This window comes from Hyperolius riggenbachi, chromosome 4 (assembly GCF_040937935.1).
Source record: "Hyperolius riggenbachi isolate aHypRig1 chromosome 4, aHypRig1.pri, whole genome shotgun sequence".
In the NCBI taxonomy this organism is placed as follows: domain Eukaryota; kingdom Metazoa; phylum Chordata; class Amphibia; order Anura; family Hyperoliidae; genus Hyperolius; species Hyperolius riggenbachi.
The window spans coordinates 148,854,542-148,998,720 of record NC_090649.1 but is presented as its reverse complement, the minus strand read 5'-3'; the positions used below and the strand labels follow the sequence as shown (position 1 = coordinate 148,998,720).

At 45.0% G+C, this 144,179-nt stretch overlaps 1 long non-coding RNA gene across 1 annotated transcript; it reads right to left on the bottom strand.

The window, feature by feature from the left end:
- Positions 1–27,810: 27,810 nt before the first annotated feature.
- On the bottom strand, positions 27,811–98,705 carry LOC137571530 (uncharacterized). The gene is made up of 5 exons (XR_011031368.1): positions 98,666–98,705; positions 73,659–73,753; positions 56,921–57,087; positions 36,347–36,452; positions 27,811–28,272 (listed from the first exon to the last, which is right to left on the bottom strand). It is a non-coding gene; the product is annotated as an uncharacterized lncRNA (long non-coding RNA).
- Between the last annotated feature and the right edge of the window lie 45,474 nt (positions 98,706–144,179).

Below are 144,179 nucleotides of genomic sequence, written 5' to 3'. Positions count from 1 at the left end.
CAAGCATACTGTATACAGCCTTCCTTTTGAATCTCAAGAGATCATTTGTGTGTTTCTTTCCCCCTGCAGCTCTCTTCCACTGAAGTGTCAGGCTGTTTCTTCCTGCAGAGTGCAGACAGCTCTGCCCGTATGTAATTCCTCAGTATGTGAAAGCCCAGCCAGCTCAGAAGAGGATTTATCCAGCTTGTAAAAGATAATAGAGCAGAGAGAAGCTGAACTAATCTAAATAATACACAGGCAGTGTGCAGAGAGGGGCCTGGAGGGGGGAGATGCATCAAAGAACCACAACAACTTGGCAGCCTTCCAGACACAGGCTGACAAGTCTGACAAGAGAGAGATAAGTTGATTTATTACAGAGATGGTGATAGTAGAACGTGCTGCAGTAAGCCAGAACACATTGGAATAGCTTTTGGAACTTGTAGGATGATAAAAAACAGGATGCAATTTTTGTTACGGAGTCTCTTTAAGCTACTTAAGGACTGCAGTCATAAAACCCCTTAAGGACCAGACACTTTTTTTCCCATTCAGACCACTGCAGCTTTAACGGTTTATTGCTCAGTCATACAACCTACTATCGAAATGAATGTTACCTCCTTTTGTTGTCACTAATACAGCTTTATTTTGGTGCTATTTGATTGCTGCTGCGATTTTTAGTTTTTATTATATTCATCAAAAAAGACAAATGATTTTTTTAACTTTCTGTGCTGACATTTTTCAAATAAAGTAAAATTTCTATATACATTTTTGTCCACATTTATTCTGCTACATGTCTTTGATAAAAAAAAATCCAATAAGTATATATTTATTGGTTTGGGTAAAAGTTATAGCTTTTACAAACTATGGTGCAAAAAGGGAATTTTCCCATTTTGAAGCATCTCTGACTTTTCTGAGCACCTGTCAGGTTTCATGAGGTGCTAGAATTCCAGGATAGTATAAATACCCTCCAAATGACCCCATTTTAGAAAGAAGACATCCCAAAGTATTCACTAAGAGGCATGGTGATTTCATAGAAGATTTTATTTTTTGTCACAAGTTAGCGAAAAATGACACTTTGTGACAAAAAAATAAAAACAAAAAGTTTCCATTTCTGCTAACTTGTGACAAACAAAAAAGAAATCTGCCACGGACTCACCATGCCCCTCTCTGATTACTTTGGAATGTCTACTTTCCAAAATGGGGTCATTTGTGGGGTTGGTTTACTGTCCTGGCATTTTGGGGGGTGCTAAGTTGTAAGCACCCCTGTAAAGCCTAAAGGTGCTCATAGGACTTTGGGCCCCTTAGCGCAGTTAGGCTGCAAAAAAGTGTCACACATGTGGTATCGCCATACTCAGGAGAAATAGTATAATGTGTTTTGGGGTGTATTTTTACACATACCTATGCTGGGTGGGAGAAATTTCTCTGTAAATTAGATTTTTTTTACACACAAATGTTCATTTACAGAGATATTTCTCCCACCCAGCATGGGTATGTGTAAAAATACACCCCAAAACACATTATACTACTTCTCCTGAGTACGGCGATACCACATGTGTGACACTTTTTTGCAGCCTAGGTGCGCTAAGGGGCCCAACATCCTATGAGTACTTTTAGGATTTCACAGGTCATTTTGAGGCATTTGGTTTCTAGACTTCTCCTCACGGTTTAGGCCCCCTAAAATGCCAGGGCAGTATAGGAACCCCACAAGTGACCCCATTTTATAAAGAAGACACCCCAAGGTATTCCGTTAAAGAGACACTGAAGCGAAAAAAAAAATATGATATAGTGAATTGGTTGTGTACTATGAATAATTACTAGAAGATTACCAGCAAAGAAAATATTCTCAAACTTTTATTTTCAGGTATGTAGTGTTTTTTCTAACATTGCATCATTCTATAATATGTGCAGATTACACAACACTCAGCATTCAAAATGAGTCTTTCAGAGCAGTCTGTGAAGTAATGACCTCTCCTCTAGCAGAGGAAAAGTAAATAGTCCAGGAACAGTTGAGATAATAAAAGTCAGATAACAGCCCTCTCCAGGACTAACTTAGTCGGAGAGCTTAATGGCTTGTTTGCATAGAGATAACAACTGGAGTTTCTCAACTCTTCCTGTACTGGAAACAATTACACTGATGTATCTGATCTTAATGTTTTATTTCTTAGCTGTGCTACACATACAAATCATAATATCATCTTTTTTTTTCCGCTTCAGTGTCTCTTTAAGTGTATGGTGAGTTCATAGAAGATTTTATTTGTTGTCAAAAGTTAGCGGAAATTGATTTTTTCAGTGTCATTTTCCACTAACTTGTGACAAAAAATAAAATCTTCTATGAACTTACCATACACCTAACGGAACACCTTGGGGTGTCTTCTTTCTAAAATGGGGTCACTTGTGGGGTTCCTATACTGCCCTGGCATTTTAGGGGCCCTAAACCGTGAGGAGTAGTCTAGAAACCAAATGCCTCAAAATGACCTGTGAAATCCTAAAAGTACTCATAGGACGTTGGGCCTCTTAGCGCATCTAGGCTGCAAAAAAGTGTCACAAATGTGGTATCGCCGTACTCAGGAGAAGAACAGATGTAACAATGCACTTGGGAGGTGATCTGACGGCGGGTCTGCGGGCGATCTGAGGGTGTGGGTGATCAGATGCCCGCAGAAATTGCGGGTGGGCGGAGCCTATTGCCAGTGGATGCGCGCGCACACCAGCGTGCAATCCCCGGCCAGCTAGTGTCCCAGGACCCGACGCCAATGGGCGTTACGTGGTCCTGGGCATGCCACTTTGCCGCCGCCAATTGCCAGTGGGCGATCGGCAAGTGGTTAAAGAGAAACTCCAACCAAGAATTTAACTTTATCCCAATCAGTAGCTGATACCCCCTTTTACATGAGAAATCTATTGCTTTTCACAAGCAGACCATCAGGGGGCGTTGTATGACTGATATTGTGGTGAAACCCCTCCCACAAGAAGCTCTGAGGACCGCGGTACTTTTGACAGTTTGCCACAATGTAACAAGATTCACAGACAGGAAATAGCTGTTTACAGCTGTCTCCAACGGCCAAAACAGCTAGCAGCAGCTACATAACCTGCCCACAGTAAAAATGTCACCATGTAATAAATGTCAGAATGTAAATCGGGGAGAGGAAAGATCTTACAATGAGCAAACACTGACTAAATCATTTATACATAATTATTGTAAAAATGAAGCACTTTTATAATTACACTATTTTCACTGGAGTTCCTTTAAGGTCACCGAGAGGCAGACTGGGAACAGCTGTTCCACCCTAACTTTCCCTTCCCCTGCTGTCACGTCATCATGAACCATCATTGACCTTGTGCACGCTCCAGACAGCAGGAGGAGGGAAAAACAAGGAGGAACAACTGCTGTTAGTCTGCCTCTTCCTGCAGCACAATATTCGTCTAACAAGACGAATAATTAGAAAGGAGCTGGACAGACAGCACAGCTTTTTCAACACAAGAGAGGTAAAAAAAAAATAAAGAAAAAAAGATTTGTGCTTATTAAAGGAACATATCAATTCATTTTAATTGCAATCAGAAAAAGAGCCACATGACCCCTTTAAACAGAAGATGAAAAATTATCTCCTAGAAGAAAAAGTGAATTGGATCGGGCCTTTTTTCTGGATAGGACTGGAATGGTCATTTGTGCTAGTGCTAACAAGAAATTTTGATTCAAAAGCTTTTTTGCTTTATTTAATCTGTATATTATTATTATTATTTTACAAGATTAATTTTACATGATATTTACTGAAAGGAAAAAGCACAATTTTGCCTCGGCATTCAATAAAAGATGGGCATACTGGGATCTAGTCCTCTATTTTGACAAATGCCAATGACACCGCTTGTTGTGCCAAAGCCCTATCCGTAAAATAGGTATGGTCTGCTGCTGGAACCTGACAAGAGAACACAGCGATTGATAACTCACTGATGTTTTCATTTAGATACACAGCCCAGATTTCCTGGCACAAGTATGTTTTGCGATTAGCTTTAAAAAGAAGCCATAAACACCTGGTGATTTTTTTTTCCTAATTGTGTGTTATTGATGGTCTTTCACAAAGAGAGAATACCGGTAATTCATTTTCATCAATTCATCTGCATGTTGAAAAATGCTATAGATACTTTTTTTAATCAAATGTTATTATTGATTTATAAAATATTTTATTGGCAATGATGTACAACTGGTTGAAAATATTTAGCATATCTGGAAAAATTTCTTTACCAGAATTAGCAAGTACTGTAAGTGTGAACAGAAGCAATTGCAAGACAAATATATTTGAAATATTTCTCTGTCAAAGGTGGAAGAAGTAGCTTAATAATTTTGCTTTATTTTGCGATTTCACTTAGGTATTCTGAAGTGAAATAATCAATCAGAGCAGCCCATCTGAACCTGTCCATAAAATTAACTTTATAAGCTCAGTAGATCATTTTTACACAGAGTTGTAGAAGGTAGTGGTGATTATCCCCCAGATAGTTGTACTCTGTATTGGAGCAGAGGCCACAAATAACATTAACCACTTTACCCCCGCGCGTACGTATTTCTCCGCCCCTTTTTCCATCCTTTAACAACCAGGGACGGAGAAACACGTACTTTCCGCGTTCCCGACGCTGCCCGCGCTCCCGCTCGTAAACACGCCGCCCGCCGCTAGTAAAAACGCCGCCGCCCGTTCGCCCAGAGATCAATGAACGGGAAAATCCATTCCCGTTCGTTGATCTAAGCCCCGCAATGATCAGCTGCTCTCCTATGGGCAGTGCGATCATTGTGAGAAAAAACTCACGTGTCCAGCCTCCTTATACTTCCTCCAAGCTTCCGGAAGGAAGCTTGGAGGTCGCATTAAAACAAAAAGTTACTGTGGCCATCTTGTGGCCAAATAGTAAACTACACCCTACACATTTTTCACATACAAATAAATGACTTTTACACATAAAATTAACTCATTACCTCCCACACTCCCCATTTTTTTTTTTTTTGTAATTAAAAAAAAATTAAAAAATTTACAATTAAAAAAAATACATAAATAGTTACCTTAGGGACTGAACTTTTTAAACATTTATGTCAAGAGGGTATAACACTGTTACTTTATAAACTATGGGCTTGTAATTAGGGATGGACGCAAAAATGAAAAAAAATGCACCTTTATTTCCAAATAAAATATTGGCGCCAAACATTGTGATAGGGACATAATTTAAATGGTTTTATAACCGGGACAAAAGGGCAAATACGTTTCATGGGTTTTAATTACAGTAGCATGCATTATTTAAAAACTATAATGGCCGAAAACTGAAAAATAATTATTTTTTTCCCCACATTTTTCCCATTTTCCCATTAAAACACATTTAGAAAAAAATAATTCTTGGCATAATGTCCCACCGAAAGAAAGCCTAATTGGTGGCGGAAAAAACAAGATATAGTTCATTTCATTGCGATAAGTAATGTTAAAGTTATAGACGAATGAATGGAAGGAGCGCTGAAAGGTGAAAATTGCTCTGGTGCTCAGGGGGTAAAACCCCTCAGTGGTGAAGTGGTTAAAGGGTGCATGCCTGCCTGTCCACTAAATCAGAGTTCCCCAACCCTGTCCTCAAGGCCCACCAACAGTACACGTTTTGCAGAAAACCACAAACATGCACAGGTGGGATGATTAGTGTCTCAGCAGAGCTAATTAACTAGCACTGTGGATTTCCACAAAACAGGCACTGTTGGTGGGCCTTGAGGACAGGGTTGGGGAACACTGCTGAATAAATGAAGGGGAGGGGAAGAACAGGGATAATCGGCATGAGGAGATTGGTAAGGCTGCATCAATGTTGCCTTCCTGTTAGAATATTTTTTCCGCACTGTTTTACATTTTTAAATGTACTTTTTCAGAAACACTAAACGCTTTAAAGGATACCTTAGCCCTTAACCTCCTTGCCGTTTATCCCGAGCTCAGCTCGGGGTAACCTGCGCAGGAGGATTTCTCAGGCCCCACTGGGCCGATTTCTATCAAATAAAAAGGAGCACACGCAGCCGGCACTTTGCCAGCCGCGTGAGCTACCTGATCGCCGCTGCAGCGCGGCGAAAGAGGGTCCCCCCAGCCGCCCGAGCCCAGCGCAGCCGGAACAAACAGTTCCGGCCAGCGCTAAGGGCTGGATCGGAGGCGGCAGACGTCAGGACGTCCATGACGTCACTCCGCTCGTCGCCATGGCGACGAGGAAAGTGAAACAAGGAAGGCCGCTCATTGTGGCCTTCCTTGTTACTTCTGATCGCCGGAGGCGATCAGAAGTGTGCATACGGAGCGCCCTCTAGTGGGCTTCTATGAAATAGTATTTTTTTTATTTAAAAAAAAACTCTCCCGCAGCCGCCCTGGCGATCTTAATAGAACGCCAGGGAGGTTAAGGAATTCTGTAATTGATGCCATGTGTGTGTGTGTGGGGGGGGGGGGGGGGAGGGGAGGTGCGCATAGGCTTACCGCACCTCCCGTGGCCCGGCATATGTCTCTGTTCATTTGAAAAATGTCCCGGTCCAAAGTAGTGATCTGCGGGAAGATGTGCGCACTCCCGCGGAAAGACATAGCCAGTGTGCGTGTCCTCTGACCTGGACATACTGGGCACGCATGCACAGTATGTCTGCTTGTGCACCTGGTGATGTGCTTCCTGCCAACCTCTAGTCCAGTCCTGTGGACATACTGCACCTGCGCCGACCCCGTCAGCCACTACTTTGGACCGGGACCTTTTTCAGATGAATTGAGGCATACACCAGACCACAGGATGCGCACCTCCCAGCACACACATGGCGTCAATTAAAGAAATAAGGGCTAAGGTATCCTTTAAAGCAAACCTGAACTTTAAAATAAAAGTAAAAATAAGCATACACACATTATACTTACCTCCTGCATAGTCTGCTCATTAATCTCTTTACCCTGTCCCGCGTCCTGTTTGTTCACTGTGATCAATGGGATTCTTCATCCTCTATTTTAAAAAATGGAATAACAGCTTCCAGGTCAGGACTTGTTAACCTTTAATATCGCCCACTTGAGCTGTAGGAAACATGGACATTACCTTGCACATTCATTTTCCTTTCAGTTATGACTGACAGCAACTGATATCGTAGAAAAGGGTACTAAGGCTTCCAGTTCTGACTAGATCTAGCCAGAACTGGAAGGAATTGTTGTTAGAAGAAAATGGTGATCTTCTGAGGGGAACTGACGGCGAAGTAAGTATGTAATACTCATTTGCAGGTAAATTATGTGTTTATTTTAATTAATTTTACTTGGCTCAGGTGCCCTTTAAGACGAATACAATACAATACGATAACATTTGTAAAGCAATTTTCTCCCATAGGACTTAAAGCGCATAGTTATGTCTCAGATCAAGACAAGGTTGCAGGCTGGACTGTTACCAAGGAAATATTCAGATGTTCTTAAATGCCAGACTAAAGAGGTGGGTTTTTCAGTCTAAACTTAACTCATTTAGCTATAACTGATAAGCTTGCCTTTGCAGACCAGCATTGTCAGTGTTGGAAGTGTAATAAACTGTGTAAACAATGTAGGACTGGTTCTACTGTTTCCAGGGTGGAAGCAGCAGCAATTATATCAATTAGCTTCAGAGAGGGGTAAATTTGCATTGAATCTACATCAGAGCAGTCTTATAGTGTTTCATATTCATTTTTTACTGTTTAATTGATTATGGGAAACAAATAATTTTGAGTGTAATCCCACTTTAAGGATACAGGTTCTGTAAATGTGCAAGAAAGAAACCTGTACACATCACATATAAGATAGATACCCGGACCTTGTACTGCCCACAATTTCTGTCTACATCTCAATTTAGGAAAATAAATCAGTAACTCATCACTGGTTTCACTGCTTATCTACAAATCAATACTGTAAAAATAAAAAATCACTGTTAGACCTTAATCCACATAATAGAAAAACATAAAATCTATTATAAAATGATCCTTCGCCTGTCTTCTTTAGCATTCACAAATCCAGTTATGTCATCACAATGCAATGCAGGCTCCACATGGAGCAGTCACACAAGTCACACTCAGGAGTAAGGGCCTGTTCAGACTATGCGCGTTCCTAGACGTTTTCAGGAAACGTGTCTGGGTACCAAAAACGCATAGGAACGGCTCCTAATGCTTTTGAATGGGCTAGTTCACATGTATGCGTATGAGACGCATACGTTTCTCATCCGCATTGCTGCACGCAGTTCTGTGCGTTACGTATAGAAACGGACGCAATGAAAGTCTATGGACGCGTATCAAAAACGAGTACTATTGCGTTTTTAGCGTCCGTTTTCCTCTGCGGTTCCCATAATTCTTTTTTTTCCCCTGGGTCACGTGTGTGTGCAAAACGCAATAGAATACGCATTAGAACGCAAGAAAAACGCATGCGTTTTTCAACTTGCGTTTCTTTGATTTTAAACGCATTCTTCATACGCAGATAGTCTGAACAGGCCCTAAATCTATGGGATGTGAGCTGAGTAGCAGTAGCATAACCCCGGAACTTTTGGAAGAGACCAGAGCCTTCTGTAGGGCAGCCTGGCAAGTGAGAATATGATGAGGCAATAGTTCAGTAATATAGTGACAATCCTATGAACAGGCCGGCATATGCATTTATATAAAATTAGGCAGCATTTTCCTCCCATAGCAATTGGTTGTATGTCCCCCAAATAACGAAATTAGACAACAAGTCCACCAAAACATTGGCAGCATGTCCCAAAATAAAGAAAAAATTCAGCTTGTTACCTTAAAGGGAACCTGAAGATTGCTAATAAAAAAGGACACGCTGTAAGGATCCCTCCTGTAGTGTATTCTGTCCGTTGCAGTGGAGCTGCAAACGGACAGTTCTGGCTTGTCTGCTTGCATTTGTCGGTTGTGCATTTGCAATGAGTCACATTCTCATTTGCAAGTGCTCTGCAGTTCTGGGTAGCTCAGGATGCTTGGCATCATTCCACCAATTGCTTACTACAGCTGAGCTGTGGCCGGATAGCCCTGGATTTCCTGCAGGCATGTTGTTACATAATACTGCATGTATTTCTTATGGGAGTCCTTTGCATTCACAGCCAGCTAGCAAATGGTAATCAAGCCAGCTCAGGATTGAATGACCAGAGGATCGATCCAGGTATGCAAGGGCACAGGACAGCTGCTGGGGGCTGGGAGAAGCCCCAGGTAAACAAATCTCTTTTTTTTTTCAATCTTTAGGTCCCCTTTAATCACTTGCCGACCGCCCACAGCCGATGGGCGGCGGCAAGGGCTGGGCCCAAACGACCGCAATACGCCCATTGGCGGCGGCGGGCGTGGTTATGCGGCGATCGCGTCATTCGTGACGCGATCAGCCGCCGGCGACAGGCTCCGCCAGCCATTCGGAAGCGCCGGCGGGTTACTAGCTACCGGATCACCGCCATACAAGCGTATAATGTATACAAAGCGTATTATACAGGCTGCCTCCTGCCCTGGTGGTCCCAGTGATCGAGGGACCACCAGGGCAGGCTGCAGCCACGCAGGTAAGCATCCAAGCGCACTGATCTCCCCCCCTTCCCTCTGATCGCCCACAGCACCCCTCAGACCCCCCCCTGCCCACCCCTCAGACCCCTGTTTGCACCAAATCACCCCCCTAATCACCCATCAATCACTCCCTGTCACTATCTGTCAGCGCTATTTTTTTAACTAGTCCCTAAACTGCCCCCTGGATGCTCCTGATCACCCCCCCCCACACTCTCAGATCCTCCCCAGCCCCCCCCCCCCCCCCCAGCCCCCCCTGTGTACTGTATACATCTATACTCCCCTGTAATCACCTGTCATTCACCCGTCAATCACCCGTCAATCACCACCTGTCACTGCCACTTATCAGATCAGACCCTAACCTGCCTCTTATGGGCATCTGATCACCTTCCCACACCATCAGATCGCCCGCAGACCTACCCTCAGATCACCTCCAAAGTGCATTGTTTACATCTGTTCTGCCATCTAATCACCCACTGATCACCCATCAATCACCCACCAATCACCCCCTGTCACCACCTGTCACTGCTACCCATCAGATCAGACCCCTATCTGCCCCTAGGGCACCCAATCACCCGCCCACACCTTCAGAATGACCTCAGACCTCCCTCCTGTGTACTGTATACATCTATTCTCCCCTGTAATCACCTGTCAATCACCCGTCAATCACCCCGTCACCACCTGTCACTGCCTCCCATCAGATCAGTACCTAACCTGCCTCTTACGGGCATCTGAACACCCTCCCACGCCATCAGATCGCCCGCAGACCTACCCTCAGATCACCAAAGTGCATTGTTTACATCTGTTCTGCCATCTAATCACCCACTGATCACCCATCAATCACCCATCAGTAACCTCCAGTCACTACCTGTCACTGCTACCCATCAGATCAGACCCCTATTTGCCCCTAGGGCACCCAATCACCCGCCCATACCCTCAGAACGACCTCAGACCCCCCGTGTACTGTATACATCTATTCTCCCCTGTAATCACCTGTCAATCACCTGTCATTCACCCGTCATTCACCCGTCAATCACCTGTCAATCACCCCCTGTCACTGCCACTTATCAGATCAGACCCTAACATGCCTCTTACGGGCATCTGATCACCCTCCCACACCATCAGATCACCTCCAAAGTGCATTGTTTACATCTGTTCTGCCATCTAATCACCCACTGATCACCCATCAATCACCCTCTGTAACCACCTGTCACTGCTACCCATCAGATCAGACCCCTATCTGCCCCTAGGGCACCCAATCACCCGCCCACACCCTCAGAACGACCTCAGACCCCCCCAGACCTCCCCCCGTGTACTGTATACATCTATTCTCCCCTGTAATCACCTGTCAATCACCTGTCAATCACCCGTCAATCACCCCATCACCACCTGACACTGCCACCCATCAGATCAGACCCTAACCTGCCTCTTACGGGCATCTGATCACCCACCCACACCATCAGATCGCCTGCAGACCCACGCTCAGATCACCTCCAAAGTGCATTGTTTACATCTGTTCTGCCATCTAATCACCCACTGATCACCCATCAATCACTCCCTGTCACCACCTGTCACTGCTACCCATCAGATCAGACCCTAATCTGCCCCTTGGGCACCCAGTCAGCCACCCACACCCTCAGAATGCCCTCAGACCCCAGCCCTAAACACCTCGACAGTGCATTGCTTGCATCTATTCCCCCCTCTAATCACACCTTGAGACACCCATCAATCACCTCCTGTCACCACCTGTCACCCCCTAGCACACCTACCCATCAGATCAGGCCCTAATTTGCCCCGTGTGGGCTCCTGATCACTCGGCCAAACCCTCAGATCCCCCTCAGGCCCCCTTCCAATCACCTCCCCAGTGCATTGATTGCATCTATTTTCCCCTCTAACCACCCCCTGAGACACCCATCAATCACCTCCTGTCACCCCCCTAGCACTCCTATCCATCAGATCAGGCCCAATACAACCTGTCATCTAAGAGGCCACCCTGCTTATGACCGGTTCCACAAAATTCGCCCCCTCATAGTCCACCTGTCATCAAAATTTGCAGATGCTTATACCCCTGAACAGTGATTTTGAGACATTTGGTTTCCAGACTACTCGCGGTTTTGGGCCCGTAAAAATTCCAGGGCAGTATAGGAACCCCACAAGTGACCCCATTTTAGAAAAAATCCAAGAGTGGTGCGGGGATAGTGTAGATCCCTCTCAATGCGATCAGGCCCCTATATCCAGGACCAGGCTGCTCCCAAAAAAGTCACTGAGAATGGATAAAGAGAGGAGAGGGGCGTTCTAAGTCCTTTGAGTGATACTGATGTAATACAATAGGACAGGTCTCACCTGTTTAACCACTTGCCGACCGCCTACTTCATATTGGCGGCGGCAAAGTGGCAGCCCCAGGACCACGTAACGCAGAATGGCGTCAGGTCCTGGGGCACTCTTTGGCCGGGGATCGCTCGCTGGGATGCGCGCGCATCCGCCGGCAATAGGCTCCGCCCACCCGCGCCGTCAACCCGCCGGCCAATCGGAAGCGCTGGCGGGTTGTTAACCCGACGATCGCCGGATAGGAAGCGTATAATACGCTTTGTAATGTTTACAAAGTGTATTATACAGGCTGCCTCCTGCCCTGGTGGTCCCAGTGTCCGAGGGACCACCAGGGCAGGCTGCAGCCACCCTAGTCTGCACCCAAACACACTGATCTGCCCCCTCCTGCCCCCTGATCGCCCACAGCACCCCTCAGACCCCCCCCTGCCCACCCCCCAGACCACTGTTTGCACACAATCACCCCCCTAATCACCCATCAATCACTCCCTGTCACTATCTGTCAACGCTATTTTTTTTTTAGTCCCTAAACTGCCCCCTGCTCCCTCCTGATCACCCCCCCACCCCTCAGATTCTCCCCAGACCCCCCCAGACCCTCCCCCCCCCTGTGTACTGTATGCATCTATCCCCCCTGATCACCTGTCAATCACCTGTCAATCACCCGTCAATCACCCCCTGTCACTGCCACCCATCAATCAGCCCCTAACCTGCCTCTTGCGGGCAATCTGATCACCCACCCACACCAATAGATCGCCCGCAGATCCGACATCAGATCACCTCCCAAATCCATTGTTTCCATCTCTTCTCTCCTCTAAACACCCACTAATTACCCATCAATCACCCATCAATCACCCCCTATCACCACCTGTCACTGTTACCCATCAGATTAGACCCTTGCAGGCACCCAATCACCCGCCCACACGCTCAAATTGCCCTCAAACCCCCCCTTATCGATTCGCCAGTGCATTATTTACATCCGTTCTTCCCTGTAATAACCCACTGATCACCTGTCAATCACCCCCTGTCACTGCCACCCATCAATCACCCCCTGTCACTGCCACCCATCAATCACCCCCTAACCTGCCACTTGCGGGCAATCTGATCACCCACCCACACCAATAGATCGCCCGCAGATCCGACATCAGATCACCTCCCAAGCGCAGTGTTTACATCTATTCTCTCCTCTAAACACCCACTAATTACCCATCAATCACCCCCTATCACCACCTGTCACTGTTACCCATCAGATTAGACCCTAATCTGCCCCTTGCGGGCACCCAATCACCCGCCCACACGCTCAGATTGCCCTCAGACCCCCCCTTATCAATTCGCCAGTGCAATATTTACATCTGTTATTCCCTGTAATAACCCACTGATCACCTGTCAATCACCCATCAATCACCCCCTGTCACTGCCACCCATCAATCACCCCCTGTCACTGCCACCCATCAAACAGCCCCTAATCCGCCCCTTGCGGGCAATCTGATCACCCACCCACACCAATAGATCGCCCGTAGATCCGACATCAGATCACCTCCCAAGTGCAGTGTTTACATCTCTTCTCTCCTCTAAACACCCACTAATTACCCATCAATCACCCATCAATCACCCCCTATCACCACCTGTCACTGTTACCCATCAGATTAGACCCTAATCTGCCCCTTGCGGGCACCCAATCACCCGCCCACACCTCAGAACGCCCTCAGACCCCAGCCCTGATCACCTCGCTAGTGCATTGCTTGCATCTATTTCCCCCCCTCTAATCACACCGTGAGACACCCATCAATCACCTCCTGTCATCCCCTAGCAAACCTACCCATCAGATCAGGCCCTAATTTGCCCCGTGTGGGCTCCTGATCACTCGGCCAAACCCTCAGATCCCCCTCAGACCCCCTTCCGATCACCTCCCCAGTGCATTGATTGCATCTATTTTCCCCTCTAACCGCCCCCTGAGACACCCATCAATCACCTCCTGTCACCCCCCTAGCACTCCTATCCATCAGATCAGGCCCAATACATCCTGTCATCTAAGAGGCCACCCTGCTTATGACCGTTTCCACAAAATTTGCCCCCTCAGAGACCACCTGTCATCAAAATTTGCAGATGCTTATACCCCTGAACAGTCATTTTGAGAAATTTGGTTTCCAGACTACTCACAGTTTTGGGCCCGTAAAATGCCAGGGCAGTATAGGAACCCCACAAGTGACCCCATTTTAGAAAGAAGACACCCCAAGGTATTCTGTTAGGTGTATGATGAGTTCATAGAAGATTTTATTTTTTGTCAAAAGTTAGCGGAAATTGGATTTTTATTGTTTTTTTCACAAAGTGTCATTTTTCACTAACCTGTGACAAAAAATAAAATCTTCTATGAACTTACCATACCCCTAACGGAATACCTTGGGGTGTCTTCTTTCTAAAATGGGGTCACTTGTGGGGTTCCTATTCTGCCCTGGCATTTTAGGGGCCCTAAACCGTGAGGAGTAGTCTAGAAAACAAATGCCTCAAAATTACCTGTGAATAGGACGTTGGGCCCCTTAGCGCACCTAGGCTGCAAAAAAGTGTCACACATGTAGTATCGCCATACTCAGGAGAAGTAGTATAATGTGTTTTGTGGTGTATTTTTACACATACCCATGCTGGGTGGGAGAAATCTCTCTGTAAATGGACAATTGTGTGTAAAAAAAATCAAAAATGTGTCATTTACAGAGATATTTCTCCCACCCAGCATGGTTATATGTAAAAATACACCACAAAACACATTATACTACTTCTTCTGAGTACGGCAATACCACATGTGTGACACTTTTTTGCAGCCTAACTGTGCTAAGGGGCCCAAAGTCCAAGAGTACCTTTAGGATTTCACAGGTCATTTTGAGACATTTGGGTTCAAGACTACTCCTCACGGTTTAGGGCCCCTAAAATGCCAGGGCAGTATTGGAACCCCACAAATGACCCCATTCTAGAAAGAAGACACACCAAGGTATTCCGTTAGGAGTATGGTGAGTTCATAGAAGATTTTATTTTTTGTCACAAGTTAGCGGAAAATGACACTTTGTGAAAAAAACAATTAAAATCAATTTCCGCTAACTTGTGACAAAAAAAAAATCTTCTATGAACTCACCATCCTCCTAACGGAATACCTTGGGGTGTCTTCTTTCTAAAATGGGGTAATTTGTGGGCTTCCTATACTGTCCTGGCATTTTAGGGGCCCTAAACCGTGAGGAGTAGTCTTGAAACGAAATTTCTCAAAATGACCTGTGAAATCCTAAAGGTACTCATTGAACTTTGGGCCCCTTAGCGCAGTTAGGGTGCAAAAAAGTGCCACACATGTGGTATCACCGTACTCAGGAGAAGTAGTATAATGTGTTTTGGGGTGTATTTTTCCACATACCCATGCTGAGTGGGAGAAATATATCTATAAATAGACAATTGTGTGTAAAAAAAATAAAACAATTGTAATTTACGGAGATATTTCTCCCACCCAGCATGGGTATGTGTAAAAATACACCCCAAAACACATTATACTACTTCTCCTGAGTACGGCAATACCACATGTGTGGCACTTTTTTGCAGCCTAACTGCACTAAGGGGCCCAAAGTCCAATGAGCATCTTTAGGCTTTACAGGGGTGCATACAATTAGGCACCCCCCAAAATGCCAGGACAGTGAACACACCCCACAAATGACCCCATTTTGGAAAGTAGACACTTCAAGGTATTCAGAGAGGAGCATAGTGAGTCCGTGGCAGATTTCATTTTTTTTTGTCGCAAGTTAGAAGAAATGGAAACTTTTTTTTTTTTCTTTTTTGTCACAAAGTGTCATTTTCCGCTAACTTGTGACAAAAAATAAAATCTTCTATGAACTCACCATGCCTCTCACTGAATACTTTGGGATGTCTTCTTTCCAAAATGGGGTCATTTGGGGGGTATTTGTACTATCCTGGAATTTTAGCCCCTCATGAAACCTGACAGGTGCGCAGAAAAGTCAGAGATGCTTGAAAATGGGAAAATTCACTTTTGGCACCATAGTTTGTAAACGCTATAGCTTTTACCCAATCCAATAAATATACACTGAATGGTTTTTTTTTTATCAAAGACATGTAGCAGAATAACTTTCGCGCTCAAATGTATAGGAAATTTTACTTTATTTGAAAAATGTCAGCACAGAAAGTTAAAAAAGTAATTTTTTTGACAAAATTCATGTCTTTTTTGATGACTATAATAAAAAGTAAAACTCGCAGCAGCAATCAAATAGCACCAAAAGAAAGCTGTATTAGTGACAAGAAAAGGAGGTAAAATTCATTTAGGTGGTAGGTTGTATGACTGAGCAATAAACCGTGAAAGCTGCAGTGGTCTGAATGGAAAAAAAGGCTCTGGTCCTTAAGGGGTTTTATGACTGCAGTCCTTAAGTGGTTAAGAAGCGGCCGGCACAGCGTGCACACAGCCCGGATACGCTTTGTCCCTCTTAGCCGAGCCGGGGACTGAGCTCAGGCGCAGGACGGAGGTGACGTCATACACTCCAGGAAATGGAAAGTCCGTTGCCCAGTAACACCAGAACGCTCTGTACAGAGTCGCTGGCGCTCCGTGTCACTGGATGTTAATGCTGCAAAGCTCCATCGGGAGGCAAGGAGGAAGCACATATACTATAAAAATATAAAGTTTTTAATAAAAACAACGCGTTTCGCGGAGATACAGTCTCCGCTTTATCAAGTTAATGCATGTTTGAATAAGGGACTGCATAGACATATATACCCTCCTCCTCATACACATGTCTCTAATTGACCAATCTGCAGTGCATGGGTGGGGCCCAACAGATCACATTCCCTCTAATACAGGGAAAAAGGCCATACAATTGCTAATAGAAGGGAAATGGCAACAAAAAATGTGTAAATTGAAAAAGGCAGGACTCCACTGACATACAATGCCCATCGGTCTCACATAAGCTCTCATTATGACAATATTAATAAAGAGTAACAACATCTAAATAGATGCACACACACATACACATATACATATATATATACAAACATACACATGTACACATCCCTCACTGGACAATGGGTTGGAGGTGACTCATCTCCTCCAAACACTTATTTAAACCCCCCGGTTAGAGCCCGCCCCACTAGAGGTAGATATCCCAACTTTAGGGAGAGAAATGGGCTGCCTAAAAAGACAGATACCAACATGAACAGTCGCGCGCTGCATAACGTGCGAACCTTCTATAATTCGAAAAAAATGTGGACTAAAAATCGGGAAAAATCTATTCCCACAAATCCCATTATACCATTGAACCATGAGCTAATTCCCAACGAAGATCCCCACCCTAGAGCTTCTTCTAACGACATGATTAAGATTGACGATAGCCTTGAGGCTTTGTTTGAAGGTTCTTTCACTGAGCTACCCATGTCACATATCTGCAGCCCCATGACCAGTGCCATTAATTTAGCCATCTCTCACTCCAATCCCCCCTCCCCTCATCTTGCCAATATCTTGACCAATAAACGGTTAATTATCACCGAGGCCCTCATCCATGCTCCCAGTACCACTGTTGATCTATTGGAGAGCCGTGAGACTGTGGATCCCATTGGCTCTCCGGTTGATGTCACAGAGATGGGAAACCAAATCAACACGGAGACTAATCCTGACCAAGTATTAAGTCAGGAGAAGCCTGAGGTTTTGACAGCGGAGAGCGACCAGTGTCGTTCTCCAAAGACCAATCCCTCTCGCAAGGCTTTTTTAGGGCCAGGCCACACCTCCATCCCCCGATGAGCCTCGAGGAACACCACGCCCCTTCCAGTATATCCTCAAATAACAGAATTCTTCAGAAAAGAGGGCCTCAAAAGACCACTTTCCGAAGTGGACCTCATAGAAGAGGTAGACGGGGAACCAGATCTAAAACGTCCACTACAAGAGAACCCAATACTGACCACGCTACAGTAGTCCCTATTTTTAATTTGTCCTCTCATACCCTCAGCCCAGGTGAAACCTCTGTCCTTGCCAAAGGTCTTTCATTTTGTCCTAGTGACAAAATTAATACGTTTCAAATTCTTACAGATGTACATTCTTTCGTTCGCAAACTGTCTTTGCAAAGATATTTTGCACTTAGAAATGATAGGAAACAGGTTACGTCCATGGACCAGTGTCAGGTAGTGGGCACCCTGGATCGGGTCAGTGCAGCACCCGATGATCTTGTGGATGCTGTGCTGGCCAGACCCATACCCACTGACCTAAAGAAAAAATCTAAATTCAATCCCACCCAATATAAAGGTTCCCAAGTGGAGACCTTTTGCCAACTAGTTACCAACGATCTTTTGAAACTACAGAATAAACCTGTTCGCAGGGAAAACTTAACTCGAATGGAGAAAAGAGCACTAAAATTACTCAAGGACAATGATACGATCGTGATTAGAGAAACCGATAAAGGGGGTGGGGTTGTAGTGCAAGATCGAGATACATATGTGCGTGAAGCCCTTAGACAGTTGAGCGATCCTTTGTACTATAGGACACTCACACATGACCCTACTGCTCTGTTCTTGAGGAGATATAGAGATTTAATCGGACAAGCACACAGAGATGGAGTTTTGAAAATAGAGGAATATAATTATTTGAACCTTGATACACCTAAAATACCCTTCTTTTACCATCTCCCTAAAGTGCACAAGTGCACAAAAGATCCCCCCGGGAGACCCATCATTGCGGGTATCGGATCTATTACCAGTGCCCTTTCCCACTATGTAGATTTACACTTGCAGAAATTTGTGTGCCAATTACCTGCTTATCTTAAGGACACCACCCACACATTACAGACACTCAGGAATGTCGAGTGGGTACCAGATTTGTATAGATGGGCAACTCTAGATGTGAGTGCCCTATATACAAATATACCACACGATTTGGGCCTACAATCCATCAGACATTATTTGGGGGGAGACCCCTTAATGCCAGAGAGTCAGAAACAGTTCATTTTAGACTCTATTGAACTTATACTTCAGACGAATTATTTTACCTTTTTGGATGTGTTTTATCTGCAGCTACGGGGGACGGCGATGGGGACGAGGTTCGCTCCGGCCTTCGCAAATCTTTATATGGGCTGGTTTGAGGAGCAAATAATTTGGTCCGATGCCAACCCGTATCGGGCGAACCTCGTCCTCCATCGCCATTTCATTGACGATATATTATGTGTATGGAGGGGATCTATGGAGGAGTTACAGGGGTATGTTAGTTATCTGAATGGGAACCAACTGGGTTTGTCCTTTACCATGGAGACAGATCCCTATAAGACACACTTTTTGGATCTGGATATAGAGGTAGATCCTCTTAATGCGTCTATCAGGACCACTAATTACTTTAAGCCTACAGATAGGAATGGCTATTTAGACTACCACAGTGCTCATCATAAGCCTTGGCTACGGAATGTTCCATTTGGCCAATTTAAGCGACTACGTCGCAATTGTACCAATCTAGTGGACTATACTAGACAATCGGAAGTATTGAGGTCCAGATTTTTAGAGAAACATTACCCAGCCCCCCTAGTCGAAGCAGCAAGGGATCGGGCCGCTACTTTGTCCCAGTCTGAGTGTTTATTGCCCAATAGAGCCAATTCCGAGAAAGAGAAACCCCAGGCCAAAAAGACTTCGATTGTTTTGAATTTTTCTGGACAGGCTGAAGAGTGTAGAGACATTTTTTCTAGATATTGGCCCATTTTACTTAGCGACCCCATCTTGAAACAGTCCTTAGCCCCGAGACCCCAGATGGTCTTTAGAAGGGGCAAATCGATTAGGGGCCATATTGCACCCAGCAGGTTACCCATAGTGGAATGCAAAATGGCACCCTCCAAGCAGAGGGTCACCAATGGAGAATTGGGGTGCTTCCCTTGTGGGTATAAAAGATGTCTTTCTTGTAAGACCCTGAGGACAGTTACACATACATTCCAGACTAGTTTATCAGCCATGTACCCTATAAAGAGCCATGTTACTTGCCAAAGCACATATGTCATCTATTTGCTAAGCTGCCCGTGTGAGCTGTATTATGTGGGACGTACCACCCAAAAATTTCAGACTAGACTGAACAAGCACAGGTCCAATATTCATAAAGGGGAGCAGAAACACGGGGTTTCAAAGCATTTTCTTTTAAATCATAATAGGAACTCCAAACTACTTAGGGCTACTATAATTGAACAAATATCCAATCCCAATAAATATGAGAGGTATCACACGTTATGTAAACGAGAATCCTTTTGGATTCTTAAATTGGGGACTCTGAAACCGGGGGGGTTTAAATAAGTGTTTGGAGGAGATGAGTCACCTCCAACCCATTGTCCAGTGAGGGATGTGTACATGTGTATGTTTGTATATATATATATGTATATGTGTATGTGTGTGTGCATCTATGTAGATGTTGTTACTCTTTATTAATATTGGCTGAGAGCTTATGTGAGACCGATGGGCATTGTATGTCAGTGGAGTCCTGCCTTTTTCTATTTACACATTTTTTGTTGCCATTTCCCTTCTATTAGCAATTGTATGGCCTTTTTCCCTGTATTAGAGGGAATGTGATCTGTTGGGCCCCACCCATGCACTGCAGATTGGTCAATTATTTATTATTCTGTAGTTTCAAAAGATCGTTGGTAACTAGTTGGCAAAAGGTCTCCACTTGGGAACCTTTATATTGGGTGGGATTGAATTTAGATTTTTTCTTTAGGTCAGTGGGTATGGGTCTGGCCAGCACAGCATCCACAAGATCATCGGGTGCTGCACTGACCCGATCCAGGGTGCCCACTACCTGACACTGGTCCATGGACGTAACCTGTTTCCTATCATTTCTAAGTGCAAAATATCTTTGCAAAGACAGTTTGCGAACGAAAGAATGTACATCTGTAAGAATTTGAAACGTATTAATTTTGTCACTAGGACAAAATGAAAGACCTTTGGCAAGGACAGAGGTTTCACCTGGGCTGAGGGTATGAGAGGACAAATTAAAAATAGGGACTACTGTAGCGTGGTCAGTATTGGGTTCTCTTGTAGTGGACGTTTTAGATCTGGTTCCCCGTCTACCTCTTCTATGAGGTCCACTTCGGAAAGTGGTCTTTTGAGGCCCTCTTTTCTGAAGAATTCTGTTATTTGAGGATATACTGGAAGGGGCGTGGTGTTCCTCGAGGCTCATCGGGGGATGGAGGTGTGGCCTGGCCCTAAAAAAGCCTTGCGAGAGGGATTGGTCTTTGGAGAACGACACTGGTCGCTCTCCGCTGTCAAAACCTCAGGCTTCTCCTGACTTAATACTTGGTCAGGATTAGTCTCCGTGTTGATTTGGTTTCCCATCTCTGTGACATCAACCGGAGAGCCAATGGGATCCACAGTCTCACGGCTCTCCAATAGATCAACAGTGGTACTGGGAGCATGGATGAGGGCCTCGGTGATAATTAACCGTTTATTGGTCAAGATATTGGCAAGATGAGGGGAGGGGGGATTGGAGTGAGAGATGGCTAAATTAATGGCACTGGTCATGGGGCTGCAGATATGTGACATGGGTAGCTCAGTGAAAGAACCTTCAAACAAAGCCTCAAGGCTATCGTCAATCTTAATCATGTCGTTAGAAGAAGCTCTAGGGTGGGGATCTTCGTTGGGAATTAGCTCATGGTTCAATGGTATAATGGGATTTGTGGGAATAGATTTTTCCCGATTTTTAGTCCACATTTTTTTCGAATTATAGAAGGTTCGCACGTTATGCAGCGCGCGACTGTTCATGTTGGTATCTGTCTTTTTAGGCAGCCCATTTCTCTCCCTAAAGTTGGGATATCTACCTCTAGTGGGGCGGGCTCTAACCGGGGGGTTTAAATAAGTGTTTGGAGGAGATGAGTCACCTCCAACCCATTGTCCAGTGAGGGATGTGTACATGTGTATGTTTGTATATATATATATGTATATGTGTATGTGTGTGTGCATCTATGTAGATGTTGTTACTCTTTATTAATATTGGCTGAGAGCTTATGTGAGACCGATGGGCATTGTATGTCAGTGGAGTCCTGCCTTTTTCTATTTACACATTTTTTGTTGCCATTTCCCTTCTATTAGCAATTGTATGGCCTTTTTCCCTGTATTAGAGCGAATGTGATCTGTTGGGCCCCACCCATGCACTGCAGATTGGTCAATTAGAGACATGTGTATGAGGAGGAGGGTATATATGTCTATGCAGTCCCTTATTCAAACATGCATTAACTTGATAAAGCGGAGACTGTATCTCCGCGAAACGCGTTGTTTTTATTAAAAACTTTATATTTTTATAGTATATGTGCTTCCTCCTTGCCTCCCGATGGAGCTTTGCAGCATTAACATCCAGTGACACGGAGCGCCAGCGACTCTGTACAGAGCGTTCTGGTGTTACTGGGCAACGGACTTTCCATTTTCTGGAGTGTATGACGTCACCTCCGTCCTGCGCCTGAGCTCAGTCCCCGGCTCGGCTAAGAGGGACAAAGCATATCCGGGCTGTGTGCACGCTGTGCCGGCCGCTTCTTAAACAGGTGAGACCTGTCCTATTGTATTACATCAGTATCACTCAAAGGACTTAGCGCGCCCCTCTCCTCTCTTTATCCATTTTAGAAAAAAGACACCCCAAGGTATTCTGTTAGGTGTATGATGAGTTCATAGAAGATTTTATTTTAAAATCTTCTATGAACTCACCATACTCCTAACAGAATACCTTGGGGTGTCTTCTTTCTAAACTGGGGTCACTTGTGGGGTTCCTATACTGCCCTGGCATTTTAGGGGCCCTAAACCGTGAGGAGTAGTCTAGAAACCAAATGCCTCAAAATGACCTGTGAATAGGACGTTGGGCCCCTTAGCGCACCTAGGCTGCAAAAAGTGTCACACATGTCGTATCGCCGTACTCAGGAGAAGTAGTATAATGTGTTTTGGGGTGTATTTTTACACATACCCATGCTGGGTGGGAGAAATCTCTCTGTAAATGGACAGTTGTGTGTAAAAAAAATCAAAACATTGTCAAAAATCAAAATCACAAATTTGTCATTTACAGAGATATTTCTCCCACCCAGCATGGGTATATGTAAAAATACACCACAAAACACATTATACTACATCTTCTGAGCACAGCAGTACCACATGTGTGGCACTTTTTTGCAGCCAAACTGCGCTAAGGGGCCCAAAGTCCAATGAGTACCTTTAGGATTTCACAGGTCATTTTGAGACATTTGGGTTCAAGACTACTCCTCATGGTTTAGGGCCCCTAAAATGCCAGGGCAGTATAGGAACCCCACAAGTGACCCCGTTTTAGAAAGAAGACCCCCCAAGGTATTCCGTTAGGAGTATGGTGAGTTCATAGAAGATTTTATTTTTTGTCACAAGTTAGCAGAAATTGATTTTTATTGTTTTTTTTCACAAAGTGTCGTTTTCCGCTAACTTGTGACAAAAAATAAAATCTTCTATGAACTTACCATACTCCTAACAGAATACCTTGGGGTGTCTTCTTTCTAAAATGGGGTCATTTGTGGGGTTCCTATACTGTCCTGGCATTTTAGGGGCCCTAAACCGTGAGGAGTAGTCTTGAAACCAAATGTATCAAAATGACCTGTGAAATCCTAATGTGTTTCGGGGTGTATTTTTACACATACCCATGCTGGGTTGGAGAAATTTCTCTGTAAATGGACAATTGTGTGTAAAAAAAATCAAAACATTGTCATTTACAGAGATATTTCTCCCACCCAGCATGGGTATGTGTAAAAATACACCCCAAAACACATTATACTACTTCTCCTACAGTACAGCAATACCACATGTGGGGCACTTTTTAGCAGCCTAACTGCACTAAAGGGCCCAAAGTCCAATGAGCACCTTTAGGCTTTACAGGGGTGCTTACAATTTAGCACCCCCCCCCCCAAAATGTAAGGACAGTAAACACACCCCACAAATGACCCCATTTTGGAAAGTAGACACTTCAAGGTATTCAGAGAGGGGCATGGTGAGTCCGTGGCAGATTTCATTTTTTTTTTTGTCACAAGTTAGCAGAAATGGAAACTTTTTTTTTTTGTCTCAAAGTGTCATTTTCCACTAACTTGTGACAAAAAATAAAATCTTCTATGAACTCACCATGCCTCTCAGTGAATACTTTGGGATGTCTTCTTTCCAAAATGGGGTCATTTGGGGGGTATTTATACTATTCTGGAATTTTAGCACCTCATGAAACATGACAGGTGCTCAGAAAAGTCAGAGATGCTTCAAAATGGGAAAATTCACTTTTGGCACCATAGTTTGTAAACACTATAACTTTTACCCAAACCAATAAATATACACTGAATGTTTTTTTTTAATCAAAGCCATGTAGCACAATACATTTGGACAAAAATGTATACAGAAATTTTACTTTATTTGAAAAATGTCAGCACAGAAAGTAAAAAAAACATCATTTTTTGACAAAATTCATGTCTTTTTTTGATGAATATAATAAAAACTAAAACTCGCAGAAGCAATCAAATAGCACCAAAAGAAAGCTGTATTAGTGACAAGAAAAGGAGGTAAAATTCATTTAGATAGTAGGTTGTATGAGCGAGCAATAAACCGTGAAAGCTGCAGTGGTCTGAGTGGAGAAAAAGGCTCTGGTCCTTAAAGCGGAATATAACCCTGCATTTCAACTTTGCTCTAAAATATTATTTACAGCATATTATATGCAAAAAGCATTTTTTTTACTAGACCAGCATTGGAAGGGTTAAACACAGAGGTTTAAAGGTCCTGGAGAGATATGCAGAAGTTCAGATAGATACATTCTATTTAGTTACATGTATCTATTGATAAACAGTTACACACTCTTTGGCTGTCATCCAAGCTCCTTCTCAGTGAGAGAGATGAGTCACATTCAACACTTAGATACATTATGTAAACAAAATGTATCTATGTCAGCTTCGGATGCATCTGCAGTTCTCTCCAGGAACTTTAAAGCCCTGTGTAACCCTTCCAATGCTGGTCTAGTAAAAAAAAATATGCTGGTTGCATATAATATACTGTAAATAATGTTTTAGAGCAAAGTTGAAATGCAGGGTTATATTCCGCTTTAAGGGGCGAAAAGACTGTGGTCCTTAAGTGGTTAAATAACTTAAAATGGTGCTTGAAAGTTTGTAAACCCTTTTAAATTGTCTGTATTTTTATATGTGATCCTAACAACTGTCTGAAATCCTAAAATTAAAAACGATCCAATAACATATCTGCCTGGGGCAAAAGTAAATGAATTATGTTCTCAGTACTTTGTGTGACCCTCTTGTGCAGCAATAACATATAGGCAGCCAATATGCCTCTACATGATATAGGCAGGTAGCGAATTCATTTAGGATTAGATTGTGAGCTCCTGTGAGGGACAGTTAGTGACAAGACTGTATACACCATATAATCTGCTTGGATCATGTTTCCCACACCCACTGGAGGAAGACACCTAAAGACTTGGACAATAAAACGAATAGCCCGAGTCTCTGTGTGAAACTGACATGTGTCCAGGTCTGAGAAGTACATGTACCATGCTCTTTTGGGTTCCGACTTCTAACCTTGTTCACTAACATAGTAGCTTCCCAGCACAATGTGGTTGATGTGGCACAATCATGTGATTAAACTATGGGTTTTCTTCAGCTTCCTTAAAGTGAACCAAAGATGAAGCACCCTCATGTATTTTACCATATACAGTTGTGTTCAAAATTGTTCAAAAGTATTCAACCCCCACTAAAATTGAGTGTTTTGGCCAGTTTGACATTGATTTTGATCATTTCAGTCATTTTGTTTACAATTAAATCAAAGAGGCACTTGTAAGTCAGACAAATATAACATAACATTTATAATGAAATAACCACAAATGTCTTTTCTGTGCTCACATCACTATCCGTTTTATTCAACCCCCAAGTGACATTCATTCTTAGTACTTAGTACAACATCCTTTTCCAGTTATAACAGCTTTTAAACGTGAAGCATAGCTTGACACAAGTGTCTTGCAGCGATTTACGGGTATCTTAGCCCATTCTTCATGAGCAAAAGCCTCCAGTTCAGTCACATTCTTAGGCTTGCGCGCTGCAACTGCTTTCTTTAAGTCCCACCAGAGGTTCTCAATCGGATTTAATTCTGGTGACTGTGATCGTCTCTCCAAAATGCTCCAGCCTTTAATCTGCAACCATGCTCTAGTGGACTTGGAGGTATGCTTGGGATCATTGTCCTGTCGAAAGGTCCAACATCTCCCAAGCCTCAGGTTTGTGATGGACTGCATCACATTTTCATCCAATATCTCCTGGTACTGAAGATAATTCATGGTACCTTGCACACGCTGAAGCTTCCCTGTACCTTCAGAAGCAAAACAGCCCCAAAGCATGATTGATCCCCCGCCATGCTTCACAGTAGGCAAGGTGTTCTTTTCTTCATAGGCCTTGTTCTTCCTCCTCCAAACATAGCGTTGATCCATGGGCCCAAACAGTTCTAATTTTGTTTCATCAGTCCACAGAACACTACCACCAAAGTTTTGGAGAATGTGGGAGCATGGAGGAGACCCGGGGATAGGGAGGGAGGAGTCGGGGCCACACTCCCTGTCTTTTTCATTGCACCCCCTCCCTCATTGAGCCCTGGGTGGTTACCTACCCCGTCCTCCCATAGAAATGGGGCTTAAGGTGACATTGAGGAGGGCTCCTGTACTGAGATACACATGTGACGTATATGGACTGTATGTATGGATTAGATTGCTGTTCACATCCCATCTGATCTATAAAGATACATTTGAGCTCTGGAGTTATCCTTGAGCCTTCTGGAGTTAACTTCAAGTCAGAATAATATGTTTTGTTACATTGCAGTTCCACCTTTATCTTGTTCTAACCAGTTTTATCTGTTTTTTGAAGGCCATTGCCTGTGCACGAGGTGTCCACACTCTGCTGTGTTGTATTGCGCAGAAGCGCATATCATAGGTTTGTACTGTGATTAGGGTCCTATGACAGCGACAGTGTATGCGATTGCGTGTGTATTGGATTAGAGAAGTGCAAAAAAAGATCCGCAAGCCAGAACAGGATGAGGTAAAAAAAAAAGGGCTGAAATGTTTATTAGAAAAATACACAGACAAGGCAATAAAATCACAGGATCAACTAACGCGTATCGGGCCTACCATCTGCCCTTAGTATCGGGCCTACCATCTGACTAAGGGCAGATGGTAGGCCCGATACGCGTTAGTTGATCCTGTGATTTTATTGCCTTGTCTGTGGATTTTTCTAATAAACATTTCAGCCCTTTTTTTTACCTCATCCTGTTCTGGCTTGCAGATCCTTTTTTGCACTTCTCTACTACTATGGCCTGGCTTGCCTGATCCTGCACCGACTGGTATGATGGTTAGGGGTAGAGCGTCATGAACCTTCTTACTGTATTGGATTAGGGGGTATAATTGGGTTGGGAAAACACCTGGACTCCGGGACTTTTCAGCTGAGACCAACAGACGTGTTGGATTGCGTCGCCAGGTATTTTCCCCTACGGAGGATTGACGGAGGTTCCTTGGGTGATGCTACTACAACACTTGGTAAAAATACATTAAAAATGTTGATGCATGCTTATTCATAATTACTAACTCGTAAACTATGATTCTGCAAATACCTTCTTAAAGATACACTTACATTTATAACAGAATTATAGAAAAATAAATACTATAATTGTTTGAATTATTCAGTTTTGCCTATATTTCTTTTTAACCTATTATACGTAGTGTGCACTTTGTAGCAGGGTTTAAAAACCCTACGTTTTGGGGCAAAACATGTACACACACTAGATTATCTCCTGAGGCAGTCTTTATCGTCTGCTACTGAAAATCGCTTGTGAAACAAAAAAGTACAGTTAATAGACTACAGACACGCTGTAGATTATCCCTCTGAATGATTTGCATATTCATTCACTGAGCAGAAGTGATACATCATGGGAGTTCTTCTTACTTTGCTTACATAAAACGGAATAAGTGGTCCAATCTGTTTTGAGAAAGCAGATATATATTTAACCTTAGTTTTAGAACTAGATATTTTCTTATTGGATTGGATGTATTTTATGTCCACCCCAGTTCCAAGCATCTGCCAATGTCTGATCAATTTGAAATAATGGATAATGGTCCAAGTAGTTTTCCTGACCTAGACTTCCTCTACGTCCACCAAGTACCACACCTCCCTTCAGAGGCTCAATCGTTTCAGATCTTCTTTCCCGGTCTGTGTACAATCATCCTATCTCTAAATGTTCTCCTCTGATAACATAGAGGTCAACCAGTGAAAATTGTTGAAGAAAGGTTTTTCAAGAAGCTGTTAGCACTACAGGGGAGGAGACTTTCTACAAACCTGCTTATCTCACATTTGGAAAAAAAAATATTTTTAGTTGCAAAGTCTGCATTCAATCCCGTCTTCTCAACTGTAATGTGTTTGCCTTCCAGAGTTCCTCGGGCATCTAATCCTTGGGTCATTCAGCTTATGAGAGCCTCTTTAAAATTATGCCTGCAAAAAAATACATATCAGCCACACTTAGATCTAATTGGTCTATAAAAATATCTATAGAATTATTTTTACCTCACCCATTTACTCTGACTGAGTCATCCAGTTTATAGAACTTATCTTTGAAAACTATTTTGATCAGCCATATCTTCTGGCAGAAGAGTATCAAGCATTCACACATTAGGCTGGTAAAGAGCCATTTATTCTTTTTTCTTTTCCAGACAGTCATACTTCATCCTGTGATAGACTTAGTGTAACTTCAGAATATCTTAACACTGGATGCTGCCATTATTTTCTCTTCTAAAGAGTTTCTGCACCTTTTCTTGGATGCTGTCAGTTATTTGAGTTGTTACACAGGAGTCACCAGATAGTATATTTTACTGACTCAGACAAGCTGGTTTTTAATTTCTGTTGGTTACAGGAATGCTGATATTTCTCTAAAACTACACTTTTCCCATGTATTGCAATATTAATTTTGTTTTTGGCTTATAATGAAAAGAATCTTCAGCTCTAACGACCAAGACACCGCTTGCTCCATGAACTATGACTTGGTTACTGCTGCCTCTCCGACTGATTGGAGATGGTATCCATGGTGATGGTACACCTTAGTCTACACAGTGAAGTTAAGGTTCAAGATTGTAAATGCATCTACTATTGTTTATTAAAAATGTACTGACAGTTTTCCTGTTTGTGTCTGTAGTGGTCTTGTGGCATGTAGATACCAGGAAAAATGTTTTCGCCATGGCAACTTAACCGTCTCTGTGTTTATATTTGAGTGAAGGTAGTTAGTAGAACACTGGTCAGTAGTGAGGTCCAAATATTTGTGATGGGTCTGAAGGCCTATCACATTCACACAAACGCGTGCATGTAATAGAGGCGCTGTTAAAAAAGGTCACAGGATGAACTACTACTATACCTAACCCCACTGTCATGCATCCTCCTTCTACCTTTCCCTAACCCTTAGACCCCCTGGTGGTGCCTAACCCTAAGACACTCCTGGTGGTGCCTAACCCTTAGATCCCCCTGGTGGTGCCTAACCTTAAGACCCCACACCCTTCCTGTAACCCTAAACCCCCATTTTCCTGCTGCAAATAACGTAAATACAAAAAAGTGGTATATTTATAAGATGATACATTCAAAACCATAAGCAATACATTCGTAAGATAATACATTTCAAAATTATAATTTACAAAATTATAATTCTCCAAGTTAATTTCAATATGTTAAAAAAAAGTTAAAACAGTAATTTATAACAAATGATAATTTTTGCCCGGAACACAAGTGTAATGGCCCATACTCACGAGGGACTTTTGTCGCCTCAACACGCGGCGCGCGCGTGTTGCGGCGACAGGTCGCCCGTGAGTATGGGCCGTCGCACACGCGCGCACCCCGAACTGTCGCCCGCCGCTCATGTCGCCATGCGATTGAAACTTTCAATCGCATGGCGACAGTCGCCGCTGCCCCCCCGCCGCAACTGTCGCTAGTCCGCGTGAGTACGCGGACTAGCGACAGCAACCTCCATGTAGGTACATGGAGCTTCCGGCGGGGGGAGGAGGAACGTCAGCGACAGCTTCCGCCTTGCCGCTGGTCCCTCTTCCGCGTGTGTACGCGGAGGGACCTGGCGAGAAGCTGTCGCCGGCCTGTCGCCCACACGCTCACGTGTGCTGGCGACAGGCCACATTTCTCGCCCGTGAGTATGGGCCATTAGGCTTGGTGGTGTATTCTCCACAGTCAGCATGCAACGCATGAGCTGGCGTGGAGGAGGTACACACACCAGCACAAGGAAACAGGCTATCCCTAGTATAGTGGAGGGGAGGACTGACTCCAATAGGAGATTGTGGCGCACAGAGCCGGTGCAGATCTGACAGCCACAAACAATGCTTTCGTTATAACGTCTCAGCGCACAGTAGCGCTGAGCGCATAAACCAGAACTGAGGAGATCAGGACAGGTAGACAGAATGAACGCTTGCTAGCTAGCGGCTACTTAGCGACAGCAAGCGTCCAAAACAAGACAGACTGGAATGAGGCAGCCAATGCGATTGCAGCGATGGCGTGCCTCGCAAAGACAGGACAGGATAGTCAGGAAATAGCAGGATCAAGATAGATGAACGTAACACAGACAAATATACAATAAGTATGTTTTCCTAGCGTATTACAATTACAGCTATCAATGAAACTATTTGTAACGTCTGACTAACATATGTATATATCGGCAATGAACCGATATATGACATAAGCAGGAACGCTGACTAGGACTGGAGTAATACAGGGAACAGGACTCAGAAGGATTCGCTATCTCTTCGCAGAGATGAACGCAATCCACAAACGGTAACAGAACAGGATTCAGAAGGATTCGTTATCTCTTCGCAGAGATGAACGCAATCCACAAACAGTAACAGAACAGGATTCAGTAGGATTCGTTATCTCTTCGCAGAGATGAACGCAATCCACAAACAGTAACAGAACAGGATTCAGAAGGATTCGTTATCTCTTCGCAGAGATGAACGCAATCCACAAACGGCAACAGGACAGGATTCAGAAGGATTCGTTATCTCCACGCAGAGATGAACGCAATCCACGAACAGGACCAGGAGCAGGACACTAGCTCAGCACGGGTGCTCACGATACGCACAAACTACCAAAACGTGCTGGAAAGCTGACTAACTGCACACAGGATATAAACAGTTCGTGTACGTATACATCAGCGACACTGATGTATCAACGTAACACGAATACAAGGAAAATAATAAACGTGCTGGTATGCATATATATGGGCAATGAACCAATATATGATGCAAAGACCAGCAAAGTATCTTTAGAACAAGAAACACGATCGGGGGCTGAAGCGACAGCAAGACAGGCTTAAACTGAAGCTATGAAAACCCGAGGAGTCCTGCAGGAAGCAGATCTTTATACTGAGGTCATCCAATGGGAGCAGACATGCAGATTCCCACACAGGTGAATGATAATCAGTCACAAGCTGACAGCAGGGGAAGGCAGACAAAGCTATGCAGCTTGCATGGAAAGAGATCAGAACTGCCTGAGCTGCAGCACTACTACTTCCAGCAACACCTGCTGCAGCAGCGATCATTACAACAAGCTGGTTTGTACTTGCGGTGGTTTAATTTTGACACTTGCTGATTCCTGGATGCTCATCTGGAGGACTTGATAGCTGCTATCAGCAGCCATTACACTCATTTGGAACTTTTCACCCCCGACATTAACGCAGGGCCCGTCCACCCATAAGGTGGGGTAAGATGGGTTCCTCAGGCGGTCGTGGGTGGGGGGCTGCCGAGCTGGAGCGGGTAGCGAGAAGGAAGAGGTTATTGAGCACAGTGGCACGGAATGGGGGTCAGACCCCCCCTCACCTGAGTCTGCCGATCTGCCCTCCCCCTCCGGCTATTAAGTGCAGCAGCATATATTGTCAGGCAGCGGCAGGGGATGACTCACCTCTTCCCCAGCGTGTGTTCCACTCTCATCACTTCCTGCAATGCCGCCCACTGTACTGTAAGTGGACGGCTTTGCAGCAAGTGACAACAGTGGAACGCGGAAGAGATGAGTCATCCCGGCCCGCTACCTGACAATAAACACTGCTGCACTTAATAGCCGGAGGGGGAGCGCGGATCGGGGAACTCAGGTGAGGGGGGTCCGACCCCCTCCCCGCCACTGTGCCCAATACCCGCTTCCTGCCCGCTACCCCCTCCAGGTTTCCTATTCTGGGGGGGTTATTATACTGGGGGGGGGGGGGCGCCGTTTTTTTACAAGTTTGCCTCAGGCGGCAAAAAGTCTAGAACCGGCCCTGCATCAGCAGCTTATGTTTTTTTCCTGGTCTTGGATGAACCTATCCTTGCTCCTTCCCTAATAACCTAACTCTCTGTTTTGGTGGTAAGATAGAAAGAAGGACGGTTCACATTCTGCAGCACCAGTATTCTCTTCTCTCCCTGCATCACCTTGCTTTATGCCCTGCTAAATATTGTGCGCTGGTGTCTTTTGTCTCTATACTTGATTGCCACGAGGTACCGACAAGACAGAACCTGTCACTTCCACTCCTAAAGATTAACTCTTTCAGGCAGCAAAATAAAACAAGTTAAACAGCCTGGTTATTAACCTTTTGGGGACCGACATAGGTTGAATCAACGTCTAGCAGGTGGTGGTACAGTTCTGACCGTATGTTGATTCAACGTCCGCGCTAAAGAACCGTCCCAGTGCGATCGTGCGCACCCGAGAGGGGAGATTAAGCTGTCATATGACAGCTGGCATCTCCCCTCAGTGATCAGCAGCCATCGCATATGGCTGCTGATCACGTGATCACTACGATCGCCGTTGGATCGTAGTGATCACTTTGACAGCGGCGGCGGGGGGGGGGGGGAAGAAGAGGATCCACTCACCTCCCTGCTGTTCAAGCAAGGATTGGCGCCCCCTTCTGCTCTGGCCGGCATCTCTGCTCCGTCTGACGTCAGCGCCGGGTCCCGGCTTCATGACGTCATCAAGCCGTGACCCGACCTGAGTGTCATTTGGAGCGGAGATGCCGGCTGGAGAAGAAGGGGGCTACTGCGGCTCATCGCTGGAGCCTGGAAGGTGAGTGATTGCTGCTGGCGTAAGGAGGGACACTTGCCACCATGGGGGGACACTGCCCCGCCAGCCACAGACGGGATCCAGCCGCCTGACCCCCCCAAACGCGCACCCCCCTCCACCGCAAAATGCCCTGGTCCTTAAGGGGGGTTAGGCGGCCGGTCCCGAGGTGGTTAATATCTTTTATACTGTATATACACGTTTATCTCATCATGTCACATGATTATGGACCCTATCTGTGGAAGTACAGGGGACTTGTTCCTCTGTACTCCGCAGTTCCATCTGCTGGTTGGAATTCTCCTCTGTTGTTCTATCTTGCTTAATCGTGCAATTCCTAACTGGCATCTGTGGCTGTGCAGAGGGTTTATTCCTCTGCACTCCACAGCTCCATCTGCCGGTTGGAATTCTCCTCTGCAAAGTTATACTGGGTGCTTTGTTTCTGTGACTGTGGCGATTTCCTACTGGAAATCGACCGTGGATTATTACATTTCCTTCTGCTTCAGCGCACATGGTGTGCGCTGGCTGGAAATCGCCCGCAGATCATTACACAAATCATTCAATCATAAGTTTATTTTCACTTCAGATTCCCTTTAAAAAAATAACATATTGAAATAGGAATAACGTTTTTGAAACTATAGTAGAAGTATATGAACTTGAACACAGGACTTTCTAGAATGATTATGGACCCTTTTCCACTTGCAAACGCAATCGCGTTTGCGCTTGAAAAACCTTTTTTTTTACTTGCTGCGATTGCGATGTGAAACGTCAAGAGTGAAACACAATAACACCAATAACCGCACAGCCAGATGATTGCAATTTGTGAAAAATGAAAACGTGCTAATGGAAAATTGGATTGCTGTTGACATGAAATAATCATGGTGCGTTAGCAATTGGCAAAACGCAGGCGATCCGCTTCTTTTAAAGCAGATCACAGCTAGTGGAAAAGGGCCCTATGTCTATGTGTCAAGAAGCAACATTTCCAGCATTCCAGTGTCTCTGGCTTTACTGTACCGGGCCAATCATTACACGGTAAGGGCTGTGCATATCTGTGGGAATGTTGGGCATGCCCTATCCACATCCACTTACCTCCTGCCAGGAATTTACACCAGTGCATTTCATGATTAGAGTTGGGCCGAACGGTTCGCCTGCGAACGGTTCCATGCGAACTTCCATGGTTCGCGTTCGCGTCCCGCAGGCGAACATTTGCGGAAGTTCGGTTCGCCCCATAATGCACCATGGAGGGTCAACTTTGACCCTCTACATCACAGTCAGCAGGCACAGTGTAGCCAATTAGGCTACACTAGCCCCTGGAGCCACTCCCCCCTACTAAAAGGCAGGCAGCGGCGACCATTACGGTCACTCGTGTGCCTGCATTAGTGAGAGTAGGGCGAGCTGCTGCACACTCTCTCTCATAGGGAAAGATTAGTTAGGCTTAGCTTGTCCCTGGCTGCATACCTGTTCTGTGAACCCACCACTGCATACCTGTTCTGTGAACCCACCACTGCATACCTGTTCTGTGAACCCACCACTGCATACCTGTTCAGTGAACCTGCCACTGCATACCTGTACTGTTCAGTGAACCCGCCACTGTATACCTGTTCTGTTCAGTGAACCCGGCACTGCATACCTGTTCTGTTCAGTGAACCCGCCACTGTATACCTGTTCTGTTCAGTGAACCCGCCACTGCATACCTGTTCTGTTCAGTGAACCCGCCACTGCATACCTGTTCTGTTCAGTGAACCCGCCACTGCATACCTGTTCTGTTCAGTGAACCCGGCACTGCATACCTGTTCTGTTCAGTGAACCCGCCACTGCATACCTGTTCTGTTCAGTGAACAGTTTGGTGTGTCAGTGTGAAGCAGTACCTTAATTACACTACCTGATTGATGTATACACATGCAAGATGTTTTAAAGCACTTTAGGCCTGTTATTTAGCATTCAATATGATTTCTGCCCTTAAAACGCTGCTTTGCGTCAAATCCAGATTTTTCCCGGGGACTTTTGGCGTGTATCCCACTCCGCCATGCCCCCCTCCAGGTGTTAGACCCCTTGAAACATCTTTTCCATCACTTTTGTGGCCAGCATAAATTTTTTTTTTTTCAAAGTTCGCATCCCCATTGAAGTCTATTGCGGTTCGCGAACTTTAACGCGAACCGAACCTTCCGCGGAAGTTCGCGAACCCGGTTCGCGAACCTAAAATCGGAGGTTCGGCCCAACTCTATTCATGATCAAATCCAGAGCGTAGCAGGCTTGCCAATCACACCGTTTGTTAAAACACTTGCAATGTATACAGCTTACCTGTTGAAGAATGCTTTTTGTTAGTAGAAGGGGAGTCACACTTTAACCTTTTAACAGCCCCACCTGAGTTATTTTGCATCAGATAACTTTGGGCAGGGCGGTCTCACTCTGCAAAATTCAGGCTGCCTGATACAGCCTACTTAGAGAGGGTGCAAGGAGCGTTTTATATTTACCTGTTCCAGATGCTGGATTGGCTCTCCTCTACCTCTACCTCCACCAAGCAGGGGCTGTAATGCCGACATTGTCTTCTGGGTCTCGATCACATGATATGACGTGTGCTCTGCTCGGGACCCAGATGATGGTGTCAGCATTGCAGCACCACTTGTTGATGAAAGAGGGGTGGTGGACGAGTCTTTTCCCTCTGCCTCTAATAGCTTTAGCCAGTGACACTGAGCAAGCATGCAGATCAGATTTTTATCAAAAAGATTATCTACGTGCTTGCTTCAGGTGACACTGCTGATGCCAGAAAGATCAGCAGAACTGCCAGGCTTCTTGAATTGTGTACAAGAAAATACTTTAAATATGGCAGCCTCCATATCCCTCTCATTTCAGGTGTCCTTTAAAGGGGAAATGAAGTAAGAGGTATACGGAGGCTGCCATATTTACTTCCTTTTAAGCAATACCAGTTGCCTGGCAGCCCTGCTGGCCTATTTCTCTGCAGTAGTATCTGAATAACACCAGAAACAAGCATGCAGCTAGTCTTGTCAGATCTGACTTTAAAGTCTGAAACACCTGATCTGCTGCATGCTTGTTCAGGGGCTATGGCTAATAGTATTAGAGGTAGAGGATCAGCAGGGCTGCCAGGTAACTGGTATTGCTTGAAAGGAAATAAACATGGAAGCCTCCATATACCTCTCTTTTCAGTTCCCCTTTAAGGCAATGCATATAACTCAGGTATGAAAATCAGCCCGCTAGATCTTATAAAAAAAAATGGTTTATGTTCTGTGCAATATCCTACAGGAATAGTGGCAGCAATATAATATTAATTCTTTTCATGTCTTTGATGGCAGTTCCACTTTAAGTCAACTACTGAATTGAAATGTATTCAGTATAAGCAGCTGCATTTATTTTTAGTAAACATCTCACAAGGCTTATTAATCCCGGTAGGATTAGGAGGTGCCATGTTTTTCATTTTGCTAAGGTTTGCATCCTTTTAATAACCAAAGCTGAAGAAACAAAATATGAATATCACAAGAGAAAAGCGTACCCTTGAGCAGTCTGTCTTGAAAGGCAAATCATTTATTGCACAGCGTGGTCTGATCTGACAGGCAAAGTTCATATTAACGCAGTACCTTGGCTCTGACGATGTGTACCTGTCACAAGCGAAACATGGAGGTAAAGATTTTCTGTGTAAGGGACCTGACACATTCTAAAGGGCTCCGAAGGAAGCCACTGGTACAGATTATGAAATCCTGACATGTCTACCGCTGAATTAGTGTTCTTGTTATAATTGTGCCTTGATTAAAGCTGATCTCGAAGCTTCCAGCATGTGGTCCCACTGTGTTACCACGGTTTGATGAATTAAAGGCTTCAGGCTAAAAAATCAATTACACAGTAAGGAACGTCTGTTTCTTCATTATTGCAGTTACTGACCCTTTACGTTCATTGGAGGGAGTTGCTCCACTGTTTTCACTCAGTCATCTGAGCTCTTTTTATGACCATTGCACAGTAACACTACTAAGTATATGGGCCCGTCACAAGTACAGTGCAGGTCACACGCAGACGTCTCATGAGCTGTGTCTGAAAACCAGCCATTCATAGGTTTATCTGACAAACAGTGCACACTTCTGCAAATAGAATGGGAACACTGTGCACCCAGCCCCGCAGCATACAGCTACTGCTAATGATGATGATGAGGCCTTGAATGTGTGCAGCACTATGTGGGAAATGAAAAACAACAAGCAGCAAGGATAACGAAAACACTCAAAGCAAATACAATAATATAGTTATCTATTAATTAAAAATCGCTAAATGCATTTTAAATACAGTCAGCATAATTGCTGGAATTTTAATTTATATGTGCTGTCTGTAATCTTCGCATAAAAGAATGCTTGCAGAGCAAGTCTGGCTTTTCTCCGTGACATATTGCTGCCGTACTACAGCTAGCCATACACTAGGAGATGTTATTAATGGATTAGAAAGGGGGAGGGGGCAATAAAAACATTGAATCAAATTACAGGAAAGTTCCTGTTATCCGGAACTTAGGCATCCGGGAGTCTCAATTAACTGACATTCCTGCGGGGGAGAAAGGGGCAGAACTTTGGCAGTATTCAGGGCAGAAATAACGTACTAATCCTCTGGGCGGTGTCTTCTGTGCCTCATGCAGCACGTAAATACTTGGCTCCTGGCATGATGGGTCAGGTGACATGCCAGGACCATACACAAAGGATGCCGGAAGGCCGCTGGGAGCTGCAGGGTGTGTGGAAGATTGCGACCGGAGGATCGGTAAGTTGTGTCTGCTGCTTCGGTGGGGAAGTCTAGTGTTAATTCACGTAACCGGCAAGCACATGTATCCGGCATCAGGCAATCCTTGCTTGTGTCGGATACCAGAAGTATTCTAGTTTTGCTAAGGTCTGATTGAAATCAAGTGGGGCAATGGTGCTAAAATCCCTGGGCCCATATGCAATTCACGTTTTCACCTGAGTTTTCTCCTAGGTGATAATTTTTCATCTTCAAGTTAAATTAACTTTTTAGCACTTTGCAATGTAAAAAGTACCAGAAAGTAGGTGAAAAAGCACTGCCAAAATTATTTTCAGTGTTTGTTTGCTTGCTGGTGGTGTAAAAGGCATTTTATTTACAAGTTCTGAAAATATCACCTTGGAGAAAACTTAGGTGAAAAAGTGGATTGCATATGGCCCATTGTGTCAATCATGGTGAAAGATAATATGCAGGAGAACAGAGGCGCCAAAAGGATAAAAGGAAGCTAAATGAGCTTAAAAACCAAATTCTTGGTAAATAGAGGAGGTAGTGGTGGACTTACCTCCTCCAAGTAGACACACAACGACTGTAGTAAACACAGTCAATATATTTTATTTATGAACTCCAAATATGCAACGCGTTTCGCAGGTTTGATCCCGCTTCATCAGGCAATAACAACGGAGCAATAGCTGTAAACAGAGATAATTGGCTCATAACCCATGTGTAGTCATACAGTCATTAAATTGTATAAAAATAAAATATATATAAAAATTATAAATAAATATCAAACATCAGAGGTGAAATAGATATTAAAAAGTGGGGGTGATTGGGATAAAAACAGTGGAAAAGGTAATTGTGAGCAGTGATGAGCAAAACTGTTAATATTCGTTTCACATAAAATCTTTCAATAATAATGTTTAATTCAAAAAACTATTTTTTTTTTGGGGGGGGGGGGGGGGCATAAATAAATAAATACATTCCCGTTAACCTCATGCACCAGAGCAAACCCGACACTTTTTCCATCACCTTAATAGACACCATTAACCAATCAGAACCAGCGGCATTTGAGAAACTCAAAAAATCCAGACTCTTAGGACACTCGCTCCAGAAGGATTAAACGAGGTCCTAGAAAAAAATCTATTAATTTTCTAAGTAATATATTCATACTGTTCCGTTCACACTTTTATCTAGTCCTCTTTTAATTTTTTAATTTCTGATGTTATGATTTTACAGTCTTATATTTTTACTGTAAATTATGTACAATCTATACATTGCCACAAAACTGCAAAAACCTATGGATGGATAGACAACAATATGGTTACTTATATCATGATGCTACAACATCAAGTGACACAGATGTGACAATTTTCCCTAGTGTTTTATATCATGCTTTTCTTAGAGGTTTTTATATATTTTTATAGTATGCATTATTAATATTCTTTGATTATCTTATTATTTTACATGTATCACATCATTTTAACCTGTCTTGCAGGTACTCATTTTATCTGTTCAGGTAATATGTAATTGTTACGCTCTACTATGCACTTTATCATACAATCTCCTATATACATATATCACAATCCACCACTAGATGGCACTGCATCACTAAAATGAACTTGCCCTTAATCTTGCCCTATTCCAAAATGGCACCAGCAACTGCTAGTTGCATCTGCACATGTGCTGAATGACTCAGCACATTTACCAAGCACTATGATTGGTCAATCAACCCCCAAACTAGTATAAATGAGCACTCCTGGAAGTGAGCCCTCACACAGGTGCCTGGCTCTTCTACTGACCACATATGGTAAGTCCCAGCTGTGTTTCCTTATGAAACCTTCATTTTTTTCCATTGCTTGTGAATTTTTGCATTGAGAATTCGGTTTTTGATTCGAGGTTTATCTTTGATTTTCACATTCTTTGCTTTTAGCTCAATATTTTTGTGAAAACATATAGAACTATATTTTAGCGCAAAGCGGCCAAAACAATTTTTATTCTAGCCCAAAAAGATTGGTGTTTTTTTCGTGGATATGTGCAATGTACGCAAAAACCGCGCAAGTTAACGGGAATTGATTTATTTATTTATGCCCCCCCCCCAAATTGTTTTTTGAATTAAACATTATTATTGCAAGATTTTATGTGAAACGAATATTAACAGTTTTGCTCATCACTGCTCACAATTACCTTTTCCACTGTTTTTATCCCAATCACCCCCACTTTTTAATATCTATTTCACCTCTGATGTTTGATATTTATTTATAATTTTTATATATATATTTTATTTTTATACAATTTAATGACTGTATGACTACACATGGGTTATGAGCCAATTATCTCTGTTTACAGCTATTGCTCCGTTGTTATTGCCTGATGAAGCGGGATCAAACCTGCGAAACGCGTTGCATATTTGGAGTTCATAAATAAAATATATTGACTGTGTTTACTACAGTCGTTGTGTGTCTACTTGGAGTAGGTAAGTCCACCACTACCTCCTCTATTTACCAAGAATTTGGTTTTTAAGCTCATTTAGCTTCCTTTTATCCTTTTGGCGCCTCTGTTCTCCTGCATAATATTGAGTCCACCCTGGGTGGAGGGTTGAACCCCCTTTTTCTCATCTACAGAGAGCGACTTCTTATTCCTGAGTGGGGTCAGGAAAATCTCCCCACCTGCCTTTACAGTGGTTGCCTAATGGTAACCCTGGTTTGTGAGTATTAATATTTACTCTATCTAGTAACCATTTACCAGTACATATTACACTATTGGGGCTCTTGGTGCTCCTTGTTTTTATGGGCGCTGGTATATACTACTATGAACTAGCTGGTTTGCCTCCTCTTATGATTACTAAATAATACAAAACAAGAGGTAGCGCACACAGCTACCAATACGTGTATCCACCCGGGGGTGGCACAGTTCCAATGATGAAGCACAAAAAATAAAGTCTATGTTCCACTATTTTACATCAGTCTCCACCCATTCCTTATGCTGGGAATACACAATCAGCTTTTTTTGGCAGATTTACTTTCCAATCGATTTACAATTGTTTTTCTGATCGATTTCCATTCATTTCTATGGGAAAATCGATCAGAAAAACGATTGAAATCAGATTGGACCTGTCGAAAATTATCTATCGAGCCATCTCTCTGCTGAAAAAACTCATAGGCTTGATTCACAAAGCGGTGCAAACTGTTAGCACGCTTGTGAAAACCCCCTTAGCACGTCTAAACAAGCTTTTCGCGCATACAACTTTACGCGCGCAAAACTTTATACACGTAAAACTTTACGTGCGTACTGCACAGAGCGCAGGGCGCTCCGCGCGAAGTGCCCATTAAAGCCTATGGGACTTTGCACGCGCAAAGTTAGCGCGCGATCTGATTGAGAAATCCGGTGCTAACCTACTTAGCACCCTGGTTAGCGCGTCTAAAGACTTTAGACGTGCTAAGTAGGTTAGCACCGCTTTGTGAATCAAGCCCATAGTGTATTCCCAGCATTAGACTGCTCAGTGGTGAAGGCTGTTCTATCTAAGGAGTCTATGGACATATTTTATGTGCTTCAGCATTGGAACTGGGCAACCTCCTGGTGGATAAACTTATTTGTAGCTGTGTGCTCTACCTCTTATTATGTGTTGAAAAGAACCTGAAGTGAGAGGAGTAGGGAGAGGCTGTCAAGCCAGTAGAAAAAAATACTTGTTCTCCCAGAATGCTTTGTTAGCAGAATTCTGCATAGCTAAGGCCCGGTTCACATTAGCGGTCGCCGTCCGGAATCGCCGAGCCGGACCGCATACGGAACGGACGCACGGCATAGCAATGAAAGTCTATGCGTCCGTTCACATGCGTCCGTTTCGTCCGGACCGGATCCGGACTCCGGCGTAAGACCCAACATGCGATATTTTTTGGTCCGGCTCCTCCGGCAGACGTATCCGGAGCGGAGCCGGACTGCACCATCCGGCCAATACAAACCAAAGAGAACTGGAGAGCGCACAACACACTGGCTATAAAATCCAGATGTTCTACCCCACTTCCTATGCGTATTGTAGCGGCGATTTTGGATGGGGACACATGGGCAAGCATTTTGGAGTGGAGCAGCAGTGACTTTAAACGTGCTGGAGATGTTGGCAGTATGTCGGAGGTGGAGGTGAGTGCTAAACAGCGGAGGGCCTGATTCCACAGGTCCACCTTCTGCTGACCTCCCAGACCCCAACATTTTTATTTTATTTCTATTATCTTTTGCCAAACGGATCCGGATCGCATCCTGATGAACACCTGATGCAACCTGACCGGATCCAGATTGGATCCGGATCAGAACCGTACGGTTCCGATCCAGATCCGGTCCGGATCCGGTCAGGTCATCCGGTCCGTTTGGCAGAGAACCGCAAGTGTGAACGGGGCCTAAATAGCCTAGGTTGTGACATCACTTGAAGGGCACCAATATAAGTACAGCAACATATAGATATAGGAAGTGTTTTAGATGCGGGAACCAGGAAAATTTAGAAAAAGTGGATGTCCTGAATGATTTACTACATTCTACTATATGTCAGTACAGTGACTCTGTAAATTCAACAATATATGAACATTCAAAAAACTCTGCAAGAACAAAAAAGCAACGCAGGCCGCAATTGTTACAAGAGTGCAAAAAGAGATTTTTTTTTTTGTTGTGCAACCAGAACTTGGGTCTGTTGCGGCACATTGCACAATATCATTGCATGTGATGCAATGATATTCCCATGGAGCTTTTAAATCGAGTGCAGCGTGGTGGGTTCTGGTGCAGTAACAAACTCAATGCTGGGCAGCACGGTGGCGTAGTGGTTAGCACTCTTGCCTTGCATCACTGGGTTCCTGGTTCGAATCCCATCCAGGTCAACATCTACAAGGAGTTTGTATGTTCTCCCCTTGTCTGCATGGGTTTCCTCTAGGCACTCTGGTTTCCTACCACATCCCAAAAACATACAGATAAGTTAATTGGCTCCCCCTAAATTGTCCCTGGACTACAATACATACACTGCACAATACATACATAGACATATGACTATGGTAGGGACTAGATTGTGAGCTCCTCCAAGGGACAGTTAGTGACAAGACTATATATACTCTGTACAGAGCTGCAGAAGAATTGGTGCTATATAAATACTAAATAATTATAATGCTATGTGTTAACTGGGCGTGTGCGTGTTTACAGTAGAAGTGAGGCATACTTTCATGCCTCACTGCATGGTTGCACTGCAATACTGCAGCGTGGTGCAACTTTTTGGCCATGTTGCACTGCAAAACAATATATTGTAGCTGTTTTAGCCAGTTTACCCTGTCCACTTCCACTGCTGATGCCCCTTGCTCCCCACACAGGATTCCATGACCCCACTCAACAAGGATCACCGATTGGGTGTTGCGGAGCTTGTGCAATATAAGGAACACTGAGGATTTATTTTTCACCGTGAGCTCTTTTGGTAAGGATGCTCATTTTTGGGACAGCCAATGTAAAACTTGTGTTCTATACATCCATCATTTAATTAAATATGGGCACTAAATAATTAAAGGAGGAGGGGTAGCCATACTATCCCAGGAAAAAAACATATATAAGCAGATAAATACTTGTTCTACTTACATAACATATGCAATGTACTTTTCGCATGTTGATTTCAGTGAATTGTAAATAGTAAATAATGAGAAAACTGTTCCTGGCATTTTCCATTTTTATTCCCTTCGACTGAAGTTAATTCTGATGCCATTGCCTCCCTTACTCTTCTTTTTCTCCTAGAAACTGCACTGCCATATCTAGCTTGCTTTGTAAACACATGTAAGCACAGCATAGATCAGGGGTCTCAAACTCGCGGCCCGCGGGCCATTTGCGGCCCTAGATACAATATTTTGTGGCCCTCGCCGGCAAAAGCTTCCTTATAGTTCACTTCAGTGCTCCCAAGTAGTCCGCCGCATCCCCGTCCCTAAACGAGGGCTGCAGAGCCCCCAAATCGCCCGGGGGGCAATCCGCCGGCATTTCCTGGAAGGGGCAGAGCTTTCAGCTTCAGCTCTGCCCCTCCTGACGTCAATCGCCGCACGGATGGCCGCCTCTCCCCGCCCCTCTCTGTGAAGGAAGAGTGAGAGGGGCGGGCAGAGGCGGCGATGCGCCACGATTGTGAAATCCCTTATGCGGCCCAGCCTCATCCTGACTTTGCCTCCTGCGGCCCCCCAGGTAAATTGAGTTTGAGACCCCTGGCATAGATGGTATTTAAAGAGAATACCGTGACCAATAATTGAACTTCATCCCAATCAGTAGCTAATACCCCCTTTTACATGAGAAATCTATTCCTTTTCACAAACAGACCATCAGGGGGAGCTGTATGGCTGATATTGTGGTGAAACCCCTCCCACAATTAACTCTGAGGACCATGGTCCTGGCAGTTTCCTGTCTGTGAACCTTGTTACACTGTGGGAAATAGCTATTTACAGCTGTTTCCAAATGCCAAAAAAGCAAGCAGCAGCTACATCACCCACCAGCAGTAAAAATGTCACCATGTGATAAATGTCACAATGTAAATCAGGGATTTAAAAGATTTTACAATTTCCAAACACTGACTAAATCATTTATACATAATTATTGTAAAAATGAAGCACTTTTATATTACATTATTTTCACTGGAGTTCCTCTTTAAGCAGCTCACTGAACTCATCAGTGGGGAGCAAGAATGTGGGAGGGGAGAGGACAAGCTTCCTTCTCATCGGCAATGTACCAAATAGAGCCAGGCTGACTGAGATAAGATTTACTACAGCAGAAATATTTCTGATTAGATTGGAGTGCTTGCAATGCAGGGTCAGGTTGTAGACTGCATAATGATCACAGAGCAGTGGGTAAATGGAATTTGATTTTATGGATGACAATCCCACTTTAAAGGAGTTATCAGGGATTTTTATAGAAAATAAACACTACTTACCGGGGGCTTTCTCCAGCCCCAAGCTCCCAGGACCTACCTCGCCGCAGCTCTGCCTTCAGCCGTTTGCCAGGGCTCCGACCCGGTCCCCGGCGATGACGTCAGAGTGACCTCCAGGTCGCTCTGTACTGCGCCTGCGCGAGCGGCGCCGTCAATCACCGCCACGTGGGCCAGAGCGGACTGCGCAGACACAGTAGTTCTGTGCCTGCGCAGTCCGCTCCGGCCCACGTGGCGGTGATTGACAGTACAGAGCGACCTGGAGGTCACTCTGACGTCATCGCCGGGGACCGGGTCGGAGCTCCGGCAAACGGCTGCGGGCAGAGCTGCGGCGAGGGAGGTCCTGGGAGCTTGGGGCTGGAGGAAGCCCCCGGTAAGTAGTGTTTATTTTCTATAAAAATCCCTGATAACTCCTTTAAAGGATAGAAGGGTGTTACATGATACGGGAATCAACTTCACTTTGTACACTGTATGTGAATGCAGCTTGCAAGCTGGCAAAAGCTGCCGTCCCCTCATCTAATGCGTGTTGGCTGCTTAACAAGTGAACATAGGCGACATATAGAATTTAATTTGAAGATTTACACTTCCTAACGATAAAATCAATTTCCCTCAGATTGACATCCAGTAAGTGATGTGTTTGAATGACCTTGAATTGGCTGCAAAAGTAAAGCCTCCAAATTTGGATATACTGTACAGCTGCTAATTTTGTTTTATACCTCCACATCGTTTAGAAGTAAATGATATTTTGCAACTATCTTCCTGCGGCTTGCAGAGATGCTGGTGATGAATTTGTGTCATCTGCACATTCCACGGGAGGAAAAGTTCTCCTGAAATCTCTTTTCACCGACCTTGAAGAGGTTCCTCTTCCCTAATGCAGGCGAGCCCAATTTGGCTGGTCTTTGCTCTATGTAAAATCCTCCATTACCTCTATTACTTTTGCTGGCTGAACTCTTTCTAGTTGCATAATGTCTTTTTTTCATGAACGGGTGCCCAAAACTGCAATGCATATTAAAGATGATTTCCTCCTGACAATTTATCTTGCATCAGCTTCCTGCTATCTAACTTACCATCAATTCCCATTTATGGTAATTATTTTCTGTCCTTTTTATGCTAGAACTTGTGTTATATATTTTATTATGTTTTCTGATATTCTTTGTCCTATAGCACCATTATATATACATACGCACGCACACAGGGAAACACACACAAACATACACACACACAGATGCAAACATAGGGAAAAACACACACGCAAACATACACACGCACAGACTCAAACACAGGGAAACACACACACACACACGCAAACATACACACACACGCACAGACTCAAACACAGGAAAACACACACACACGCAAACATACATACACACACGCACAGACTCAAACACAGGGAAAAACACACACACGCAAACATACACACGCACAGACTCAAACACAGGGAAACACACACACACGCAAACATACACACACACACGCACAGACTCAAACACAGGGAAACACACACACACACACACACACAGGGAAACACACACACACACGCAAACATACACACACACGCACAGACTCAAACACAGGGAAACACACACAGACTCAAACACATGGAAACACACACACACGCAAACATATACACACACAGACTCAAACACATGGAAACACACACACACGCAAACATATACACACACGCACACAGGCACAGACATACCCTCTTCCCTCCCCCCCACACACACACACACACACACACACACACACACACACACACACACACACACACACACACACACACACACACACACACACACACACACACACAGGTACAAACACAGGTACAAACACATACACACGGAAACATACACACAGACACACACACACAGGCACAAACACATACACATGGAAACACACACAGACGGAAACATACACACAGACACACACACACACAGGCACTAACACATACACATGGAAACACACAAACACACACACGGAAACATACACACAGACACACACACGCACACAGGCACAAACGCAAACTCAGACACAGGGAAACACACACGCAAACATACACACGGGCACACACGTGTTCCTGCTTGCTTGTAAGGATGAGCTTTGTTTATCTAAAGATTCTGTTGATTTGGAATAAACTGCGTCCAGGCAGCCAGAGGGCTTTACACATTGGTTTTAAAAAATAATTGTTATTACACAAATGGAGAAAACGCTTATTTCTCTAGAAAGCAAGTCACATCCACCTTGGAAGACGTGTCACTTAAGGAGCGAGGTGCTATATCTGCAGAGCATATACAATGTATTGACAAAATGCAGTCCAAAGCCATGTAACACCTGATCACACCACAATGCTTCCCCACTGAGCCCCCCTTCCCCACTGTGCATTATTATAGAAAGAGCATTTCCAGGGGCGGACTGACAACTCATGGGGCCCCCGGGCAATAGGAGAATATGGGGCCCCCATACCAGTGTTTCCCACCTTTCACGTTATATTTTTACAGACTAAGATATAATCATTTATTGACAACAGTAAATATGTTATATTGTACACTGACAAAAACGCGCGGCGCGCCAAAAAATGGGTGTGGTCACGAAACAGAATGTGGGTGTGGTCATGGGTGGGGCAAAATATACATGACCTTAGCAGTGGTGTAAAAGGTCTGCCGGGGAAGTTTGAACTCTGCCATAGTGTTTCCCCCCAAAATACATGTAATCTGACAGCATTTCACCAAAAATCCATGCAATTTGGCAGAGGTTCCTCCAAAATACAGATAATATGGCAGTCGTTCCCCCAAAATAGACGTTATCTGGCAGCAGCGGTTCCCCCAAATACACATAATTTGGCAGCGGATCACCAAAAATACATGTAGCAGCAGTGGTTCCCCCAAAATACACAGAATCTGGAAGCAGCAGTTCCCCCATTATACACAATCTGGCAGCGGTTCCCCAAAAATACACATAATCTGGCAGCTGTTTCTCAAAGTACACTTAATCTGGCAGCAGCAGTTTCCCAAAAATAGTTAATATGGCAGCAGTTCCCCCAAAATAGGTGCCCCCAGTATAGGTAACCAGGTCAAAAGGTATCCCCAGTGGAAGTATCCAGGTCTATAGGTTTTCCCAGTGCAGGTATCCAGGTCTATAGGTGTCCCCAGTATAAGTAGCCTAATCTACAGGTGTCCCCAGAATAGATAACCAGGTCTATAGATGTCCCCATTTAAGATAGCCAGGTCTATAGATGTCCCCAGTTAAGATAGCCAGGTCTATAAGTTTCCCCAGTATAGGTAGCCAGGTCTACAGGTGTCTCCAGAATAGGTAGCCAGGCCTATAGGTGTCCCCAGTACAGATAGCCAGGTCTATAGGTGTCTCCTGTATAGATAGCCAGGTCTTTAGGTGTCCCCAGTATATGTAGCCAGGTGTATAGGTGTCCCCAGTATAGCCAGGTCTATAGGTGTCCCCAGTATATACAGTCAGGTCTATAGGTGCCCCCAGTATATACAGCCAGGTCTATAGGTGCCCCCAGTATATGTAGCTAGGTCTATAAGAGCCCCCAGTATATGTAGTCAGGTGTATAAGTGCCCCCAGTATATGCAGCCAAGTGTATAGGTGCCCCCAGTATATGCAGCCAGGTGTATAGGTCTCCCCAGTATATGCAGCCAGGTGTATAGGTGCCCCCAGTATATGTAGCCAGGTGTATAGGTGCCCCCAGTATATGCAGCCAGGTGTATAGGTCTCCCTAGTATATGCAGCCAGGTGTATAGGTGCCCTCAGTATATGTAGCCAGGTGTATAGGTCTCCCCAGTATATGCAGCCAGGTGTATAGGTGCCCCCAGTATATGCAGCCAGGTGTATAGGTGCCCCCAGTATATGCAGCCAGGTGTATAGGTCTCCCCAGTATATGCAACCAGGTGTATAGGTGCCCCCAGTATATGCAGCCAGGTGTATAGGTGCCCCCAGTATATGCAGCCAGGTGTATAGGTCTCCCCAGTATAGCCAGGTCTGTAAGTGCCCCCAGTATATGCAGCCAGGCTTGTAGTGTCTTCAGGAGGGGAGACAGCCAGTGAAGGAGGGAGATTTGCATAGCAGCGGAGAAGGGGGGAAGTTTCCACCCCCCCCCCTTCTCTCACCTTGGGCCCCCCCTTCCTGGCTCTCCCCTCCGTAATCTGCAAAGTGCAAACAGCTGGAAGCGGCTAACAGCGGGCGGAAACTTACCGCTGTTCAGCCACCGGAGGGAGCGCTGATCTGTGTGCCGCTAGTCTGGGCTTCTCAAGCCCAGACTAGCTGCACACAGATCAGCGATCCCTCCAATGGCTGAACAGCGGTAAATCTCCGCCCGCTGTCAGCCGCTTCCAGCTGTTTGCACTTTGCAGATTACGGAGGGGAGAGCCAGGAAGGGGGGCCCCAAGGTGAGAGAAGGGGGGGGAAACTTCCCCCCTTCTCCGCTGCTATGCCCATCGCCCTCCTTCACTGGCTGTCTCCCCTCCTGCTCAGGGTTCTCTTGCGGGTGGCGGGCCCCCCCCTGACCACGGGCCCTCGGTCCGTGCCCGAGTGCCCTAATGGTCAGTCCGCCCCTGTTTCCAGTTTATATATACAGTGGAACCTTGGTTTGCTAGCATAATTTGTTCCGGGAACTTGCTTGTAATCCAAAGCACTCTTATATCAAAGCGAATTTCCACATAAGAATGAATGGAAACCCAATTGATTCGTTCCACAATCCAAAAGACAGTTACAGTAAAGTAGTATAAAATTAAAATGTAAACAAGACTTTCACCATAACTAACAGAATCATTGCATTGGCTCCCCCCCCAACCTTTTTTTGTGTGTGGCTTTACTGTTACGGAACAAACAGGTATTGCAAGGAACGATCACAGTTTGCAGAAACACTGACACTGAAACTGGAATGGGCAACAAAGGTGTTTATTATGAAGCAACTCATGCAAATAAAATACAACCATATGCAAGCAATATATACAGTGAATCTCCCGCATACCAAACAAAACAGTGTGCACACATACAACCAAAACCCTGATTAACTATCTATCTATTTACAAATGGCGTGCAGGAGATAAAAACAAATATGTACAAGCAAATATATTTATAATACGGTATCAAAGGGAGCAGGCAAAGACAGGTCAAAACGGAATATCAGAGTCAGCAACAGGTAATCAGATACATGCGAGGTACAGAGGAATAAACAGAAGCAAAGGTTCAGTAACAGGTAATCAGATCACAGAACAAGGTAAAGGGTACAAGGAATCAGGTAACAGGTAACAGAGGTGTCCAGAGACTCAGACCTACAAAGTTCTGGCCATGACTAGGAGGAAGGGGAAGACTTATATAGGCCCTGAAGCAGGAAGCAGCTGGAGATAATTGACATAAGTCCCATTAGAGGCATCTACAGACCAGACATTGAACTGCAAGTCTTTTGCATAAGTAGCACACGGCCACCCACTGGAGGAAAGCAGAACTGCAGAGCTGCTAAATGTCCAATAATAACTGGTGGCACAGTGAAAGTTCAGGATAGACCAAGTAAACACTGCCACCAGCAGGCAGGAGAAGGAAATACATGAGTTGTAACAACAATAAATACTTGTACAACTTTTGCAAAAGTGTTTTTCTCCTTTACTACTCAAAGGCTCATATGCAATTAACTTTTTCTTCTGAGTTTTCTCCTAGCTTTTATTTTCACACTTTGCCAATATAATGACTTTAAACCAGCAGCAAGCAAGAAAATACGGTGCTCAAAATAATTATGATAATACTTTTTCACCTACTTTTTGATACATATTCAATTGCAAAGTGCTGAAAGGATATTTAAAAGAGAAGTTGAAAAAAAATGATCTGATAGGAGAAAACTTAGGCGAAAAAAGTTATGCATATGGACTGTGTGTTCATAAATGTCAGACTACAGGTGGCTTTTCAGTTTGGATTTTAATGCTTCTAGGGTTGGAGCTGTCTTGATTTGGTGTGGGGAGGAGTTCTACAGTTTAGCGACAGCATGACACAGGGCTCTGGCTCTTACCATAACATAGAATAAAAATTACATTGTTCCAATAGATTTTCATAAGCTTTGATGTTCATGTTACGACCAAAACCCGAAGACTGGCCACTTCGGGTTCTGGGCGGCCAAAATGAAAAGTGGGCGTGTTACAGCGGCTAATGTCAGAAATGAATGAATTCCAGCGGCTCTGGCTCCTCCCCCTGCCGCCCTCCTTTCACCAGTCGGCCAATAGTGAGAATTAATTAGAGTCCGGTGCACCGGCTCCTCCCTCTTCTCACCACTGGCAGCTAGCCCAGTATCCCTATCCACCCTGTATCTTCCCCCTCGCCCACTTCCCCGCTACCGTTTAACTGCAGGGAAGTACCGCAATGAGCAGGGATTCGTGCCACCACTTTTGTTCCTATACGTGGGCACTGCAGAGCAGGTGCTGGCAGAAGCAATGTCTGCTGCATTCCCACTGCCTGCTCCTCCACGGGCTTTTCTGCGGTGATGAACGAATCTGCTGTGCAAGTGGAAATAGAGGGTGGGTAGAAATACTGGACCCGCGGCTGCCAGAAGGTATAGGAGGGGCAGGGGGAGGAGCCAGTGAGCAGCTAAAATGTATTCATTTCTGACATTGGCCGCTGTAACACGGCCACTTCACATTTTGGCCAGCCGGAACCTAAAGTGGCCAGGCTTCGGATTCTGGCCAGTACATTTATATAGAATCTAATATTTAATTTGTTGAACAAATCTAACACTACATGGGTAACTTTGCACAAAACAATAGCAAAAATACAATTCAGCTTATAGACGCTGATAATGCAATAATTACACACCCAATATCATAATAGTCTCATAACCAGTTGTAAATGATCTGCTTAGTACACAGAGGGACAACTTATTAATTTTGGATTTAATATCCCAAAAGGTGGAACAGCGAATGTGGTCAAAAAATTATTACATAGAAAATGTGTGCAATTGGTTTATGAAAAAAAATAGGAATAAAAAAAAACAAGTCACTTTACTAGGGGTGGGCAGTATTGCTTCCTGTTGGTGGGGGCATATTAGAATCTCAATACTTGTCTGTTTCCGGGAACAAATCACAGATTAATACCCAGAGCCATTGCAGATCCATGCCTAGTGTTAGGCATTAGGAGGGGGTTAGTGTTAGGCAGTAGAAGGGGAGGTTAGTGTTATGCATTAAAAAGGAAGTCAAGTGTTAGGTATTAGGAGGGGAGGTTGATGTTAGGCATTAGGAGGGGAGGTTTATGTTAGGCATTGTAATGCTGGGGGAGGGGCATACTGTCTGATCACCCAGTACAATAAAGCTAAGAGCAGGATAATGGAAGAGGCTACACAGGCTGCCCAGAGCGACTGCAGCTCTGGGTTTCCGATAATACGCAATGGCAGCGCAGTGCGATGTTGCGCTGCTCCTGCAATAACAAACATAAAGACAGATACAGGACAGACTGGAGTGAGGTAGCCAATAGCAACCGCAGCAATGGCTACCTCGCAAGGACAGGACTAGGAGGGCAGAGGCTGACAGAATAAATGCTTGCTAATCTAATCACTATTTTAGTGACAGCAAGCATTCAAAAAGACAAGAGTGAGGTAACCAATAGCAACCGCAGCAATGACTACCTCGCAAGGATAGGACTAGGCTAGCTAAGCACAGGTAGTCACGCAAAGCGCAATCTACCAAAACGTGCTAAAACCTGGCTAGCTGAATACAGAATATCAACAGTTCGAGTACGTATATATCAGTGGCACTGATATATTACCGTAGCACGAATACAAGGAAAATAACAAACGCTGACTAGAATATGTATATATTGGCAAGGAACCAATATATAACATAAGCAAGGAATACTGACTAGAATCAGGAACAATACAGCGAACAAGGCTAGGTAATACAAAATCTCTATACTAGAAGGAGTATGTATATATGTCCCTGTGGGACATATATAACATAGCTCCACAGGATAACTGCACTAGAACGTAAGACAAATAATGTTTCCATGGGTACAGATTTATCAAGAGTGTCTGAGACAAAATATTAGTAGGTTTTTAGAAATCCGTGCAGACCTGTCTCAGGCATCGTAAGAAATCACTAGATAATGCAGATTCCTTCTTAAACTTTAAGGAATAGAAGGAGCTAGGAAGGTCTCTCAGGCAGTGCAGTGTGTGAGGGGAATTGCTGTTACTGAGGTAACCAACACAGCTGCTGTCAGCAAGCTCTGAGTGAAAGGGGAGGAGCCCTACACAAATCACATCTAGTCTGCACTGCCTGTAGAACTGCTAATGAGCACTTCTTATCTGCAGCAGTTAAGGAATGGATTTGCACTTTTCTTAACTGTAGTGTAGCTCTAGAAATCCTTGCTAAACTGCCGCTATTACATAGGTTTTGGGAAGTTTCTTAATATCATGCAGAACTGTTCTTCTGCTGGTTAGAACAGTTTTAGAAGAAAAAACTGTCGGTAATGCGTTGATAAATGTATCAAAAGACCCGGTCACAGCTTAGACCGAGCTAAAGCTGAAAACTATGATGGGCGGAGCACGCTTGCAGGAAGTAAACCTTTATACTGAAGTCATCCAATGAGAGCAGAGATGCAAATCTTCACACAGGTGAATGGTAATCAGTCACAAGCAGGCTGGCTTGACTACCATTCCCTAGCTGACAGACCATCACAAGCAATGCATGCAGAACTATGCTAGCATAGGCATGTAAAGGAATCAGAGCTGCTTGGCTGCAGTACCTCTGCAGCCAGCAGAACATACTGCATAAGCGATCATGGATTAGGAGGTGAAGTTAGTGTTAGAAATTAGGAGAGGAGGTTAGTGTTACCTATTAGGAGGTGATGTTAGTATTAGGTATTAGGAGGTGAGGTTAGAGTTAAGACATTAGGAGAGGAGGTTAGTGTTAGACATTAGGAGCAGAGGTTAGTGTTACCTATTAGGAACAGAGGTTAGTGTTACATATTAGGAGAGTGGTTAGTGTTAGAAATTAGGTGTTGAGATTAGTGTTAAGATATTAGGAGGGGAGTTCACTGTTAGACATTAGGAGGGGATGTTAGTGTTAGGCTTTAGGAGGGGAGGTTGATGCTAGGTATTAGGAGGGGAGGTTGATGCTAGGTATTAGGAGGGGAGGTTAGTGTCAGGCATTAGGAGGGGATGTTAGTGTTAGGCTTTAGGAGGGGAGGTTGATGTTAGGTATTAGGAGGGGAGGTTAGTGTCAGGCATTAGGAGGGGATGTTATTGCCAGGCATTAGGAGGGGAGGTTGATGTTAGGTATTAGGAGGGGAGGTTAGTGTCAGGCATTAGGAGAAGATAGTGTTAGGCAATAGGAGGGGGGGTTAGTGTTAGAAATTAGGAAGGGAGGTTCGTGTTAGATATTAGGAGATGAAGTTAGTGTTAAACATTAGTAGGGGAGGTAAGTGTTAGGCATTGGGAGGGGAGGTTAGTTTTATGCATTAGCAGGGTGGTTAGTGCTACGTATTAGGAGGGAAGGTTAGTGTTAGGCATTAGAAGGGTAGGTTAGTGTTAGGCATTATGAGGGAGGGGGGGGGGGGGGTTAGTGCTAGGCATTAGATGGGGAGGTTAGTGTTATGCATTAGCATGGTGGTTAGCATTAGGCATCAGCAGGGAGGGTTACTGTAAGAATCGGGCTCTGGGCAAATCTACAGTAAAATATCAGTAATGCTATATTATTGATATTTTCACAATCAGCACCACTTGCACCCAACTCACCAGGGGCCACATTGTGAACTCCACTTTGTAATCTACGTACATCAGCTTCCTATTTACAGCAGACCCCCCCAACAACCACCCATATACAGCCTCCTTTCACCTGCAGTCCTCGGTCCATATGCTGCAGCTGCAGTTCCACTCTTACACGTGCAGGCCTCAATGTGCAGAGCATGCCCTAGGCCAAAGCCTATGTATCATTTGCAGAAACCAAACCCTCGAGCAGACTGGAGAAGAATCCTGGTAAAATTTAAAAAAAACTGCCACCTTACCAAAATTCTGTCGTCTAACAATTATTTTAGAAAATGAACGATAACAGGAAATTACAGAGGTTCTCAACCATGAAATGTTTAAAATGAACGTATTAAAAATGTTCATTGCATATTGGATTATTTCCAGGCTACACAAGGGTGATAGTCACACTGAGCTATACATTGCCTTAAAACACACCTGCAAGAGCCTCCCTAATCTCACTAATACCAATGTTGTCAATCCTTCCTGTGTGTGAGACTCTGCTGTGCATGACAAAGAGAACAATTTCATGCTGCACAGCCCCCTCTTATACAGCACAGGCTTAGGCAATGGCCTACCTTATTACTGTCTAAATATTTCAGAATTTAATCACTCCATGACAAATCAATAAAACACTTCAGCTGCCAGCAAAACATATCCCACTCACAAACAAACTGTACAGAGACGCTGCATATGGATAAGGCTGCATCTACTGCCAGTACTTCATTGGAAATATAAACACAGCAAGAAAAACCTTATCTTGTTCTTTTTTTTTTCTGTTTATCAGCCACTGGTATATCTTCCAATGTAATATTTGTCAAAATATTTGATTACTTAATGTTTGTTGTTGTTGTAGTTATTTACCTGTAACTTCAGTTTTATAAAGCAGATCTTATCTAAGGCACTAATTGCTAAAAATGGCCAATGAAGCTTTTTCACATCTTTATATTCACCAGATCTCTGCAAGAGTATTGCTCTTTCATCTGAACCCTGTTATGGGCAAAGGCCACAATTCACAAACCTCATGCCGATATCAATTCACTTAAACAGGAACTGTAGTAAAAATGACATCATGAATACAATTGCTTACTGTTTACAATATGTATTTATAGATTATTCAGTCAGTGTTTGCCCATTGTAAAATCTTGCCTCTCCCTGATTTACATTCTGAAAGTTATCACTGGTGGTGACATAGGCCTCTATTCACTAAGATCATGCTGGAGATAATAAGGTAAGTAAGAGAGTTATCTTATCTCTTCATTCCTTACGTTACCTCTTCTGTAGTTAATTTACCTCCTCTGTAGTTAATTTACCACCTCTGTAGTTAATTTACCTCCTCTGTAGTTAACCACCCTGGCGTTCTGATAAGATCGCCAGGGAGGCTGCGGGAGGGTTTTTTTTTAATAAAAAAAAAACTATTTCATGCAGCCAACTGAAAGTTGGCTGCATGAAAGCCCACTAGAGGGCGCTCCGGAGGCGTTCTTCCGATCGCCTCCGGCGCCCAGAATAAACAAGGAAGGCCGCAATGAGCGGCCTTCCTTGTTTTGCTTAGATCGTCGCCATAGCGACGAGCGGAGTGACGTCATCGACGTCAGCCGACGTCCTGACGTCAGCCGCCTCCGATCCAGCCCTTAGCGCTGGCCGGAACTTTTTGTTCCGGCTACGCTGGGCTCAGGCGGCTGGGGGGACCCTCTTTCGCCGCTGCTCGCGGCGGATCGCCGCAGAGCGGCGGCGATCAGGCAGCACACGCGGCTGGCAAAGTGCCGGCTGCGTGTGCTGCTCTTTATTTGAAGCAAATCGGCCCAGCAGGGCCTGAGCGGCAGCCTCCGGCGGTGATGGACGAGCTGAGCTCGTCCATACCGCCAGGCTGGTTAAGTTACCTCCTCTGTAGTTATTTTCACACGCAGTTAATGAACAGCCTGTCTTTAACTCTGGAGTTATTTTAAGGATTAAAGAGTTAACTTAAAGACAGAAGAGTTAACTTTAGGTTTGCCTGAGGTAAAATGTTTCCTGAATACTACATGCCTTATCACCATGGTAACAACTCAGAAGAGTTATTAAAGACAGGAGATAAGCTTAGTGAATTGAGGCCATAGTTAGTTCTGCCAGGTGATCTGTGCGGAATGATCGTTTATTGAGAGTTCTATGTACAGAGGGAGATATTGCTTGCTTGGCAGTTGGAAAAAAAAAACACCATCATGTCCCACAATGCAACATGGTTCACAGCCAGGAACATGGTCATGACATCACACAGTGGGAGGGGTTTCACCACAATACCAGCCCTCCCTATTTGATCTATTTGGGAAAAGGTAAAGATTTCTCATGGGAAAGGGGGTATCAGCTACTGATTGGGATGACGTTCAATCCTTGGTTAATGTTCCTCTTTTAGGCCTGGTTCACATTGCACACGTTCCCGACCGGATTTCAGCAATACGTGCGGGAGTCAGACACGCACAAACATCAGAAGTGCATAGACTGCACTGTCTGATGTTCACACTGCATGCGTTCCGGACCAGTGCGGTGCGCAAAAGCATGCTGCACGCATTTTTCTCAAAACGCGTATCTTTCAGTGAATGGGATCAGCCAGGCAACTCATACAAATGCAGATGGCGTGCGATCGTATGCGTTGCAATCGCACGGCCATCTTCATGTTGTAATTTGAACGAGGCCTAGAGGAAACCTGAAGTGAGGAAACTTGCTTCAGGTTAGATACTTACTTATGTGGTGGGAAGGCTCTGGATCTCATTGAACCTCCCTGGTCCTCTCTCCGTGCCCTCATTCCACCGCTATCCCTCATTGAATTTATGCACCTTCAGGACTCCTTGGCAGATGAGTGTTTTCAAAGATTGGTGGAAGTACTTGGGGGTGTGGGTACTTCCAAAGGCTGCACAAAGAGAGACGAAGATGTATTCAAGTTATTGGTCAAATAACATTAACTCAGTCTTACACAAGGCTTGACTTTTGCATGTCATAGCCACTCCCAGCTGGAGAAGTCAGTAAAACCCAGGGACATACTTGATCCAGGGTCCTTGTTCATCATCTGTTGTCGAATTTTATCAATCAACAGTCCAGTAGGACTCGGGCTAAAATGCAAAGACTTTATCACTTACTGGACTCCAACATGGTATTTTGAACTTTCAGACATTCTGGCTTATTACTCACCCCTTACCTATTCTGAATCTATGCTAGAACTCTAGGTCCTCTAAAAAGAGACACACTACCACATTGTCTTATTTTTATAAATTGTTGATTTGGCTAGTCAGGTTGCAATTAACTGTTTTTTCTTTGAGGGAGCTAGCTCTGGGGTCTCTTTGTCTTGTTTTCAATACGGAGAGCAGAGGCAGCTTGTTACCCTTGATTTCCAATGCAAAATCGATAACTTTATTTTACCGATTGTACATACAATTGAGATTGTATCATGTATAAGCACACTAACCAATCCTCAACGTTTCCTGTGCTCACTCTGGATTCGCCTCCAGAAGTTTCTAGTGGATGATACCTGAATGGCAACTGTGGCATAATACGACGGGACTGGCGGGTGTTTGTCACAGTATGAGTTTTTTTTCTCTTGCTTCAGGTTTACTTTACAGGGAACCTTAACTGAGAGGGATGTGGATGTTTCCTTTTAAACAATACCAGTTGCTTGGCAGTCTTACTGATCTCTTTGGCTGCAGTAGTGGCTGAATCACACACCTGAAACAAGCATGCAGCTAATCCAGTCTGACTTCAGTCAGAGCACCTGATCTGCATGCTTGTTGAGGGGCTGTGGCTAAAAGCAGGGCCGGGTCGAGGCATAGGCTGGAGAGGCTCCAGCCTCAGGGCGCAGTGTAGGAGGTGGCACAGAATTCATTCAGCTGTCATTCCTAATTGTGTTTGAAGCAAAAAGAAATAAGAAAAGGGGATACATGGCAGTGACTGCAAGCCATATAACTAGATATTAAGGTGTTGGGGAGGTTGTGGGTCCTGTGGCGCCTCTTAGTCTAATAGCAATCAGTGTGTGATGGCTGGGGTGGCAGGGATGGAGGGGCGCACTTTGGTGTCTCAGCCTTGGATGCTGGAGGACCTTGTCCCGGCTCTGCCTAAAAGTACTAGAGACACATCATCAGCAGGAGAGTCAGGCAAATGGTATTTTAAGAGGAAAAAATCCATATCCTTCTCAGTTTAGGTTCACTTTAAGAATCTATTCTTATTAATGTTTTTACAGCGAAAGTGTACAGTCATCACTCTGGTCTTTAAAGAGAACCCGAGGTGTTTTTTTGGGGGGCAGATGAGACACAGGGACATGTTCTATGCCTAATGACATGCCTCTGTGTCCCCCCACTGCTGCTCTCTGCCCCCCACTACCGTGCTAAAGTCCCCTGTGATTAGCAACAATATTTGTCACTGTCTCGGAGGTAAACATGTGGGAGAGGGATTCCCTGTTCAAAACGCCCGCCGTTCCTGCAGGGTTTCCAGAGCTGCCATTGGGCGCTCTCTCTCCCTGGCCGCACCCCCTGCCGCTCTCCTTGCACGCTGTGAATGAGAGAATGAATCTCTCATTCCAGCATCGTGACCCAGAGGTCAAGAATGTGAAAGTGGGCCACTGCCACAGGAGAGGCGGGGAGCGGCAGTTTTGGAGGCTACCTGATCCGTTCAGCCCCCCGGATCAGGTAGCCTAGTTGTTTTTTCATTTCATGAGCCAACCTTGGGCTCTCTTTAAAGCAAGCCTGGACCCTCATATTAAATAAAAAATATAGTAAATTTAGTTTTGGAGAAAAAAACTTATTTGGGCACAGAGGAGAATAATTGAAGATTTAGCTGGTTGAAGGAGTTTTTGTACTTTGTGGAGGGTTAAGTTGCAGTCACCTAGTTTGACTGATCATAGCTCAAACACACAGCATCAAACTGACAGTGCTAAAAAGATCAAGGAGGAAATTGCAAAGACATTATCAGGCTTACTAAGTAACCATTTAAGATCACAATGCCATACTGTATTGCTCCATAACTTTGTGTAACGATTGTGGAATTCTCTCCGTGATCAGCGCACAAGACGTGCGCTGACACTGCGGAAATCCTCCACAAGCGTATAATTTGAGGAAACCCAGCAAAAGGTGCAATGCACCTGTAGAGGGAAATTCCTGTCGACAGGTGGAGCTGTGGAGTGCAGAGGAACAACTCCTCTGCCCTGCCACGCACGCCAGACAGGAATTGTACGAAGGGAAGAAACGCAGGGCAAGATAGCCCTGAAAGAGAGAGATCAAAGCGACAGAGGGTATGTGTGTTCACCAATCCAGTCGCCACCCTGCGACGATGAACACACAACCAGGAAGATACAGGTGAGAAGGCAATCGCCAGAGATGGCGATTGCTAACAGCGACACAAGACTGAATAAGCACAGATGAGGAATGTATGTATGTCCACCAATCTAGCCGCCACCTGCGACGGCGGACACACAACAAAGGACACCGAGTGAGAACGCAATCGCCTGAGAAGCGATTGCGAATGAGATTGAGCAAAGGGACAGATTGTATGTGTGTGCACCAAACTAGTCGTCAACCCGCGACGGAGCATACACAACAGCAGATATGAAGTAGGAACACAATCGCGAGAGAGGCGATTGCCAGAGGTGACACAAGGCTACAGCAAGGCAGAGCACGAGACTAGCAAAGGCACAGCAAATATACAATGAGGAGATAAGGAAAATAACAAACGCTAACTAAACGCGAACACCGCACTCATTCGCAACAGTGCACGCGTTTATGTGCGGTCTCCGCGTGTTAAGCACAACAGAGACAAGCACGCCTAACTAACCACCGACAGACAAACATAAAACAGAGGACGCGAGCGCTTGCTTAACGGTTACCTCACCGAGCCTCCAGCAAGCGTTCGTAGCAGACAAGACAGATACACAAAAACAGGAATAAGTGAGAGATAGGATCCACAGCACTAGCGCAAGAGGCTATTGTGATCCAGGAAGACAGAACAGAAGGATCCACAGCACTAGCGCAAGGAGAGTGCGATCCAGGCAGGACAGAACAGATGAGATAGCTGGTAGCAACCGCTGCTCCAGCTATACTCCAAGAACAAAGATCAGAACGATCTTCTGTCGACCACCGCTGGGACAGGACAATCGCAACAAACAAACAAAACAGATATGCAATCCTAACTGCACTAGGGAACCTGCCTAGTGCAGTCCCAGGAATTACTCTAGGCTAATCTTCAAACAATCAGCAAGGCTGACACTCCAGGAATGTTTCACAGGACTAACCCTTATGACCAGCACAGGTCTGTGATATCACATGGTAAATATAGAGCAAGCATACAAAGGATGTGGCTAGGCAATCTGCATGACAAACGTATGCAAATTCCTCAGCAGCAAGCTGCAAAACTGACAAAAGGTCTCTCTTCCAGAGACCTGCAGAATGCAGACCTGAACAGTGGTCAAAAAGCTGCCTGCCTGCGCAGGCAGCCGAGCGGATCCTCACAGTACCCCCCCCTCTAGGGTCGGACTCCAGACGAGCCCATAACCTGATATTTGCAAAAGACTCTAACTGAAGACTCATGAAGGTCAGGACAGCCCGACAAGGCCCAATTCCAGAGTCAGCCCACCTGAAACCGACCTCATCGGAAGGAGAAGCCACCGAAACATGCCCATCAGTACCACAAGTCTCAGTGTAACACCCATCAGGACTGTGAATGCCAGAGAAGAAGCCATCGACACCCACCGAGCCATGCCCACCACCTTCCAAGGACCGTCCAAAAATACCAAACCTGCCACAATACCCATTCGAAGTGTCCCTTTCCACAAAGCACCCACTGCTGATCTCATTCAAGGTACCAGGAAATATTTCTCCCAGGATCTCCCAGAACACTTTGAAGCTCCGCAGAGATCCCAGGAGGGCAGAACGATCACCAGGCTCACACGGAGAACTATCAAGAACCCCTATGGAACCAATGACAATTCCGGATTCAGAATTACCAGGACAAGAATCAAGACCCTGGGACCACCTCTGGGCATGCAGGCAGGCAGGCAACATCAGAACAGGTTTCCACCGAGGAAGCATCTGAGCAGGCTGGCAACCGAGACACACTTGGGCTTTCTGGGTCACAGAACACATCGGGGTACACTAGCCCAAGGGGAACCTTAGGACATGTCGAGGAACTGCCAACCTCAGAGTCCGTCACGACAAGACCAAAACCAGAACCGGGCAGAGAATCATCACGAGCAGTGGTCTCAAGCACTGGACTTTCAAAAGAAGGCTTGGACTCAAACCTACAAATCTCTGTGACAATAATATCATCATTGACTACATATGAGTGAAGCTCCACCAGAGCTGCAAAGGTAGTCAACACAACAGCAATGCCTACTGAAGTGGGCAACACCTCAGAAGGACTTGGGGGGCAGGAGACATCCCCTACAAGTTCTGCACCCTTTGGGAGGAACTCGGAGGTCTCCAGGACATCAGACAAGACCTCAGGAACATCATTTTCCAAGTTTTCTAAGAAGGATTCTGAACTATCCATGTTACAGGGCAAAACTGGAACTTTATTTTGTGGACAGGGCATATGTCACATGGAAGGTTCCACCATAAACTGAGAATGAATTTCATCATCATGAGCGGAATGTACAGGAATATTTACTGGAACACAGACTGACTCCCTAACTTTAATCTCAGTGCACCCAGAATTCTGCGTAGCAGTCAAACTAGCTTGCAATTCAAAAACTGCAGAAAAACAGGTGAGTATAGTAGCAATACCTAGACGAGCCTCTAGGGACACTGCAGGAGACTCTAAACAAGGCCATATTAACTCATCCAGAGTACAGGGTGCAGAATCAGCATTTTCCTCAGAACAAGAAAGGGACTCACAAATGTCAGTGCGAGTGGAGATCATGTTTTCATTCATGGTACAGGGCAGATTCAGAGAAAGCTTCTCTAGGCAAAGCAAAGAAGCTTCAGCATCAGATTCGCAAAACCGAAGCGCTGTCTCACTCTTAGATTCGGCTAACAATGTCAAATTCGAGGAGTCAGAACGCAAAACTTGCGAATCAAAAATCGCTTTAGGTTGTGAAACTGACGCTTCCATAGCGCAAACCTCCGCGATCTGCGGGGCAGACTGTAAGGCGTTCAGGACAGAAACACTGGAGCAACTGTCACCAGGCAACGGGCCCTTACAGGTGTGAACAGGGCGAGACAAAGACGCATTTGCAGTAGAAATAGCGACAACATCAGGAAAAACTTTATTAGACATATTAATTTTACTTTTGATGCTGCATAATTTAGGAATTTTCCCTATAGCAGGATCACAGATGGAAGATCTTAAAGATTTGTCTCTAAATGAAAAGGGGTCCCACACATCCTTGAGAAAACTGGCACATCCATGCCGATCACAATCTGCAGGAACATCCGAGAAACAGGCATCAGATCGCACAGATTCAAACTGCACGCAGTCAGGAGAGAATCCTCCAGGATTCGCACAGGAATCAACCACAGTGGCACACCCACTCATTTCAGATCGCACAATGTCAAGACTCACATGCTTTACCCCAGAAAGGCAGGAACAATCATCCGACAACGATGTCTCTTTATTGGAATCAATTGATTGGTGTGTGTGCAACTCATCCAAAATCGTCTGCCATACATAAATCACCAGATCCACATCACCCTCGTCACATTCATCGGAATCAATCAAAAGGTACATAGAATCGAGACAATCATTCAAGACATCTTCGCTTTTTGCGATGTAAAAATCGCAAAAGGCTTTCCAATCAAAATCAAATTCCTCCATCAAGGCCCCAATGTCCCATGAGGCAAATGGAGGTTCAAACAAGCCAGTATCCAGATAATCTCCATATGGGTGGAGTTCAGGAACAAGAACAGATTTTTTAACTGCTTTAATATAGTGTGCGATCCTACCTATAATAGGATCCACATAAGCTTTGGATTGAGGCAAAAAACCCGGAGACTGAGCAACATCATTGTAAACCTCATTATCATACTGAATGGTTTTGCACATTTCAGACTTGACAGAAATAACCTCTTTATTTGTGGTTGCTATGGGCAACGAATCTTTTGGCTGACAAGCCAAATCAGCAAATTGGCCTGCAAGCACCAACTCATTAACATCTGATAATGACAGAGAAATGTTGCATAAGCTAATCTGATCAGCATCATGCACTGCAGGAAAAAACTAATCTCTGGTTTCAGAGTCCAGTATCTTAAACCTCTTAAAGACACAGGACCGATATTTGACCAAATCGTACAAATCGGAAATTCCCTCTACACTGGGAATTTCGGTTTGGCTGGTCATACTGTAATGATTGAGGAATTCTCTCCGTGATCAGCGCACAAGACGTGCGCTGACACTGCGGAAATCCTCCACAAGCGTATAATTTGAGGAAACCCAGCAAAAGGTGCAATGCACCTGTAGAGGGAAATTCCTGTCGACAGGTGGAGCTGTGGAGTGCAGAGGAACAGCTCCTCTGCCCTGCCACAGACGCCAGACAGGAATTGTACGAAGGGAAGAAACGCAGGGCAAGATAGCCCTGAAAGAGAGAGATCAAAGCGACAGAGGGTATGTGTGTTCACCAATCCAGTCGCCACCCTGCGACGATGAACACACAACCAGGAAGATACAGGTGAGAAGGCAATCGCCAGAGATGGCGATTGCTAACAGCGACACAAGACTGAATAAGCACACATGAGGAATGTATGTATGTCCACCAATCTAGCCGCCACCTGCGACGGCGGACACACAACAAAGGACACCGAGTGAGAACGCAATCGCCTGAGAAGCGATTGCGAATGAGATTGAGCAAAGGGACAGATTGTATGTGTGTGCACCAAACTAGTCGTCAACCCGCGACGGAGCATACACAACAGCAGATATGAAGTAGGAACACAATCGCGAGAGAGGCGATTGCCAGAGGTGACACAAGGCTACAGCAAGGCAGAGCACGAGACTAGCAAAGGCACAGCAAATATACAAAGAGGAGATAAGGAAAATAACAAACGCTAACTAAACGCGAACACCGCACTCATTCGCAACAGTGCACGCGTTTATGCGCGGTCTCCGTGTGTTAAGCACAACAGAGACAAGCACGCCTAACTAACCACCGACAGACAAACATAAAACAGAGGACGCGAGCGCTTGCTTAACGGTTACCTCACCGAGCCTCCAGCAAGTGTTCGTAGCAGACAAGACAGATACACGAAAACAGGAATAAGTGAGAGATAGGATCCACAGCACTAGCGCAAGATGCTATTGCGATCCAGGAAGACAGAACAGAAGGATCCACAGCACTAGCACAAGGCGAGTGCGATCCAGGCAGGACAGAACAGATGAGATAGCTGGTAGCAACCGCTGCTCCAGCTATACTCCAAGAACAAAGATCAGAACGATCTCCTGTCGACCACCGCTGGGACAGGATAATCGCAACAGACAAACAAAACAGATATGCAATCCTAACTGCACTAGGGAACCTACCTAGTGCAGTCCCAGGAATTACTCTAGGCTAATCTTCAAACAATCAGCAAGGCTGACACTCCAGGAATGTTTCACAGGACTAACCCTTATGACCAGCACAGGTCTGTGATATCACATGGTATATATAGAGCAAGCCTACAAAGGATGTGGCTAGGCAATCTGCATGACAAACGTATGCAAATTCCTCAGCAGCAAGCTGCAAAACTGACAAAAGGTCTCTCTTCCAGAGACCTGCAGAATGCAGACCAGAACAGTGGTCAAAAAGCTGCCTGCCTCCGCAGGCAGCCAAGCGGATCCTCACACTTTGTGTGATAAAGTATAGAAATTTAGTGTGACCTTGCAATGACTGGCCAACCTCATGCTTCATTTGGAAATTGTGGAGAATATTGTCCTTCTCTGGAATCTGATGTCAAAAGTGGTTTACTCCCCCGAAAGACATTCTTCCTAAGGATCTAAATCCCAAACATTCTGACTTGTTTTTGGAATTCAGTTCAGTAGTAGCCAACTAGGGAGATGCCACTTCTCTCTTTCCATAAGTATTGGTTATGTGGTTATAATGCTAGATATATTTTTAACATTGTGAAAATGCATGGGGGACAAGAAGGACACACATGGGGGACAGAAGGACATACATGGGGGACACAGTAAGACACAATAATTGGGGGATAACATCTACAAGATGCTCCTAGACCATGATGGATGCACCAGGTTTAGTATATATTTTTTCCCTGGTTTTTGCCCCATAAACCTAGGTGCTTATTATAGTCCAGAGCATCTTATGAAAAATAAGGGGTACATATGGCTGCCACCATATCCCGCTATGTTCAGATGTACTTTAACTGTGATTTTTTTAAATTACAAGCTAATGCGAACTTAACTAATAAGAATAGGCTGTTTAATTTCAGCCAAAATTTGAAAGTGATTCTGTTCCAGGTCTGTGATGAGACATAGGCCTGGTGCACACCAAAAACCGCTAGCAGATCCGCAAAATGCTAGCAGATTTTTGAAACGCTTTTTCTTCTTTTTCTGTAGCGTTTCAGCTAGCATTTTGCGGTTTTGTGTAGCGGTTTTGGTGTAGTAGATTTCATGTATTGTTACAGTAAAGCTGTTACTGAACAGCTACTGTAACAAAAAACGCCTGGCAAACCGCTCTGAAGTGCCGTTTTTCAGAGCGGTTTGCGTTTTTCCTATACTTAACATTGAGGCAGAAACGCATCCGCAATCCAAAATCTGCAGCAGCCCGGGAGTATGCGTTTCTGCAAAATGCCTCCCACTCTGGTGTGCACCAGCCCATTGAAATACATTACCCTAGTGGATCCGCACCCGCAAGCGGATCGCAAACCGCAGCAGAACCGCTCTGGTGTGCACTAGGCCTAAGTGTAGATTTCAATGCCCTTTTTCTCTTGTTTGGACTGTGATGAGACTAAAGACTGCCACACACAGGTCAATTGCCACCATATCAACCAACAGATACATCCCTCTCTCATTGATTCTGATCAGAGAGGAATATAATGGCTGCCCATACACTGCACACAGATTTTGAATCGATTTCAGCATGAAATCGATTCACAACCTATGGATCTGCCGATGCCACCTGCCTCGCCTCCCCCTGCCAGCAGCAATATATCACCTGTCCGCCGGCGCGAGTCCCCGGGTCTATGCTGTCCGTTCTTCCAGTAGCTTTGAAAAAACAAATAAAACAAAGAGACCGAGAGCCCAATATGGTGTAGTATGTTAATAATCAAATGGAGATGAAATGAAAGTAAATGGTAGATGTACTCACAAGTCTGGGTTACCGCAAAGGCAACCACTGTAACTGCAGGTGGGGACAATTGGAGCCTGACCCCACTCAGGCATTAAAAAGTCGCTCTCTGTAGATAGAAAAATGGGGAAAAAACACCCCTCCACCCAGGGTGGACTGTAGAGTAATAAAGCAAGAATAACAGAGGCGCCTATAAGTATAAAAAAATTAAAATCCGCTTAAAAGGAGGGGTGTAGGTGGACACACCTCTCAGGTAAAAAATAGACCAGCCAATACGCTGTTATTTTATAACAGTAACATTTATTGGGGATTCTCCAGGTATGCAACGCGTTTCAGGGGCAAAGCTCCCGCTTCATCAGGCAATCAGAAAGGAGAAACACAGTAATAGGTCAAATTCTGGATCAAGCGCCTCTATCATTATTCTTGCTTTATTACTTCTTCCAGTGTCCTCCTCCATCTTCTCTTCACTTCTAGTCCCGTCCTGTGACAAGCGGAAGTTCAAACAGCAGAGCGACCTCCACTGTCTGAACTTTTGCCTTCTCACAGGACAGAACAGGAAGTGATGAGACGGTGAAGACACCAGAAAAAGTGAGAGACTGTGGGGACCCCCGAGACTTGCACCGGCAGACAGGTGATGTATTGCTGCGTCGGTCATCGCCATATCAAACGACGCGCTCCCAACCCACCAGCGAACGAGTTAAATTTTCCACCTGGGCAGATCGACTGAATCGATTGATTTCCACCTGAAATCATTTGATTTAGTCAATCTGTCCAAGTCAACATTTCCGTTAACAAATTCACAGCAGATTCGATCACAGTGATTGAATCTACTGTATTTTGACGGGCAATCATTTTAGTGTAGAATGAAAAGCTATTGGAAATCTATTGAAAAATCGATCTAAATGCATTATTGCACCATTAGATCCAATGCAACTTTATGGGCCATCTATCTGCTGCCAGCAGCACATCGACCTAGATTTTCCATCCTGGCAGATAGATCAAATCGATCTAAATCAATCAAAATCGGCCGTAAATCGATTGTGCATCGATTTGTGGCCGATTGATCGATTCGTTTGAATAGATCGATCGATGGCTGAAACTGGACGATGTATGGGCCCTTTTAGTTTATGATCAGGGCCGTGCAGAGGGTCCTTAAGTGGGGGGTGCTCAAATTTAAAGAAGAGTCCTTGCAACGCGCTCCTCCCTCCCCCCCCCCTTCCTCCGCACACCCACCCCTCCTCGTTTCTGGCTAGGGGGTATTGGTTGTCATGTGGGTGCTGAATGCAGATGCTGGGTGCCATGCGGGTTTTGGGTATGAGTACCGAGTGTCATGTGGGTTCTGGCTATGGGTGGGTATCGGGTGTCATGCGGGTGTTGATTGCAAGTACTTAGTGCCATGTGAGATCTGGGTGCATGTACTGGATGTCATGTGGGTGTGTAGTGCAGGTACTGGATGTGACATGGGTGTGAATACTGTACCGGGTGCTGGCTATGGGTGGCCTTGGGCGTCACATTGGCTTTGAATGCAGATACTTTGGGTGTGGGTACTGATTAAGTGGTTGTTTGGTGCAGACAATGGGTGCCATGTAGAGGATGTGTACAGGTGTGAGTACTGGGTGCAATGTCAGGCCTGGGTGCAGGTACTTGAGGTCATGTGAGTGTGAGTACTAGGTGCCAGTTATGGGGGGAAGGGGTGGATGTTGGGAGAAGTAGAGGTCAGTGTGGGTGTTGCAGGAAGGGGAAGTCATTGGGGCTGCTGGGGGAGGGAGAGGTCAGTTTAGGTGCTGGAGGAGGTCACTGTGGGTGCTGCTGGGGACAGGAAGGATGCTGCTGGAGGGAGGGAAAGTCAATGTAGGTGCTGGAGGAGGGAGGGGTCAGTGTGGGTGCTGGGGGAGGGAGAGGTCACTGTGAATGCTGGGGGAGGGAGAGGTCACTGCTGTCAGAGAGACACTATCTTACCTGCTCCCACAAAGCTGTGGGGCTGGTTACACTAGGATTCCTGTATGGCACCTCTTTAGTCCAAACTGGATATTGGTGGAATTACTGTGGGTGCAGGGGGTGGGAGGTCACTGTGGGTGCTGCTATGAATTGCATAGTTGCTGCTAGGAGAAGTAGAGGTCAGTGTGGTTGCTGGGGGAGGTAGAGATCAGTGTGGATGCTGGGGGAAGGGTAGGTCACTGTGGGTACTGGGGTGAGGGGGAGAAGTAACTGTGGGTTCTGTGGAAGGTAGAGGTCAGTATAAGTGCTGGAGGAAAGGGAGGTCACTGTGGGTGCTTGGGGGGAGGCCACTGTGGGTCTTGGGGGATGGAGAGGTCGTTGTGGGTGCTGCTGATGGAATAGCCACACTTCATTTCAAAATGGCCCAGGGGGAGCCGGGGCTTCCCGCGGGTGGGCGGGGCTTATCACAGATGGGGCGGGGCTTATTTTGCGTGGCCAGAGGGGCCTTTTTTTAAGATTTGGAAAAGGAGGGGGTGCCTGGGCACCCAGAGCACCCCCCTCTGCACGTGCCTGTTTATGATGATACTATTCTTAAAATAAAGCATTCCCATTGGGTTAGCATCTACTCAGATACTGTATACTGCTTAGGTAGCCTAGAACCTAGGTTCTCAACGTGTGGTACGCGTACCCCAGGGGGTACTTCTGATGGTTCCAGGGGGTACTCTGGCTTCATATACTTAGCCAAGAATAACACATTTAGCGTTTTAGAAAATTACAAATCTTATATAAACAACTCCAAATTTGTATTTTAGCTGATTAAAAGCAATAGTAAATGCTTGGAAATTGTTTAGAACCAATTATCATGTACTATGATTAAATATATATTTGTCAAGGGGTACTTGTGATAATGTTTACTATGCTAGGGGGTACTTGGTCAGTACAGGGTGTTAAAAGGGGTACATACCAATAAAATGTTGAGAAACACTGGCCTAGAACACATTGGTCTTTTTTCACATTCTCAAGTTGAACTGTGAAAATGACAGCTAGGAACTATTGATAAAAAAAAACTATCTCTTTAGTGCATCAGTTATCTTTATAGTGACTTGTTTGGACAAGAATCGTCAACACGTCAGTAGCTCATCATCCAGAAAGAATTCCTGTTTCTCAGGTGTATGTGCCAAGGGCTCGTTCATACTTGCAAACACAAAGGTCACATGAGTTTGATCTACAATGAAAGTATTCAGAATACCATCTGAGCCAAGCTATCCTCTGTAGCTGTCTAACATATCCACTGCATAGTGAGAATTGATGTATATGTTACGGCCAGAACCCGAAGTTTGGCCACTTCTAGTTCTGGCCGGCCACTTCGGGTTCTGGCCGGCCAATGCGCGAAGTGGCCGCTGCGCTGCGGCCAATGTGAGGAATGGAATGAATCCTGTAACATTCATGTATCTTCTGACCGCAGCGCAGCGGCCAAACCTATCGCAACTTAGTTATTTTAATGAAATTAAGCCGGCGGCAATGAAACAGATGAAGCCGCCGGCTTTTTCTCTGCCTCTCTCTCTCTCCTTCCTCTCCCCGCCTCTCTCTCCTTCTCTTATTATGGGCAGCACTCGTGTCCCCCCTTCAGAGTCGTTCGTCGCGCCAGGGAGAGCAGAGCGGGGAGGCTGCAGACATCGCTTCTGCCAGCACCCCGCTCTGCAGGAACGGCAGGCTTCCCTGGTGCGACGAACGACTCTGGAGGGGGACACGTAGTGCTGCCAATAATAAGAGAAGGAGAGAGAGGCGGGGGGGAGGAGAGAGAAAGAGGCAGAGAAAAAGCCGCCGGCTTAATTTCATTAAAATAACTAAGTTGCGATAGGTTTGGCCGCTGCGCTGGGGCCAGAATATACATGAATGTTACAGGATTCATTCCATTCCTCACATTGGCCGCAGCGCAGCGGCCACTTCGCACATTGGCCGGCCAGAACCCGAAGTGGCCGGCCAGAACTAGAAGTGGCCAAACTTCGGGTTCTGGCCGTAACATATACATTTAACATCCAGCCATTTTTACGCCCAGTTCACAATGTACTGCCAGCATTATGACCGAATGAAAGGCTGTGCATTTTAAACTGATCATAGCCTGAAAATTAATTGCAAATCAGGCACTTTAAAACCTAATCTTCTCGCAAGCTCCCATAGGACAAAAATAACTCCTGCAGCTGGTTGATAATAAATATATGGGCTGGAAATTATGGTCACAGTGTAACCACAATAGTCAGTGTATATTTAGTTATCTTATTTCTCCTGCACAATCCAGACAGCTGGAGTCTGAGCTGCAAATGATTACCGCTGAAGTGGGACAAGCGTTTTTTTTTAATTTTTATACTAACAGAACACATTAAAAGCAAATTATTTAAGACCAAACACAAAGTAACTACACATTTACACATTTATAGAAGCATTTCTTAAAGCAGACGTGAACTCAGAACTTCATCTCTGCTCTAAAAGATTAGCAACAGCATAATAACCTTTAAAGAAAAAAAACATTTCTTTGTTACAGCTGATATAAATCCTGCAGTAAATCTGCAGTGTGTATTTACTTCTTTCATGGAAGCAGACATATTGTTAACATCCTGTGTTTACAAATGAGCTCTTTGCAGGGACAGTCAGTAGACACAGCTAAGGGATCAACTTACAACTTGTGATTAGTCACAGATAAGGAGGGATTAGGCCTCCTTTCCACGGACGTTTGATAGGCAATGAATAGCCTTAAACTGTCACAACTGCTTGCTGCTGCCTGGTAACTGCTCACTGCTGTGTATCTGCTGCTCACTGCTGCCTGGTAACTGCTTGCTTAGTGCACAATGCAACTGTTCGTGGAAAAGAGGCCTTAAGCTCAACACACACCATACAATCTTGGTTGTACAGATTTACCAAATCTATGTAGTATAAGGGCCAACAGATTGAAAATACCTTGAATGATTGATTGGATAAGCTCTTATACTACATGAAAGTGGTAAGATTGAACAACCAAGATTGTATGGTGTGTGTTGAGCCTTAGACAGGCCAAACTCTCTAAATACATACAATGCATTTCTATATGTTTTCCATCGGTCCAGTGCAAGAGTTCAGGTCCACTTTAACAATGAAAATACATATTAATACATATTGGTATATTGATCAAAACCTGAAAAACCCATAGTCTAAGCAAAATTCATTGTAATAAAGGGATGGAATTCAGGGTTCAAAATCTACAAAAACGATGCCACAGCACAGATAACTGCCATATAAAAAATAACTTTTATTATTCATACCTATAAAACACACCTCCTCACCCCCATAATAAAATGCCCTCTAATAGGGTACTACCAGCGACCAGTCCGTGTACTGTGTGCCTATTCTGCTATAATGCACAAATCACCATATAAACGGCCTTAGCTGGTGTAAAATTCACGAATTATTGTCCATATGCTGCCTGCCAACTGTGCCTTTTTGTATAAAGCCATGAGAATACCAGAGCCAAAAAACAATTAGAACGGTCTCACCATGTTTGCCACCCTTTCGCAGTGGAATCGCTGGATGCTTCCAGTAAATTGTAAACAGACCTTGCTTCACCGCTCTGGCGACGTCTCGCCTTGCAGTTATAAAAGCTCCATGTTGTACTCTCGGCTGCCTTAATAAGGTAGATGTAGTCCCAGTTGGCGTAAAAGTCACCACGGTCCCACTGTTCAGTCACTGTAGCAGCACATCCAAAACGTGCAGTGAGGGGCTGTCACACGTGTCGACTGGTTTCACCGGACACGCCGGTTTTCTCAAGAGTGAGTCTCAATGAAAATACAAAACATAACCTGCAGAACCTCAGGTGAACTCACAGCCTTATGTCCCTGCCTTAGTTTAGGATATGGTACTGTATCAGAGTAAAACAATTCATCTACTAGTATCATTTAGATTTTTTAGGAGGAAATCACAGCATCCATGGAAAATCTATGCAAACCCAGAAAGCATAAACATAAATTCATAAAGTGAGTGTCCTGGTCGTTGGGGCTTTTCCTAAGCAGAGGCCAACTAGGCATGCGCCTTGAGTGCCACCTAGATTACATCGCAACCTGTTATTGCGCAGTTTCTATTGCTCGCATACTGTGCAGGGGTTCATCAGGTGGGAGGTGGGAGGAGGGAGCAGGCCACAGAGTCTGCTTCCTTACTCAATACACTTGGACACCATAGGAACAGTTCAGCAGAGGAGAGATCTCAGGATACTGCCTTGCACCCCTCACTGCTGGTGACATGTCTGCTGATGCTCAGGAATGTGGATTCTTGAAGTACTGTTAGGAGGGGAAAGAGGTGGTAGAAACTAAAAGCACAATAAAGTTCGCCTTTAAAAAAAAAAACAGTTGTGGCACTGCATGGCGAGAGATCATGTTGCAAAGGAGACAGACATGTAGGGGCTGGTAAAGTGTAGCCTCTTCTGTCGTGTTTCACTTAACTCCATATTCACTGATACTGTGTGTCTATGGATATGGATGCATACGTTTCTCTGTACATGTGTATAAGTATGCATGTGTGTATGTGTAGGCAGAATATACTGTATATTGGCATACATGTGCTTATATGCCAATGTGTGTGTATCTAGGCATCAGTGGCGTAGTTAAGGAGCTGTGGGCCCTGATGCAAGTTTTACAATGGGGCCCCCCAAACATTCTATACATAGCAATTGATACGGCGCACCAAAACCTGCCAATGGCAGCTACAGTGTTAGAGGTGCAAGAAGGGGATGGGGAATAGCTTGTTAATGATTACCACTGTTCAAAGCATCTATAGAAGTGATTATTATGAGCATTGGACCAACAGAGAGCTAATACTGTAGTTGAAGGAGGGCCCTTCAGGGGCCCCTCTGGCCCAAGGGCCCCGATGCGATCGCTACCTCTGCACCCCCTATTGCTACGCCCCTGCTAGGCATGTACATCTATGTGTATTTGTGTATGCATATGCATCTTTGTGTATATTAGAAATTAGTTTGTATTAATTATTGACCTGCCTGGTATCAGTCATTACCTTTCAAATCAGATTAGTCTGGTGCAAAGGTCTGGTTCAGCCTAGGGAAGTTAACACTCATTGAAAACTGACATTTTGTAAATCAGATACCATCTTTATCGTGTATGCAGGTGTAAATGTGCATTGCTTATTAGTACTTAACCTTTTGGCGGCCATTTTTTTCAACAAAGCCACAATGTTTTAATGCCCCTCCCCACGGGGGCCTCCCCCAGCAGGATACAATGCAGAGCAGGCACAGGCAGAGCTTTCATATTTACCTGTCTGGACGCTGGATTGGCTCTCCTCTGACTCCACCCACTGCTCTGGGTTTTCGATCACCTGATTGGTTGATTGATGAACATCTTCTGTAGCACTGTACAGAAGACAATAGTGAGGAGCACAGATATGCAAGTAAGTTCAACTAACAGTAAAATAAGAACATCTTAGAACATACGTACTAAATACATATTGGCCTCGATTCATAAAAGTGCTGTCGGTAAGGTAAAGTGGAGCGGGGAAACACCGCTGGCGGTATTTCCGCCTTCAGGGTGGTAATTCATAAAAATGTTGCTAGTTGTCACAGGCGTGCGGAGATATTCCGCTGTAGGCAGGCATAAGGCTGTCGGGAGACATGCGGAAACAGTAGAAGGAGGCGGAGTCCCTCCGTGCGGTGTTCTCTCTGCAGCTGCTTGGGAGGTCTGTCCCATTCACTGCACTGTATTCCGCACGCTTCTCGCCACATCAGAGGTAGCGGTAATACCCGTCCGCATACCGCTACCTCTAATCTTTATGAATTGACTACTTGCTACTTTTGCTATGATAATCACCGCGCAAGGCGGTGATTTATCACTCTGCTCGCGAATGTCGGCTTTTCATGCGGAAAAAGCCTTTATGAATACAGATTTTGCTGTGTGGTCAGTAAAGTGAGCCGTTTTCAGCATTTCCGAATGCGGGAATGCTTTATGAATCGAGGCCAAAGTATATAGTTCATATGTGGTTTAAAACATCAGCAATACTGATACATGTTCATTTCGTAACGTACCACAGAAACAGGAAACACTAGGATAAAAACCCTATGATTGTAAGCATAGAGGATAGTGGGACATTCTAGAGCAGGCATGGGCAAACTTGGCCCTCCAGCTGTTAAGGAACTACAAGTCCCACAATGCATTGCAGGAATCTTACAGCCACGGTCATGACTCATAAAGGCAAATGCATTGTGGGACTTGTAGTTCCATAACAGCTGGAGGGCCGAGTTTGCCCATGCCTGTTCTAGAGGGTAGAAATCTACCATGTGTTGTATACAGTATTATTTACAGTTCAGTTTTTTACTGACATGCGGGGTGGAGCTTGCAGTCATGATATAGATTAGTATACCTTAAAGCAAACATGAACTGAAAATTAAAAATCTAAATAAATATTCACACGTCATACATACCTCCTGTGCAGTGTTTGTCCACTGTGATCAATTGAATTCACCGGCCTCCATTTGAAAAATGGTGATGACCCCGTAATAGCTTCTGGTTCAGCACTCTGTTAAACTGTAATGTTGCCCACTTGCACCATAGGGAAACATGGACATTAACTTGCACATCAGTTGTCCTTTCAGTTATAACTGACAGCAACTGATCTATAACTGAAAGCAACTGATATATTTCAGTTCTGACAAAATCTTGTCAGAGCTTCTGAGAGGAACTGACGGTGAGGTAAGTATGTACTATTCATTTGCAGGTACATCGTGTTTATTTTAAATAATTTCACTTGGTTCAGGTTCCCTTGAACAACTTTTACATCGTTCCTTAATGGTATTTTCTGCTATGGAGCTTTTTCTACCAGTATACCAGCTGAATTTGCTAATGCCAGCATCACTTGTGCCAACTCTCTCTTTATTCTAATCAGCTGACCCCAGCTAATCCCCCTGCTCTGTGTATTATCAGCATATTCACTGACTTAATTGGCTTTTTAAAGCAACAATTTGGAAATAATTTCCCACCATGTAGAACATTTCCTACCTCGCTGAGCTACCTGGACATTACGCTGTATGTCCACTGTAAAGTTAAAAAAAAACACATTTACATTGTACTAGGACTTTATAATTGCCTCATTAAGATGCAATCGGAACAATTCTGCAAGACTTGAGACCAAAGTCTTCCCTAGCAGCAGAGCCATAACTCATCCTTCATACTCGGCTTCAAGGATGTTTGGAGAGATAACTTACATATGAATTATTCATAGTGGTCATTTCATATGTGCCTTCAATTAAAAACTTTATTAACACATTGGCAATCAGCTGTAGTGGTTCATTTACAGAAACCTTGTTAGCTGACAAGTTAGGTTCTTTTGATAGTGGACTGTGGAGTGGACATACTATGGCTAAGTCAGTAGGACATATGTGATAGATCTTTTCACTTTGTTTTATAAAAATAACAGAAATGGAAACAGAATTCACAAGACATATTACTTTAAGAAATTATAAGGCAAAACATTTTATGTCTTTGCTTTAGTCCTCATTACTAGCATTGAGTGGATTGTCTTGCATGAATCAGAATTCCTGTTGGTGAAAGCCAATCCCAAGAAGGGGGATTGGAAATTTCAAATTCACAGATCTGTTGGCCAGTTGAAGAAGATGATCAAAGAATATGTTGCCTGTCCATCTTTTTAAAGTGCACACCTGCTCCCGTAGAACCACATAGATCAGGTGACAAAGCACATGGTGACTAAGCTTAGCACTCTTGCCCTGCATTATTTTATTCACATGCTCCCTTTAAACTCTAGATCATATGTAGAAGCTTTCCAGAGGCGCCAATAGAATAATAGTCACTTAAACGAGCATAAAACAGATGGGGCAGTGGTGGGCCTATCCCATCCATGCGGACAAAGCAAACAAAGGAAGGACTGTGGCACCAACAGTCAAACAACAGAGGCGCTCAGTGAGGTTTTGATGCTGATAAGCTGTATGCTTCTTTTTGATTGGCCTGATGAAGCGGGATTGAGCCCGTGAAACGCGTTGCCTATTTTTACTGTGGAGTATAAATAAATTGTTGTTTGACTGTTGATGCCACAGTCCTTCCTTTGTTTGCTTTGTCTGCATGGATGGGATAGGCCAACCACTGCCCTATCGGTTTTAAGCTCGTTTAAGTGACTTTTATTCTATTGGCACCTCTGGAAAGCTTCTACATATTGCTAAGTCCACCCTTGGTGGAGGGTTGTACCCATCTTCTTCCCATCTACAGAGAGCGACTTTTTTTCCTGAGTGGGGTCAGGTTAATTTCCACACCTGCCTTCACAGTGGTTGCCTAATGGTAACCCTGGTTTGTGAGTATTAAATTGTTATATTACTCATTATTAATTATCATCTATACAATATCACACTATCGGGCTCTTGGTGTCCCCCCTCCCCTTAAACTCTAGATCATGGTCATGTTTATTTTTGTCAATATTGTTGTGGTCAGATTCTGTGGGGATAACTCACAGAACGCATGCTGTGTGTTTACCGGACAATGTGTGTATTTACAGTGGCAGTGAAGCATACTTTCAATGTACTATATGCTTCACTGTATACATTTGATCACAACATGATGCAAGTTTTCACTATACTATAACATTGTAACATGTATAGTCAAGACACATTCTTTGCTCCAGGTGGACTCAAAGCACCATACTAAGATGGCGCCGGACTCGGACGCCTCGGCCACAGGGCTCCGACCTTTTTCTCTTTTTTGAGGAGGTCTCTCCCTCCACTCACCTCTGGCTTCGTCTCATGCTGGGGTAAGAGGCGGAGGACATCGGCGGAGTCAGTCTGGCCCTGCAACAGCCACGGACCGCGGGTGGGAAGGCAAGTGAGAGGATCAGCTGTTCGGAAGCCCACGTGCAGCATGGAGTTTAGCCAGCACGGAGCTCCACTGATCTGCCGCCGCTGCCCCCGGACCATCAGGGACACTATCCGCGCCGACCCCACGCAGCAATTGAGGCCCGATGACCAGGATGGCTCCTAGGGGAGAGGCCACCATCCTCTGCACACTCCAGCCACGGAGGACGATGCCATGCAGGCCTCCAGCGGGTCAGTGGAGGCTGCACAAACAGCCTGCGGGCCGACAGCTGATCAGCTGTTCGGGCTTTTTCTGCTGCTGCCCTGAGCCAGCCCCTCAGCCACCGCCACTCCATGCGTGCAGGAGGCCTGACCACCGCCACTTCCTGTCGGGCCTCCCACGTGGTAGTGGGTCTATACCAGCCTCAGCCCCCAGCCTTTACCAGGGTCATCTGCCATTGCCGAGGCTCGTGTCGCCCACCACTCAGCCGGAGGACCAGCGGTCAGCCTGCTCCACCACTCAGCCCGGATGACTAGCGATCTACCACCTGGCGACTTTCCATGGGGATAGACTCTGTTCGGACTGTTTTGTCGGACCCTGGGGTGATTTTTTTTATCCTGCAGCCCTGGGGGGGGGGGGGGGGGGGACACTCTGCCTCTGTCTCTCTCCTCTTGCCCTGGTCCTTTCTCTTCTCTCTTTCCTTCCTCAGTATCTTTAGCTATTCCTTCTCTTTTTCTCTCTTTTCGCTGTCCACTTTTCTCCAGGACACACAGCGGTCTGGAGCTGCTGCGGAGCTGAGCGAGCGCCACCGGCAGATGGCCACCGGCTGCTCCCCTCACACAGCTCTCCAGACTTCCCCACGCGTCCGTCATTATAACTAGTGTGCTGTATATATAGGTATATGCTACTTGTACTACTGTACCTGACTGTATATGTTGGATTGCATGCATGTGTTTGTACCATCTCCGACCCTGTCTGAGCCAAAAATAATTCCGGGTACAACCCCCGTTGTACTTGGCGAAATAAACGTGATTCTGATTCTGACCATAGCTGCAACCACTAGGGCACACTCAGTAGGCAATAGCAGCGTTAGAGAGTCTTGCTCAAGGTCTCCTTAGGGCCTGTTCAGACTATGCGCGGTCCTAGCCGTTTTCCGGGAACGTGTCCGGGTACCAAAAACGCATAGAAACGGCTCCTAATGCTTTTGAATGGGCTAGTTCACATGCATGCGTATAAGACGCATATGTTTCTTATCCGCATTGCTGCATGCAGTTCTGTGCGTCACGCATAGAAACGGACGCAATGAAAGTCTATGGACGCGTATCAAAAACGCGTACTATTGCATTTTTAGCGTACATTTCCCTCTGCGGTTCCCATAATTCTTTTTTTTCCCCTGGGTCACGTGTGTGTGCAAAACGCAATAGAAAATGCATTAGAACGCAAGAAAAACGCATGCGTTTTTGAACTTGCGTTTCTTTGATTTTATACGCATTCTTCATACGCTGACAGTCTGAGTGAATCAGTCTGTTCAAGTCTGTACAAGGAGCCAAAGTCTGTGTGAGTCATCTGTGCAGGGAGCCGAAGTCTCTGCAAGTCTGTGCAGGGGACCGTAATTACAGCATGTAACAAAAGAGAGATATCGCCACACTTCTGCTGTACCACTCAATGGGCTGCGGCAATTTACCGAACTTCAAAGGCAGCTGTGAAAATCTTTATGAATTAGCACACAAAGGTCTAAAATACCGAATGCGGTATATTCCCGCCCAGATTTTTTTACCGAACACACTTTTATGAATGATAGCCATAGTGTGAAAACATCCTTAGTCTAAATAAAGATGATGCAATAGAGTGCTGTATAATAATATGCGTCTTGCCCACACTAGTTCCACATTAATCAGTTAAAGAGAAACTGTAGTGAAAATGACATAATGAATAAATTGCTATTTTTTACAATAGTAATTTAGAGATTATTTAGTCACTGTTTGTATTATTGTAAAATATTTCCTTTTTCTGATTTACATTCTGAAATCTATCAGCGGTGGTGACATCTTTAGTTCTGCCAGATGATCTGTGCAGAATATTGATTGCTTGGCAGTTGGAAAAAGCTGTTATTTCCCACAATGCAAAGAGGTTCACAGATTGCTAACTGTCGGGACCATGGTCATGACATCACAGTGTGGGAGGGGTTTCGGCTCTGGTATCCTTTAAGCACATACACATGGAGAAATCCATACAGGACTGAATCAATATTTACCAACAGGACGTTTCTTGGGCAGTGCGGGCAGGGCAACCGCCATGGGTGCAGACCGGCAAGTAGAAGAAGTGGGGCGCAGGCAGAACGACACAACCGCTAGGGAGCTGGTGACGCGCGGTGCACCCAAATGGAAGAAGAAAGAAGATTACCAGCACAATCACCTTCCTTGACTCCTCCTGGGCTGCCTGCATCTGACCTCAAATCATTATCACGTCACCACCGTGTGATGACACCTGATGTCCTGTAGCGGTACTGCAGGCTGTCAGTGCGCTGCGCCCATAGAGGAATCGGCTTTCCGGGCACTCTTCTCCTGTGTTTTCCTGGTCCCTGCTTCCTTCTGGATAGTCAATGGCGGGTGGTCACTAGTAAGTAGGAAGATCTATTTGTGACCTGTGGCTGTGTGACTGTCCCCAAAGAGTAAGGGTTCACTAGTCCACGGGTGGGGGGTTCACACAATTTTTACACCCTTACCCTGGGTGCAATTTAACCTAGAAATGGCCCTGTTTACCAGCTTGTTGGCTTATTACACAGCCAAGAAAACCGTTGTTGTTTCTCAGTCATTTCAGGCCACTTGGCAGAAGAAGTCACTAGTCGACGATCTGATCATTTTGATCAGAAAGTTTGTTGATAGGGGAAAAATATTGCATCATGTGTACCTGCCCTAACACAAAATGAAGGTTAAAGTGACTCCAAGACGAAGGGAATAAAAGATTTATACATACCTGGGGCTTCCTCCAGCCCCCTCCGCGCAGATCGCTTCCTCGCTGCGGTCTACAGCCTTCTGGACCTCCGAGTATCAGTACTGCGCAAGCACTGCCCTGCCACGCGCACTCGCCGTGCCACGCTCTAGCCACTGGGAGCATTCTACGCCTGCCCAGTACTACTGCGCAGACGCAGAACGCTTCCAGGCACGGGAAAGAGACGGGGTAGAGCGCATGGCAGCACTGCGCCTGCGCCGACTGGCCAAGGAGAATGGGAGTGATACTGAGAGATCCAAAAGGCTTTAGACCGCGGCAAGGGAGTGATCTGCGCGGAGGGGGCTGGAGGAAGCCCCAGGTATGTATAAAACTTTTATGCCCCTTCGTCTCTGGTACGCTTTAAAGAGAACCCGAGGTGGGTTCTAAGAATCCTATTAGCATACAGAGGCTAGGTCTGCATATAATGCCCAGCCTCTGTTGCTATACCGTCTCCCCCCAGGATCCCCCTGCACTCTGCTGGCCCCCATAAATCAAACACCCTGTGCTAGCGACGTCGCTAGCCGACTGTTTACATCTGCACTGTCACTCTCGCCGCTCCCCCGCATCCTCTATATCTCCGCTCCCCGCCTGCGTCCCTTCCCTCCCCGCTGATTGGAGGGAAGGGATGCAGGCGGGGAGTGGAGATATAGAGGAGGCGGGGGAGCGGCGAGAGTGACAGTGCAGATGTAAACAGCCTGCTATCGATACGCTGCGTGTCGCTAGCACGGCGTTTGATTTATGGGGGACAGCAGAGAGCAGGGGAGCACAGGGGGGAAACAGTATAGCAACAGAGGGTGGGCATTATATGCAGACCCAGCCTCTGTGTGCTAATAGGATTCTTAGAACCCACCTCAGGTTCTATTTAAGGAAAAATAAAAGTCTGATTTTTAGTATTTGCATTCTTTTTTTTTTTTTTTTTTTTTTTTTTTTTAATAATGTGGATTATTTGCTTTAGTTTTTTTTTTTTTACATTAGAGCTGGATGTCTCCTTTCTTTCACTTTGGTATTCCAATATAAACTCAGCTCCCTTACAGAGAGGATCAACAAATAGGCTGCATGTGTAGCGCAATAAATAAATAGATATAAATAAAGAATAAATAATGAAAACTAAAAAAGGGTGAAGCGAGGTGAGCAGCTCGTTGTTACAGAAAATGTTCCTTGCCTTGTGACCATGTACTGTATTTGCACAATGTTTTACACTATTCTTGTGGCAAAGCGCTGCATGAGAAATGCTGTATTAACATGCCACTCACAGAACCTTCTGGAATTAGCATAAAATATTCATCAACTCATTCATACAACAGCACAATAGGGGATCAGCTATACTACGATGCAATACTATGTGACTTCCTTTTTAATGTGGCAATAAAAGACGGAGCTCTAGAAAAAAAATATTCAACATTTCCCTTATAACTGTATCTGGTATTGATTCAAAATGCACTTATATTTGGTATCTTTTAAAACATTACCTATTCTATTCAAAACTAAAACTGCTCATACACCGTACAATTAAATACTTCGATTTTCCTGTTTATTCAACTAAAATGATTGAACAGAAAATAAATCCAAAATAATATACTGTATATTTATTTTTTTGATTGATAAAAAAATGGTTGATTATTCCACTTTTCGATAAAAATCTGATGGGAAAAAACAGGTTGATTGCTTTAAAAATTGAATGGTATATATGGTAGGTTTGATAAAATAATCTAATAGATCAAAATCGTATTAAAAATAAATAGCAAATTGAATCATGCATGGTCACCTTAAAGTGAATGGGAACCGCATTTAAAAAAATGAGACAGATACTTACCCAAGGAGAGGGAAGGCTCTGGGTCCTATAGAGCCTTCCGGCTCCTCTCCTGGTCCTGTCGTTCCGGTGCTGGCTCGCCTGGTAGCAGTATTTGACTAAATTAGTCAAATACTGCTTTACCCGGCCGAAGGAGGCTTCAGAAGTCTTCAGGGAGCCCCAGTGCTCCTGAAGAAGGGCGGCCCTGTACTGCGCCTGCGCAAGCACGCTCTCTTGCACGCTCGCGCCTGTGCAGTATGGAGCCGCACGTCTTTGGGAGGACACGGCTCCCAAAGACTTCCAAATACCTGTTCAGTGGGGGATTGAAACGGGGGGGGGGGGGAGCCAGCATAGGATAGAGGGTACCTAGAGAGGAGACAGAAGGCTCTATATACGACCCAGAGCCTTTCCTCTCCTTAGGTAAGTATTTGCTTCATTTTTTTTAAAATGCGGTTCCCATTCACTTTAAAGAAAATAAAATGGTCCGGAGTTACTTTTTATTATTGTTCTCACTTTAATGTGCATGCTGTTCTATTTATGTTAATACATATTCAGATGTGTGGATTAGATGAGGATTCATATTTCATTGTAATCCATCTGCCTCCCTGATTCCCTCATCCAGCAACTGTCTACAGTCTGCACTTAGCTTAGAGGATAAGCACATTTATAGCATATATACATTTTAATGATACATATGCAGTCTTTATATAGAGCTAAACAGTAGCTTTCATCAGAGAACCTCAAGTGACAAAAACATGATATACTGTAAAACTCCCCATGTGCTTGGATGGCTGTACTCACAGCCTGCAAGATAAGCTTCTTCTTCCTTGTCAGCACAGCAGAGTAATCCCATCTGTCACAGCAGTCACCTGGAGCCAGATCCAGATGCAGTGCCACTTCATGTATTCTTTAAACTTGAAGTGAACTTAAAATAATATAAATATATATATAAAAAAAAACAAAAACCTCCATACTGCTCTTACTCTTCTGATCAGTAATGCAAGTAAAATCCATTACTTAAAGTGGAATAAAACTCTGACATAACATTCAATAAAAATGTGTTTTCCTACTTTTTATTACCGATACAGTTATCATATTTGCTTTTGTGCACAAGTAATATTGTCCATTTACAAATTACAAGTTCCCAAAGTACAGCTTATCTGCTCTGAAAGCTGCCATTGCATTTTATTCATAGCTGCTATAATTATATATTAAAATCTTCTAATGTGCTCTTCTGAACTGTGTGCTTGCTAGAAGCAGAGAGAGCTCATTTTCAGCACAGCTAAGTAGAATGTGACAACAGAGGAATGTAAACAAAATAAAATGTTATCACCTCTTTGGATGCGGATCATAAGCTGAAGGAGCTTCCCACTGCATATTGCGAGTGGTGTGTTTAACTGCTTGAATGCTGTTCTGCCACTTTTTTTTGTGATAGTAGGTTTAACATTGTAAGTAATCGTTTAGAGCAAAGAAGAAATGCTGAGTTTCAGACCACTTTAATTTTCCATTGAAAAGATCTGTGATTCTCTGCCTACCTATTTTATTGTGTGCTCCCCTTTATTAGCAGTGCTGTTCTAATCGCATGTTCTCTGCTACTTTCTGCTGTTCTGATACCCTTTCTCCAAATTTGCCAAACCATGTAGCGCAGTTACGGTACATATCGGTGATCTGCACATCACGTCTGACCAGTATTCTACGTAATCTATCCACTAACTGTATGCTTCACTGATTAGACCAGGTGTGTAGAAAACTGATCACAAACATCTGAATAATGCTGTGGTGGAAAGGTGGGGACTGGCAGTGGTGGAAAGGTGGGGACAGGGAAAGAAAGGATAAGCTTGGGAAGCTGTCAATCCAACAGGCAGGAGCAACAATGGTGCTAGTGTAAGTAGTATATTGATGTTCCAAGTCTATATATATATTTATTCATCAAAGTAAACTGAGCCCCGTAACTCTTAGATATATTAAATGAACGTAAATTGTGTGTGTGTGTGGGGGGGGGGGGGGGGCGAAGCAGACATTTAATCCATAGCTCCCAAGTGTCCCTCTTTTGGCGGGACAGTCCCTCTTTGGCAACCCTGTCCCTCTGTCCCTCTTTCCTCCTCATGTGTCCCTCTTTCAGGACTTTGTCCCTCTTTCTATGTAAATATATATATTTCTCTACTAAAAAAATGTGTTTGATCTCTCTAAACTTTATTCCCATCCTTCAAATTGACATATTACTAATTTTAAAATGTTAATATGAAGGAAAATGAACCAGGATAGAAAGGACCAGTGTGGCTTGAATTATAAAACAACATATTTTTCTTATGGTATGCGTGACTAGGGGTGTGTTGGGGCGTGATTAGGGGTGTGGCGGAGAAATGTCCCGCTTTCTTATCTCAAAATGTTGGAAGGAATGTTTAAACCCCTAGCCCCTCATCTGTGGGTTGACATTAATGGACTATATTTCCCAGAATGCATTATGGTGGCTGGGGCCCAGATGATATCACTGCTGCGGCGGGGCAGATAGCATGTAGGGCCACATACACACGAGGGTCATTAAGTCAAGATACAGACTTGCATATATAAAAAAACATAATATTCATATAACATAATAAATATGTCTGTCCCTTTGTACATTCATGATTCCAAAGAGTACATTTCTTCCTGTAAGCTGGTCTGAGATTCTAGCAATACCCCATGGTTTCAGAGTATAGAAATAAATGCACTATAATGTTTTCCTATATCGCACTTGCTTGCAGTATGTAGTTACAATCTGACAGATCTGGCAGGTTTTTGGACTAGTCTATCTTCTCATAGGGGATACTCTGGGTTTTCTTTATTTTCAAGTGCACTTAAAGAGTAACTGTCAGGCTGCAAAAGCTAATTTAAACCTCTATTCTCCTGTGTTAAACAGTTTAGAAGGAAGCCAAAAAGGCAATACTGAAGTTAAAAATCTCTCTTACTTTTGATGTGTGCTGAACAGCAAGGATGTTAGACCCAAGCTCTTAAAAGGACGACAGGCCGCATACCATACTGCAAAGCATTCTGGGGCTGCTTGGGTCCTCCCCTCGGCTGCTAGTGAGAAGTCACAGGCTCATGTTACAACAGCCAGCACTGAAAAATCTCAGGGCAGAGTATACTGCATGAGTCCGCTATTGTTCCTAGCCACATGGCTAATTAATATTCACTGCACAGTAGTGTTGTATTTTTTCTGAGTGGAATCATCAGGAAGCAGGCAGGACATGAGGACACATTTGGCTTCATAGGAGACAGACAAACATGGAACCTGCCATGAGCTGTCAGGAGCATCATTCTCTGCAAATACTATATAAAAATTCTGTGAAATCCAAACGTGGACAGTGAAATGCATATGTAATGTAAGTACAGCCAATCTTTAGCTACTGATATATGTGTTTTTTTTCTCTGAGACCTTATACCTAACAGCTCCTCTTTAAGCTACGTACACACATTAGGTAAATATCCATCTGAACCCTAATAAAATGACTAATTAATGAGCTGTTGACCAATTTTCAGTAAGTAACTGTGCACGACTGACTGTCACTGACAGCAACAAATGACTGATATCGGGAGTTGGTTGTGATCTATCCTGTTGGATTTTTTCGACCAGCGATCGTTCATCAAATTGAGGGTGTACAGTTAATTGAACAATGTATAATTATCTTGTTGTGTACAGTGCACATGCCACAGTGGATCGTTCATAATCGCTTATGTTTGTACAGATATTCATAGTTTTAATCGTTAATTGCACTGCAGATGTCACCTCTGCATTATCTGTCAATTCCTTCTTGCTTGGATTGTTAATGTGTCTATACAGGTCGGTTAAGATTGTTGACCTTCGCTGATCGATTGTTGATCAACGTTCAGTTAGATCAATTTTTGTCTGAGGTGTGTATGTACCTTTACTGAATGGAAGTTGCTCAGTCCAACTGCCAAAACAGTGTGCAAATGAGTCCCCGCCCCCATCCTTCCCCAAAACATTTAAAATGCAATAATTTTCCCACATATGACACACAGCAATAACCCTACATATAAACTGCAAGAATAGTTGTGGGGTATCATCACTGGAGTCAGTGGGCATTATAGATACAAAAAATACCCCAACATGCTGCATATCATCCTCCCAACCAAAGTGTAGTCACCGCACCTGACCATCATTGGTGTTTAGTGGGCAAGTGTGCCTGCTCCCTCACCATTGCTGCTCAGTGTGTATGTGGCTGTGGATGGGGAGAGTGACTCAAAGTTATAGAAAGTCAGAAACAGTGAGAGTTTTAACACTTATGCAAACTCCATGCAGAGCCCTGTTTTAAAACCAGAAGCTATCCCAGGATGTTTAGGCCTCTTTCACAGCAGGACGTTGCGTTTTGATGCCACGTTAAAGTCGCAACGCAAATTACAACGCAGCGCTCCAAAAAAGTGGCAACGCAACTTAATGCCCCGTTACAGTCACATACAGTAGAGCATACAGGCAATGAAAAGTATGTTTTCAAGTCATTACTGAGCATGTGCAAACAGTCCAACGCAGCTAATAACATGTATAACGCACAGCATGCAGCACTTTCTAATAGCGCTACATGGGATGGCGCTGACCAGCAGCCACGGCACACAGGAGCTCCGAGAGCCTTCGTTTTTGTTTGTCTTGTTAGTTTGTTTCTGTTAGTTAGCGTTATTACTTAGCTTAGTTAGCTTAGATTGTTAGATATCAGCACCCACGACTGGATCCAGCCTTACCTCCCACCCGGGACACCTCACAAGCAGGGTGGCCCTCCAGGTACCAGCCGCACAGCCGTCCTTCTCAGCAGCGGCACACCGCCTCCAGGCCCGCCATCAGCAGACGCAGACCCTCCGCCAAGCCCCGCCGGCTGATCCGCACTCCCAGCCTGCCAACGGACTCTCTCCACCGACGACGAGCCTTTCCCCGCAGTAGGACTGGGGAACCCTCCTACCACCGGCCTGGGCTGCATCCCACTCGGCGTATCTTCACCAGGACCCATCGCCTCACTGCCTGCTGCCGCCTGCCGGACACCCAGAGGGGTAGTCCGGGATCCATCCACCCGCTGATGACTAGGGTCCTGCTAGGCCACCCACGCAGACAGCATACAAGGACCTGATCTCTCCGCTGCCGCGGCGGCGTCCCCCCCCCCCCCCCCCCCCCGCAGGTCTGACACCAGCAGCCACTGTTCGGCCACGGCCTCCTGGACATCCCCCCCGGTTACCGGCCAACACACTCCACTCGGGGTAGCTCGGTTCAGCTGCAGCTACAGGGATCCAGAGCAGCTGCTGCCCACGTGCTCTCCACGTGCTCCTCCACTATTGCAGGGCCCACTATTGCATCTCACTGAGAGCCCCTCCAGCATCACAGACTGACCTGCCTGGAGTCCGCAGCCGGCCTGGAGTCCGCAGCAGCCAGCAACCCCGGGACCCACAGCCAGGGGAACCGCTCTGTCCCTCCTCCGTCAGCAACACCGGGACCCACAACCAACGTACCGGCAGCCTGCACAGCCGCTCTGTCCCTCCTCCGCCAGCAACGCCAGGACACAGGACAGAGTCTGGAGCCCCCGCTGAGGACCCCACAGTCAAGCAAGGCAAGAGGCCCCCCATCCGCAGCCAGCTTGAACACAGCCCAGCGGACGGACTGCACAACGCACCTGCTCCTTCACCACTACACAGGGGACCATACCTTGGGACTCGGCTCACATCGCCAGCCACGATAGGGTAAGAGGATCACTGGGAGTGCACTGGGAAGCATTGTGTTTTTGGACTGCACTGATGCATTGTTTATGGACTGCACTGCTGCTGTACTGTAGGGACTGCAATGATGCTAGGCACAGCTGTTACCCTATCAGTGCACTGGGGTACATTGCTTATGGTCGGTACTGAGGCTAGGCACTACTAGTACTACGGGCCCCACCGCTCTGACACCGGACCCACCGGACCCCACTGTTATGCACTGTAGTATGGACTGTTTTCTAGACTGTACTCTGCCCTCACGAGGCCATACATACTGGTAGTGAATATGCTATGCACGGTCCTGCTGCTAGGCACTGTTATGCCCCCTATCATGGTATGTTTCTGCTGCTAGGCACTGCTATGTACTGTATATGGACTGTTTCTGCTGTGTACTGCATTATGGACTGTTTCTGCTGCCAGGCACTGCTACGTACAGTAGTATGGACTGTTTCTTCTGCTAGGCACCGCTACGCACAGTATCACGGACTGTTCTGCTGCTTAGCACTGTATGCACAGTATCATAGACTGCCCTGCTGCCAGGCACTGTGATGCACAGTATCAGGAGTGCGGCACACTGTTAACTTGTTATCCGGGCCACTGTGGGGGCAGTGCTCCAAGCTCTGTCCCGCTCTGCTGCCGGACCATGTCTTCCGTGCCACTTCCCCTCTCCCCACGTACCACCTACACCAGATCACAACTTCTCAGGTGGGAATACACTACAGCCCTGCTCCCAGAGGACAGGCTCCTGTCCGATTCTGTCTGGAGACACGTTCAGAAAATAACATGCAAGCGACGGAGGGGCTGCCGGGCAGGTGCACGCGCAAGGCTGCAGAGGAAAGGCCTGAAGTCGGCCATACCAGCAGTCCTCCTGGCAAACGTTCGCTCCCTCCCCAACAAGCTAGACGAACTGCGGCTCCTCGGGGCAAGGAGGGACCTCGGCAGCAACACCCCAATCTTCTGTTTTACAGAAACGTGGCTACACGACAACATCCATGACAATGCTCTTCACCTCCCAGGCTACAACCTCATCCGGGCAGATCGCGATAGCACCCTCTCTGGGAAAAAGAAAGGGGGCGGCATCTGCTTCTACATCAGCCCCGCTTGGTGCTCCAACACCTCTGTACTCGCCAAGAAATGCTCACCAGAGCTTGAACTTCTCCTGATTAACTGCAGGCCTTTCTACTCTCCCAGAGAGTTCTCATCCTACGTCCTTGTCGGAGTGTACATCCCACCCGATGCCGATGTCAAAGCTGCCCTGCACGTCCTTAGCGACACGGTCACGCACTGGGAGACAACCCTCCCAGATGCATTGTTCATCATCCTGGGAGACTTTAACAGGGCCAACCTCCGCCATGAGCTCCCACGCTTTCATCAGCACATCGCCTGCCCCACCAGGAACGCAAACACTCTCGACCACTGCTACACGGTCTTGAGAGACGCTTACAAAGCCACCCCATGGGCAGCTCTAGGCTCATCCGATCACTGTCTCATCCACCTGATACCTACCTACAGGAGGCGCCTAGAAACTGCTAAACCAGTCCTTAAAACAACCAAGGTGTGGTCAAACGAGGCCAAGCTGCAACTTCAAGCCTGCTTTGACTGCACGGACTGGAAGGCTCTGGAAACCCCAAACCTAGATGAGTGGGCTGACAACGTGAGCTCGTACATCAGTTTCTGCGAGGACTCCTGCATACCAAAGAAAACGCACAAAGTCTATCCGAACGACAAACCTTGGTTCTCCAAGAAACTCCGGCAACTGCGCAGAAGCAAGGAAGACACACACAAGGCTGGGAACCATGAGGAATACAGGAAGGCAAGGAACATCCTAGACAAGGAATTGAGAATCGCAAAAAAAGGCTACGCAGACAAGCTGGAGCAGGACCTCTCCTTAAATGACGCACAAGCCGTTTGGCGGGGGCTCAAAGCAGCCACCAACTACAAGCCCCCCCCAAAATGCAGCCCCCAGCGCCGAACTGGCGGTAAAGCTCAGCGGCTTCTACTGTAGGTTCGAGGAGCAGGTGGCTCCGGCGGGGCTTCCAAAACTACAGGTCCCCTTCACCCCACCCCATGTCTCAGCCCCACCATGCCAAAACTCGACCACCCTGGCTGTAAGTGAGACAGATGTGGCATACCAACTATCTAAACTAAATGCCAGGAAAGCCTCAGGCCCGGATGGGGTGTCGCCAGCCTGCCTGAAAGCTTGCGCACGGCAGCTTGCCCCCTTCCTCTCCTCCATCCTCAACAAGTCTCTTCAGAGTGGCAAAGTACCAACATGCTTCAAGAGGTCCACCATCATTCCTGTCCCCAAAAAACAGGGTGCCTCAGACCTTAACAACTTCAGGCCTGTCGCACTCACATCGGTCATAATGAAAACCTTTGAGAAAGCAGTCCCGCCCCTCCTGAAACACAAAACTGAAGCTCAGCTAGACCCGTATCAATTTGCTTATAGGGCAAATAGGTCAACCGACGATGCCATTAACATCTGTCTGGAACTTGTCAACAATCACCTTGACAAATCAAATTCATATGCCAGGGTCCTCCTCCTCGACTTCAGCTCGGCGTTTAACACCATTAGCCCCCATATAATACAAGAGAATCTGGCTGAGCTCGGGGTCCACCCCACCCTTCAACTGTGGATCAAAGACTTTCTTACAAACAGATCTCAGGTTGTCAAGCTGGGCTCCATCACGTCGCAGCCAAAGATCACCAACACAGGGGCCCCACAAGGCTGCGTCTTGTCACCATACCTGTTCTCCCTGTACACGAACAATTGCAGATCCTCGGCAAACTCAAGGTAATAAAATTTGCTGATGACACCACCATAGTCGGCCTGATCTCCAACAATGACGAGCAGGAATACCGCCAGCAGGTGGACAGGATTTGCCACTGGTGCAGGGAGAACAAGCTGGTCCTCAACAATGCAAAAACCGTTGAGGCTATCATTGACTTCAGGAAGCACGCCCCCACCCCGCCTCCACTGCACACTGAAGGGATGGTGGTGGAAAGAGTGCCTTGTGTATGCCTTCTGGGCACCACCACCTCAAATAACCTGAAGTGGAAGGCAAACACTGTCTCCACCCAGAGAAAAGCCCAGCAGAGGCTCTACTTCCTCCGCCAACTGAGGAAGTTCGGCATGTCCCAAAAACTCCTGAGGAACTTCTATACCGCAACCATTGAATCTGTCCTCTGCTCCTCCATCCTTGTCTGGTATGCTGGCTCCACCGATAGCGACAGACGCAAACTACAGAGGGTCATCAGGTCAGCGGAAAAGATCATCGGGAACCAACTCCCTGCCCTGGACTCCCTCTATAAGGCCAGACTACGCTCCAGAGCACTGAAGATTGCAAACGATCCCTCCCACCCTGTCCACCAGTTTTTCAGCCAGCTCCCCGTGGGGCGGAGGTATCGGAGATATCGGTCCATCGCTACAAAGACCACGAGACACAAAAACAGCTTCTTCCCTTCAGCGGTAAATTTGCTGAACGCGATAAACTCTGCTCATGCTCTCCCTCCTTAGACTGCCCCTGCTCCTCCATGCTGACTTTAGGCATGTAATTCACCCGGTTTTGGGTAAACAGTGGTTTATGGTTATGTTTTAGGTGATGAAGTGAGGGAAGCTTGTGGTTTATGGTATGTTATGTGGTTTATGGCTATGTTTGTGCAATGGAATGTTGTCTACTATGTTCTATGTCCTATGTTCGATGTCTCTTATGTTCTATGTATACGCCCTGCATCTGTGTGCCAAGCCCAATTCCGGGCACGACCCAGTCGTGCTTGGCGAAATAAAAGCGATTCTGATTCTGATTCTGATGTTACACACAACCGTGTGCACTGTGAATGTCGTACAGACTTAGTATTGCTGTGCGTTACTCTGCGTTGAAACATTTTCTAACGTGCGACTTTAACGTCGCACTCTGAAAGAGGCCTCACACATACACAGCAGTTTAGTAACCACAGCTTCTAACAAGCAGCCTCTGCATGCTGTGTGCGTACACAGTACACATGCTTGCTTGGCGTCCTGTAATTGTCGCCACCCTGAAGCATGTGATTCACCCTGCATCATGGAAGAACCGCCCCTGATGAGAAGGTGGCGCCACTCTACCCTAACTGGCACGCAAAATACAGTAGGTCAGAAACAACCCAGTTTCCTTGATTATTGTGAAGCTGGTGCAAGAATAGTAAGAAACTATGCTAGACTGACACTGGGTTTAGAAGAAAAGGTATGACAAGTTTTAGACATATAATTGCATTTCACAGCTTTAGAGGAAATCTTTGAAACCAGCTTCCTTCCTTTACACCATTAAATCTGAGAAGTCCCCCCTCGGCACAGGCAGTCACTGAAAGCCATTAAATTGTAACATGACTATAGTGCACCATGAAAGAATTTAACACCTAGTCAACACGCCTTGGCACCCTGCATTCATTTGTCTTGTGTGACTGCTTTTTGACATACAGTTTGCATGGAGAGATGAATATCCTGTAACAAGATAAAAATGTGTGGACACTACTGGTTGAATGGAACAGCTTTCTGTATAAACAACCATCTTTCACCTCAGCACCATTTGTCAATGACAAGGCTGTTGCACAACTCAGCACACTGGCCCTGCCTACAAATCACCTCTCTTCCTACTTAATTGGAGGTCATTTTCTAGGTTTTATCTATGTCACATGTGGATTTCTCCTCTGTAGACTTTTTTTTGTTTAATATTGTATTCTTTTTCTTTTTTTTTCCCCTCAAAAACACAAAGGAATACACCAGTTAATTTTGTGGAAGCCATCTAGAACAACAACTTTATGTTACTGCAGATATGAATATGCTTTTTAGTTAACACAAGTGTATGATTTCATCTGTAGAGTGCACAATAGCGGAACTAAATTGTTTTACAGGGAGTCATTTCTCCATTAGGGGAGACAGTGAGAAATGATCTACATTCAGGTTTTGAGGTATAGAGCTTCTTAAAGTGGACCTGAACTCTTGCACAGGACAGAAGGCAAACAGAGAAATGCACCCTGTATATATTTAGAGAGTTTAGCCTGTCTAATTCCCCCTCACCTGTGACTAATCAAGAGTTTAATTTGATCTCTCCAGTGTGTCAGCTGGCTAACCCTGCAGAGCAGCTTCTTTGTAAACAAAGGATGTTAACCCTATGTCTGCTTCCATAAAAGCAGGAAGTAGACACACTGCAGATTTATTGCAGGATTTGTATGAGCTGTATCAAATAAATATTTTTTCTTTAAAGGTTATTATGTTTTTGCTTATCTTTTAGAGTAGAGCGGAAGTTCTGAGTTCTGGTCCGCTTTAAAGGACACCTGAACTCAAAGGTATATGGAGGCTGCCATATTTATTTATGCAAATTGTCTGATTACCCTGCTCATATTCTGTTTTTAATACCTTTAGTCATTGATCCTGAACAAGTATCCAGATCAGATGTTTGACTTAATTTTGACTGCCTTTGCAGCAAGCTTGTTTCGGGGTTATAATTCAGACCCTACTGATGCAAGAGAGATCAGCAGGATGTCAGGCAACTGGTATTGTTTAAATGAAATAATTCTAGCAGCCTCCTTATCCTCTCATTTAAAAATATTGCCCTTCATACTGGGCAGTTTTAAAACAAAATATTTTTATAGTGCCTGAAGTTTGCACTTGAGAGCAGAACTCCATTGAAAAGAAGTACAAACTGTAGCACACTTCAATATAGTGTTACATTTAGATAATCCTATGGTTTGCACAGACCAGACATGCTCCATAGACAGTACTTACTATTTTAGCTTTATAACTTTCCATGTCAATGTCCTGATTACTATGGTGCCATAATTAAAGTAAGGCAGGAAAATCAGTCACACCGTCCGCCACACGAGACTCTGCCGTTTTTACTGTGAGGGCTTTCATGTCTCAGCTTAACCACTTAGGACCGCCTAACGCCGATAGGCGGTGGCGGGTTTAAGTGGTTATTACATGGAGGGTGTCTCCGTGAACAGTGTGCGAGCCGCCGATCGCGTCTCGCACGCCTAATGTAAACACACGGGGAAGAAATCCCTGCTGTTTACATCATACGGCGCTGCTGAATAGCCCACGCAGCACAGATCTTACGAAACACCCCTGGTCCTTAAGTGGAGACACTGAAGCGCAGGAAAAAAAAATATGATATAATGAATTGGTTGTGTAGTACGAATAATTACTAGAACATTGGTTGCAAAAAAAAAATATTCTCATATTTTTATTTTCAGTTTTACAGCTTTTTTTTTTTTTTAATAACACTGCATCATTCTCTAATATTTGCAATTTACACCCTACTCAGCATTCTAAATGTTTTTACAGAACAGGCAGTGAACTTTTGACCTGTCCTGAACTGTTCGCTGCAAAAGAAAAAAAACAATACAGTTGAGATAAAAACCATCAGAAGTCAGAGCTCTCTGCTACTTTGAAAGTAGAGCTTAATGGCTATTTGCATAGATAACAACTGGAGTTTCTTAACTCTTCCTGTACTGGAAACAAATATTAGACTTATGTCTCTGCTCCTAATGCTTTATTTCTTAGCTGTACTATACAACCAATTCATTATATCATATTTTTTTTTCCGCTTCAGTGTCTCTTTAAAGCACACCTGAAGTGAGAGGAATATGGAGGCTCTCATATTTATTTACTTTAAAACAATGCAAATTGCCTGGATGTACTGCTGATCCTCTGCCTCTAATATTTTTAGTCATAGACTCAGAAAAATCATGTAGATCAGGTACTCTGACTGAAGTCTGACTAGGTCTATCTGCATGCTTGTTTCAGGTGTGGGATTTGGACACTACTGCAGCCAACGAGATCAGCAGGATGCCAGGCAGCTGGTATTGTTTAACCACTTCATGCAAAATGGCCAGTTTATGTCAGTGCAAAGAAGACATTCAATAAACGTCCATTTTGCCAATTTGTGGAATAATGCGCAACTGCTATTTATAACTTGTATGTGTGGAGAGAAGTGGTCAAAAGGAAATAAAAATGGCAGCATATGTCTCACTTCAGGTTCCCTTTAAGAGGTGCAGTGCTTCACTAAACCCATACAAACTGGGCACGTTTTTTTACTTAATCGTATGTTGCTGATAGTGTCATTACCCAATTCATGGTGATGCTTGCACAGTCTGGTACTCAGATGTGAGTGTGTCTGAAGATATATCACAAGGGTCCAGTTTAAGATACACAGTAGATATCTCACTGGAGTCTTGCTTCTTCCCACATTTCAGCACATTTAATACATCTGCATGCCGTAACTTCTATTATTTTGAATTACTTGTGTTGAAGAACAAAACGTCTATATTACAATTTTGTATTTCAAAATTGACTGTAAGCCTGGGTAAATAACACATGTAAACTAAGGGCCGGTTTCCACGGGAACTGGGGCCATTTCCAGTTCGGCCGTGGCTCTCGTTCTGCTGCAGAGCCACAACCTGAATCGTTAACCAGTATCATGCAAAAAAAGAAAAGGGGGGGGGGGGGGTCTTTGGTGATGCAGTGCAATTTCTGGTGATGATATTTTTGAATCTAGGATTAGAAATAAAAAGATCAAAAACAAATAAAAACAGTGTGGAAGTGTAGATGCTAACCAGTCCTTTGTCCAGCCATTTTGACATCAGGGAATAGAGCCAAACAGCCTGAAAGGTTTTCAACATTTTAAGGGAAAATGAGTTCCCCAAATACATTCTCCTAGAAAGGACATTTGTGGTATATGGAGGCACATACTGTATGTATAAATTGATCACACCCTTAAAGTGTTATGAAACTCACATTTGTGGTCTACAATATGACTGTTTTAAAGTTACTGGAAGGGTTAACAATCAAACTTCTACTTCAAGCTAATTGATAAGATTGCCATTGCCATGTACAAAATAATCAGATTGTGTTGAACTGTGTGTATTTGGGGAGTAAATAAAGCTGAGAGACTTCTACTGTATCTAGGGGTAGGAAGAGAACTTTCTCTGCTTTGTTTGCTTAGCAATTACTTAATTACAAGACAATCTGATGATTTGTCCTGCAACTGGCGATGTTATCAATTAGCATCTGTGAAGTCAAACCATGCCATTCAGTGACTTCAGTGATATCAGTCTTTTCTGTCAGTTTTATGCTATGTTTAATGCTGGGAATACACGGCTTGATTTTGCCACTCGATTCTCCCGCTCGATTGATCCCCCGCTTGATTCCGCAGGCGATTCTCTTATCTTCCACTCGTTTTTTCTTATCTTTTTCCATTGTGGTCATGGCCGAATCGACGGGCGAAACGATCGGGCCGGAGATCGAACATGTTGGAAATTATCTAACGAGCCATCTAAATGGCTCAAAATGAACCGTGTATTCCCAGCAGAATGTTTTAAAGCAGAATGGAATCTAGAGTTTCATACTATTTTAATTAGATCATCAATCTTTAGTTGTTTATTCAAAGAAATGAAAACATATACATTTGTTATTTTAAAAAAAATTTACTTATGTCTTCTACTGTCAGTCCATGTCAATTACATGCAAATTTCATGCACTTGAAAAGCCACTCAGGCTGGTTGTCATACCAGAGGTTGCACACATGTGCTGGATCCATTTCCAGCTGACTAGTGTAACCACCAATCCATATGTCTGGGCAGGTTGCTGGTTAGGATCTCAAAGGTGGCGATGATGATGGCAGGGTGGTGGTTGCTAGGGGTGGGGTATGCTTTAAAAACTACTGTTATAATGCTTATCTGAGTTAAACCAAAACATTTTTAAAAAATATGGGGTAGTAAAACAGCATTACTTAGCATTTTCTATAGAAAACTACAGTCATCATCCGGGGGTTATCTGGCTAGAGCAATGGCTGTCAAATAGTTAATAAACCTGTGATGTGATATCATATAGCCACCCGAAGACCTTTTCTTAAAGAGACTCAGAGATGAGTCATGTGGCTGTTTTTTTACTTACCCGATGCTTCCTCCAGCCTCATAAGCATGGATGCGTCCTTCGCCGTCCTCCTGCAGTCCTCACGGAATCCTCTGTTCAGCCGCAATCAACACCCGGTACGCAGCTCAGTTGGGCTCAGTCTGACTGAGTGACGTCAGCCGAGGTCTTCTGCGCTTGGGCAGAAGGTCTGCGCATGCGCAGAATGCCCCCCGCTGACGTCACTGAGCTGTTTACCAGAGAAGATTGCGGCTTAACGGAGGCACTAAGGAGGATGGCGAGGGACACATCCATGCTTATGGGGCTGGAGGAAGCATCTCTGAGTCTCTTTAAGGCTCGAACACACGCAAAATGAAACTCAACCTCTGAGAATCCAGTGTTAGTATGGCAGCCCCCAATGGCCAGCAACCACTTGGCCAGCAATTAGTACTGGCAGATCACTTTGTCTAGAGTTGGATTTAAAACCACATCATTAAAGTTTAATTTTACACAGTACGACTTAGAACATTTGAAAAATGTTAACTAAAGTGAAGTTGTCACCTAGTGTGAAGTGCTTGCTTGATTTATTAATAAAAGCATTACTTTTGCCTGAGAAATGACCTTGCAATTGTATCACCTTATTTGTGTTGTGAAAAGCAGATTTTAGTTGTCAAATTGCTTTACCTTTGCTCTGCTAGAGCAGGTGAAATATTGAGTGCATCACTGTCTGGTGGTACTCCTGTCATGCTGAGACCACCGAAAGACTTAAAAATGTAAAACAAATGAATAAGCAATTCAAATAAAACTCTGTGATGCATTATACAAAGCATACACAATGCATTTTTAAATAGCTTTTCCCATTGCTTGTAATGTGTTGTGAAAGACCATAAAAAATGCTCTGATTTTGTAATTCTGCTGATGTCGCCTTCTCAGGCCCAGATTTACTATACAGGAGCTATAGGCACAGATGTCCTGGCACCTTAGACCTAGCCCTCCATGAACCTACAAACCCCCACCAAACAGTGCCACAACTGTCCCAGCTGTCACTTCCCTTGCCTGTCATAGGTAGATACAGATGCTCCTTAGTATTAGGTAGCCAGAAGTGGCCTCAATATTAAGTAGCTAGAGGTGCCCCCAAGTATTAGGTAGCTACAGGAACCTCAGTATTAATTAGCTAGAGGTGCTTCTGACTGAAGGGAGATCTCGTCAGTGGAATGCAAAAAGCAGGGTGAGTAACCTCTCATCAGAACACTGCATAAGGAAGGAGGGAGGCACTCAGGGAGGGGAGTGAGCCGCCTTTCCATCATTGGGCTCTTGTAGGCATGTGCCTACAGTGCCTTATGATAAATCCAGTCCTGCTCCTGCTGCACACAGCTGTTTCTACATATGAACAATTTCTCCTAGTCAGAATCCTTACCATTCTTTTGTTTCTAGAACTGCTTCTAGTAAAGAATTAATCAGTTAAACCAGGGGTCCCCAAACGTTTTGGGTCGAGGGCCAGGCCAACAAACTTCAGACTTCTGGGGGGCCGGAGTATACATAAAATGATGTAGAAGTCTTTGCGGGCCAGACAGTAAAGCATACCCAGGTGACGACCTGCAGTCCAATTGGACAGCAGTGCCACCTAAATGTGGAATTTGATTGAAAGCCAGCAAATTACTGCTTCCATGTGGATGGGTGGTGCCAGCACTGCTATTCTATATGCGGGCCACCAATATTTAAATGTAGCTGACCGCATCTATAAGTAATACATTTTGTGAGCGGGGGGGCCAGTAAAAAAACCTCAGGGGGCCACATTCGTCCCGCGGGCCTTAGTTTGAGGACCACTGAGTTAAACCATATAGTTTTATTCCCATGGACCAGAGAAACCGATACTGTAATTCTAAAGGAAATAATATATTAAAAAGCATAAATTATAAGTAAATCTTATGTAGAGGTAATAGTAAAAAATGTCCAGAGACTCCATTTGGATTTCAATAGGAATGATCCCTAAAATTGGTTTTAAACCAGGTATATTAATTATACACTAAATAAGTAAAATATCTAATACTACCTCCTTTCTTTACCCCACACATATACCTTTATTTCCACATGAGATCCCTGGTTCATTGCAGAACACTACAGTTGCAACTGAAGCAGAAGTGATTTGGCCCACTGCATTATGGGATTTGTAGTTTTATGCAGGTGCGTGTTAGAGATGAATGAAAAGACAGCCAGTGTACACAGAAAGCATGGGCGTCCGCACATAGGGGCAAAATGGGGCAGCTTCCCCCCCGGCTGTCAGCTGCCCCCCCCCCCCCAACCATGCCCGCTCCCTATCATGTAGCAGGCAGTGTGCCAGCAGCCAGTGTCAGACCTCCGATCAGCCTGCAAACAGTGAGAAGCAGGCGCTAGTATCTCGAAGATACCACAATTATATGTGGAAGTGACATCATATGTCACTTCTGAATATGCAGCGCGGTGTCCGCGGGGGTACCATGCCCCCACTTCGCACTGGTCTCCAGATGATCGGAGATCTGACGCTGGCTGCTGGCACACTGCCTGTTAAATGTTATGCAGTGGGGACAGATGGGGAGGGGGAGGCAGCTGATCTGAAGTATTCATCAAGGTGAGTGGGGGGTCCCTGTCACTACCGAAAACTTGGGGGCACCTGTCACTAAACATGGTGGGTGAGGGGTCCCTGTCACTACCTAAAATTGGGGGGCACGTATCATTAAACATTGGGTTGAGGGGTCCTTGTCACTACCTAAGACTGGGGGGCACCTGCCACTAAACATGGGGGATCCCTGTCAGTACCTAAAACTGGGTGGCAACTGTCACTAAACATGGGGGGTTCCTGTCTATCTAAAACTGGGGGCACCTGTCAACCCCTAAACTGGGGGGTCCCTGTCACTAAACACGGAGGTCCCTGTCGCTACCTAAACAGGGGGGCACCTGTCACCACCTAAACTGGGGGGGAGGAGTCCCTGTCACTGAACATGGGAGGTCCCTGTCTTTACCTAAACTGGGGGGGTCCCTGTCACTACTTAAACTGGGGAGCACCTGTGTCAGAGGCGCTCACAATCCCTACCAAAGTCCTAGTCTAATGTCCCACCATTGCTGAGTTCATGTAAATTTGGCTCCACCCGTGACCACACTCACATCCTGGTCCATGGCCATGCCCATTTTGCCATACTTTGCCCCACCCCTTTTTGTCCCGTCCCCCCTGGAAATTTTTCTGTGGACGCCCATGACAGGGAGGGTAAAGTGAGGACACAACTTGCCCTTCACAAAGATGGAAAATTAAGACTGCTTGTTGGAGGCTAGGTAAGGTAAAAGAGTCAGGTAAGGCTAGGGGATACAGGTGGAAGAATAAAGGGTGTAGTAGCCATCTTATGAGATGAAGGTGAAAGCTTAGCATGCGAGGTGGCCATATTAAAGGATGTAGGTGGAAGCTTGTTGACCTTCATGAAAGATGAGCCTATTCTTGTACAGTATTCAGGGCAATCTTTCTTAACTTTTCTCTTTGGAGGAACCCTTCAAATAATTTTTGGTTCTCAGGGAACTCCTGCATTAGCGGAGGGAGTGGGGACTTATTTTGCAGGTGGCACAATGTTTTATAAGAAGGTGTGGCTAAAAGCTCTACAAACTGTTACAGCTTCCTTGTTTAGCCCCATTTCATGTTCCTTATCTGTAGTGCTCCTTATTAAAGTAGCCTGTGTTAGTGTTTCTTATTATAGTTCCCACAATTATAACATGCCCCTATAATAATGCTCTTTATTATACTACCTCACTATCAGGGCTACTTCAGACTATACTACACGTGATTAGGATTTTGATACAATTGTACATGCGATTCCGATTTTTGATACGATTAAAAAAGTCCTGCATGCTGCAGTTTTTCTGTTTTTCTTTTTTGCTAGCATCCAATGAAATTTGCAAAACTGAATCGCAAATCAGAATTGGGATTTGCAGTATATAAGAATTATTACTGCGCTTCGTATAACTCCCCAGTGCCCTTCTTTTTATAGAGGAGCCAAAGAGGTACTTTTTCACCCTCTCATTCAACTGAGGGGAAGGAACCTGTGAAGGAAAGAAGAGAGCCTGAAGTTACCTTCATACTGGTTGCTCTTTTTCCCAATGTCTAGTGTTTGCTTTACTTTAAAATAACCGACCAGCTTTCATTCAGAATCTGCTGCTTCAGTGTCTCTGGCAGCATTAACATCCAATAAATTATATGCCTGTGATTGATGAGTTATGTAAAATGTAAGCATCCACTAAATGGAAAAAAATCTTAACCCAGGAAGGCTTCATTATTGACGTTTTATACCTCAGGATGTAAATAGCATAGTGTGTAACAGATATTTTTTTACAGATCAAAACTAACATTCATTAAACAGCCAGTGATACAAGTAAGAATCTGCGTTCAGATAAATGCTGTTATAACAGCACAGACGTGGATTGCTTTTGCAGCGACCAGAAACACAAATGACACATTGGACATGTTTGTGATCATTTTCAACTCTTGTGGCACAACAGGCAACTGTGGCATAGTGCCAGAATAAGTATGATACAGATTGACCCATTGCTGCAAAATGGCAGCTTGGGAGGATGTTTGTGTGTGGATACAGACCAAAAGCTTCAGGCTTGGAAAACATTAGTCGCAAACATTGCAATAATGGAAATGATAGCTAATACCAACAGCTGGCCAATAACAGTTACTGCATTAAAACGAAGGGTTAGATTGTGTAAAGGTACACTTGGGAGCTGAGGATGCGCAACACTGCACAGAACTTAGTGTAATTTAAAGCAGCAGGGACAACCATACTATTCTAGGAAAAACAAACTATATATATATATATATATATATATATATATATATATATATATATATATATATATATATATATATATATATATATATATATATATATATATATATATATATATATATATATATATATATATATATATATAGATGAGCAGCACACAAACCAAATTATATGCAATACTATGCAAAGCATGCAGGCAGCACTGGAGATCCCCAGTCTCCATAATAAATATATAAATACAGAGGGGCTGCAGCACGCAACAGGAAAGCAGTGACAGGGGCTCTTGGTTGTGTGCTGCAGCCCCCTCTATATCTATATATTTCTTATAGAGACTAGTAGAGATCTCCAGTGCTGTGTGCATGCTTTACATAGTATTGCATATAATTTGGTTTGTGCTGCTCATCCCCTGGTATATATTTTTTTTCCCCTGTGAGCGTGCATAACCACGCCCACCTCTAGTACAGTTAAGCATATAAATGAGCAGAGCTCATAGTTCAGTCAGTAGCTAGTACTAGTAGAAGGTGAGGTGTTTTTAATTTCCTTACTCCCATTTAGTTGACCCTTGGGCTTTTGGCATGGTTCCCACTAGAACGCTGATAAAAACTAGCATTTTTGCCTGGTTAGAGTAGGACTCACCAGATTGGGGACACTTTGTCGCAGTTGGTGAGCTTAAACACGTTAAAAAGTAACCAAGTAACCCTGTCACTGTTTTCCTGTTGTGTGCTGCAGCCCCTCTGTATGTATATATATGTATGTATATATATATATATATATATATATATATATATATATATATATATATATATATATATATATATATATATATATATATATATATATATATACAGGATCTTCTCAAAAAAATAGCATATTGTGATAAAGTTCATTATTTTCTGTAATGTACTGATAAACATTAGACTTTTATATATTTTAGATTCAAATACCCTCAACTGAAGTAGTTCAAGCCTTTTATTGTTTTAATATTGATGATTTTAGCATACAGCTCATAAAAACCCAAATTTCCTATCTCAAAAAATTAGCATATTTCATCCGACCAATAAAAGAAAAGTGTTTTTAAAACAAAAAAAGTCAACCTTCAAATAATGATGTTTAGTTATGCACTCAATACTTGGTCGGGAATCCTTTTGCAGAAATGACTGCTTCAATGCAGCGTGGCATGGAGGCAATCAGCCTGTGGCACTGCTCAGGTGTTATGGAGGCCCAGGATGCCTCGATAGCGGCCTTAAGCTCATCCAGACAGAGTGTTGGGTCTTGCGTCTCTCAACTTTCTCTTCACAATATCCCACAGATTCTCTATGGGGTTCAGGTCAGGAGAGTTGGCAGGTCAATTGACACAGTAATACCATGGTCAGTAAACCATTTACCAGTGGTTTTGGCACTGTGAGCAGGTGCCAGGTCGTGCTGAAGAATGAAATCTTCTTCTCCATAAAGCTTTTGAACCCACTTTTGAACCAGAAACAGCGGCAGAAGCGCCTGACCTGGGCTACAGAGAAGCAGCACTGGACTGTTGATCAGTGGTCCAAAGTACTTTTTTCGGATGAAAGCAACTTTAACATATCATTCGGAAATCAAGGTGCCAGAGTCTGGAGGAAGACTGGGGAGAAGGAAATGCCAAAATGCCTGAAGTCCAGTGTCAAGTACCCACAGTCAGTGATGGTCTGGGGTGCCATGTCAGCTGCTGGTGTTGGTCCACTGTGTTTTATCAAGGGCTGGGTCAATGCAGCTAGCTATCAGGAGATTTTGGAGCACTTCATGCTTCCATCTGCTGAAAAAGCATTATGGAGATGAAGATTTCATTTTTCAGCATGACCTGGCACCTGCTCACAGTGCCAAAACCACTGGTAAATGGTTTACTGACCATGGTATTACTGTGCTCAATTGGCCTGCCAACTCTCCTGACCTGAACCCCATAGAGAATCTGTGGGATATTGTGAAGAGAAAGTTGAGAGATGCAAGACCCAACAGTCTGGATGAGCTTAAAGAGAGTCTGAAGCGAGAATAAATCTCGCTTCAGCTCTTATATATAGCAGGGGCATGTGTGCCCCTGCTAAAACGCCGCTATCCCACGGCTAAACGGGGGTCCCTCGAGAAGTCGCGGGGATCACTTCCTGATTGAGGCAGGGCTAACCGCTGCAGCCCTGCCTCACGCGCGTCTGTCAGCGCGTATCTCCGCCTCTCCCCCGCCCCTCTCAGTCTTCCTTCACTGAGAGGGGCGGGGGAGAGGCGGCGATGCGCCGCTGATAGACGCGCTGTGAGGCAGGGCTGCAGCCGTTAGCCCTGCCTCCAGCAGCAGCAAAATCTACGACCAAGTTGGTCGTAGATTTTTCAGGGGTGGATTTGGGGGTGATGGGACCCCCGTTTAGCTGCGGCATATCGGCGTTTTAGCAGGGGCACACATGCCCCTGCTATATATAAGCTCTGAAGCGAGATTTATTCTCGCTTTAGAGTCTCTTTAAGGCCGCTATCGAAGCATCCTGGGCCTCCATAACACCTGAGTAGTGCCACAGGCTGATTGCCTCCATGCCACGCCGCATTGAAGCAGTCATTTCTGCAAAAGGATTCCCGACCAAGAATTGAGTGCATAACTGAACATAATTATTTGAAGGTTGACTTTTTTTGTTTTTTTTATTTATCGAATGAAATATGCTAATTTTTTGAGATAGGAAATTTGGGTTTTCATGAGCTGTATGCCAAAATCATCAATATTAAAACAATAAAAGGCTTGAACTACTTCAGTTGTGTGTATTTGAATCTAAAATATATAAAAGTCTAATGTTTATCAGTACATTACAGAAAATAATGAACTTTATCACAATATATATATATACTTGTTCTACTTACCTAACATATGTATTGCACTGTCCACATTCTGATTTCAGTGAATTCTATATAGTAAATAAAAGGAAATCTGTTCCAGGCAATTTTTTTTTACTTTACTGCCTCTGACTGAAACTAATCCTAATGTAATTTCCTCCCTTCCTTTTTTTTTTCCTAGAAACTGCGCTGTCATATATAGCTTGCTTTGTAAACACATATGAGCTCAGCATAGATCATATTTCAGCAGCTTCTGCAGAGGGGTGAGGTATATTTCCCTTCTCAGCCTCTGGTCACACTGAACTGCCCTCAGCCGATCAGTGAGGAGCAGGAATGTATAAGAGCTTCCCTAAGCCCAGCAATGCACCAGGAAGGAGCCAGGCTGACTGAGATAAGATTGATTACAGCAGAAACGTTTATGATTATATTGGAATGCTTGCAATGCAGACTGCATGTAGACTACATAATAAACACAGAGCAGTGGGTAAATTGAATTTGATTTGTGGCTAACAATCATGCTTTAAGGAGTTTTATCAGTAGAAGGGAAAATCAAAAGACACAGCACACTGATGTCAAAATGCTATTTTTTTAAATCTATATGTTCCAGAAACCCTTGATTTACCTATATGCAGTGTTTTAAAGATAGAAATAAATCGTACGACACGCATCATAACAAAATATTTCTTACAAGTCTGTGACCTTTGTTAAAGCCCCCTTAGCAATAATTTTGATTTTGCAAGTGCCTGTGCAATAGCAGAACAGAAAGGCATCATATTATGTGCCCCATGTTTCCATGGTTATCCCTTTGTGATGCAACAGGCATGAAGAATTGGGCATGAGTCATGGGTGATTCTCTGGCATTCATCACAGCAGGTACATTTCTTTTGCTTGAAAAACCATGTGGTTTGCATGCCAAAGGCATCAATGTAATTCTCCAAAATATATCTATTGATGGCATATTCCCATGAGCTACAAGCGAAGAACTTTGTGAGGTGGCACATCATGTGGTGAGGGGGACCTAGCATTTGACAACCTACTTTTTTTTGTTTTTATGGACAGAAGTAATAAAAATATTTCAACAAAGAACAAGAAAAAGGCAGGAGGGGACGACAACACTGTTTTCATCACAATTAATCTCTTATTGCCTCAGCCCTTCACTTTTTTATTTTTTACATATTTCTTTATAAATAAATCTGAGATGTTCTGAATCAGGATGATACCAAACTACTTTCTTTTACTGATGGCTAAAACAGTACTACACTCTACTGCTTCTACTAAATAAATAAGACAAAGTAACACCCCTGCCAAGGTAGGTTGGGAGCTGCTCTAGTGAAGTCCTGTAGTTGTGCATAAGAGTGCGAGATGTGTGGGGCGATTAGGAGGAGGTTATTGGAGGAGAGGAGAGGGTGACCAGCTTTGTATCTACTTACCAGATCAGTGATTGGTTGGGCAGGACTTGTGTATGGATTCGTAGGACAGGCATAGATAGGATCTTTAATCTGAATCTTAAGGGGACCGGGAGCCAGTGGAAGGATTTGCACAGGGGAATTGTGGAGACGGAGCAGTGGGAGAAGTAGATGAATGTGGCTGCTGCATTCATGATGGATTGTAGTGGAGCAATGGGGTTCAGAGAGAGGCCTGAAAGGAGGGTCTTGCAGTATTCCAGGCAGGAGATGATGAGGGCATGGACAAGTAGTGTGGCACTTTGTTGTGCATTTTTAAAATGGTACATTGCAAGTTTCAGAGAGCCGCAATTTGCAATGCTGCCCATAGACTTTCATCAAGTGCGATTTTGCATGCGTTTTCCTTGATGTGGCAAAGTCCCCCCGATTCAAGCTAGAGTGCTCCCAGCCTAGTGGTAATAAGCTATTGGATCTCACATGGAAAACAGCAATGTTCAATTTCTGTGGCGAAAGATACACTTTACATGGAAGTTTTGAGAGGCTAGACCAGAGGACTGTCAAACAGGAATAGGGTGAAAACTCACCCATCCCTTCCGCCTGGTTACTCTTGATATTTGGAATTTAATCCTGAGAAAGTGACCGGTGAATCCTGATTGATCTGTAAAAATGTACATTTCCTGTGCACATGCACAGTACATATAAATTATGTAACTGATGTCACACCATCCCATATTAAAACGTCATGTCACACTTTACTACAATTTCTTTCCCATGACTATCCTTTAACAGAATGAAGAACCTCCAGAAAAATCATTATTTCCTACCACTGTGCTCTTTCTCATAGCTCCCTGTTACATTAGCAGTCATATGAAAGATCGTCCTGTACCTTTGATACTACAAAACTAGGATTGCCCTTCCAGCTACAAGCAATTATTGCTCTATTGCAAAAGCACTGCATAGTAATCCTAGAGGCGTAATATTCCTCATGTCACTTCATCGAGCTGTTACTACTGATTGATTTTATGTGACAGCTTCTGTATGTTCTCAACCCTCTGCACGCTCGTCATCTCACAGTACTTATATATACATATACACTTAGGAAATCTCCCATAGCAACCACTATATTTTAAAAAGGATTCTTAGCTGACAAATTTATTGCAAAGATGTGGTATCAAGCTGTGACAAAGCTGCATATTTACTAGCTGTACAATTTTATTCACTTTAATACCGTGTTTCCCCTAAAGTTAGACCTACCCCGAAAGTAAGGCCTCCCTTATATTTCAAGCGTGCTTGAAATATAAGACCTACTCCGAAATTAAGACCTAGCTGGGGGGGGGCGCTGTGTGTATGGGGAGGTGTGTGGTCCCTTACCGCACCTCCCTTGTGGCTGCGTCCCCCTCCGTTCCAAGTAATTCCTCCTGTGGCGGCGTCAGGGGCATTGTAATCAATTAGTGAGGGCGCCCTTTGACCCTCACGCAAATACGCTAGTTCGGGCTCTGCGCTGGTGCTCTCTTCCTGTCATCATGTGCGCCCGGCTGATGCATCCCAGGCGCACATTGATTCAATGTGCGCCTGGGACGCATCAGCCGGGCGCACATGATGACAGGAAGAGAGCACCAGCGCAGAGCCCGAACTAGCGTACTTGCGTGAGGGTCAAAGGGCGCCCTCACAGATTGATTACAATGCCACCGCCGCCACCGTCACCGGAGGATTTACTTGGAACGGAGGGGGATGCAGCCACAAGGGAGGTGCGGTAAGAGCCTCCCCATACACATCGCGTCTAGCCCCTCCCACCCCCGAAAATAAGCTCTAGCACTAATTTTCTCCCCAAAAAGAAATAATGTAATTAATGAATACTGTTTATACATGAATATTCTAAATTAAAGAGGTAAAATACTATCTTGTGAGGCAAAAGGAAAAGAATGGAGGAAAAATAGGAAAGATAACTAGAAAAAGGTAGTTTGTGTATAACGTTTATGTTGGCTTGAGTAAGCTACCTGCTAACTATATAAACTGCAAGTACTTATGAACTAGATTTGGGAAGCTGCCATCAAAGTGTGAGAATGGCAGCATTTTACATTTTCTTTTTGACATAAATGTATGTATTTGATTGGATGTTGATCGTTCACTTGCTTTAATAAACACTGAGCCAGAGTTGACGAGTGGCTAAAGGCCCATACACACGTCGGATATCCGCGAACAACGGGTCGTTTGAACGTCCCGTCGTTCCGTCGTTCGCCCGCTAAATCGGGCGTGTGTACAGACTGTCGTTCGCTTGATAAGAGTGAGTTTGAGCGATCCGCCCGGCGGATCGCTCAAACTCACTCTTATCAAACGAACGACAGTCTGTACACACGCCCGATTTAGCGGGCGAACGACGGGACGTTCAAACGACCCGTCATTCGCGGAAATCCGACATGTGTATGGGCCTTTACTCTGCAAAACTTGAGGACCTTGCTGTCAAATCTGGGAGATCAACAGCAGTTTACATTTCTCCACTGACAGTCAACAGGTGCAATCTGTTTGGGTGTTCGTGACTCAAACCACTTTTTCAAACCTTGAGCCATAGTTTGGGGACCCTGCTGTTAATAGTGCAGGGGTGGCCGTAACTAAAGTTTCCATATTGAAACTAAAGGGGTTATATATTACTGGCTATTGGCAATTCCACCCTCTTTTTCATGTTCACCAGATGTTGCATATTTCTTCAGGTTGATCTCGTAACTATGATTCAAGTTTGGCAAGTTTAACTTCAGAATTGTACAAGGAGTTTGCTAATGGTTTTGTAGCCCATTCCAGCCTTGTGCAGGTCTACAATTTTGGACAGCTCTTTGGTCTTTCCCATGTTGGAGAGTTTGGAGTCTTGTTGATTGATTAATTCTGTGGACAGGTGTCTTTTATACAGGTGACTAGTTAAGACAGGTGTCCTTAATGAGGGTGACTAATTGAGTAGAAGTGTCTAACCACTCTGTGGGAGCCAGAACTCTTAATGGTTGGTAGGGGTTCAAAAACGTATTTCACTCAATGAAATGCAAATCAGTTGCTATCTTTTATTTAAGGTTATTTTTTCGATTTTCCTTTTGATGTGCTATCTGCCACTGATAAAATAAACCTACCATTGAAATGATACTGTTCTGAGACTTTTCATTTCTTTGTCATTGGACAAACTTACAAAATCAGTGAGGGGTCAAATAATTATTTCCTCCACTGTACCTGGCTTAGCAGATGAAGCCTAATTAGCTTATTTATGAGGCATAGCTCAAGCAAATCTGCATTCACTTTCGCATGCCAGGATTTGCAGGGTTTTGCCAACTAATTCACCACAAAATTTTTGCCCTGTGGGGGATTAGTTTGAACACGCATAAATCTTCTTGTTGTAAGCATGTGCAGACCTTACTCACGTATGCCCCGTCCAGATGATCTGATCCACAACCCGGTGCACAGCCAGAAAAAAACTATTTGACTCGAGTCAAACGGGTATAAAAGGACCCTGTACTGGGACAGTAAGCTCTACAAATAGCAGGTCATAGCAGTTGGGATGTGAACGTGGTTTGCTGTTAGCAGTGTGATTAGTAGAGGGGAGTGAGGAGAAGTGACGTGGTAGAGAGGGACCAGGATTTGGTGAAATGTCCCCTGCAGCAAGGAGGAGGAGGCAAAGAGACTGAAGGAAAGGGTGAGATTTAGATTTATGTTTAGAGGCAGCATAATAAGTAAAATGAGGTTGTACGAATAAGAAAATCTCATGAGAAACAAGCTATAAAAAGTTAAAAAGATAGGGTGAAATGTACAGCATATTGCTGACAGCAGGAGTGTAATGTAGTGTAGGTTAATAGTAAAAACCAGGTAAAACATTGTGGTAACTAACCGTGAGTCAGCTAAGCAGAGTCTCGTGTCAGTTCTTTCTGTTCCAATCTGGTTAAATTCTGGTCTAATTTGAGTTGATATCTTTGAACTTAAAAGGCTGATGCATGATTGATCTAAGAGCTCAGTTATATATTGAAGGCTGCTAGCCTCTCATTAGCACAACTTAGCATATACTGACTTCAGGTGTGAACTGAAGACTCAGCCTACAAGCAGATTCTTAAAGTATAGTGACTAATCACAGATAAACAAACAGAGGAAGCAGCTGGATGGCCAATAAATGTGTAGATGATCTACCGCTAGGAGGAGAAAATCACAGACCGTGGATGTAAATGACCCATATTTTCTGATATGAAAATCTAGGGCTTTAAGAGCCAGTTTGTGGGGAATGGAGGAATACAGAGAGGCCACATCCATTGTAACCCAAATAAAGGGTGTTTCCCATTGTAGGGGTTCTAGACTGGATAAAAGGTGCGTCGTGTCACGTAAAAAAACGGGCAAACGGCGCACCAAAGGTTGGAGGCACCCGTCCACCCACTGTCCAAGTCGTTCTCCCAAGGAACCGATACCGGCCACAATTGGGCGGCCTTTAGGAGGTACATCAGGTTTATGAACCTTGGGTAGATGATGGAAAATAAGTGTGACAGGCGCCTCCACCAAAGGTAATCTCTTTCCTTCTCACTAAAAATTCCCAGCGAGACCCCCAAATTAAGAAGCTGTTGAAGCTCCATCTTAAATCGACTAGTGGGATCGCTAGATAGGGCCTCATAAGTAGTGGTGTCCTCTAATTGGCGTAATGCTTTTTCTCTGTAGGTAGTCGAATCTAGGACCAGTCAGACCCTCCTTTATCTGCACTGCGAATAACTATCGCTTTATTGTTTTGGAGGGACTGTAGTGCCTCCCGTTCCTGCCGTGTCAGATCAGAAGCTGCTCTATTAACTCTTGATTTGCATGAGTTCTTTCTCCACCAGGTCCTGGAAAGTGTCGACAGTCGGAGTTCTAGTCTGAATGGGATAAAAATGGGGATTGGAAGTGGCCACGTGGCCTGGGGCCGCCCCGGAGGCTGGGCCATCACTCACGCTGGACAAATGCTCCAGGGTGAGGATGATAGAGGCCTCCTGGAAAGGAGGGATCTGCCCAACCTCCGGGGCGGAACAAACACGGGGCCCCGCGGCCACTCCGCACCCATTCTCTGCGACATCTGTGTCTGTGTCATCCATTTCCAAAAAATGTTTCTTCACCCTCAAGTTCCTAACAAATTTATTAACATCTAGCATAGTGCTGAATATGTCGCAATGGTTTGAGGGTGCATAGGACAAGCCTCTAGAAAGCAAGGAAATTTGAGCCTGGGTAAGTTCTGTTTTAGACAGATTAATCACATTAGAAACAGAATGAGCTATCTTTCGTCTCTTGCGGCCTGCCCTCCTGGTCTTTCTCCCCCTCTGCCCCTGTACCTTCGATTGTTCCTCTCTGGTCGCTGGTAATAAGTCGGCTGTCCTAGAGGGGTTTCTTGTGCAGACCGTCCACGCTGGTCCCCCCCCCCCCCCCCCCCCGTTTGGGGGGGCCAGAGAAGACCGACTGAACCCTCTCCTCCCTCTTGTCTGAAGAATCCGAGGCTGACCCCTTGCTGACCACACCTCAAATAAGGTCCAGGCCTTTTAATTGCATAGTTTATAATGACATAACGATGGACTTGCCCACATCTGCCTTTGAGTCGATTGTTCAATTACTTTTGAGCGTCTAAAATGACGGAATTGTGTTTAAAAAAATGCTTTAGTCACCTCACATTTTTATGCAATTGTTTTGTTCACCCCACTGAATTAAAGCTGAACCCCTGCACTTTAGCTGCACCTGAGATGTTTCATTTAAAATTAAGTGTGTTAATGTTCAGACACAAAACAGTTGCCTCTGTCCAAGTATTTATGGACCTAACTGTAGGTTTGTTTAAAATGTATATGTTGTGGGTACACTTCCAAACAAAACGACCTGTTCTATCAGGATACAGGTAAAATGTAGTGCTCATAATTTTTCTTTTGGTAAATGTTTGATTGTCTCAAGGGTGTTTAGATACAAGAAAATACCACCCAGAAGGCATCTGGAGTAATTGTGGTCATTTTGCACAATCATACATCTGGTTGGTGAGAGGAGACATGCAGAAAAACAGCCAGTGGGTCAAAAGCTATGAGTATTTTATTAATATTTGGACTTCTAGTGACAATGATGGGAATTGAACTTAATAAGACTGTCCCAATTGTTTCATTTGAGCAGTTTCCAGTGTGATTCCAGCCATAGGCTGCAGCTATGTCTGGGCTTGCAAGCTGGGGATAGAGCATAATGCCTGCAATATTTACCAGTGCCACAATAAATAGTGGTTTAATGGCAGGTACAAAAGCCAGAAGCCAGAAGAAACGCTGCTATAAACTAAACCCACAAGCTGTTAGAAAATAAGCACACAATAAGCACTAGTGAAATTTCTCTTATAAAGAAGTTTAAAAAAAGCACATAGAGAAAAGAAAAAAAGAAGGGGTTTTATGTTCCAGCAATGACATTCATTTATCTCTTCTGCCTGTATTCCTAGTGCTAAAAGAGCTGATGAAATGCATTTCTGAAAGCTGGGAACTAAAAGAGAACAATATATTAGGATGTAAAGCCACAAGTTCATGATGTATTGCCTAAACTTCAACTGCATCGGTAAGAGCATGACAAATTGCAGTAAAGAAGACCTGTCTTTCCATGATCTGAGAAACACAACTGAAACTATAGGTCACACAAGCCCTTAATTATAATGGAGAGACATATAGTAACTTTTATATGCAATGTCATCAGTATGAAATGTGGCTGCCCCTGAGACTAATCATAATATGCAAACGAAGGGCTGTACAGAGCATGCTGGGAGACTGGTGCAATGCAATGGCTGTTCTTAGAATTACGGTGAATACAGTATATTGTAAGTCAGGAAATGTGCTGATTCCATTGTAGTTTCTTGCAGCATTTAACTGGTTCGGGAAAAACTATGGCTAAATTATGGATAAACTACTAGATAAAACTATGCCTCACGTGCGGCTGCTTATGCCTGATGTGGCGTAGTTTTAATGCTCCCATGCATGGGTCGCGATTGGGCATCCCCGCTGACACAAACTCAGCTGTCTATAGACAGCGAAGTTCCATACCTCCATAAGGAACCATTCTCATTGGCTCCTGACCCCCTGATCACTGTGAGTCAACCACAGTGATCAGGATGTAGTGAATAAAAAAAAAGGCTATGATCCTTAAAGGGGACAAAGCCTGCTGTCCCAAGGTAGTTAAAGGATTCCTGAGGTGAAACAAAAAAGCAATCTTTACTTACCTGGGGCTTCTTCCAGCCCCTAGATGTCTTTTGAATCCCTTGCTGCAGCTCCAGTGCTCCCCGATGTCCCAGTGGCCGCCCGTGACGGGTCGGCGCTTCTGCGCACGAGTGTACCCATTGCGCTCGAGCGTGCCCACTTCATTGGGTGAGTACTTCTCCTGCGCAGTTAGTCTGCGCAGGCGCAGTACATGCCTGATGACGTGGATGCACTTTTGTGCGGCTAGCCGCGCACACCAGTACACACGCAGAAGTACCAACCCGCAGATAGGTGGGTGAGCTTGACGGGCAGCCAGCAGGACAGTGGGGAGCACTGGAGCTGCGACGAGGGACTCAGAAGACATCTAGGGGCTAGAAGAGGCCCTAGTTAAAGGGAAGGTTCACGATGTGTCTTAAAAAAATAAAAATACAAATCCACTTACCTGGGGCTTCCTCCAGCCCGTGGCAGGCAGGAGGTGCCCTCGGCGCCGCTCCGCAGGCTCCCGGGCTCCTCCGGCAGCGGACCCGACCTGGCCAGGCCGGCTGCCAGGTCGGGCTTCTTGTGCGCTCCAAAATACGCCTCACGGCGGTGCTCTGACGTCATCGGACGTCCTCCGGGCTGTACTGCACCCGGAATCCACACCGTGAACCTTCCCTTTAAGTAAAGATTACATTTTCGTTTCACCTTGGGAGTCCTTTAACCGCTCGCCGATCGTGTCACGCCAATGGGCGTGGCCGCGCCGGCAGCCCCGGGACCAGCTATCGCTGATTGACGTAAAGTCCTGGGGCAGCAGTTTACAGGAGATCGCGCACACGCTGCGTGCGCATCTCCTGCTTGGTGGGCGGAAAGCTCCGCCTTCAGTTTACACGGCGACACCGGCGTGTATTTACATGTACAGCGCTGCGATCAGCAGAGCTGTACTGGGGACAGCCGTGCGACACGGCTGTCCCCCTGGGGGACAAGAGAGCGATCGGCTCTCATAGGCAGAAGCCTATGACAGCCGATCGCCGTGATTGGCCAGCTGGGGGAGGGAGGGGATTTTGAAAAAAAAAGAAAAGGAGAATAAATATTAAAAAAAAATACAAAAAAATATTTATTTAAAAAAAAATAAACGGGGGGGGGTCGATCAGACCCCGCCAACAGAGAGCTCTGTTGGTGGGGAGAAAAGGGGGGAGGAATCACTTGTGTGCTGAGTTATACAGTCCTGCAGCTTGGCCTTAAAGCTGCAGTGGCCAATTTTAATAAAAACTGCCCGGTCTTTATGGGTGGAGGGGGGGGGGGGGGGGGGGGGTTTAACACTGTGGTCCTCAAGTGGTTAAAGGACATCTGAAGTGAGAATGTTATGGAGGCTGCCATATATATTCCCTTTTAATCAATACCAGTTGCCTGGTGTAGTGCTGACAGTTTGCAGAGATGGCAATTACTGCTTCCATTGCCAACAGTATTATGATAGCCAAGAATCGTATAGCAAGCTGCTCATTCATCATTATGGATAAGTGCATGCACTTGAGCTGGGACATGTGTGGCCTGTTTTTATCTGGTTATTTTTTTCTCTGATCATAGATTTCTGTAGTGTTCATAAATCAGGCCTAAGTTATCTCTAGGCTTCTAGATGTAATGATGATGACTGAGTTGGGTTCATTTGGGGTCCTCATCTTTTTGTAATGGATGGATAACATACTCACAAACATGATCTACTCAAGTAGATTTACAATATTCTTTTCCTCAACTTCCCATACTTTTCCAGACTGAAATCACCTGAGCTTCCTCAATCTATGCCGAAAAAGTCCGACTGACAGCCATGTGATTTTAATAGGGATGGGATGAATCCACAATTTCTTCGAATCCAAATCCGGATCCGAATCTAAAAAGGTTCTCGAATATCTCGAACCTTTCGAATCCCGAATCTAACGAATCCTGCACATAAGAATTGTGCGATCCGTGGTATAGTTGTCCGCAGTATAGGTACCCAGGCATAGGTAGCAAGGTAAAGGTGCCTTCAGTATAGCTAGCTAGGTATGGGTGCCTTCAATATGGGTAGCTTTCAGTATAGGTAGCAAGGTATAGGGGCCTTCAGTATAGGTAGCAAGGTATAGGGCCCTAAGTATAGGTAGCAGGGTATATGGGCCTTCAGTATAGGTAGCAGGGTATATGGGCCTTCAGTATAGGTAGCAGGGTATATGGGCCTTCAGTATAGGTAGCAGGGTATATGGGCCTTCAGTATAGGTAGCAGGGTATATGGGCCTTCAGTATAGGTAGCAGGGTGTATGGGCCTTCAGTATAGGTAGCAGGGTATATGGGCCTTCAGTTTAGGTAGCAGGGTATATGGGCCTTCAGTTTAGGTAGCAGGGTATATGGGCCTTCAGTTTAGGTAGGAGGGTATATGGGCCTTCAGTTTAGGTAGCAGGGTCTATGGGCCTTCAGTTTAGGTAGCAGGGTATATGGGCCTTCAGTATTGGTAGGTAACTAGGTATAGGGGCCTTCAGTTTAGGTAGGTAGCTAGGTATAGGGGCCTTCAGTATAGGTAGTAAGGTACATGTGCCTTCAGTATAGGTAGGTAGGTAGGTAGGTAGGTAGGTATAGGGACCTTCAGTATAGGTGTATAGTGTATAGGGCCTTAAGTATAGGTAGGTATGTAGGTAGGTAGGTAGGTATAGGGGCCTTTAGGTAGGTAGGTAGGTAGGTATAGGTGCCTTTAGGTAGGTAGGTAAAGGGACCTTCAGTATAGGTAGCAGGGTATAGGGCCTTAAAGAGAACCTGTACTGAGTAAAATTATTTAAAATAAACACATGAGGTAACTTCAAATGAACATTACATCGTTACCTTGCCATCAGTTCCTCTCAGAAGCTCACCATTTTCTTCTGACAATGATCCCTTCCAGTTCTGACAACATTTTGTCAGAACTGAAATATATCAGTTGCTGTCAGTTATATATCAGTTGCTGTCAGTTACAGCTGAGAGGAGAACTGATGTGTCCATGTTTCCCTATGGCTCAAGTGGGCAATGTTACAGTTTAACAGTGTGCTGATCAGAAAGCTGTTGTGGGGTAATGGCCATTTTCAAAATGGAGGACGGAGAATTCCCTGGATCACAGAGGACAAACAGGACGCAAGAGAGGAGAAAGAGACTGAGGAGTAGACTACATGGGAGGCAAGTATGACTTGTGTATGGCTATTTTGACTATTCATTTTCAGTACAGGTTTTCTTTAAGTATAGGTAGGTATGTAGGTAGGTAGGTATAGGGGCCTTTAGGTAGGTAGGTAGGTAGGTATAGGGGCCTTTAGGTAGGTAGGTGGGTAGGTAGGTATAGGGGCCTTTAGGTAGGTAGGTGGGTAGGTAGGTATAGGGGCCTTTAGGTAGGTAGGTATAGGGGCCTTTAGGTAGGTAGGTAGGTAGGTAGGTATAGGGGCCTTTAGGTAGGTAGGTAAAGGGACCTTCAGTATAGGTAGCAGGGTATAGGGCCTTAAGTATAGGTAGGTATGTAGGTAGGTAGGTAGGTAGGTATAGGGGCCTTTAGGTAGGTAGGTATAGGGGCCTTTAGGTGGGTAGGTAGGTATAGGGGCCTTTAGGTAGGTAGGTATAGGGGCCTTTAGGTAGGTAGGTATAGGGGCCTGCAGGTAGGTAGGTGGGTAGGTATAGGGGCCTGTAGGTAGGTAGATGGGTAGGTAGGTATACGGGCCTTTAGGTAGGTAGGCAGGTATAGGGGCCTGCAGGTAGGTAGATGGGTAGGTATAGGGGCCTGTAGGTAGGTAGATGGGTAGGTAGGTATAAGGGCCTTTAGGTAGGTAGGTGGGTAGGTAGGTATAGGGGCCTGTAGGTAGGTAGATGGGTAGGTAGGTATACGGGCCTTTAGGTAGGTAGGTATAGGGGCCTTTAGGTAGGTAGGTAGATATGGGGGCCTTCATGTAGGTAGCCCCCCCATGCCTCCTCCGCTCACGGCCAGCCAACACCCCCCCCGGCCTCCTCCGTCCCCCATGCCTCCTCCGCTCACCGCCAACCCCCCCACGGCCTCCTCCATCCCCCGTGCCTCCTCCACTCACCCCTGCATAAGTATCTACTCACCTTTCCCGTGGAGCGCAGAGCGGCAGACCTCTTCGTTACTTCCCTGTTCCCTCTAGTGGCCGGACCGGCTTTTACTGATGACGTCATTGTAAGAGCCGGTCACTAGGGGGAACCAGGAAGTCAGCGAGAGGTCTGCCGCTCTGCGCTCCGCTCAGGTGAGTTGATGCTAACTATGCGGGGGGGGCGAGCGGAGGAGGCGCGGGGGGGTCGGAGGAGGTCGGGGGAGGACGAGTGCGAGCGGGGGGGGGGGGGGGAGCGGCAGATGCGCGGCGATGCAGCGTCGGGATTCGGCGGATTCGGAAAGTGAAAAATGGCGTTGGGATTCGAATCCACGAATCTCGAATATTTCCCAATATTCGAGGGATTCGTGGATTCGCCGGATTCGTCGTCCCATCCCTAGATTTTAAATTGGGAAGAGTAGGAAATTTGAGCACAAGAGGGTCATGTTAGACAATATAGGATAAAGGCAACCATATTCAAAATACATTGTCATAATTACATGAACCATGAGCACTAATTTCTCTTTTGGAGACACTGTAAGAAATCATATGTTTATATCAGATACAGTGGGGGACATTTATCAAGAGTGTTTGAGACAAAATATTAGTAGGTTTTTAGAAATCCGTGCAGAACTGTCTCAGGCATGTTAAGAAATCACTAAATAGTGCAGATTCCTTCTTAAACTGCTAGTAATAGGAGGAGGTAAGGTGGCCACACACGATACAATAAATTATCTGATTTTACGGCAATTTGATAAAATTGATCAGATTTCCGATTGAATCCGATCGGATTTCCTGTTTTAATTTGATTGAAGTCGATTGGGAGTGGTGAATTTTTCTGATCAATTTTCATGAAAATTAAATGGTGTGTGGTAGATTGTCAATTTATTAATATAGGTACTTATCCGTTAGCCGGGCGCATCCAGCAGGTGGCGACAAAACTCCACCAGAGTTACATCTTTCCCTACTATCCATGGCGGCCTGGAGGGGGAAAAGTATTTAGCGCCACCTGCCGGATGCGCCCGGCTAACGGATAAGTACCTTAATATACACACCCAAGCAATTTTCTAAGTTTTCAATCACTTTTTTTTTCATTATTGGTGAAAAATTGAACATGTGTATGGTACATTGGTCAGGTTTTTGAAATGTTACAAGCAGTCAGAAAAATTTATTGCAATTCTTGAATTCAATAGATATTTAAAAATTGTATGGTGTGTGGCCACCTTTAGGGAGGTTTCTAAGACAGTGCAGTGTGTGAGGGAAATTGCTGTTGCTGAGGTAACCAATACACCTGATGTATTGCATCAATGCCCAGCACTGGAAGACAGCTCCACAGGATTCAGCAGGGGGGAGGAGCACTTTACAAATCATGTCTAGCCTGCACTGCACAACCTGTAGTAGTGCTATAAACCACTTGAGGACTGCAGTGTTAAACCCCCTAAAGAACAGGCCATTTTTCAACAAATAGGCCACTGCAGCTTTAAGGCCTCACTGCAGGGCCACACAACTCAGCACAAAAGTGATTCTCCCCCCTTTTTTTTCCCAGAACAGAGATTTCTGTTGGTGGGGTCCGATCCCTGCCAGGATGTTTATTTATTTTTTTATAAATATTTGTTGTATTATTTTATAAATGTATTTCCTTATTTTATTTTTTATTTTTCCAAAAACCCTCCCTCCCCCAGCCAGCCAATAGCGGCGATCGGCTGTCATAGGCTTTAGCCTATGAGAGCTGATCGCTCTCCTGTGTCCCAGGAAGACAGCTGTGTTACACGGCTGTCCCCAGTACAGCGCTGCCATAGATTGCAGCGCTGTACCTAGCAAGTAGATGGCGGTTTCACGTCTAACAGTCTCCTAGCGGCGATTGCCTCTGGAAGACTGATGGCGGAACGGAGCTCCATCATCCAAGCGGGGATGCAAGCGCATTGGCAGGCGCAATCCCCTGCAAACCACTGCACAAGGACTTTATGCTGATCGGCGTTAGGCGGTTCTGGGGCTGCCACCGCGGTCACGCCCATTGGCATGACGCGGTCGGCAAGTGATTAAGCACTTCTTAATCTGAGACAGTTTAGGAATGGATTTGTGCCTTTCTTAACTGTAGTGCAGCTCTAGAAATTCATGCTAAACTGTCACTATGAAATAGAATTTAAGAAGTTTCTTTTTATCATGCAGAACAGTTCCCCCTGCTGGTTAGAACTGATTAAAGGAGTCATCAGGGAAAGCGACTTATGTAAAACACGCATGCCTGCATGTAACTAACCTTTTTTTCTGCTGGTTCGCGTCCTCCGTTCCCTTTACAAATGCATCCATTTGCCGTAGTATGCTCTGGTTGGGGACCCTACCTCGAGGTCGGGCTCCCCAGCGACCCGGAACTCCTTTGACAACGCAGGCGTAATACTTCTTTTCTAGCTGCGGGATGCTAGCGCAGTGAGCTCCCAATCCGTGCATCCGTATGTTCACGTACGGCTGCGCACGTATACTGGAGCCGCCGGAGGGATTGGGCTTGCTTCGTCAAGCGCAAGGCAGACCCTCCACTTTAGCCGCTGCCCAAAACCACTGCCTTCAGCCCACTCCCTTCAGCCTGCCTGCACGTCTCATGCATGGATGAACTGTGCTGGGAGCGCACGAGGTTAGGCGGAGGCTGAAGGGAGTGGGCTGAAGGGCGTGGGAGTGTTTTGTGGGCAGTGGCTCAAGCGGAGGGTTTGGCTTGCAAGTGACCAAGGCAAGCTCAAACCCTCCTCCAGCACTCTAGTACCCGTGCGTAGCCGTACCTCAAAGTACGGAAGCACGCATTGCGGGCCAACTTCCCCCTGCTTTCCAAATAAAGGAAAGGGGAAGTTTGGCTAATGAAAAATTGAAGGTAAAGAGGCACCCTGGTTGAAATAAAAGCATGTAAAAACAGCCTAAAATCCAATAAAAGTGCCAAATGAACAAGTCGATATGGCAAAGGGTGCCATATCGACTTGTTCATTTGGCTCTTTTATTGGCCTGATGAAGCGGGCTTGGACCCGCGAAACGCGTTGCCTGTGCTAAATAAAAATCTTTTGTCATATACAAGGATTTCGTTATTGAGGTAAGCCACCTCATATTATTTCCTCGATTTTAGGCTGTTTTTAGATGCTTTCATTTCAACCAGGGCGCCTCTTTACCTTCAATTGTGCATAGCTATACCCCCAAACAATCTGTGTTTGAGGGGTGGTGACAGACCACCTGTGGGTGCCCCACAGTGGACACCTGTCCCTACTTTTTCAAGGAGAGCGACCACATCCATGTCCCGGCTGGGACTACCCCGAGTGGAGTCGGGTTTATGGTCTCCACCTGCTTCCTACGGTTGGTTGCCCTTGCAACCTCCTTTTGTGAGTAGTAAGTTATTGAAATTCCTTTTTTCAATTGCATACTAATATACTACACTATTGGGCTCCCGTATTTGTCTCCTATATTTTTTTCCCTGCAAGGTGCTGAGACACCCCCACTACACTATATAGGCTTGATTCACAAAGCGGTGCTAACCTACTTAGCACGTCTAAAGTCTTTAGACACGCTAACCAGGGTGCTAAGTAGGTTAGCACCGGATTTCTCAATCAGATCGCGCGCTAACTTTGCACGCACAAAGTTTTACGCGCGCTAAGTCCCATAGGCTTTAATGGGCACTTTGCGCGGAGCGCCCTGCGCTCTGTGAAGTACGCGCGTAAAGTTTTACGCACATAAAGTTTTGCGCGCGTAAAGTTTTATGCGCGATAAGCTTGTTTAGACGTGCTAAGGGGGTTTTCACAGGCGTGCTAACAGTTAGCACCGCTTTGTGAATCAAGCCCCATATGACTAATGAAAAGGCTGAATCACTTCCGAGGCAGGAAATACTAACGGCCCGAATTGCGGAGCCGGTGAAGACTTTTGAGCAAAAAATAAATAAATAAATTATATATAGCTCATTTATTACTGAGGAACAGCGGCAAGTAGGCAATTGAAATCGCTATATGTTTGCCTGATAACTCCTTTAAGAGGAAAAAACTGTTAGTAATGCTTGGATAAATCTGGCCCAATGTACTACTGTAGCAACACATGGCTCACCTCAAAGGATGCCAGACCTGAGGCAAAGCTACCTAAGACAAGCACAGAGGTAGTTTCATGCTGGGTCCACGTATCTCTGTGTGTTGTGCGTTTCTCTCCTTGTTCCCTCAGTCCCTGTAATCACTCCTTGAAAAATGTTACTTTCGGCTAAAGTCAAATTTTCAGAAAAGAAGATGGAGGCTTGCTGTTATGTCCCCTCCCATCACCCTTCCATTTCCTTCTCTGAAGGGGAGAAACTGCAGGAGGAGAAGAGGAGAGGTAATGGGAGGGTGATAGGAGGTAACATCACATCAAGCCTGCCTCTTATTGTTTGAAAGTTTGAGTTTCGCCCAAGTCACATTTTTCAAGGAGTGTTGAGGGGAACCAGGGGGACTGAGTTACTTATGTCAATTCATCATGCTTACCTACAGGGGCACAACAATAGACCCTGCAAGGGATGCTGCTGCATGGGGGGCCCAGAAGCCACAAGTGGCCCCATCCTAAGAGACTAACAACTAAGGGCAAGGAGATAAATAACTTTCTGCTCTCTGCACAATTGATCTAATGACTGCATCTGCTCAGCCACTGATATTGAATCATACAAAGTTTTTGTAGACAGTCCCTGTTCAGTGTGCAGCAGGCTCTTCTGTACAGTGCCCAGCCTCCAACCTCCCTATCCCTACCCCTGCTGTGTACAGTAGTGATGCTGGAAAATTCTGCAGAGCCAGGTGGACAGAGTGATAGTAACAAGCTGAGGCTGGGAGCACACTCGTCTGTCGATTTTCTGTATGTGTTTACTGTACACCATGTGTGTCTGTATGTGTGAAAACATGCACATTTTATCACAGAAGCTAATATAATTGATAGAGAAAATGCCTGCAGTGCTTCACTGCTGTCTGTTTTTATATGCATGGGGAAAACGCATTCCAGTGTGCACTAGCCAATTGAATAACATACTGTAGGTTCTCAGTTTACCTGTGCAGAAAGCGAGAGGGATTCATCCAAAGATTTGCAGGGGGCCCAGTGATTTCTAGTTACGCCCCTGCTTACCTAAGTCTGATGCTTACCTAAGCTTGCTTGCTTACCTAAGCTTGCTTGCTTACCTAAGCTTACCTAAAGTAATCTGGGGATCCGGTGATCGCTGGACCCCAAACTACTTCTCCCTCCTACTTCTCCCTTGCTATGACTCAGGGGGGGAAAGGGGGGGGGGGAGGGAGGGAGTGGGGATAGTATTTCATTGGCAACAGGATAAGTCGTCAATTCGGCCAAACAAAACATTATTATTATTATTATTTATTGTATTTATAAATCGCCAACATATTACGCAGCGCTGGACAATAAATATATACAATGATAGAAGGATGACATACATAGGGTTATACACATACAACAAAGTTATACATGCAAATTGTACAAAATACATGATCATGCAATATGGGCTGGTTAGGTAGGCCCAGTAATACAAGTACAGGCTGTCATAGGACAGGAGCACATGATCCTGTAGATTACACTAGGGAGTGGAGGTCCCTGCCAGAGGCTTACAATCTAAAGGGAGGGGTGGAAACACTAGGTGGGGCTGTTAAATATTCCTTAGAGAGTTACTGTGTGGTAGGAGGTGGGTAGGCCATCATAAAGAGGTGGGTTTTGAGGGCTTGCTTGAATGTGTTGAAAGAGGGAGCAAGTCTGATGGGTGGTAGAAGGGCATTCCAGAGTGTGGGGGCAGCTCTTGAGAAATCCTGCAGGCGGGCATGGGAGTGTGAAATGCGTGGGGTGGTGAGGCGAAGGTCATTGGAGGAACGGAGGGGGCGACCTGGTGTATACCTGTGAACAAGCTCCGAGATGCACAGTATCTGTGCATTTGCATTGTACTTTAGAAGACAACTTTTCTTGCTTTAGTTTTTACTCTTTTTTTTCTTAATTCATAACATTCTTATTATAAAACTATAATAGAGGTCGCAATCCATTGTCAAAATCTAAATTGGAATAGCTAATTATTTTAAGCCATTTCATTAGTAGCTTATCAGATAAATATAACCATGTTTCAGAACATGGTCAGACCTGCATTGTACTCATGAAGTAAATATAGCACATCTTCAGTCTTGATTAGCTGCCAAGAAGAGGTTAGCGCTGCTCAGGCTAAGCTGTCATTAGGTAAATAACACCTTTCATTTCCAATATGCAATTTGTACATGCATGAAAAGGATGAATTTGTGTTCATTGTAAATCCCTAAATTATATGGTCAGATTTACTGCTAACAACGGAATCGGTCTTAAAGAAAAGAGCGCACTGGATGAATTATGTCTGAACTTGCCACATTCTGCAATAACATTTTAATAATACATAAAGCACAATTATACCACTGCAGAAAACTTTGAAAATAATAGAGACGCCTGTGAAACCTGCAGAAGAGGTAACAACTCTGTGGATGCAAGTATTTGGCCAGCTAGACTTGGCATCCTTTTTATTTCCAACATATAATACAACCAAAAACAGGACAGTCAGAATACAATGAGCAATACACATGTGGTAAGTGGTGAAAGTCTAGTGGGGGCAGCACGGTGCCATAGTAGATAGCTCTCTCACCTTGCAGCACTGGGTCCCAGCCAGGGCACTATCAGAGTTTGTATGTTCTCCCTGTGTCCACGTGGGTTTCCTCCGAGCACTCTGGTTTCCTCCCACATCCCAAAAACATACAGATAAGTTAATTGGCCTCCCCTTAAAATCAGACCTTGACTATGATGGACACATACATCAAAAGTCAGCGCAGGTTTAAAAAGTCATTGTATGTAGGGAATGATAAATTCTTCACCACAATTCATCAAATGCTCAGAGGTAGGTATCCGCCAAACATCAAAACAAGAAAAGGATTACCAGCTCCCAGTAACCCACATTATAAGGTTGTAAAATGGCTCAGGTCACAGATAACGTCCAGGGAACATCAGACGTCGTGAAGATCCAGTGGACATCCGTATGGAGGTAAAGTTTCCGGAATTTACATAGGAAAACAAAAACAGCAATATCTAAGCATAGCCTGTTTATTTATTTTTTTTCCTCCCCTGATGACGCAAGACTGCGAAACCGGTCGGAAAGGTAACAGGCGGCACCAGTCTACTGATCTATGATTGACGACAGAGGCGGGACAAGGTCCTCCAGCACCCAAGGCTGAGACACCAAAGTGCGCCCCTCCATCCCTGCCACCCCAGCCATCACACACTGATTGCTGTTAGACTAAGAGGCGCCACAGGGCCTCCTACCCCCCAACACCTTAATATCTAGTTATCTGGCTTGCAGTCACTGCTATGTATCCCCTTTTCTTATTTATTTCTGCTTCAAACACAATTAGGAATGACAGCTGAATGAATTGTGCGCCCCCTCCTACACTGCGCCCTGAGGCTGGAGCCTCTCCAGCCTATGCCTCGGCCCGGCCCTGATTGACGATTACATGCGCGCTAATATTCCGGGGTTCCCAGTTTATGGGCCCCGTATGTGAGGTATTGTTTTTATATCTACTGCCTTTTAAAGAAATTTTATCGAAATAAACGGGTTACGCTTAGATATGTAAATTCCTGAAACTTTACCTCCATACGGATGTCCACTGGATCTTCACGACGTCTGATGTTCCCTGGACGTTATCTGTGACCTGAGCCATTTTACAACCTTATAATGTGGGTTGTTGGGAGCTGGTAAGCCTTTTCTTGTTTTGATGTTTGGCGGATACCTACCTCTGAGCATTTGATGTATTGTGGTGAAGAATTTAAACCTGCGCTGACTTTTGATGTATGCCTGACTTCTGAACTTTTGGACATTGTTCTTCTTGGTGGCGGTTCTATTTTTTCTTGGCACCGATATATTTGCTATTATATATGATGGACACATGACTATGGTAGGGATTAGATTGTGAGATCTTCTGAGGCCAGTTTCACACTGCTAACCGGCAAACATAGCCTTCAGGGATTAACGCGGTAATGCATGGTAATCTCCCTTCTGGTTGCAAACCAAGCAGGAAGTGAGGCTCTCTATGGCTCACTTCCTGTGGCCAAAATTTGAATTGCGCGGAAGTTTGAATTGTGCAGTATTGAAAAAATATGCTCACGCACTTGCGCGCCACAACATGAGCACAGAAATATTTGAAAAACCCGAATCGCCATAAATTTACATGACTTTGCGCTTTTGCATTAAATCGGGCTCTTCCAGCAGATCGCATTGCGCTGCGCCAGGTATGAAATACCCCATAGACTTTCACTGGTGTAGTTACCCTGCGGCAAAACAGGGTAATGCAACACGCCAGTGGGAAAGGGGTCTGAGGGACAGTTAAGTGACAAGATTATATACTCTGTACATCGCTGCAGAAGATGTTGGTGCTGTTTAAATACCAAATGATAGAAATAAGTTAATTTTAGTCATTTATATGGCACAGGAACATTCAGTTCTCTTTTGCCTCCTTGGGTTGTAGGAAAAATAAACAAGAAAGAGTGAGAACAGCAGACACATTCCTCCAGCTCCTTCTCTACAATGCCACAACGCTAAGCACTTTGGCTGGTTTTCCATTAGCGCTTGCATTGTTCGAGTTCGCTTTTTCATGCGCACTTTCCCAGATAACGCAAGCCTTTATTTGCATTGTGTAGCCACACACTTTCATCAATGGACAGAAGCATGTTGTATCTTAGAAAAAAAAGTGACATGCTGTCAAAATGCATTTAGATACAAACAGCCCACTGCCTTTCAATGGGCTGTCAGTGCAAATTTTTATGAGTATTTATGTGCAGAAACACGCAAATGAATGGACACAGTGGAAACTCAGCCTATGGGACTGATGCACAACACTTTTTTCATAAATTACCTTGCCTTATGTGTTTTTAACCTTATCTATGTAAATCCTTTTAGCATTCAAGAAACAAAAGGTGCTAAAAATAAGAAGCGAAAAATCCAAGTTAAGTTAATCAGGAGCAACTTACACACGTCAGATTTTTCAGAACGACTTGTCCTTCAAACCGGTCGTTTGAATGACAGTTGGACGTGTGTACGTTCGATCATTAGACTGAGAGCAGCAGTTTTAACCAATCCACTCTGTGGATCCATTGGACTAACTGTCGTTCAAAGTACAGTTAGGTCCGTACATGTGTACAAACTGCTTTATGTGTTAAATGACTGATCAAATGACTTGTTGTTTGAATGTCTATTAGTTGGACCAGTCATTTAACCTCTTGACGACCAGCTAACGCCGATCGGCGTAAACTGGTCGTCTGCGGGTTACCATGGGGCCTTTCCATGTCAGTTCACGGAGGGTGTCTCCGTGAACAGCCGGAGAGCCGCCGATCGCGGCTCGCCGGCAAAATGTAAACACGCGGGGAAGAAATCCCCGCTGTTTACATCATACGGCGCTGCTGCGCAGCAGCGCCGTAGGGCAGATCGGCGATCCCCGGCCTCTGATTGGCCGGGGATCGCCGGCATCTGATAGGCGGAAGCCTATCCTTTAATGCGCAGGACGGAACTCCGTCCTGCGCATTACGGAGAGAGGGAGGGAGGGAGGTAAGGAGGCAGAGGGCGGAAATAGCTGCGGAGGGGGGCTTTGAGGAGCCCCCCCGCAAAACGCAGATGGCGGCGATCAGACCCCCCCGGCAGGACATCCCCCTAGTGGGGAAAAAAGGGGGGAAGTCTGATCGCCCTGGCATAATACTGATCTGTGCTGCGGGCTGGAGAGCCCACGCAGCACAGATCAGGCAAATCACTCCTGGTCGGCAAGTGGTTAATCTAGTCCATTGTTCTATCCATTCCATTGCCTATTATCAAGTTGGTTAAATGACTTGTAAATTAGGTAAATAAACATATCAAACAACTTGTGTACATGATGTCTGAATGACTTGTTGTTTGAACTTCAAGTTGTTCAAACGACCAGTTTAAACGACAATCAGGCGTAAAGTTGAACGTGTGTATGCACCTTTATTCCAACTTTTTTGTCTTTTGGGAGAGTATAATGCTTTTTTGTGTTCATCCGCTTTGCTGACTTGGTCTATGGGAGTGTATGCAATAAACTGTGTTAAGCAGCATTACGTGCATAAAGTCTACAGCATGATGAGTAGAACAGAATGCAAAACATTACATGTAATGCATTACACTCTACTCATCGTGCAGTATACCTTTATGCACGTAATTCTGCTTAACACAGCTTATTGTATACATCCCATTGCGAGGTCGGTGACACAATGGCTATTGTCACGCCATCTATGCTTCCATTGTGTGTCACTCCCACCACCAGCACCTAATGGAGAGCAACTCACCAATTTAGTTGGACCACTATTCACAATTGTCTAATGCTCATATGGGGCATTCAGAGGCTCCCCTCGCCTATATGAACTGCTCCACCTTTGCTGCAGCCACCAATAATGAACAGTATCCTGGATAGTTCCACTTTAAAATTTTCCTCAAATAAAAGACATAATGCTCATAGCGCAACACTGTAAGTAATCTAAAACTTTTATTCCAGATGTGCACTTACAAGCTCCTGGGTTTAGGCAGCGCATAGAGTTTTTCCCACGGGCTCTCCCCCGCACGGCCCCCCAGTATGGCCGGATGGTGTCCTCAATCCCACTCTTGCCTCCCACCGCTCGCCTCTGTGTTCATACACGCCGTTCGCAGCTCCGCCATGTGAATTCTTTGATTACTATGGTAAAGTAAGGTACAGTATTTGCATTTTTGTTCACATTACACTGCTATCTATCTGCTTTGTGAGGTGGGGTTCTGGCAGCGTGGTTTCTGAAATTCTTGAAAAGGTACTTTGACGTGTATGTATAATTTGCCAAATCTGTTTTTGTTGTTACCTCTTCTCAATTGCCACCTGCATAAGGGCTGGTTCAGATGGACGTCTGCATAAGGGTGGCAGCCTGTTGTCATGTTTCAAATGCTTTTCTGCAAGTCTGCAGAAAAGCATTTGTCGGCTTTCGGCGGCTCTTCCCAGCGTGTGGTGTTTTTCATCCCCACAGAGGGACACGGAAGCGTGGTGGTAAATGATCCTGGAGCTAACATTGGCTAAGTGCCGGGCAGATGATGGCAAAAATCAGGATCAAAGCGCAGTATTTGCGGAAACGCCAGTAAGCGACCGTACTGATGGCTGTCCATTCATCTGAATAGACAGTGTTAAACTACGACCGCCAAAGCCCGTCATTTAACATCGCAGAACCATCCGTGTGAACCAGCCCTTATGTAACTAGATACTATCTGATAAAGAAAACACGGTTCAAATATATTTCTATTGCCCTATCAGGGCATAGCTAGAAATAATGAGGCCCAATAGCACAATTTTGATTGAAGACCCACAAAAATGATAAGGTACCTTTGTGCCGCAGGTAGCCCCCCAGTATTAAGTCACCCCCAGTATAGGTTGCCAGATTAGCTCCCCAAGTATAGGATGCCAGCGTACCCCCCCCCCCCCCCCCCAAGAGTAGGTAGCCAGATTTTCTCCCCCTAATGTATAGGTAGTCAGATTAGCCCCCTTTAAAGTATAGGTATCCCCTCTTCCCATACGCAGAGTAGAGAACAGAGTGCTGGAAGTAAGCAATATACCTCTCTGGGCTCCACTGATGATCTACCTTCCTCATGCATCCGAGTCTCTATGATTACAGTGCCCTCTCTCATCATGTAACCCATGTGATGAGAGAGGGTGATTTGTCATGGATACAAGAATAGTATGAGGAACATAGTTCATCGGTGGAGTCCAAAGAGGTACAGTGGTGTGAAAAACTATTTGCCCCCTTCCTGATTTCTTATTCTTTTGCATGTTTGTCACATTTAAATGTTTCTGCTCATCAAAAACCGTTAACTATTAGTCAAAGATAATATAATTGAACACAAAATGCAGTTTTAAATGATGGTTTTTATTATTTAGTGAGAAAAAAACTCCAAATCTGCATGGCCCTGTGTGAAAAAGAAATTGCCCCCCTTGGTAAAAAATAACTTAACTGTGGTTTATCACACATGAGTTCAATTTCTGTAGTTACCCCCAGGCCTGATTACTGCCAGACCTGTTTCAATCAAGAAATTTCTTAAATAGGAGCTATCTGACACACAAAAGTAGACCAAAAGCACCTCAAAATCTAGACATCATGCCAAGATGCAAAGAAATCCAGGAACAAATGAGAACAAAAGTACTGTAATTGAGAACTATCAGTCTGGTAAAGGTTATAAAGCCATTTCTAAAGCTTTGGGACTCCAGCGAACCACAGTGAGAGCCATTATCGACAAATGGCAAAAACATGGAACAGTGATGAACCTTCCCAGGAGTGGCCGGCCGACCAAAATTACCCCAAGAGCACAGGGAAAACTCATCCGAGAGACCACACAAGACCCCAGGACAACATCTAAAGAACTGCAGGCCTCACTTGCCTCAATTAAGGTCAGTGTTCACGACTCCACCATAAGAAAGAGACTGGGCAAAAATTGTCTGCATGGCAGATATCCAAAACGCAAACCACTTTTAAGTAAAAAGAACATTAGGGCTAGTCTCAATTTTGCTAAAAAACATCTCAATGATTGCCAAGACTTTGGGGAAAATACCTTGTGGACCAACGAGACAAAAGTTGAACCTTTTGGAAGGTGCGTGTCCCGTTACATCTGGCGTAGCAGTAACACAGCATTTCAGCAAAAGAACATCATACCAACAGTAAAATATGGTGGTGATAGTGTGATGGTCTGGGGTTGTTTTGCTGCTTCAGGACCTGGAAGGCTTGCTGTGATAGATGCAACCATGAATTCTACTGTCTACCAAAAAATCCTGAAGGAGAATGTCCGGCCATCTGTTCGTCAACTCAAGCTGAAGCGATCTTGGGTGCTGCAGCAGGACAATGACCCAAAACACACCAGCAAATCCACCTCTGAATGACTGAAGAAAAACAAAATGAAGACTTTGGAGTGGCCTAGTCAAAGTCCTGACCTGAATCCTATTGAGATGTTGTGGCATGACCTTAAAATGGCGGTTCATGCTAGAAAACCCTCACATAAAGCTGAATTACAACAATTCTGCAAAGATGAGTGGGCCAAAATTCCTCCAGAGCGCTGTAAAAGACTCGTTGCAAGTTATTGCAAACGCTTGATTGCAGTTATTGCTGCTAAGGGAGGCCCAACCAGTTATTAGGTTCAGGGGGCAATTTCTTTTTCACACAGGGCCATGTAGGTTTTGAGCTTTTTTTCTCACTAAATAATAAAAACCATCGTTTAAAACTGCATTTTGTGTTAAATTATGTTATCTTTGACTAATAGTTAACGGTTTTTGATGAGCAGAAACATTTAAGTGTGACAAACATGCAAAAGAATAAGAAATCAGGAAGGGGGCAAATAGTTTTTCACACCACTGTATGTCACTCCCCTCCAGCGCTCCGCTGCCCATACTCTGCAATTCAGGGGTCTGGCTGCAGTTCTTCATGGGGCCTGCAGTGGATCCCCTTAATTCCAGGCAAGACTACTAGCCCCCTTTGGCTATTGGGCCCCATAGCAGTTGCTATGGCGATCCCTACTCCACTGTGCGCTATACTACCACTACATCACCTCAGCTTTTGTTTGGGAGGGTCCCCAGTCTTCTCCGGTGTTCCAGAATTCCCTACCCCTTCATCATTTATTGCAGCTTTTTCCACTGAACCTTGCTCTGGTGATAATTATATAAATGCTTTATGGAAACATACCACACACATAGGAGATAACACACTAGGAGGTAACCTAACCTGTTCCATCAAAACGACATTCCTGTAGGAACCAGTCACAGTCCAAAGCAAAATCTATTTCCATAGCAGTTTGCAGATATTATTATATTGTTATTAATTGCAGGGTTTCTGGACTATAAAATGAAGTGCACTAAAGTCTTTGAGCCTCCCACACTGTTGAGAAACTGGAGTCTCTGCAACTCTGCAGGTACATAACTGCTGGGTTAACAATGGTGTTGTAACTTGACTAGCTGTCAGGTTGAGGAAGAAATGGCAAATAAATAATCACAAGACCTAGGAGATGAGAATAGAAATGTAAAAAAGACTTTAAAAAAAGTAATACTGATTCCTTCTGCAGGCTTTATTGCAATTTTAAAAATCTTGAATTTTTGTTTGTAAACAATTTGCAATGATTATATGCTATAGCATTTCAACCTGTCAGGAAGGTAACTAGAAAAAAACGAGCCCCCCAGGACCCCCTGCTCACCTAGATAGCAGTACTGGGTAGTCTTTGTGCTCTTGCAGCACCCCCTTCACCCAGATAGCAGTACTGGGTAGCCTTTGTGCTCTTGGTGCACCCCATTTCACTCAGATAGCAATAATGGGTAGCTTTTGTGCTCTTGGTGCATCCCCTTTCACCCAGATAGCAGTACTGGGTAGCCTTTGTGCTCTTAGTGCACCCTCTTTCACCCAGATAGCAGTACTGGGTAGCCTTTGTGCTCTTGGTGCACCCCATTTCACTCAGATAGCAATAATGGGTAGCTTTTGTGCTCTTGGTGTACCCCCTTTCACCCAGATAGCAGTACTGGGTAGCCTTTGTGCACCCCCTTCACCCAGATAGCAGTACTGGGTGGCCTTTGTGCTCCTCGTGCACCCCCTTTTACCCAGATAGCAATACTGGGTCGCCTTTGTGCTCTTGGTGCACCCCCTTTCACCCAGATAGCAGTACTGGGTAGCCTTTGCGCTCTTGGTGCACCCCCTTTCACCCAGATAGCAGTACTGGGTAGCCTTTGTGCTCTTGGTGCACCCCCTTTCACCCAGATAGCAGTACTAGGTAGCCTTTGTGCTCCTCGTGCACCCCCTTCACCCAGATAGCAGTAGTAGTTGACCTTTGTGTCCATGTAACATGCCTGTGAGCCATAAAGAGACATGAGGCTGTGCAGTGTCCAATAGAGATGGCTCGAACCTTCGATTTTAGGTTCACGAACCTCGAACGCGAACTTCCAGGCATGTACACGCACCAGAAAAATTATTATTCTTTTTGTTTGGGAATCCACCTGGAGTCCTGGACCCTGTTGGTGGTGGCAGAGAAGGCAGTCAAGCAGCCTGCAGGCAGAGATGTTGTGTGCGGACTGACTCTTGATGCAGGCAGCAGCGGCCGGCAGGCAGAGATGCTGTGTGGGGACTGACTGATTCCCCGGGTACGGCCGGGGAATCAGGGTTCGATTCCGGTCTGGAGTGGGAGCCTGAGAAACGGCTACCACCACACATCCAAGGAAGGCAGCAGGCACAGCACGCAAGTCCCGACTCGGGTAGGTAGTGATGAAAAATAACAATACAGGACTCTTTCGAGGCCCTGTATACTAGTGGTGAGTACACTTGAAATGCTTTAACGGGAATTTGTTATGGAGGGCAAGTCTGCCATTCATTCAACTGTGTGATCAACTCTCTTTGGTACTTTTTCACCATGGTGACCATGGGTAATGCCCAGGGAATCAGGGTTCGATTCCAGTCCAGAGTGGGAGCCTGAGAAACGGCTAGGACCACACATCCAAGGAAGGACCCAATGTGCTGTATAAGTAATGTACCTGCCCTGACCGTGCTTTGCAGACCAGACATCTGTGGTCAGATGGACCCTTGACCCAACGCTGTGTGCCAGAGTTGACACCACTTGCCTTTCAACATCACGGTACAGTTTGGGTATCTCCTTTTTAGAAAAATAATTTTGGCCTGGCTGACTGCTGGTATAATATAATGTGCAGTCACACAGGTGCGGTGAAAGGTATGCACTGACTGCTGGTATAATACAATGTGCATTCACAGATGCAATGAAAGGTATGCACTGACTGGTATATAAAATAGTTAGTCACACGGATGCAGTGAAAGGTATGCAGTGACTGGTTGTGAGAAACGAGGCAGCTGCGGCGAACAGCACCGCCACCGCAGCTGCCTCCATGCGGCCATCCGTACCCTTGGCGTCCAGGACGCTGAGGACGGAACGTTTTTCCGGGCAGGGGGTCGCCATAGCGCGCCGGCACGCGCACAGACGGGACCTTTATGCGAGGAGGAAGCCAGTCAGCTGACCTGTCGGTCGGCTGACGTCAGAGGAGTCCCACGGCGCCCAGGATTGGCTGATTCGGAGGGGCGTGCCAGTGGGGTCTCCTCTGCTTCATAAGTCTCCGGGTTTCATTATAGGATTGTCTGTTGTCGTGAATACTTGCGTGTTAGCGCTCAGACCTTGGGCTAGTTCCCTGGTGTTGATGCTAAGGATTTCACACCTAGTCTAGGATATTGCTCTCTTGCTATTTGTTTATTGTAGACTAGTTCCCGGGTGTTGATGCCAAGGAGTTCACACCCAGACTAGGATATTGTTTACTGTATTGATCTCCTGTGTATGACTCTTAGCTATTACCTCTGACTCTGATCCTGCCTTCTGATCCTGTACTTTTCGCCTATCTGCCTACCTGTTGCTGAACCTCTACCTGATTACCGTTTACTCTCTTGTCTCACGATTCTGTACCGATACGTACCTTCCTCTTGCTGAACCTCTGCCTGATTACCGTTTTCTCTCTTGTCTTACGATTCTGTACCGATACGTACCTCTCTGTTACCGACCCTTGCCTGCCTGACCATTCTACTCGCCAGTGGGCCCTCGCCACTGGTGAGGTGTTTACTGCGCCAGCTCCGCTGGTTAAAGCAACTCTGCTAGGCTATAGTTCAGCCTTAATTACCTGCTCACTAGGCATCTGTCATTTTAGTATTACTGTATCTCGTAGGCTGCAGTACAGTCTGACTTACCCGCCCCTCGGGTGTTCATTTGCCTGCAGTATATTCTGAATCACCCGCTCCTCGGGAGATTCAGCATCTTCACTAGCGTTTCTCCAGCTTGCTGGAGCCTGTACGCTAGTGCCGCTTCGTGTACTGGTAGTACCTCACCAGCCCCTCTGGTGAGGTTTCTTCAAATTATTAAAGTTGCGCTTGCACCCAAACACTTAGACTTTATAAGGTGTCCAGAGGTTAGCCATACTTGTATTATTGGTGATTCTGCAGATCACTAATAATCAGGTGTACATCTGTATTGTTGGTGATTCTGCAGATCATCAATAATCAGATACTCTCTGTGTGCTGACACCATTCATTACACTGGTATTATAATACAACGTGCAGCAGTCACACAGGTGCAGTGAAAATGGATGCACTGACTGCTGGTATAACAATGTGCAGTCACACAGGTGCAGTAAAAAGGTTGCAGTGACTGCTGGTATAACAATGTGCAGTCACACAGGTGCAGTGAAAGGTATGCAGTGACTGCTGGTATAACAATGTGCAGTCACACAGGTGCAATGAAAAGGTTGCAGTGACTGCTGGTATAACAATGTGCAGTCACACATGTGCAGTGAAAGGTATGCAGTGAATGCTGGCATAACAATGTGCAGTCACACAGGTGTAGTGAAAAGGTTGCAGTGACTGCTGGTATAACAATGTGCAGTCACACAGGTGCAGTGAAAATGGATGCACTGACTGCTGGTATATAAAACAGCGTGTGGTAACACAGATGCAGTGAAAGGTATGCAGTGACTGGTATATAAAACAGCGTGTGGTCACACAGGTGCAGTGAAAAGGTATGCACGGACTGGCATATAAAACAGCGTGCTGTCACACAGATGCAGTGAAAGGTATGCAGTGACTGGTATTATAATACAATGTGCAGCAGTCACACTAGGCACTGAATGTGCTGGGCCTGGCACAGTATAACAATTAGCAAGGGCCAGCTGCGACATACAGGGCTATATATGCAGTGTCAGTGGGCCAAACAAAAAAAAAACACATCACAAGAACATTAGCTCTCAAAAGAGCCGTTTTGGGGTGCTTTTCATCAACAAATATCAGCAAGGAGCAAGCTAACATTCCTCTCAACTACCACTTTCCCTATCTGTCCAATGTCTCTCCCTTCTCTCACTAATACAGCAGCACACAGAGTGAGAAAATGGCCAACGCTGCTGCCTTATATAAGGGAGGGGGGGGCTGCAGGAGGGAGTGCAGCCTGATTGGCTGCCATGTGTCTGCTGACTGTGATGTAGAAGATCAAAGTTTAGCCCAATGGTGTAGTATAGGGAGTGGGTCAAACTCGGATAAAGTTTGCGATTCGAACGCGAACCCGTGTTGTGTGCGCAAACAAGTTGGCATGCGAACCATTCGGGCCATCTCTAGTTTCCAACTGCCATGAGGCTGTATGGTGTTGGACTGCAGTGAGGAGAGGAGCATGGACATAACCCTCCTATGGAAGCATGGTAAAGTACCACGTTTCAATGTGCTAATATTCAAATCCGAGCAGGAGGGGGCCCTGGGATGGGGTAGTGCAGCAGCAACAATTGCAGAGGTTGCTGGGCTATTGTTTGTTATGCCCCTATGCACTGTCTCAGTTGTGTAATTGGAGCAAGAGCTGGCTATACTGATCAATGTAGTGCTAATGCACATGGGTTACCAATATCTTACTGATATTCTGATATTTAACATCCCATCTTTTGGTTTACAATGACAAACTGATCTCACACTGATAACAACATGATGAAATTGAATAGCAAGCTGATTTCAAACTAAAAGCAAGCTGATTTCATTTTGATGTTAACCAGATGGTAGAAAGATTTTGATTGATTCTGCTTGAAATGCAATCCCAAAAATCATTTGACATTGGTCAGCTGATCCTGAGTGCAAAATAGATCTATATGGATAAGAGCAGTGGAACACCTTGATCTATATAGCTGAAATTATATATTATACTGTAGATGTCATTGATGTCATGCCATTAAAAAAATATGTATTGTAAAAATAAACAAAAAAAATTGTAAATAAATAAACATTGGGGGAGCGATCACAGCCCACCAACAGAAAGCTCTGTTGGTGGGCAGAAAAGGGGGGATCACTTGTGTGTTGAGTTGTACAGCCCTGCAGTGAGCCCTTAAAGCTGCAGTGCCCTAATTTCTAATTTGTAAAAAATGGCCTGGTCACTAGGGGGTTTAACCTCCTTGGCGGTATGGACGAGCTCAGCTCATCCATGACCGCCGGAGGGCGCAGCTCAGGGCCCGCTGGGCCGATTTTCATAAATTTTTTTTGTTGAAACACTCAGCAAGTACTTTGCTTGCTGCGTGTTGTGGACAATCGCCGCCGCTCGCCGCCGATGCGCCGATACCCGTCGCGTAACAGCCCCCCCAAAGACCCCTGCGCAGCCTGGCCAGGCAGCGCTGAGGGGTGGATCGGGACTCCGTCTGACGTCACGACGTTGATGACGTTGATGACGTCATCGCGATCCTCGTCATGGCGAGGAGGAAGCCCTAAAGGAAATCCTGTTCAGAACGGGATTTCCTTACATGGGTTTGTGCAGGCGGCGATCGAGCGGTACGGGCGGACGCCGCAGGGAGGGGTGCATCATGTAGCTAGCGCTAGGCTAGCTACATGATTTTAATTTAAAAAAAAAAAAACTGTTGCGCCCCCACCCTGGCGCAATAAATAGAACGCCAGGGTGGTTAAGCCCGTGGTCTTTAAGTAGTTAAACCTTAGAAACTGTTTACAGACTTTGCTGCATTACATTGCCGGTCTACTAGTATATGGAACCTGTGTAGCCACTTGTTCTAATGTAGAGCAGAAAACAGGCAGACTCAAGTTTACTTCCTAAAAGATGTTTATCACACAAATATTTTATTGCAACACAGCAACAGTAATGGATCTGCACATGAAAAAAGCTGCTAGAAATGTGTCACTAGAAGAAAGGTTACTAAAAGGTAATGCTATTAAACTATGAAATTCAAAATGAAATTATGGAATTATTTTGTTTGTACCTCCTAACTCTGTATTAGTGCACAACACTGGGATTTTTATTTATCTTTATTTCTTTAAAATAATATAATTATAGGGAGACCTTCATCTTTACAAAATCTTTTCTGACTTTGCATAGTCAGAAAATATATACTGTATTACTCTAATACTAGACCTCTCTAGAAGTCTTGATGTCTATATTGTTAGAGTTGTTTTTTTATTATATGTTTTATTATATGTTATGTATTTTAAGGTCCTGCCCTTATTCCTATTATCTTATTCACTTGATGTTCTTAACAAATTGTAATTTAACTTTCTTTATTGAATTTCTCAATAAAAAGTAGGGTACTTACTTACTAAGCTGTCTAGCAAATTGTCTGCTTGACACGCTAGAAAAAGTGTACACTACAACTGAAGAGCAGCAGGTTCATCTTGAATCAGCTGCTCCACTACGTCTGCAGCGGCAGCCCTGATCTGGCCACAGATGAGCTGCTTAGCATTCAAAGTTGCCCATCAACAGCTGATCTCACTGGCAACAGTGGCTCAATGTAACATTAATGCTGTTGTATGTAAAATACCAGCAATTACTCTAATATTAAAATATGAATGAGCTGATCCAGGCGACAATAGTGCTTTTACACTCCTCTGCAACAGTGAGTGCCTCCTAGTTTCTGGATATGCCTCCTGTTCTCTGATTGGCTATGAATCAGCACCACTGCTCAGCTGAACCTGGCTGTGCCAATCTTTCCCCTGACTCTTCGGGCAGAAGACAGATTAAAGCATAGAGAGCTGAGCAGACAGCTCAGCCCTGTTGTTACCATGACCGTCTTCCATGATCACCCACATCTCCTGCAGGCCATTCACACTGCTACTCCTTGCTGTGCTGTCCGGCTGCACTATTACTACTACGGACAGATCAGCTGATTGAGCTCATTAATGTTCTCCATGTGTTTCCTCCAGGCACTCAGATTTCCTCCCACATCCCTAAAACATACAGATAAGTTAACTGGATCTCTCATAAATTGGCCCTAGACTAGGATAAACATATGACTATGGGAGGGAATTCATTGTGAGCCCCTCTGAGGGACAGTAAGTGACAACACTATATGTAAAAGTTGGGAAAAAGACCCTTGGAGGCAGTGGCGTAGCTAAGGAGTTGTGGGCCCTGATGCAAGTTTTACATTGGGGCCCGCCAAGCACTCTACACATAACAATTGACACGGCGCACCAAAACCTGCCAATGGCAACTACAGTGTCAGAAGTGAAAGAAGGGGATGGGGAACAGTTGTTAATGACCACAATTCAAAATATCTATAGAAGTGATTTGTATGAGCCCAGGACCAATTGAGAGCTAATACTGCAGTTGAGGGAGGGCTCTACTGGGCCCCTCTGGCCCAAGGGCCCCGATGCGGTGGCAACCTCTCCAACCCCTATTGCTACGCCCCTGGAGGTGAAGTGGTTAACTGGCCAATTCCTTCCCTGCCCACGGCAACAACATCCCAGCAACATGTAGAACGCATTCAGAATAAGGCATGCATGTGAAAGCCCAATGCTTCTTAGTAAACAAAGAAGAATGATAGTGATGAACAAAAATAGATTCAAATAATCATTATGCATATTACATATACTGCAGTAGTTAACGGCGAAGTAAAAATATGTTGATTTTCTACACATAGCCTGTCATTAGAATTAAATTGTGCTCAGTTTGTCTGCATTCAAATGTGTCAGTTAAAGGACTACAATAGTGAATATTTTGGCATTCTGCGGGTATCCCTGTACTCATTCATGGAATTGCAGCAGGACAGAATCCTTAGCACTTTGAATTAAAAATGTTTAGAACTGTCATTTTTCAGTAATTGGCAGCTCCTTGTTAGAGCTGGACAATGAGCTGTTACTGAATGCAGCTTGCATACACAGTAAATGTAATGTCGATTGTATGGGGCTTGAAAAAAATCATACACTCTTCCAAATCAATGATTGGCCCAATTGTATATGTGTGAGTGTGCATTTTTATTATAATTAAAATGTTCATATGGTTTTACGCTATGGGAAGGACTATGTGCTTTATTTGAGGTGATTGCTGTGGATACACTGTGGAGATATATTGGGGTGCTGATGCTGTTAAGGATAATACAGTAATATATTTTCATTTTCCCATTTTTATATCTGCTGTGGTATGTCAAAGGTGTAGAGATGCAGGCTAGATTCATTGACTGTTCCTGTATTTGTGTGGGTGGGTCACTAGACCTACATTTGCATCTAAAGAGGTCTTCAGTGAATACGACCAGTCACCTATCACACAGGACATCCTGCTGCAATGTGAAAGCCTTAATCAATTGTCACCTGTAACCTGGGGAGATTGGAAGTGAAGGAAGTCTTTTGTTTTGTGTGTGTGCTATAGTACCCTTTTCATGTATGTGGATCTCTGGAAATCCCATTTATGTCTGAGAACGGAGACAGGAAAACGCCTTAATCAAGTTCTCACCTGGAGTTGAAAGCCTAACTTCACAATCTTTGATGTATAGTAGACTTTTACCTGGGAAATCAAATTATGTCTGAGGATGTTATTAAATCTAGCTTCCCCCCGTCCACACAGGCTTACAGCCTCCAGGCGTATTTCATAGTATAAAACCGCAGCTAGGATAGCCACAACTCGTAGTTCTTGGAGGTAGCTCACACGGCTAGAACTAACCTGGTTCCTGACCAGAAGTGCGTACCGCCCGCAACAACACCAGATCGATACGCTGGTACGTTTATTTCCCGTTTATTTTGGTAAGCAAAATCGCTTTGTGTGTTATCTTTGTACATTTTATCTTGTAACTATTTTTACTTTGTTTTTTTGTAATCTTTTTGTATATATTCAGTTCTGCACTGTTTTATGTTTTTTCTGAAATATTAAATTATTATTTAATAAGTTTGACTTCTGCCGTACTAAACTAACACTCATAGCCTAGAAGAGACTGAAGTGTAACCGTGTATAAGTTCATGCCTAATTGTACGCTTGAGCAACACTACCGTAGGAAATTGTAATTGCATTGTGTGTGGGGGCGTTTGTCATACGTTGGCCTAAGCGCGCAGCTGACCCAACGTACGAACAACGCCAGTGCGAGTAGCTAACAGTATCGTTCGGAACGACTGTTAGTGGGTCTTTGCTTCACGACAGTGTAAGATTGCAACTGTGTGTGTGTGTGGGTGCGTGGCGTTCCCGTATTTGGCCTAAGCGCAAAGCTGACCCAAATACGAAAACGCGGAGTGCGCGCTGAGGACTCGACAGCAGAGTGGAAGTGTCTAGCAACGCTAGTGGTGGCAGTGAGAGGTGTTTTGAGGGGTTCCAGCCTTGTTTGTAGCTTAAATAAGGCTGTTCCCCGCTTAATCTGGTCAAACCCGCAGTCGGGAACCGTATACGCAGGCGTGCCGCGGGCCGGTTCCTGACATAATTGGCTGGCAGTGGTGGCATCGTTTAGTACATTAGTACGCAGTTTAGCTCGCTATTCTGAGTACTAAAGGCTGGAAGCTTGCTAGAAGCAACTAGCCTACAGAAGTCTACTCAGTGCAGAATCTATATACGTTTTTTTTTGTTCAAAGATACACACTTGGTGTTTTGCTTTCCCTTCCCCCCCCTTTTTTTTTTTTCTTTTATTTTTTGCAACACGATGGCTCAGAAAGCATCCAGCTATGCAAGGCAAAACAAGGAGATACTACTCAACCTGTGTGAGCACAAAGGCATCGAGACGGTGAGCGGCCAGACTAAGGAGCAGTTAGTTCGTGCGCTCGAGGAGCATGATGCGGCAGAGCAAGCCCGTGCTTCAACGTCAGCGGATGCAGCTCACGACACGACAGAGGAGGAATCGCTCCTGCCACAGAATGCGAGTGGAGACGATGTCCTGGATGATCCACCGAACTTGGAGATGACATCTCTGGAAGCCGACCTACAGCTACTAGGTTCGGCTGAGCCCGAACTGCGCCTAAAGCTGATCCTACTGCACCGACAGGCAGAGAAGGAACACGCGGAACGGCGACACCAGGCCGAGAGGGAAAGACACCAGGCCGAGAGGGAACAAGTTGCACAGCGACACCAGCTGGAGCTGGCTAAACTTCAGCAGCAGAACCGGTCTGCTGGACCCGCAGAACGCGAAGGTGAGCGAGTCCACAGAATCCCCCTGGATAAGTTCCCCGCTATGGACAAGGACTCTGACATAGACACTTTCCTACAGGGGTTTGAAAGGACTTGTCGGCAGTATGGGGTGCCCCGTGAGCAGTGGGCAAGATACCTCACACCAGGGCTGAGAGGCAAGGCCCTGGAGGCGTTTGTGAGTCTCCCCCAGGAGGAAGAAACAGACTTTGAGGCGATTAAGAAAGCCATCATTGCGCGATACCACCTCACGCCAGAGGTGTATCGAAAACGTTTCAGGACAGTGCAGCGAGGTCCTAATGACAGTTACCTGGATCATGCATGCAACCTGCGCACTGCCTTCCAGCAGTGGGTAAAAGGACTGGCGGTTGAGACCTTTGATGCCCTGCAGGAACTGATAATAAAAGACCAGTTCCTCCACACTTGTCCTGTTGAGGTCCGGCAGTTTGTACGGGACCGAGAGCCAAAGACCGTGGATGAGGCCGCGAAAGTTGCTGATGCCTACACGTCCAATCGAGCATCTGATTTTCGGAGGACTACGGCGCCCAGCTGGAAGGGAGAAAAGCCTGCGAGACCTTCTCCTCTGAGCACCCAGCGAAGCCAAGTCCCGCAGCCGCCTGGAGGTAGAACAGCCACCGTTGACACTCGGAGATGTTTTGCCTGTAACAAACCGGGTCACATCAGTGCTACGTGCCCAGAAAAGAAGAAGGAAGCCCCAAACTCTGGCGGGGCCCGGAATGCGTTGTGTGCCACCCGGAATGCAGGTAGCTATGCAGAGAATCTGCAACCTGTCACGGTTGGTGGTACAGTTGCCACTGGGCTGAGAGACACTGGAGCAGAAGTGACTCTCATACATCCCCAGCTTGTGAACCCAGAGCAGTACATACCTGGGAAAATGATTGCTGTCAGAGGAATTGGGGGTGTCACCCCAGCAATACCCACCGCCTTGGTCCACCTGGATTGGGGGGCCGGCAGCGGACTGAAAGAAGTTGGGGTAACTGACAAAATCCCCACCAACGTTTTGCTGGGTACGGACCTGGGACGGTTAGTGGCCCGGTATGAGCCTACTCCAAACCCTGTGGAGCCTGCATCCCCAGCAGAAGTTCTGGACTCTTGCAAGGTACTGTTTGATAATGCTGTGCAAGTGGGGAGTGCTGGAGAGGCCCCAGGGGCTATGGACTGTGTACTAGGAGCCAGCCCTAGTGAGTCTCCAGTGCCTAGGCCTGGAGTGGGACCTGTTGACACAGAGAATGCAGAAACTGATGATGTCATTTATGACGCACGGACTATCGAGGCGATCGATGCAGGAACTGTTGATGATAATTGTGAAGTGCTGAGTAGCAATGTGTGTAATGATACAGATAATGTGGAGGTTTTATGTGATGTCCCAAATGACAATATATGTAGGGATGATAATGCTGATGGCATATGTGTTGTGCTACATAATGCTGTGTGTCATGTGGACACTCCGTCAGCTGCCGGAGTAACCAGCGGCGCTCGCTGGGCTGCAGCAGATGGACTGTCCACTGAAGGGGCAGACGGCACCAGGCCAGATCTTTCCCCTTCAGATGGTTTTAAGACAAAATGTGACGTGATTTATGATGTGTGTAAGGTGGGCACTCCCTCAGCTGCAGTGGTAACCCGCAGTGCTAGCGGGTCTACAGCAGAGGGACTGTCCACCGAAGTGGCAAATGTTGCTGGGTCAGCCACATCCAATTCGGAACCTGGCCCGGATGGCCCAGGAGCCTCTCCGTCTGCAGCCTTCCTAGAATGTGTGACAGGCAGCACTGAGCTCTCTGGGGCTGTTCGATTTGACAGCAGCCTGGAAGAGCTCAGGGGGCTAGCCAGCAGGTCACCAGCTGGGAGGGGCAGGTTGAGAGGGTTCTGGGAAGTTATTCCCTCGGAGCTGTCCGAAGTGGAGGAGGCAGACCGGCAGATACTCGTTCCCCAAAGGGACCGAGAGATAGCTCCTGCCACTATAGAGAGAGTGCGTGTAGCGACGGTTGGAACCCTTCCCCAGTTGCAGCACAGTCTCTATGGTTGCGAATTCACGGTCGCCACTGACCCACATTCCCCTGGTTGGTTACGTCAGGTTGCCAAGGGCAACGACACATTGCAGCAACCTGACCTAGCTTTCCAGTCGTGTAGCTTGGAGCTAACTGACAGGTGGGGAACCCTCCTGAGGATGCTAAAGGGTTTCCCCACCCGGCCAGGCCGTCAATGTAGGCTTTGGCAGGATGATGCGTTAGATTCACCTGCCAGCGCCATCTGGAAGGGGAGCAATCATGGGAATGCGGACGGGCTGTCCCGTCAAGCAGAACCAACAGTGTAGGTGCTGGCAGGATGATCTGGGAAGATCGTCTGCCTTGCACCAAGTTAACGGCGGAGGTGTGGAGATATATTGGGGTGCTGATGCTGTTAAGGATAATACAGTAATATATTTTCATTTTCCCATTTTTATATCTGCTGTGGTATGTCAAAGGTGTAGAGATGCAGGCTAGATTCATTGACTGTTCCTGTATTTGTGTGGGTGGGTCACTAGACCTACATTTGCATCTAAAGAGGTCTTCAGTGAATACGACCAGTCACCTATCACACAGGACATCCTGCTGCAATGTGAAAGCCTTAATCAATTGTCACCTGTAACCTGGGGAGATTGGAAGTGAAGGAAGTCTTTTGTTTTGTGTGTGTGCTATAGTACCCTTTTCATGTATGTGGATCTCTGGAAATCCCATTTATGTCTGAGAACGGAGACAGGAAAACGCCTTAATCAAGTTCTCACCTGGAGTTGAAAGCCTAACTTCACAATCTTTGATGTATAGTAGACTTTTACCTGGGAAATCAAATTATGTCTGAGGATGTTATTAAATCTAGCTTCCCCCCGTCCACACAGGCTTACAGCCTCCAGGCGTATTTCATAGTATAAAACCGCAGCTAGGATAGCCACAACTCGTAGTTCTTGGAGGTAGCTCACACGGCTAGAACTAACCTGGTTCCTGACCAGAAGTGCGTACCGCCCGCAACAACACCAGATCGATACGCTGGTACGTTTATTTCCCGTTTATTTTGGTAAGCAAAATCGCTTTGTGTGTTATCTTTGTACATTTTATCTTGTAACTATTTTTACTTTGTTTTTTTGTAATCTTTTTGTATATATTCAGTTCTGCACTGTTTTATGTTTTTTCTGAAATATTAAATTATTATTTAATAAGTTTGACTTCTGCCGTACTAAACTAACACTCATAGCCTAGAAGAGACTGAAGTGTAACCGTGTATAAGTTCATGCCTAATTGTACGCTTGAGCAACACTACCGTAGGAAATTGTAATTGCATTGTGTGTGGGGGCGTTTGTCATACGTTGGCCTAAGCGCGCAGCTGACCCAACGTACGAACAACGCCAGTG